Consider the following 144179-nt stretch of genomic DNA (forward strand, 5'->3'; position numbering starts at 1 on the left):
ATACCAACAAAGAAATATTGTTCAAGATTTAGGCCTAAATGAATGTCAGATGAACTAATTAGACATGTGACAGAGAAAAAAAATGCATGAGATACATATATATTAACATGTGACACAGAAGTCTATGATAGATATAAGTTGATCTGTAACCAAGTACAAAGGAGGTTAGGCAGGCGAAGGCAGATTACGAGAAATCCTTGGCAAGGGATGCAAAGAAAAACAGCAAAGAGTTCTTTACTTATGTAAACTCTAGAAGGAAGGGGATGAATCAGATTGGTCCACTTGATATCGATGGGTCAACTGTTGATGATCCTGCTCAGGTAGCTAACAAACTAAATGAATATTTTGCTTCTATATTCACACATGAGTTATTCAAGGAGTGGAATACCAGAGGTGTATTCAACTCTGGCAATAATAACTGAGCAGTGATAATCTTGTAATAACTGAGAGTAAAGTGAAGGAGAAATTCTTGAAGATAAACATAGGAAAGGCACCAGGGGTGGATGGAATCTATCCAGTTATATTAAAGGAGGCGGCAAAGGAAGTAAGCAAACCCTTAGCCATAATTATGAGAGCTTCCATGGACTCAGAGAAGTTACCCTTAAACTGGAGATGCGCAAATGTGACCCCAATGCAGAAAGAAGGATAAAAGGGAGAGACGGGTAATTACAGACCTGTTAGTTTAATTTCTGTTCCAGGGAAATTAATGGAGGCACTGGTTAAAGAAGGATTGCAGGATCATCTAGACAAGACTTCAGTTATAGCTCAGAGACAGCATGGATTTGTTAAGGGGAAGTCTTGTCTGACAAATTTGATTGGATACTAAGATATAGTTACAAAGGGACTGGATGCAAAGAATAACTTTGATATATATTTGGATCTTAGAAAGGCTTTTGATAGTATTGCACATGGAAGACTGCTGCACAAATTGGAGCAGTGTGGCATTGGAGGCAAATTGCTGCTATGGATAAGGGGATGGTTGAGTGGCAGAAGACAGAGAGTGGTAATCAATGGACACTGCCCTTCATGGACTAATGTTTATTAGTGGAGTCCCTCAGTGTCCATTGTTGTTTTCTGTATTTATAAATGATATTGATGATGGTATATCAGGCTTAATGTCCAAGTTTGCAGATGATTTGAAGGTTGTTAATGACAGTACACTGCTGCAACAGGATCTAGAAAATTTGAGCAGATGGGCTGAGAGGTGGCAAATGAAGTTTAACATTGACAGATGTAAAGTACTACATATGGGAAGCGGTAATCCCAGAGTAATGTATCAACTCTGTGGTACCACACTGACAGTGGTAGAGAATGAAAAGGACCTGGGGGTAAGTGTGCAGGCAGATATGAAGTTTTCTGAGCAGTGCAGACAGTCTGCAAGAGTAGCTCATGGTGTCTTGTCAATGATATACAGGAATTTTTCTAGCAGCAATAAGGTAATTATCCTCTTGTATAAGGTAATGATCAGACCACACTTTGAGTACTGTATACAGGTCTGGAGGCCTCATTTTAAGAAGCATGTAGATCTGTTGGAATGAGTACAGAGAAGGGCAATAAGATGAGTGAATGGAACAAAAGGTTGCTCTTACGAAGAAAGGCTTATATTTTGCAAATTACAGTGTGTGGAGATTAGGCACCTGTAAGGTGATCTGATTGAGGTATATAAAGGCTTGAATTGTTTGAGCATGCTCAATGCGGATGGGATTCTTCCTCTTGCTCAGAATAATTGCCTGAGAGGGCATAAGTTCAAATTGAGGAAAGACGGTTGTAGGGATAGAAGTGCGGAAGTTTGCCTTTAGCCAGTCGATGGTTAATTGCTGGAACAAACTTCCATCTGTCGTAGAAGTTGATAGCTTAAATAGATTCAAGGCAGAACTTGACAAACATTGGTAGCGAGTGGATGTGTGAAATAAGGGTTTTTTTTTTTTTTTTTTTTTTTGGCTGATGCTATATAAGCTTGATGTGCCTTTGCTAATGCTAATATGTGGGTTGGAGATCTGAGAAATTAGTACCTTAGAGGAGACTTGATTGAGTTGTTTAAGGATCTGAGAGGCATAAGCAAAATGAATAAGGATGAAATTTTCACGGTTATAAATGATTCTAGAACTAGGAGCCATAATTTCAAGTTATGGGGGGAGTTGTTTAGACTGGATTGTAGGAAGTTTTATTTTAGCCAGTGAGTTATAATTTGCTGGAATAAGTTACCTACCTACATGGGTGGTAGAGGCTGACAGTCTGGGTAAATTGAAAGGTCAGCTGGATAATTACGTAAGGGAGGAGGGAAATGCATAGGTTGTCGATTTCCTTTTCTCATTAATTTTTATTATTATTTTTTTAAAATTTTCTTCTTGTTATTATTAATTTGTTTTTATTATTTTATGTATTTTTTGTTATTTTATTATGATTATTATTATTATTTATTTATTTATTTTATTATTATTATTTATTTATTTATTTTATTATTATTATTATTATTATTTGGCTGGTGTAGCATAAGCCACATAGGCTTCCTTGCATCACGTAGCCATTACTAATACTAATACTAATTTTCTGTCCTATGAGACTAATAAGCTTTTATTTATATCTCTGCATACTCCTCCTTTGGTGAATTTTCTTAATATAGTAAGGCTCCTGTAGTTGATGATCTATACCCAGTAATTTTGTGGGAGGCAGCAAGAGAGTGCAATGAACCATTAAATTAATTTTAACCATTAAGTTAATTTTAAGGTTATCTTTGGACTAAGGAAATTCCATTGTAGTGGAGTGGAGAAGTGCCAGCTTATCACCAATACATAAAAGTAGTTTCAAGAGTACAGTTAATAACTACAACCGGTAAGTCTGACTCCAGTGGTAGGAAAAATTTTGGAGACAAGATTAAGAATGTAATCCTGGGATATTTAAATAGAAGACATTCTGAAGGACAAACAACATGGTTATGTTAAAGGAAAAGTAATGTTTAACTAACCTGGTAGGCTATTTTGATACAGTTACTCACGAGTTGGGTGCAGGAAACATTTAATTTTTTTTGGATTCAGTCCTTCATGAGAGCTTATTGTATAAGCTGGAATGTATTAGGATTACTGGCAAGGTTCTGAAATGGATTGCAGGGCAGAAGGCAGAGGTTCATGATTAACGGATATTCTTCAAATTGGCATAATGTCAGAAGTGGGGTCTTCCAGGAATCAGTCCTTGGACCAATTATGATTTTCATAAGCAACATTGACAAAGGGGATGACAAAGGGCAAGATGTCGAAATTTGCAGATGATATAAAGATTGGGGTTGCTGTCATTAATGATCCATGCTATGGAGCTCCGAATAATTTGAATAGGCTTTAAGAATGGCAAGAAAAGTGGCAGCTGTGTTCTAATGCAGCAAAATGGTGCATTAGAACACAGCACCATTATATAACTATATGAAATATAGTTATATAACTCAATGATAACTCAATATATGAAACCACAAATAATGTGGGAACAAATGTAGAAGTTTTGTTCTTAAATATAAAATTGTGATGATGGAAAATAGAAAAAGTTATATATTTTTTTGTGTTCTATTGTTGGTTTTTTTTTTTTTTCTTAAAACAGTTGTAGGCAAAATTTACACTTTAGAGTGCACATTACAAATTTCTCTTTAAATAATGCTGCTTTTATAAATTATAATAATTATGCCTAACCCATCTAAATTGTTTTTAATTTATCTTTGCCAACATTTTTTAATGACAACTTTCTCTTATAAAATTCACTTTTGTTATTTGCATTTAAATAAATGTTTTGTTTTATAGAATGGGCAAATGTTTATTTTTGGAGGAGTTACAAATATTGAAGAAAATACTAGAACAGATGAGATGTATTCTGTGTGGTTAACTATTCCATCTCTCCAAGAAATATGCTGGCAATCTGTACTTCACTATATTCCACATATATCATACATATCACCACAACATTTATTAGAAGTTGGAGTTCCATCATTGCTGTTGTCTAGGGTAAATTTTGTGAATGAAGATACTTCAGAACCTATCACCTCTGAACCTGTGATGCCTTAAATATAGTTGTCCATTGCATCCCACATTTTTGTATATAAATGAGTAATAGCAGAATTATCATTAATATAGAAAACTTTTTTTTTTGTAATTATATTTAAATGGAAAATCACAACGAATATGTATATCAGTATTAAATTTGAACCAGTTTGTTTATTTAAATGAAAATGGTGTTGGAACATAACCTGAGGAATAAATTGAAAAATCAGCTTTGTTATAGATATTTGCTTGTTAATTCATGAAACTCTACATTTCATTCTCTGATCAAATGAGTGATATAAGAACCTAATGGACATTTATGCATTCTTAATCTCATAACCATCATAAAAACTTTTTTCAAACTCAAAATGTATATATTTATTGCAATAAAATCATAAGTATTTCTCTTGTGTTATGATTTTTAATTTTGAAATTACAGTATTTGAGGCAAATAATGCACATTAAACATAACAATACCACATCCTTGGCATTTGCAAAATGTGGTACAGTTGCACCTGAAAATAGGGCAAATATGGAACCTTCCCTTTCTGGATGTTGGAATTTTCTGAATTTCAGATGGTCACATATCATTTATAAAAGCAAAAAATACTGCATTTCAATTTATTTATCCATTAATTACAATCCATTAATCACAACCCACAGCAACCCTGCAATCCATATTTGAATTTTAGCAGTAATCCCAATCTGTTCCATCTTATTTTCTTTCACATGTGTGGTTGCTGACGAGGCTACTAGAGACGGTCGTTTTCAAAGCCGCTAAGTGGATTTTTGTTAATTATTGATTTGAAATTATTGTTTTTCTAAAACTTTTGATTTAAATTTAGTAGTATAACATTATTTTGTGATTTTCTGATTAATTTGGTGTATTTATTCTTTACTCGGCCTTGTAATTGCATAAAAGTATCGGTAAAGGTTTCCACCTGTTTCAACTCCGCTAACCGTTCGTAATTTTCCCGCCTTTGTGATACGATATACCGTACTAGATAGCGTTAGTTGAACTTCGTTAGCAGTTAAATTGTACGTTTAAATAAATACATATAACGACTTAGATTACAAACGTAATATAATTAATTTTATTTAACATAATTAATTATACATATAACCACTTAGGTTACGTAACATAAATAATTAGTAAAAACAAATAATTAATACATAACTTGATACGAAAGTTATATAAAGGGATTTCGCAGATAACACTCGTTACTGAAACGTAAATATTTCGTAGATAACACTCGTTACTGAAACGTAAATATTCCGTAGATAACACTCGTTACTGAAACATAAATATAGCGTTATAACTGTGTTTGGATACAAGTTTAGGATTTAATTTTGTACAGAAATTGAAATTTTATTGAAAGTAAATCTAAATCATGACTCAAACCAGAGCAGCAAAGCAAAGGGCTCAAGCTAATGGGAATGCTGTGGCCCAGGGGAGAACTGAGGGGGGCAGTTGTCCTCTGAATCACAGCCTTGTAAGATGCACTATTTGCTTGATGTTTGCGGAGCAGTCAAGTATGGGACATGATACTGCCATGGGGGATGTCTTTGTGTGTGTGCGATGCAAGGAGTGTAAGGAGATAAGGCGACAACTCAGCGTTGTTATGGGCCTATATGAGAGCTTGAAGGATAGGGTGGATGCCCTCGAAGGATTACAAGTGAGGGGCCCATCAAGCTCTCAGCTGCCCACACCAATGCCAGAGCTTGCACTTGGTCATCGCGGAACACAGCGGCAACCCCCAAGGCAGAATGCGCTGGTCCCAAAGGAACTAGTAGTTGTTGGTGACTCTATTGTCAGGGAAACGGGAAACATGCTTTGTAAAAAGGATAGGTGGAATAGGACCAGGGTATGTCTGCCAGGGGCAAAAGTTGATGACGTTGTAGAGCGGATATCATCTTTTAAGGGCACAAAAGGTGATATAGTTGTACACGTTGGCACTAATGACATTAAGAGTAGGAGACCGGCGGAATTACTTGACAAGTACAGGTCACTGATGAAAAAAAGCCGTGAATTAGGGTTGAAATTGAAAGTGTCTGCAATTCTGCCCAGACACGATAGGAGGGAGTATATGATGAGAGCCCTGTCAATCAATTCGGCCCTGGAAAGATTGTGCAGGGCTCAAGGGGTAGAATTTTTTTCAGCCTGGTCTGTACTTGTTAACAGGAGAGACTGCTTCTACAGGGATGGGATACACTTAAATAGAAAGGGTGCAAGAATGTTTGCTGATGCTATCGAGGCAATGTTAGGTGGGTCGGAAAACTGCTAGATTGGGGGGATACAAGGACTAATAGATTAACAGTAGCCACTGGCAGAGGTGAAAGTGATTCTTGCACTGCTTCTATTGGAATGAGCCGCAGCCTGGAAAATAAGATGCAGGATATTTCAGAGACTGCTGGGAATCATTGGGGTACAAGTAAACACATGGGTTGTGTTAGGGTAGCTAAGAAAAAGAACAGGTGCATGTATACTTGTGTGTACACCAATGCTAGGAGTTTAGTAAATAAATTTGATGAATTTGAGGTATTGCTCAAAACATCAAAGGCAGATATTGTGGGGATTTCAGAGACGTGGTGTCACACAGATATAAGAAATGCAGAACTGGAATTTGGGGAGTACAATGTGTACAGAAAGGATAGACAGGATAGGAAGGGAGGAGGGGTTATGCTATTAATTAAGAAACACATAAAATCCAAGGAAGTGAAGCCAGTCGACATCGCTGGACAGTGCAGTGTCGAGTCAGTTTGGTGTGACATAAGCATTGGGAGATCAAAATTGAGAGTAGGAGTGTGCTATAGGCCTAATGACTCTGATGAGTATAATAAGAAACTGTTCGGAGAAATAGAGTGGGCCAGTAAATCAGAGAGTCTTATAATGGGGGATTTTAATTTCCCAGATATTGACTGGAATTTGGGGGCTGGTCACTCACACAGTAGCAAGGCTTTTGTGGATTTATTGGATGATTGTTTTCTACATCAGCATGTTCGGGAGGCAACTAGAGGGAGTAATACTCTTGATTTGATTATCAGTAGTGATTCTTCATGCATTCAGAATCTGCAGATAAATGAACCACTTGGTGGCAGTGATCACAGTGTGCTGAAGTGGGAGTTACTCAAAGAGGTAACTACCATTAGGGGTAAAGGGAAGGGGTATTGCTTTCGTAAAGGCGACTACAATGGACTGAGACAGTATTTAAATTCTATACAGTGGGATCAACTGATGATATTGCCAACAGCAAATTCAAAATGGGAAGCATTCAAAGAACTTATCGTGGAAGCTACTAGGCTTTACATACCAACTAAGAAATATTGTTCAAGGTTTAGGCCTAAATGGTTGTCAGATGAACTAATGAGGCATATGGCAGAGAAGAAAAATGCATGGGATACATACAAATTAACACGTGACACGGATGCCTATGATAGATACAAGTTGATCTGTAACCAAGTTACAAAGGAGGTTAGGCAGGCGAAGGCAGATTACGAGAGATCCTTGGCAAGGGATGCGAAGAAAAACAGCAAAGAGTTCTTTACTTATGTAAACTCTAGAAGGAAGGGGATGAATCAGATTGGTCCACTTGAGATCGATGGGTCAACTGTTGATGACCCTGCTCGGGTAGCTAACAAACTAAATGAATATTTTGCATCGACATTCACACATGAGGAGTTATTCAGCGAGGGGAATGCCAGAGGTGTATTCAACTCTAGCAGTAAGCTAGAGAATCTTGTAATAACTGAGAGCAAAGTGGAGGAGAAATTGTTGAAGATAAACACAAGAAAGGCACCTGGGGTGGATGGGATCTATCCAGTTATATTAAAGGAGGCAGCAAAGGAGGTAAGCAAACCCTTAGCCATAATTATGAGAGCTTCCTTGGACTCAGGGGAGGTACCCATTGACTGGAGATGTGCAAATGTGACCCCAATTCACAAAGGGGGATCAAAGGCTGACACAAGTAATTATAGACCTGTGAGTTTAACTTCTGTTCCCGGAAAATTAATGGAGGCACTGGTGAAAGAAGCACTGCAGGATCATCTAGACAAGACTTCAGTTATAGCTAGGACACAGCATGGTTTTGTTAAGGGGAAGTCTTGCCTGACCAATTTGATTGGATACTATGATGCAGTCACAAAAGAACTGGATGCAGGGAATAACTTTGATATTATATACTTGGATCTTAGAAAGGCTTTTGATACTGTTGCACATGGAAGACTGCTGCACAAATTGGAGCAGTGTGGCATTGGAGGCAAGTTGCTGCTATGGATAAAGGGGTGGTTGAGGGGGAGAAGACAGAGAGTGGTAATCAATGGACACTGCTCATCGTGGACTAATGTTATTAGTGGAGTCCCTCAGGGTTCAGTATTGGGGCCTTTATTGTTTTCTGTATTAATAAATGATATTGATGATGGTATATCAGGCTTAATGTCCAAGTTTGCAGACGATACAAAGGTTGGCAGGGTTGTCAAGGACACTACTGACACTATGCTGCTGCAACAGGATTTGGAAAGGTTGAGCAGATGGGCTTCGAGGTGGCAAATGAAGTTTAACATTGACAAATGTAAAGTACTACATATGGGAAACAGCAACCCCAGAGCAACGTATCAACTCTGTGGTACTACACTGACAGTGGTAGAGAATGAAAGGGACCTGGGGGTGGTGGTGCAGGCAGATATGAAGTTCTCTGAGCAGTGCAGACGAGCTGCAAGAGTAGCTCATGGTGTATTGTCAATGATATATAGAAATTTTTCTAGCAGGGATAAGGAGGTGATTATTCCCTTGTATAAGGCAATGGTCAGGCCACACCTAGAGTACTGTATACAGGCCTGGAGGCCTCATTTCAGGAAGGATGTAGAGCTGCTGGAACGAGTACAGAGAAGGGCAACTAGATTGGTGAATGGGACAAAGGGGTTCTCTTACGAAGAAAGGCTTAAGTTTTGCAAATTACAGTGTCTGGAAACTAGGCACCAGCGGGGTGATCTGATAGAGGTGTACAAAGCCTTGAATGGTTTGAGCATGCTCAATGCTGATGGGATTCTTCCTCTAGCTCAGAAAAATCACCTGAGAGGGCATAAATTCAAATTGAGGAAAGACAGATGTAGGATAGATGTGCGGAAATTTGCCTTTAGCCAGCGGGTGGTTGGTGGGTGGAACAGACTTCCATCCCTTGTCGTGGAAGTTGATAGCCTAAATAAGTTTAAGGCTCAGCTGGACAGGTATTTCGAACGAACAGAGGGGTGAAGTGGAAGTGGTTATTTTTATTTATTTATGTTACTTTTTTTTTTTTTTTTTTTTTTTTTTTTTTTTGGCTGATGCTGCATAAGCTTGCTTTCTTGCATCAAATGCCTCTACTAATGCTAATGCTAATGCTAATGTTATACAGTAATCATGAGGGACAGAATCAAATATGTTTGTGAAATCAAAACCATTTCAAAGTTTAATCATAAATGGCATTGTGTTGCTGCACAGGCCAACTCAACCTTCACAAAGGGAACAACAATACATCAGACAAAATAAAGCAGCATATGACTGAAGACTACTAAGAAAGTGCAAACTGTATGAAGTGCTAATCTCCAACCAGTAACTCACCAGGATTAAATATTTTTGTGCTGGGCCTGTTTGGTGATGTGATACTACTGCTGGGTTAAAATGTCTTCATCCCATTCTGTCAACTTCATCTGTTGCCTCTATTGTTCTCTTACATGCAGAACTTTTTAACTTCCTTTCATTGAAACTATTTTCTAAAATCTGAATTTTGTTAGCAGTGCAGTAATTTTCAATGGTGATTTTCATGTTCAGAACTACAACTCGATTCGCTTTTATAGTTACACAATACATCAAGATTCAGAGGCTTTACCAATTACTAATGACCTTATAGAAATTGTGCATTTCCCTACTGGACAGTCACACTAATAACACCCTTGACTTTTCCTCACTAACAGCCTTTTATAGTAGATAAGTGAATATTTGTTCTCCTTTAGATACTTCAGATCCCAACTTTGTGATGGGCTGTTCTACAATGGAGCCTGCTGATGTTTCTCCAATCTTCATGTCATTTGGCATTATAAGAATGTGAATTACAATGATCTTTGTGATTTCATTTCATCTTTTCCTTGATTGGATTATGGTTTTAAATCTTCTGATCCTAATATTTTATCAGGTTGTCAGTGAAAATATTCTTACAGGAATGAAATACTTTAATCTGAGTTCTGCTCTGAAATTTTGTTCTTAATCTAAACTAGCTTTCCAATAAATGGGCCAAGATTGTACAGGGTGGTCTGAAAATCAAATTTTCACTGAAAATTTGCGTGGCAGATTTAAAAGATATGAAAGTTATATTCTCCTTCATTTCAGATGGCTCTCACAAATACTTATGTTCGTCATAAGTGTATGGGCTTATGAACATCAACAGACAAAAATAATGTTGCAGAATAGATGTGCAGAAGCACATCTATTCTACAACTGTGTTTCCTCAATTTTAATTTATGCCTTCATGTTCTGTTCATAGTCTGAAAAAGAGGAAAACTGACTAGCAGTGAGTTTGCTCAAACCATTCAAAGCCTTAAATACCTCAATCACATCATCTTGCAGATACTTAGTCTTCAGATGCTGCAATTTGCACAACTGAAGCATTTCTTGGTAAAGGCACCTCTTTGTTCCCCTCTTAAATATTCTTTCTCTTCTCTGTTCCCATTCTAAAAGCTTGAGATTCTTCCTAAAATGAGGCTTCCAGATCTATATGTCATACTCAAGATGTGGCCTGACCATTGCCTTATGCAATGGGATAATCATCTCCTTATCCCTGCTAGTAAAATTCCTGTCTGTCATTGAAAAAATCTCCATGAGCTTTCCTGGAAGCCTATTTGCCCTGCTCAGAGAATTTCACATTAGACTGCACAATTATCTTCAGGTTCTTTTCATTTTCCAATAACCAGAATATAATACTGCAGAGTTCATATGTTTTTCTGGGATTACTTCTACCTATATGCCTTGCATTCAATTTTAAACTTCAGTCACCATTTTTATTCATTTAAACTTTAGTCGCCTAAACTTTAGTGGCTATTCCCAACCTTGTGTTATTTGGCATTACAAGAATCCAAAATGGAATGACCTGTGAGCTTCCTTTTCCCTGGTCGGATTACTGTTTCAAAACTAATGTCACCATCGTGTCAGTTAAATTATCCATTGCAGGAATAGAATCCTTTATCCCACACTCCACTTTAAAATCTTGTCCATTATCTAAACTTTGGTTTTTCAATAAATGTGCTAAGGCTGCAAGAGAAGAACGTTGCATATCGTAATTGGCTTGTTTCATTTTCTGCCTACACCAAAGCTCGCAACAATTGTAAAGCAGTCATTAATCAGTCAAAACTAGAGTTCGAACAGGCTAAGAGTAGAAAACTTGCTTCTTGCCCTAATGGTAGCCGAGCATTCTGGTCTGCTAAAGCTATTGGGCGCAACTTTTGCCCATCTCTGCTCCCACCTCTGTTCAAACCAGATGGTTCTGTTGTCACTTCAGCCAAGGATAAAGTTGACCTGCTAGCATCCAATTTTTCTTCCAACTCATGTATTAATTATCTTGGCAAAACACCTCCCACCATTCCCAATATGCTCCATTCAATGCCTCCTGTGGTCTTCTGTCAAAAGGATGTCAGAAGGAAGTCTGTTCCACTAACTACCCGCTTGCTAAAGGCAAATTCCCGCACATCTATCCTACATCTGTCTTTCCTCAATTTAAATTTATGCCCTCTGGTGATTATTCTGAGCAAGGGGAAGAATCCCATTGGCATTCAGCATGCTCAAACCATTCAATACTTTATACACCTCTATCAGAACTCCTCACTTTTGCCTAGTCTTCAGACACTAATTTGCAAAACTTAAACCTTTCTTCATAAGAGCAACCCTTTGTTCCATTCAATAATCTTGTTGCCCTTGTCTGTAGAGAAGGGCAACAAGATTATTGTAGAGCTGCTCGTTTCAGCAGCTCTACATCCTTGAAATGAGGCCTCCAGACCTGTATACAGTACTCGAGGTGTGGCCTGACCATTGCCTTATACAAGGGAATAATCACCTTATCCCTGTATATCATTGACAAGACACCATGAGCTACTCTTGCAGCCCATCTGAACTGCTCAGAAAACTTCATATCTGCCTGCACAATTACCCCCAGGTCCTTTTCATTCTCTACCACTCAGTGTAAAAAGGTTCCCGTGTTTCTTGCTGTGTAGTTGTTTTAGTGCCTCCACCTCTTGCACCAGCCACGTTCTGCAGGCTCGCTGGAAGTCCTTTCTTCTTTTTGCTACCTCCTTCCTCAGTTCCTGTAGCTCCAGGGACCACAATGGGACTGCTCCAGGCATAGGATTTTTTCTTTTTATTGCAATTTGGGTGACATTTCTTATGAGATCCATAGTCTTTTGTTGCCAGGCATCCGGCTCAGTCTCCACTTGGATTTCTTGATATCTAGAGTGGATTGCTTCAGCGAGCATTTCTTCAAAGTTTCCAATCAGCTTTGTTGATGACGAACCTATTGAGCTGATGCCTAGTTACTGAAATTCTGGCAAGGTTTCTTTTGATCTGGAAGGTGATTACCTGGTGGTCCGATGTGGTCCAGGAGTTCTCTACCCTCTAGTCTGCAACATGCGAGGCCAAAGTGGTTGTGGCGAGGGAGATATCAATTGTGCCTCCCACTGTAGGTCGCAAAAGGGTAGCTGGTTCGGTTTCTTTAGGACAGTCAGCCGTGATCCAGAGGAAGTCTTCCAGGAGCTTCCCGTTGTGGGTCCCTCTTCTATCCTTTGTGGTGCTGTGCCATATAGGTAATTGGCAGTTAACGTCCAATCCAATGATTATATTTTGGTCCGGTAGTATGTCTAAGAGGTGCTGCAGGTAGTTCATAGCTGGAGTGATATCCTGTCCCGGTCGGCAGTACAAGAAGACCATAAAGAAGTCCCCAATTGACGAGATCACGTGGGCACAGACTGCCCACGACAAAAGAGCTGTCTGACCTTAGTCACTGTTATATTCGGGTTCACTATTATTGCTGCTCATGGGCGCCATCATTTTGGATGAGCTTGTAGGCTAAAGGGTATCCTCTTATTTTTTTATCATGAGTGTATGGCTCCTGAATTAGAATATCAGCCCCCTCCTCATTGGCCTTCAGTATCAGCTGGTTGGCAACCGCTTTAGCCCTCTGTGCATTGTACTGCAAAATCTTAATCTTTGTAGTTATAATTTTTTTTACAACATGTCTCCATAATCGTTTCTGTTTTGGTATATTCCTTTAGCTTTAATATAATATGGGCACTTTGAATCTCTTACTGAGTGGTTGGCATCCATTTTTTGTATTTTGCACCAGCATGTATGGTTGTTGCTCTTATTTGGGCAGTTTCTGAACTCGTGCCCCTTTTCCGTGCAGTGTCCACAGGTCGGAACCTTGTGCACATACGTGTGGGTGGTGTGGCCAAACTTAAGACACCTGAAACATTTCGGCACAACCACATGTTCCTTGAATCTATGTGAGCTCCATTGCACATAAAGTCGGGTCAGGTCCCTCACAGCCCGCCATGCATCTGGTGTGAATTCCACGACCAAATTTCGAGCATTATTATCTCAGGACATAGTCAAGTACCTTGAAGTTATAAGTTCCTTATACTCCCAGTCTGGCCTGATCTCCTGCAGGTTTCTCTCATAGATTTCCTCTACTAGGTCCTGTGGACCAATGTCCTTGGGTAGGCAAAATATAATCACCGTTTGGCCCCTCCTAGGGGGTTCCACCTGCAGTCCCAGAGTTGCCAGCTTGGGGTTTTCCATGATCACTTGTATTTCTCTTTTAGTCTCCGTCTCGATGGCGATTCCGATGCTCCTCATCTTTCTGATTGCCTTTATCCGTGTCCTTTTAAGGTCTTCTTTCATGGATTCCATGATTTTAGCTTTGATAACCTTGCTTGTTGTTTCTTGCTCCCCATTCTTTGGTCGCACAGTTACTAGGTTTGGAGTTTTTAAGAGGGTTTTCCTCTTTGGCTGTGCCTGGTCAGCTTCATTTGTAACTATAGCTGTGATCGGTGTCCTCAGCGGCTGTGCGTAGGATGTGGATGATGGAAACCAAATGCCTCAGCGGTTGTGGCATTTGGGTTCCACCATCCGCTCAGAGGACCTCCAGAATTGCAATCGCTTTCTGGTACTCATTTGTTTTAAGCAGTATTTCCAGTTTTGTCCATCGTAGGACAATCTCTGCTTTTAGCATGGATGATATTCTACTGCTATTGTCTTTCATAACGGTCTGTAACTGTTCGTAAGTTTAAGGACTGTCTCCTGGGCAGGGTAGGGTCCAATTGGGTTTTTTTTTGTCCCCTGCCTTTGGTCTTCGATACCTTTGTGCTGCTCTTGCTGGTAGTACCTGCTCCATACATGCAGATCACCGTGATGCAGAGAGTGAACAAACACACCTCACATCTCAGCATCCTGAATAGCCTTAGCAGCGTAATAGCGGAAGCATTTATGCAATTTGTTTACCCTGTTGCTATGCAGGCTGAAGAGTATATGCACAATTTAGAGCAGAAATCAAAAATTTATGAATGTTTATCCACTCTACTCAGTATAAACCAAGAGCTTCGTGCACAGAACGAGGAAATTAGAAAGGAAATGAGTTTGTTGAAAAACGAGATGATAGACCTCAATGTTATGCTATCGGAGAGATCCGCATTACGATCATTTCTGCGGGTTACTCAGACCTCAAAGCTAGCTAGCAGAGATGTTGACACTGTATCACCTCAATTGGGAAAAGATCGTATTGAACGTGTATCCTTCTGGACGACTAGCTCTGGCGTTGAAGCGGAAAACCAACCAAAAGGCGCAGTCGCGAACATGCCTCCCATTTCTGTCTATGAGCGTAATAGAGAAACGGGATATCGCATTGAACACCCCTCTGAGGGAGCTAAATCATATTCAGATGTGCTCAAGCTCAACCTGCCCAAGGAAACAAATGGTGTTCATGTGCCACCCGACCAAGTAAGTCCTGATCACTATAGAAACCAAAATGCCACATCACACGCCCTTGAACTGCACCCAGGAATTCACTCGTCACTTAGCCCTAAACAAACCTGGGCCTCTACCAGGTCTGCCACTAACTTGGTGTTGGGTGCCAAACCGGAAAATGTCCAGATTACCAAGTGCAAGACAGCCAGTCAAAACAGTTCGAATTGGAAGAAAAACACTTGGATGGGCACCGCACTAGTTTCGAAGCTTCAGCCTTTCAAACTGGTTGGTTCATCACCCCGACTCTCACCTAGCAGTTTGTTTGTATTACGTTTGGCCCGGACACGTCAGCAAAACTTGTTACTGATGTACTGTTTGAGGAACTCCAGTAGGATTTAAAGATTCAGAAACAACCCTCGTAGCACATCTTATGCTTATTTTCACAAATATTTACCTGGGGGTAATTGTGCAGGCAGATATGAAGTTCTCTAAGCAGTGCACACGGGCTGCAAGAGTAGCTAATGGTGTCTTGTCAATGATGTACAGGAATTTTTCTAGCAGGGATAAGGTGATTATTCCCTTGTATAAGGCAATGGTCAGGCCACACCTTGAGTACTGTATACAGTAGTCAAGGTGTGGCCTTGAGTCAGGAGGCCTCATTTCAAGAAGGATGTAGAGATGCTGGAACGAGTACAGAGAAGCAACAAGGTTAGTGAATGGAACAAAGGGTTGCTCTTACGAAGAAAGGCTTAAGTTTTGCAAATTACAGTATCTGGAGATGGCACCGGCGAGGTGATCTGACAGAGGTGTATAAAGCCTTGAATGGTTTGAGTATGCTCAATGCTGATGGGATTGTTCCTCTTGCTCAGAATAATCACCCGAAAGGGCATAAATTTAAATTGAGGAAAGACAGATGTAGGATAGATGGTCGGAAATTTGCCTTTAGCCAGCAGGTAGTTGGTTGGTGGAACAGACTTCCATCCCTTGTTGTGGAAGTTGATAGCCTAAATCAATTTAAGGCTCAGCTGGACAGGTATTTCGAACGAATGGAGGGGCCAAATGGAAGTTTTTTTTTTTTTTGCTGATGCTGCAAAAGCTTGCTTTCTTGCATCATATGCCTCTACTAATGCTATTGCTTATGCTATTATGACAGAAGCCGGTTTGAAAGGATTGAACGTGTACCAAATGGCCCCTCGGCACCATCATCAGGCCATTTTATGAAACACGAACCAGAAAAGAAGCGATATCCTCAAATACCCCTGAGAAGTGTCCCGAACAGTGCAGATTCTGACTAGACGATGTGTCTCTTTTCCCAACTAACAAGCGAACTGCTCTACATGGGATTGGACATAGCAAAAAGGTAATTCCACATTTTGCTCTTAACATACGTACGGAAAAGGCACTCAACGGTGATTTAAAACTACTCAAACTCTCCGCAATCTCTATCTCCGAATTTTACGATCCCTGTCATGGTTTCAACATATTGAAAACCAGCAACGCATCACAGATGGACCAGACAGTGTACATCCCTCATCAAGGTCAGGAGAACAGCTTCATTCCAACTCCTATTTCAAAATATGCGATCCATGAGGAACAAATTGAATGAAGTTGAGGAGCTCTTGCTATCCAGTTCAATGGACATGGCTTGCTTCGCAGAAACATGGCTTGATCCCAGTGAAGAAACACTTTCTTCTACTTAGTCTGCAAGATATCAGATGGTGTGCACGTCTAGAGAAAACTATGCCACCCGGTCAAGATCCACTGCTACAAATCTAGTCACCGCCACTACCAGGATCCTAAAGGCATTTGAGCACGGTTTGGAAATCACCATTACGTATTTCGACGTCCAGGCAGTATTTCATTCCGTATCCGTTCACGCATTGGCAAGGCTACTATGTGAGTATTAACTCATTGGAGGAGACGTGCTTTGGTTCATTCAGACAATGCTTGAGAACAGAACTATTATTGTTTGCGATGCCAATTGGCGCTACACCACAACTATTACAGCTGGTGTCCCACAAGGTGGGGTCCTCTCTGGCATTTATTTCTCAGCTGTTCGTGATGGGCCGAACTGATATTATCACCTTCGCTGATGATATAAAGCTGTTTACTGCTATCAACCCCGGAGACACTGCTGACTAAGCCGACCGGGCTAGCCGGATGGGTAAAGTGCCTGCCTAGCAACCCAAAGGTCGCGGGTTCGAATCCCGCCTCGGGCTTGGATCAAAGTACTGCAAAAACCTTGGGTGGTGCATTATGGGCACAGAAGCCGATGCGCCAACAACTAAAAAAAAAAACTGCTGACTACACAAATGTCTTAATCGTACAGAAAATCCAGAACCTCGAGGCCTTCCTCTCCGGTTTCGGCCTTCACATCAATCCTGAGAAGTCGAAACAGTTCACTTTCTCGCTCAAACGGAACCCAACGATGGTGCAACCCAATATAACAGGATCTGCGATTTCTGCTGTTCAGCAACACACCGATCTCGGCATTATTTTTGACCAGAAGCTCTCCTTTGTACCACACATAGACCACCTGCAAAAAAAATTCTGTCGACTCCGCTGGTTGCTTAAGCAACAACTTATGCATGTCCATAACCAGGCCTTTGGGTGCAGGTATATTAAGACGTGTCTATCCGGTCATACTTTATGGCGCAGAAGTCTGGACCTCAACTGCCGCAACGCATCTGAGACGGATTTTTGTGGGCGAATATTTTGGCTATTGAAGTGGGCCATATGGAAATTTCGGATTCCCCTGCACCAAGGACCACCCAGATGGCAACAGCTCTAAACATTAGACGTCTTCCTGCCATTATCCATGAGTGAACACTCGTCTTTGTTGTAAAAATGATGGTTGGCATTATTTCGGACCCAGACTTCTGGGCTAACTGAGGTTGGAGGATTCCGGTCCCAAGCCTTCGGGCCAATCCAGTCCTTCAGGCCACCCCAAACCGGTTAAAGTTATCCGATCGGTTCTTACCCGTGCAAATGCTGCAGTACATATACTTCTTGGATGGCGACCTCTACAAGTCTGCATTGGATAAAAAATACAGGCAGAACTTACTCCATCCACTTCCTTCTCAGGACCACGTCACAGGACATTAGAACCTGCTTCCAAGGACCTGTCCATCACTGCCATGGATCCATCACTAGAGTGTGATGGATCCATGGCAATTTTTCATTTGCTTTCCTACACTTGTATAATTAGTAATAATATTGTTTTTTTTGCTTCTATCTCATCCTTGTTTATTACATTGTATTAGCCTTTGTAACATTGTATTAGCCTTTACTGTAAACCCCTGGCTTGTAGCGATGAAGGGTATTGTGTACGGCGTGTGCGTTTTGTATGCAATAAAGAGTTCTTCTTCTTCTGTTGCTTGGCTTCACTAGTGCTGCGTGTTTCCCGGTCCAATTTTGGGCCCATTCTTCTTCTATTCTTCCATTTTGTGGTCTCCCGTCTTTGTTCTTCAGGGTCATCAACTCTTTCAATTGAAGTTTGTTCCATCATGACTTCCTTAGATTGGCTTGGTGAGTCATTTGGGGTTATTTCCACAATTTCATTTTCCATTTTGTAAAGGTTCCGGATTAAAGAGGTCGTCCGAATTAGCGATTCCTAGTTGTATTACTTTGTTGGAGGCTCCAAGAGCTGCTGATGAATTCAAACCACAAGTCCGTTGGTATATTTGTTGCCCTACAATCAACGGGCGAAGTTTTGGGCTCTCCCCCACTGAACGCCAAATAACTCTGTATAGTGCCTTCAGATGGACATTAGTGAAGTGCAGCATTCAAGGTCACAGCTGAAGGAGTAGATGTCAACTCACTAATCCCTGCGCCGGAGGGGAGTGCTACACATTTCGTTGTCACAAAAGCCTCCCAAGGCAAGTGCAGGGTATTTGCGTGAATGAGCACTTGCCAAAACCCGGGATGTAGAACAAAGTCAAGTCAAAGTATTTTATTATTTTTTTGGCGGGCTCCAGGGTTTCCCCTATTCGCCGCTGAAAGTAATCTGTACATTGTGTACAATTTATAATGATTAATTATACATAAAAGTACAATGATTAATTATACATAAAAAGGCTATTTACAATGATGGTACATAAAAAGACTATACACAATCATGGTACATAAAAAGACTATATACAATGATGATACATAAATAAATACTGGGCTTCGGAGTCCAGCAGACTGATCAATACATCAAGTAAGAGTAATCCAAAGAAACAGTCTAGCATTTTACTGAACCTCAGGAGCAAGAATTATTTCCCTCCGTTTAAACAATTTCTCTGCAGAGGTGGAGAAGGCAATATCATATTCAGAACAGTTAACCAATCTTGGCAGTTCGGAGCAGTCAAATAAATTTGTGAGAAGTTGAAAGTCCAGTCTTAAATCATCGTACAGAGGACAATGAAAGACGAGGTGCTCAACAGTTTCTTGAGCACCACAACTACAGAGAGGAGTGTTACTTAATCCTAGTGAGAACAATTTAAAGTTAAGACTTCCATGACCGGTATATAAAAACGTAACGTATAAACCAGGATTGAACCAGTCCATTTTCGTGTCGTAATCAACAACCTCGGGAAAAACTTAAAGGTCTCCCTACCCAAAGTAGAATTAGACCAGGTATTTTGCCACGCTCTACAACATTCATTTCTCATTCTTTTAATGTCTACATTTTCTTGCAAGTCAGTATTATATGTTATACCATTTACGATCGCAGGAACATTTTTTCTTCTACAATATAAAATATAATGTAACATTACTTCATATTGGATTGGCAGTCGATGACTGAGGACTTGGAGAGCAGCTGTAGAGACAGTTCGACTTACAGCGAGAAGAAAGAATCTTTGTGCTTGGGTAAGATATTTTTGAACAAGGGAGTTACCGATTCTGTTATCCCCAGGCCCCAGCCACATAACACTCAATTGGTATAAATATACAAGAGTAATATAATTTAATGGAAGATTTCTTTACACCAAAAGTACTCCTGGTAATCTTAATAATTTTATGGGTCATAGCTCTTATTTCTGAAGTACATATTTTGCATGGTAATTAAAATTAAGACGGCCATCAAAATAAATTCCTAAGTATTTATGCGCCGAGTACTCCTAATCATTTCTCCATTCAACTTAATAACAGGTGGTCTATTCACATCAAGAGAGCCTTTTAGCAACATTTGTTTTGTTCTATTAGTCGAGATTTGAAGTTTATGTGTTTGACACCAGATATTCAAGTCCTCTAGAACTTCATTTGCTCTGCACTCTAGCTCCAGGCGGGAATTACCAAAAATCAGAATAGCAAAGTCGTCTGCGTAAGCTATCTGAAGGATGTTGTCTCGATCAACCGAGAGCCACCCATCAAGGACCATGTTCCAGCACAAAGGGCCAAGAACAGAGCCCTGAGGGCAGCCCCTAGAAACAGATCTGGAGACAGACCAGAATCAATAGTCAATTCCAGAATCCTGAGGAAACTGTGATGGTACGAGAATCAAAATAATTTGAAAGGAGACGGTAAATAGGAGTAGAGACCCCGTCCTCTCTGGACCTCGCCAGGACACTCGGCCACCAAACAGGGTCGAATGCCCCTTGGAAATCAACAAAGAGACGGAGGACATATTTAGAATCGGAATTTTGAACAGAACTCAAAACCTGACAAATAGCATCAACAGAAGACCTTCCACGTGTAAAGCCAAATTGAAGTGGGGAACTTAGGTTTCTGTATAAATAGTAATTTAGAAGACGAGAAACAATTAATTTTTCCAAGACTTTACCAAGGATGGCAGCAGTGCAATGGGCCTGTAAGAGGCCGGATCATTGGAGGGTTTGTCAAAGGACTTAAGCAGAAGTTTAAGTCTAGCCTGTTTCCAAGCCAGCAGGAATAATCCTGAAGACAGACAAACATTCAAAAGATTTAATAGAATTAATGGGCAATTTTTCCAAAATCTTTTAAGTACAGAAACCTCAACGAGATCCTGTCCAGGACATTTACCATCCCTTAAGGTTGAGATAGCAGATTTCAACTCAGTATCCGTAAAAGGAGCTTCGATTCGGTAAGATAAATGATCTAATCTCATTGTAGTTTGGATGGTGTTTTCACAGGAGGCAGTGTCCTCATTTTTTTTTTTTTTTTTTATTTTTGTGTTTTTGTATGGGCGGCTCCTAGAACAGAAGTTCATCTCCGCCTCGTTGCTCTGTTCAGTTTTTATAGACTCTGTAAGGGTAAGGCCGGTGTGTGTCTTATAAAAATAAATAATATTTTTTTTTTTTTTTCCAAACCGAATCCACACAGGAATATCCCAGATTGGATGAAGATAGATGAAAAGGAAGGGGAGAGAGGGAAAAAGAAAAAAAAAAAAAAAAAAGCTTTTCATCCCGCACGGGAGAAAGTGATAGGAAAGAAAAACTGTGTTTGTGAGCTTATGTGTGTGTGTTCTGTAGCGTGATGTTGTGTTTTGGCCTATTGGCTACCTGGAAGGAGTGAGCACCTGGACGATTCCTCCAGGTACTCGTCCCTAGCAGAAGAAGGGCAAGGCCTCCCCTACTATCTGCACGCCCTCCTCCCTGGGGAAGAGTTCCCAAGGAAGAAAGAAAAACTTGTATAAGATGAAGAGAGGGAAGGAGTAAAGAGGAGAAGGACTGTTCCGGCCCAGGAAAGTCCCAGTCCAGGATGGATAGCTAGAACAACAACGCAAACAAATAAATAAATAAATAAATAATAATAATAAAAAAAAATAAATAAATAAAAATTAGTGTGAGAGAGGAGCTTTCCTGGTCTGGGGAGCCCCAGCCCAGGTCAGAACGCGAAAAAAAAAAAAAAAAAAAAAAAAAAAAGATTTAAATCCCACAACCTGGTCAAGGAAAGGAATAGAGCCAGGATGTCAGCAAGCAGAATGATGTTAAAGGGGAAAAAAATAACAAATAAATAAGAAAGAAAAGAAAGAGGGTTTTTTTTTTTTTTTTTTCAAATTATCCCACACGGGGTGGATAGGAAAAGGCTATCAGGAGAGTGCTAGGGCTACTAGTGCTAGCTGATTATGAGAAGAAGAGAGAGAGAGAGTAAAAAAAAAAAAATAATAAAAATAAATAACTAGTTATTGAATTGCAGAAGCTTCTAGGATAATCCTCCTCCTACGCTTGAATACGTCTGCCGCAAAGTTCTGTAGTGCACCTAAGTTCCTTTTGGAATGGAGCAAGCCGTCCAAGATAGCATTTATGGACAAACTCCAGTACAGGGTTTCATTACCATTTACAATAATAGAAGAAAGAACATCGCCGGGATGAACCTTGTTAGTAACAAGTTTGTAGGGTAATCCCCACGGATCTTCATTTATGTTATGCTGAACAAAGTTTCTTCTCTTGGAAAATGGTATTGAAATAACTCCTTCTATTGGATTTATACAACTCGCCAAGTCTGTCAATCTCAGTTCTGGGCCTGTTAGCTCTCTTTGCTCTCTGAAAATTACGACGAGCATTTTGTTAGTTTCTTCTGAGAATTGTGAGATTTGGGGTTCACCATGAAACATTATTCATTTTTCGTTTTTTTTTCTTTAGAGTGGACTCACAGACGGTGATTAAAATCTCTTGAACCCTAGAAACCTGCATATCAGCAGGAAGCGAGCCAAGTTGGATGATTATTTCTTCTGAAATAAGCTCATGAACCTTTACATCAAAGATATTCCAATCAATGTGTTTTGTCTTAAACTGCAGAAAGTCAAAACAGCACCTAATAACCTTAGGATTATTGCTTAGACTGATCATAAACCCCACGTCAAATGTCAATATAAGATGACCCAGAGAAGAAACAAAAGTAGGCGGATGGGCTGGGGTATTTCACAGAGTGAGGTTATTGGACTGAATCCTCCAAAAGCTCACCTTTAGAGTCTGTAGTAGGGCTATTCCAAAGCTGGGAGTGAGCATTAGTATCCATCATAAAAATGATGGGAAAACCAGATAAACGGATCAAAACGTCTTCCATGTAATTTAGAAATGGCTCTATGGCCTGCCCAGCCTGGCTACATTGAGCATACAGAGAAACCACATATTTTTTTCCAAAACAGCCTTCCAAGCATGCACATGCGGCATGTGTTGTGCAAAGACTAGGAATTTTTGTTACAGTAATGAGGGGGGTCAGCAACCACCAGGGCGGCCAAAACCCTGGTGGCGTTAGCACGATCACCGACCGTAACAGGGTTTGAAGAAATAATGCGATAGCTGAGAGGGAGGCCCTTGACCATACCCTTATAAGAATACAGTTCTTGTAACCCTAAAAGTTGAAATTTGTATTGGACCATTAACTTAGAAAGATCACTTAAAACCGATAAAGATCGTTGACAATTTAACTGTAAAGTATATACACAAGACATTCCACAGTTAGGTAAAGTCGGTCCGAATGTTTGTTACCTCTTGGGCTTTCACAAATTCAGGAAACTTAACGTCCTTGAAGGAATGGTCCGCATTCCTCTTCTTAAGCCGACAATTTGGGCAAACAACAGTTTCCTCCATTTTAGGACAGTCTTGAATTTGATGACCCAGGTCACCGCAATGTCCACAGGTAAACTCGGACTGGTGGCAGTTTTTAGCCGAGTTTCCGTAGCCAAGACATTTAAAACAGTGTGTGCTGTGAAGAACATTAGTATGAACTTACTCTACTGAATCAACAACTTACTCTAACGAATCCACGTTAGTGACTGAGTTAGCTCCATTTAGCAAGTGACGCCATTTAAAATCTAACAGCCTCCTAATAGGAAGTGACGTAAATTTGAGTCATTTCTGAAAAATTTCGTTACCAATCAATATGTTTTGAACGCTAAGTTTTTAATTATATTTAGCCGTTTTATTGACTTAATTGTTATATTAAATTATTTTCTATAAGTAGCTTATACACCTAGTCAATCAATTTAGGACTTGTCTATCAATTCGGCTTTGGAGAGATTGTGCAAGGATCACAGGATAGAATTTTTTTCATTACGTATGCGATACACTTAAATAGAAAGGGTGCAAAATATTTGCTGATGCTATCGAGGCAGCGTTAGGTGGGTCGGAAAACTGCTAGTTCAGGGGAATTCACAGGCTAAAAGATTAACGGTAGCCGCAGGCAGAGGCCAAAGTGATTCTTGCACTAGTTCTATTATGATGCCGCCGTAGCCTAGTGGTCAGGCGCGCGGGTGCATAAGTACATGTGCCTTGAGTGACCGGGGTTCAAGCCCGTAACTGCTGAAAACGGTGCTGTTTCTTGTATTCTGTCTACCTTGTTAACTCTGACTGTTTGATCGTCCCGGAGTATAAACAGAAATTTTATTTATTTATTTATTAATGAGGAGTAACCTAGAGAACAAGTTGCTGGGGGCTTCAAGAGCTACTGGGAGTCATCACGGAAAAAGTAAATATATCGGCTGTGTTAGGGTAACTAAGAGTAAGAACACGTGTATGTATATTTGCACGTACACTAGTCCTAGAAGTATAGTAAATAAAATTGATGAATTTTAAGTGCTGATCAAGATATTGCTTGGATATCAGAGACATGGTTTCACAAACATATAAGCAGTGCAGAATTGGAATTTGGGGAATACAATGTGAATAGAAAGGTCAAAGAGGGTAGGAAGGGAGGAAGGGTAATGCTGTTAGTTAAGAGACACATAAAACCTAAGGAACTGCATCCAGTTGACATAGGCGGACAGTACAATGTGGAATCAGTTTGGTGTGACATAAACTGGGAAAGGGAAAATGAAAGTAAGTGTCTTATAGGCCTAATGACCTTGATGAGTACAACGAACAATTGTGCCGAGAAATAGAGAGGGCCAGTAAATCAGAATGTCGTGTAATGGGGGATTTTAACTTTCCAGATATTGACTGGAACTTGTGGGTTGATCACTCGCACGCTAACAAGATTTTCGTGGATTTATTGGAGGATTGTGTTCTACAGCAGCATGTTCGAGAGGCAACCAGAGGGAGTAATACTCTTGATATGATTATCAGCAGTGATTATTCATGCCTTAAGAATTTTCAGATAAAGGAACCACTAGGTGGCAGTGATCACAGTGTACTGATGTGGGATTTACTTAAAGATGTAACTACCATCAGGGGTTAAGGAAAGGGTTTTTGCTTTCGAAAAGTTGACTACAGTGGTCTCAAACAGTTTTTAAATTCTATACAGTGGGACCAACTGATGAAGTTACCAACGGTGAATTATAAATGGAAAGCATTCGGGGCCTTAATCTTAGATTTTATGTGTTTCTTAACTAATAGTATAACTCCTACTAGGCTATATACTAACTAAGAAATACTGTTCAAGGTTCAGACCTAAATGGATGTCGGATGAATTAATGAGGCTCCTGGCAGAAAAGAAAAATGCATGGGATGCATATAAATTATCAGGCGACACAGAAGTCTACGGCAGATATAAGCTAGTCTGTAATCAAGTCACAAAGGATGTTAGGCAGGCGAAGGCAGATTACGAGAAATCATTGGCAAAATATTTCTCGTAATCTGCATATCTCCAAAGGACGCAAATAAAAATAGCAAAGAGTTCTTTACTTATGAAAACTCTAGTAGGAAGGGGAAGAATCAGATTGGTCCAATTAATATCGATCAGTGGTTTTCCACCGGGGTGCCAGGGGGTTGTTGCGGCACCCTGAGGTGCCAGGGGCACCTCAGGGTGCCGCAACAACATTCCAGGGGTGCCACGTAATTTGGCTTAAAGTTACATAAACATATTATTTTTTAAAATTTATATGTTTATTTCATTATAAAAAGGTGTACGGTATCTTTTTAATTTTGTGGTGATCTATAATTGATGTCTACTTTAATAATTTTATTCTTTAATAAAATTATTATATACTGCATATAATAATAACCTATTTAAAATTCAAACTGCTCTCAACAGTAAATCTCAGCTGGAGGTCATCTTCCTTGATATTTCATCTGCTTATGATAAGCTCTCAATTCCCGCTCTCATCTACATTCTAGAAACGTACTTTGGAATTACTGGAAACCTGCTAAAAACCATCAACCTCATCCTTACACCGAGACAACTCATCATCAGCTATAAATCCTTCCAAGAGGAGTACCACAGGGAGGTGTCCTATCCTGTGTACTGTTCGCCGCTGCCCGTGAACCCTTCCTCGCAAGGTACACTGATTTCTCATCATATGCAGATGACCTCAAATTATATATAAAATCAAAAGACCCTGAACAAACCCACCTGATAAATCAGCGAGTCGCCGTCCTGATCAACAGCCTTGTAACCTATCTACTGCAGATAGGTCTGGAGCTAAACATATCTAAATCAGCCCAAATCACATTTACAAAAAAAGGGAATCAAAAATGACATCACAGCCTATCACAACGGAGTGCAGATAAGGAAAGTGTAGTCTCACACCGACCACGGCTTGACTTGGGACGAGGGCCTCACTTTTCAGAACCATTTCTCGGCGATGTGGGCAATTCGACAAGAGCTGACGGGGTTACTCCACGTCGATGTAGTCGGAGGATACGTCCAGCGGTGCCTACAACCTATTGTGATTACGTGTATGCATCACCAATCTGGTCTTCTGACCCGATGTCGTACATAAACAGATTCCTAGCAATCGAGTACTGGGTAATGGCGATGGATGAACAGGGTCACGGGCAATGCATTCACCATCTTACCCCAGGGCTGTTTTATATACCAACTTAAATATGACTCCCTGGAGAGTTCACATTGCATCCAGGAATATTCTTCTTCTTTCTCAGATGCTTACCGGTGTGATTGACGCCCCCAGTCTTCGAGGACTTATCTCTACTCCACGTGCTGGACGCAGTAATGACAGCCCCTACCTACCATTGCATTCTACACTGTGCAACCTGTGCAAACAACGCAGTTAACCTTTTCAATTGATTGGCCTGTGACCACCCTGTGAAATACTTGGAAACCAAAGCAGTAGAGAGTGAAGAGCATCTCAGAAGCGCACAGCTTACTCCAACTATAATCTTGTCAATGAGTGAATTTTGTAAATATTGTAAATAATTGCAATCGTGCATTTTTGTACACTCTTCTTATATTGTAAATACTGTAAAAAATTGTAATTTTGCTTTTTTGTACACTTCTTATATTGTATGTAATTGCAATTCTTGCATTTTGTACCCCCTTCTAGCCTGTCGGTTGTGCATAAGGGGTGAAAGCAAATAATTGCTATTTTTAATAAACGGATTTAATAAATAAATAAATATAATTTGTATTATGAGATTTAATTTTTATAATTATATTATTGTAATAACTATCATATAACATATATATTTTTTAATATTAGATATATATGAGTATATATATAACACGCACACACACACATAGGGAGAGAATCGGATCTAACAGGCAGAAAATTGAGTAGGGATTCCACAAAATAAAATAAATTACTTAAGGGTGCCGTTTTTAAAAAGAGGTTGAAAACCGGTGACATAGATGGTTCGACTATTGATGATCATGCTCAGGTAGCTGATAAACTCAATGAGTATTTTGCATCGACATTCACACTTGAGGAGTTATTCAAGGAAGGGGAATGCCAGAGATTTATCAACCTCTAAGAGGGAGCTAAGTGATTTTGAAATAATGGAGATCCAAGTGGAGGAAAAATTTTTGAAGTTAAACATTAAAAAGGCACCTGGGGCAGATGGAATCTATCCAGTTATAATGAAGGAGGCAGCAAGGGAAGTAAGCAAACCCTTAGCCATAATTATGAGCGCATCTTTAGCGTCAGAGGACGTCCCCATGGACTGGTGATGTGCAAATGTTTCCCCAATTCACAAAGGACGATCAAAGGACAACACAAGTAATTATAGACCTGTTAGTTTAACTTCTGTTCCGGAGAAAATAATGGAGTCACTGGTTAAGGAGGTGATACAGGATCACCTAGACAAGACAGCAGTAATTGTTCTGACGCAGCAGGGGTTTGTAAAGGGGAAGTCTTGTCTGACAAATTTGAATGGATACTACGATGTGGTCACAAAGGAACTGATTGCCAAAAATAAATTTGATATCATATACAGGGTGATTCACTACCAGTGCGACAAACTTGCAGAAAGTGTAGAGGGCACGAAGACGAATCGGAATCACATAGCATTGCAGGGTCCGAAATGCCTTCGTGATGCGGTAGAGAACGTTGAACGGGAGGTCGCGTGAACAGCGATCCCGCTGGAAGTCAGCATTTGCGAACCGGTTCCCAAGGCAGTAGGATGGACGAGTATTCAAACATTGAACTGGCCGACATGCACCTCGCGTATGGAGCAGCGGACTGTAATGGGCGCGCCGCTCTGCGCTTGTACCAGGAACGTTTCCCGCACAGGCGTGCTCCTCATCATACGATTTTCGCACGTGTGCACAGAAGGTTACCTGAGACTGGTTGTTTCACAAGAGGCACCATGAATCGAGAGCGAACGACGAGGACGCCAGCCAATGAGGAGAATGTCCTACGTCTTGCAGAAGGCAATCCGAGTACGAGTACTCGAGCGATAGGCCAACGATTGGATATTTCCCAATCCACTGTATGGAGGATACTGTCAACAAACCAAATTACTTCATACCATCTGCAACGCGTCCAATCATCGGAGCCTGCGGATTATCCTCTCCGGAGGACTTTTGCTACTTGGTTTCTTCAACAGAAACGGTTCGCAAATGCTGACTTGCAGTGGGATCGCTGTTCACGCGACCTCCCGTTCAACGTCCTCTACCGCATGACGAAGGCATTTCGAACCCTGCAATGCATTAGCATTAGCATTAATACAGGCATTTGATTAAAGAAAGCAAGCTTATGCAGCATCAGCCAAAAATAAATAAATAAATAAATAAATAAATAAATAAAAAATAACCACTTCCACTTCACCCCTCTGTTCGTTCGAAATACCTGTCCAGCTGAGCCTTAAACTTATTTAGGCTATCAACCTCCACAGCAAGGGAAGGAAGTCTGTTCCACCAACCAACCACCCGCTGGCTAAAAGCAAATTTCCTCATGTCTATCCTACATCTGTCTTTCCTCAATTTGAATTTATGCCCTCTCAGGTGATTATTCTGAGCGAGAGGAAGTATCCCATCAGCATTGAGCATGCTCAAACCATTCAAGGCTTTATACACCTTTATCAGATCACCTCGCTGGTGCCTAGTCTCCAGACACTGTAATTTGCAAAATTTAAGCCTTTCTTCGAAAGAGCACCCCTTTGTTCCATTCACTAATCTGGTTGCCCTTCTCTGTACTCGTTCCAGCATCTCTACATCCTTCTTGAAATGAGGTCTCCAGACCTGTATACAGTACTCTAGGTGTGGCATGACCATTGCCTTATACAAGGGAATAATCACCTCCTTATCCCTGCTAGAAAAATTCCTATTTATCATCGACAATACACCATGAGCAACTATTGCAGCCCGTCTGCACTGCTCAGAAAACTTCATATCTGCCTGCACAACCATTCCCAGCTCCCTTTCATTCTCTATCACTGTCAGTGTAGTACCACAGAGTTGATACGTTGCTCTGGGGTTGCTGTTTCCCATGTGTATTACTTTACATTCCCCAATGTTAAACTTCATTTGCCACCTCTCAGCCCATCTGCTCAACCGTTCCAGATCCTGTTGCAGCAGCATAGTGTCAGTAGTGTCCTTGAAAACCCTGCCAACCTTCGTATCGTCTGCAAACTTGGACATTAAGCCTGATATACCATCATCAATATCATTTCTAAATACAGAAAACAATAATGAACCCAATATTGAACCCTGACGGACTCCACTAAAAAGATTAATCCACGATGAGCAGTGTCCATTGATTACCACTCTCTGTCTTCTACCCCTCGACCACCCCTTTATCCACAGCAGCAATTTGCCTCCAATGCCACACTGCTCCAATTTGTGCAGCAGTCTTCCATGTGCAACAATATCAAAAGCCTTTCTAAGATCCAAGTATATAATAACAAAGTTATTCCCTGCATCCAGTTCTTTTGTGACTGCATCATAGTATCCAATCAAATTGGTCAGGCAAGACTTCCCCATAACAAAACCATGCTGTGTCTGAGCTATAACTGAAGTCTTGTCTAGATGATCCTGCAATGCTTCTTTAACCAGTGCCTCCATTAATTTTCCGGGAACAGAAGTTAAACTCACAGGTATATAATTACTTGTGTCGCCCTTTGATCCTCCTTTGTGAATTGGGGTCACATTTGCACATCTCCAGTCCATGGGTACTTCCACTGAGTCCAACGAAGCTCTCATAATTATGGGTACGGGTTTGCTTACTTCCTTTGCTGCCTCCTTTAATATAACTGGATAGATCCCATCCACCCCAGGTGCCTTTCTTGTATTTATCTTCAACAATTTCTCCTCCACTTTACTCTCAGTTATTACAAGATTCTCTACCTTACTGCTAGAGTTGAATACACCTCTGGCATTCCCCTCGCTGAATAACTCCTCATGTGTGAATGTGGATGCAAAATATTCATTTAGTTTGTTAGCTACCTGAGCAGGATCATCAACAGTTGACCCATCGATATCAAGTGGACCAATCTGATTCATCCCCTTCCTTCTAGAGTTTACAGAAGTAAAGAACTCCTTGCTTTTTTTCTTTGCATCCCTTGCCAAAGATTTTTCGTAATCTGCCTTCGCCTGCCTAACCTCCTTTGTAACTTGGTTACAGATCAACTTGTATCTATCATAGGCTTCTGTGTCACGTGTTAATTTGTATGTATCCCATGCATTTTTCTTCTCTGCCATATGCCTCATTAGTTAATCTGACATCCACTTAGGCCTAAACCTTGAACAATATTTCTTAGTTGGTATGTAAAGCCTAGTAGCTTCCAAGATAAATTCTTTGAATGCTTCCAATTTTGAATTTGTTGTTGGTAACATCATCAGTTGGTCCCACTGTATAGAATTTAAATACTGTCTCAGTCCATGGTAGTCGCCTTTACGAAAGCAATAACCCTTCCCTTTACTCTTAATGGTAGTTATCTCTTTGAGTAAATCCCACTTCAGCACCATGTGATCACTGCCACCTAGTGGTTCATTTACCTGCAGATTCTTAATGCATGAAGAATCACTACTGATAACCAAATCAAGAGTATTACTCCCTCTAGTTGCCTCCCGAACATACTGATGTAGAAAACAATCATCCAATAAATCCACAAAAGCCTTGCTAGTATGTGAGTGACCAGCCCACAAATTCCAGTCAATATCTGGGAAATTAAAATCCACCATTATAAGACTCTCTAATTTACTGGCCCACTCTATTTGCCCGTACAGTTTCTTATTATACTCATCAGAGTCATTAGGCCTATAGCACACTCCTACTCTCAATTTTGATCTCCCAATGCTTATGTCACACCAAACTGACTCGACACTGCACTGTCCAGCGAAGTCGACTGGCTTCACTTCCTTGGATTTTATGTATTTCTTAACTAATAGCATAACCCCTCCTCCCTTCCTATCCTTTCTGTAGACATTGTACTCCCCAAATTCCAGTTGTGCATTCCTTATATCTGTGTGACACCACGTCTCTTATATTCCAACAATATCCGCCTTTGATGTTTTGAGCAATACCTAAAATTCATCAAATTTATTGACCAAACTCCTAGAATTGGTGTACACGCAAGTTTACATGCACTTATTCTTTTTGTTAGCTACTCTAACACAACCCATGTGTTTACTTGTACCGCAATGACTCCCAGCAGTCTCTGAAATATCCTGCATCTTGTTTTCCAGGCTTCTGCTCATTTCAATAGAAGCAGTGAAAGAATCTCTTTCACCTCTGCGAGTGGCTAGTGTTAATCTATTAGTCCTTGTATCCCCCCCAAGCTAGCAGTTTTCTGATCCACCTAACACTGCCACTATAGCAACAGCAAATATTCTTGCACCCTTGCTATTTAAGTGTATCCCATCCCTGTAGAAGCAGTCTCTCCTGTTAACAAGTATAGTCCAGGCTGAAAAAAATTCTACCTTTTGAGCCTTGCACAATCTTTCCAGGGCCGAATTGATCGACGAGGCTCTGATCATATACTCCCGCCTGTCGTGTCTGGGCGGAATTGCAGATAATTTCAAATTTAACCCTAATTCATGGCTTTTTTTGAACATTGACCTGTACTTGTTAAGTAATGCTGGCGATCTCCTACTCCTAATATCATTAGTGCCAACGTGTACAACTATATCACTTTTTGTGCCCTTAAAAGATGATAACCGCTCTACAACATTAGCATTAGCATTAGCATTAGTAGAGGCATTTGATGCAAGAAAGCAAGCTTATGCAGCATCAGCCAAAAAAAAAAAAAAAAAACCCACTTCCACTTCATCCCTCTGTTCGCTCCAAATACCTGTCCAGCTGAGCCTTAAACTTATTTAGGCTATCAACCTCCACCACAAGGGATGGAAGTCTGTTCCACCAACCAACCACCCGCTGGCTAAAGGCAAATTTCCTCAAGTCTATCCTACATCTGTCTTTCCTCAATTTGAATTTATGCCCTCTCAGGTGATTTTTCTGAGCTAGAGGAAGAATCCCATCAGAATTGAGCATGCTTAAACCATTCAAGGCTTTATACACCTCTATCAGATCACTTCGCTGGTGCCTAGTCTCCAGACACTGTAACTTGCAAAACTTAAGCCTATCTTCGTAAGAGCACCCCTTTGTTCCATTCACTAATCTTGTTGCCCTTCTCTGTACTCGTTCCAGCAGCTCTACATCCTTCTTGAAATGAGGCCTCCAGACCTGTATACAGTACTCTAGGTGTAGCCTGACCATTGCCTTATACAATGGGATAATCACCTCCTTATCCCTGCTGGAAAAATTCCTGTATATCATTAACAATACTCCATGAGCTACTCTTGCAGCCCGTCTGCACTGCTCAGAGAACTTCATATCTGCCTGCACAACCACCCCCAAGTCCCTTTCATTCTCTACCACTGTCAGTGTAGTACCACAGAGTTGATACGTTGCTCTGGGTTTGCTGTTTCCCATGTGTAGTACTTTACATTTGTCAATGTTAAACTTCATTTGCCACCTCTCAGCCCATCTGCTCAACCTTTCCAGATCCTGTTGCAGCAGCATAGTGTCAGTAGTGTCTTGACAACCCTGCCAACCTTTGTATCATCTGCAAACTTGGACATTAAGCTTGATATACCATCATCAATATCATTTATAAATACAGAAAACAATAATGGATCCAACACTGAGCCCTGAGGGACTCCACTAATAACATTAGTCCACGATGAGCAGTGTCTATTGATTACCACTCTCTGTCTTCTTCCCCTCAACCACCCCTTTATCCATAGCAGCAATTTGCCTCCAATGTCACACTGCTCCAATTTGTGTAGCAGTCTTCCATGTGCAACAGTATCAAAAGCCTTTCTAAGATCCAAGTATATAATATCAAAGTTATTCCCTGCATCCAGTTCTTTTGTGACTGCATCATAGTATCCAATCAAGTTGGTCAGGCAAGACTTCCCTTAACAAAACCATGCTGTGTCTGAGCTATAACTGAAGTCTTGTCTAAATGATCCTGCAGTGCTTCTTTAACCAGTGCCTCCATTAAGTTTCCTGGAACAGAAGTTAAGCTCACAGGTCTATAATTACGTGTGTCAGCCTTTGATCCTCCTTTGTGAATTTGGGTCACATTTGCACATTTCCAGTATATGGGTACCTCCCCTGAGTCCAAGGAAGCTCTCATAATTATGGCTAAGGGTTTGCTTACTTTCTTTGCTGCCTCCTTTAATATAACTGGATAGATCCCATCCACCCCAGGTGCCTTTCTTGTGTTTATCTTCAACAGTTTCTCCTCCACTTTACTCCCAGTTATTTCAAGATTCTGTAGCTTACTGCTAGAGTTGAATACACCCCTGGCATTCCCCCCTTGCTGAATAACTCCTCATGTGTGAATGTCGATGCAAAATATTCATTTAGTTTGTTAGCTACCTGAGCAGGATCATCAACAGTTGACCCATCAATATCAAGTGGACCAATCTGATTCATCCCCTTCCTTCTAGAGTTTACATAAGTAAAGAACTCTTTGCTGTTTTTCTTTGCATCCCTTGCCAAGGATTTCTCGTAATCTGCCTTTGCCTGCCTAACCTCCTTTGTAACTTGGTTGCATATCAACTTGTATCTATCATAGGCTTCTGTGTCATGTGTTAATTTGTAAGTATCCCATGCATTTTTCTTCTCTGCCATATGCCTCATTAGTTCATCTGACATCCATTTTGGCCTAAACCTTGAACAATATTTCTTAGTTGGTATGGAAAGCCTAGTAGTTTCCAAGATAAGTTCTTTGAATGCTTCCCATTTTGAATTTGCTGTTGGTAACATCATCAGTTGGTCCCACTGTATAGAATTTAAATACTGTCTCAGTCCGTCGTAGTCACCTTTACGGAAGCAATAACCCTTCCCTTTACCCCTAATGGTAGTTACCTCTTTGAGTAAATCTCACTTCAGCACACTGTGATCACTGCCACCTAGTGGTTCATTTATCTGCAGATTCTTAATGCATGAAGAATCACTGCTGATAATCAAATCAAGAGTATTACTCCCTCTAGTTGCCTCCCGAACATGCTGATGTAGAAAACAATCATCCAATAAATCCACAAAAGCCCTGCTAGTGTGTGAGTAACCAGCCCCCAAATTCCAGTCAATATCTGGGAAATTAAAATCTCCCATTATAAGACTCTCTGATTTACTGGCCCACTCTATTTCCCTGTACAGTTCCTTATTATACTCATCAGAGTCATTAGGCCTATAGCACACTCCTACTCTCAATTTTGATCTCCCAATGCTTATGTCACACCAAACTGATTCAAAAGTGCACTGTCCGGCGATGTCGACTGGCTTCACTTCCTTGGTTTTTATGTGTTTCTTAACTAATAGCATAACCCCTCCCCCCTTCCTATCCTGTCTATCCTTTCTGTAGACGTTGTACTCCCCAAATTGCAGTTCTGCATCCCTTATATCTGTGTGACACCACGTCTCTGATATCCCAACAATATCTGCCTTTAATGTTTTGAGCAATACCTCAAATTCATCAAATTTATTTACTAAACTCCTAGCATTGGTGTACACGCAAGTATACCTGCACCTGTTTCTATTCTTAGCTACTCTCGCACAACCCATGTGTTTACTTGTACCGCAATGGCTCCCAGCAGTCTCTGAAATACCATGCATCTTGTTTTCCAGGCTTCTGCTCATTCTAATAGAAGCAGTGCAAGAATCTCTTTCACCTCTGCCTGTGGCTACTGTCAATCTATTGGTCTTTGTCTTCCCCCAAGCTAGCAGTTTTCCGACCCACCTAACACTGCCTCGATAGCATCAGCAAATATTCTTGCACCCTTTCTATTTAAGTGTATCCCATCCCTGTAGAAGCAATCTCTCCTGTTAACAAGTACAGTCCAGGCTGAAAAAAATTCTACCCCTTGAGTCTTGCACAATCTTTCCAGGGCCGAATTGATCGACAAGGCTGTCATCATATACTCCCTCCTATCGTGTCTGGGCAGAATTGCAGACACTTTCAAATTCAACCGTAATTCTCGATTTTTGTTCAACAGTGACCTGTACTTGTTAAGTAATTCTACCGGTCTCCTACTCTTAATATTATTAGTGCCAACGTGTACAACTATATCACCTTTTGTGCCCTTAAAAGATGATATTCGCTCTACAACCTCATTAACCTTTGCCCCTGGCAGACATACCCTGGTCCTGTTCCACCTATCTTTTTTACAAAGCATGTTCCCCGTTTCCCTGACAATAGAGTCACCAACAACTACTAGTTCCTTCGGGACCAGCGCATTCTGCCTTGGGGGTTGTCTCTGTGTCACGCGATGCCCAAGTGCTAGCTCTGGCGTTGATGTGGGCAGCTGAAAGCTTGATGGGCCCCTCAATTTAGTTTCTTCGAGGGCATCCACCCTGTCCTTCAAGCTCTCATATCGGCCCACAAGAACGCCGAGTTGTTGCTTGATATCGATACACTCCTTGCATCGCGCACACACAAAGACATCCTCCTTGGCAGTATCATGTCCCGTACCCGATGGCTCTGCAAACATCAAGCAAACAGTGCATTTTATAAGGCTGTGAGTCAGAGGACAACTGCCCCCCTCAGTTCTGCTCTGAGCCACAGCGCTTCCATTAGCTTGAGCCTTTTGCTTTGCTGCTCTAAAATTTATTAATTAATTTTAATTAATTATGTTATGTTATTAATTATGTTAAATATAATTAATTATATTACGTTTGTAATCTAAGTCGTTATATGTATTTATTTAAACGTACAATTTACTGCTAACGAAGTTCAACTAACGCTGTCTAGTACGGTATATAACTATCGTATCACAAAGGCGGGAAAATTACGAACGGTACTGGAGTTGAAACACGTGGAAACCTTTACCGATACTTTTATGCAATTACAAGGCCGAGTAAAGAATAAATACATCAAATTAACCTGAAAATCACAAAATAATGTTATACTACTAAATTTAAATCAAAAGTTTTAGAAAAACAATAATTTCAAATCAATAAATAAGAAAAATGCACTTAGCGGCTTTGAACACGACCGTCTCTAGTGCCTCGTCAGCAGACTATCTGAACATCATACAGACATACCGTGGTCCTGTTCCACCTATCCTTTTTACAAAGCATGGTCCCCGTTTCCCTGACAATAGCGTCACCAACAACTACTAGTTCCTGAGGGACCACCGCATTCTGCCTTGGGGGTTGCCGCTGTGTTGAGTGATGACCAAGTGCAAGCTCTGGCGTTGAGGTGGGCAGCTGAGAGCTTGATGGGCCCCTCAATTTAGTTCCTTCGAGGGCATCCACTCTGTACTTCAAGCTCTCATATAGGCCCATAACAACGCTGAGTTGTCGCCTGATTTCGTTACACTCCTTGCATCGAGCACAAACCTTGGCAATATTATGTCCCGTACCCGATTGACCACAAACATCATGCAAGCAGTGCATTTTAAAAGGCTGTGATTCAGAGGGCAACCTCCCCCCCATTTCTCCTCTGAGCCACAGCACTCCCATTAGCTTTAGCCTTTTGGTTTGCTGCTCTCGTCTGAGTCATGATTTCGATTTAATTAAATAAAATTCCAATTTCAGCACAAAATTATAACCCTAAACTTGTATCCCAACACAGTTATAACGCTATATATATTTTTCAGTATCAAATATTATCTACGAGTTCCGTTTCAAGTTATGTATTAATTAATTATGTTACGTTTGTAATCGAAGTCGTTATATGTATTTAGTTAAAAGTACAATTTAATTGACAACGAAGTTTAACAAAATTAATAGATTTTGCTCATTAATTGACACTTAAGTATTAATTAACTTCCAAATCTTGCTGTGTCAATTCAGAATAAACTAACGATCCTGACTAGGTCTATAAGCTACTTACAAAAAAAAATTTGATGTAAAAAATATTCAATAAGCGGCTAAATATGGCTAAAAAACTTCTCGTTCAGCGGAGCTGCAACTTGTAACACGAAGATGTGATAACCTTACCGATACTTTTATGCAATTACAAGGCCGAGTAAAGATTAAATACACCAGATTAATCAGAAAATCACAAAATAATGCTATACAACTAAATTTAAATCAAAAGTTTTAGAAAAACAATAATTTCAAATCAATAAATAAGAAAATCCACTTAGCGGCTTTGAACACGTCTGGCTCCCACTAGCCTCGTCAGCAGACGAGGCTAATGGGATTAATATGGTGCTGGGAAAGTGGGATTAACATTGTTAATATGGCTCAATAAAGCCTGAGACTTATGCTGCACCAGCCAAAAAGAGAATTCTGAGCCCCTGGGGTGTTTTAAAATTAATTTCTGATAGGAGATTGCCATTTAAACATCTGCTATGAACAGCTTTGCAAACAAATCTTAATCCTTCAGTATATCTTCTAAAAACTATTTATTTCATTTTATATTTGGCCAGACCAGAGTGATATTTGTGATTATGGTAAGTAATAATACTATTTTGCCTTAGAGTGTATTTTGTGATACGTGTTTGAATTTTTTTCCAATTTAATTATTAAGTTTAAGGAATGAGGAAGCCAGATTAGACAATAGTATTCTAATATGAAAAGAATTATAGAAGAATATTTGTCCCCTGGCATTTACTGCCGTGAAGGCATTTGTCACTCACCAGTGCAACTCTTTAATTAGTACGGTAGGACAAATAAAGATTATTTGTAACTTTTGTGTTAGTTTAGAATTTGCAACAAAAATCCTAAGAAGAATGTCCTTATGAAACCTAGTTGGCGATAAGCTGAAGATGAGATTTTATATGAGTAGACAAAGAATTGTTCTTTGTCTACTCATATAAAATCTTATTAATAAATAAATAAATAAAAATTCTCTGTGAAAGTAATTCCTTCACAGAGAATTGTTCTTGTATAATGGTAAACCCTTCATTTATTTGTTGGAGACAAATCTGTGGGAATTGAATATTTATTTATTTTTTGGATAATGGAAGGAGACAGTTTTACATTTCGATATATTTATGACAAAATTATTATTATCTGATCATAGAACAGGAACGGAAAGTATTCGAAAGGGGCTTTTTCGAAAATTGAATAGTGTTTAAAAGAAACAATGTTAAACTGGCGCGACTTCACTTTTAGTACCAGAGAAACGGATGCAAAATAGCAATTATACTGGAATACAGTAACATGAAATAACTACATTTATTTAAAAAAAAAAATTCACGAAACACTTATTAATTCCACGTACTCCATGCTAAGGATATGATTTTCTAGAGAAAAAACAAAACAAAACAATGGGATCTGGTGACTTCGCAGGATATTGAACTCGAGCATCACGACCACAACTCAACCAATGTCCTAAGCAATAGTTGTTGAGGGAGCATCGCACCAACCGGGTAAAATTGGCTTCTCTCTGTACATGCTGAAGAACCACACATGCATCAGCTTGTTTGCAAAACATCATCTTCCAAAAACATATCTAATTCGTGGGCGAGGAAGACCAAATACTCATTACCACCAAGGTGATCCGGAAACATATGTGGACTGATAATCTTTTCCCCAATTTTTCCGACCAAAACGCTGATGAAGAAACTCTGTTCATGATATCTGATAAGGCCGGTGAAGGATTGTAGTTACCGGTTCCCGTTATTTTTTTTTCACCGATTTTAACCCCATATTATTGAGCTCCAGCGTCCACAGGAAGATTTTGTGGGGATTGGCAGAACGTGCCTTTTCGGAAGACTGAAGACTTAAAACAAAGCCACACGGTTCGTCTGCAAGATGAAAGTCTTAAATTTTGTAAATTTGATCTACGAATTTACAGACAAATTGGATATTTTCGTGGATAGGCTTTAAAGAAAACCAGCAAAAACATATATAGGACAAAATACATTAAAAAATGTTTGTGCCTGTGTGGCTTCGGTCTACGTGTATGACCAAACTCTGCCGCGGCCATTCCTGTGTTCATTTGGAAGGCTGCACTAGTACTCGTCCCTACTACGAGGGGCAGACCAGTATGTTCTACTCCGACGGTCTCCCCCACGCCTTTTGACCTCGAGGAAAGTCCCTGAACGGTAGTCCAACTCCGAGGAAAAATTTATATATTTTTTAATTTTGCTTAAAATTTTATTAAGATTTATTTTTCGTAAAATAAAGTTTAACGAGTGTGTACCAAATTTAACGCTTTCATCTTGCAGACGAAATGTGTGGATCCGTTGCTCGCGACAACGTTGGTACCAAACGAAGGGATCTTTACTGCGGCATTCCCCGCTCTCTCCGACCTTATCGTCGTTTCACTGTTCTATTTAAAAAAATAAACGATAAGCTCGTCGTTTCTTTCGCTTCCGTCAAAAAGTGTTGTGGCCTTTGAAAGAAAACAACGTTTGCCCTTTGTCCCCTGTTTGTACGATACCGACGAACACGAAGAGGAAGTGGGGAATCTTTTGACGATTCCAGCGCAGTCGCAGTGTAACCAGGAACTTGGAGAAAGAAGCACGCTCGTCTGAGTGTGTCGAACAGTGGGTGGAGATTAGATTGTGTGCTCGAGTGGGTCAAACCGTTTCGGAAACCACTGCGAATGCCTCCACTCGAGCTACCCGGTTGGGCGAAGTCGAATAAAAACACACGACTGCGAGTCGGAGGGGAGCGCCTTTGTCACACGAAAGTCTTCTGTTTCGCATTTACGGCTGCTTTGCTTCGCTTTACTCTAGTCGATGTGCAGCGCGTGTGCTTCGAAGTCACCGCTTAACTTGTGTCTCTTCCTTCGGACCGAAAATGGCAGACGAAGAAACTGGCGCGTTTAATTCGCACTTCCTCCGCGCGTAGAACTTACCGCAACTGACGGCGTGATGTTAGCGTTGGTTTTCCGTGTGTCTGTGGCGTTCGCAATAGTCGGTTGGCCGGCTTGCCAGGCCGCCAATTTCACTCTGTGTCCCGAGCTGACGATGTGCAGCTGCCAGCCGGACGGCTCCATCGTTTCGATTCGCTGTTTCAACTTGCCGGACCTGGAAACACTTCAAAGAACGCTGCGGTCAAGGTTCAGTAACACGGTCATCGGCCAGTTGTACATCAGAAATTCGCCCAACATCCGCATCTTGCCGAGCGACGTGTTTGCCAATTTGACCGTCTTAAAACTCCTCTTCAGATGCCCTCTGCGGATCGTTCGTGCGGACGCTTTCAGAGGCATGATCGGAACTTCGCTGATAAAACTGCAGCTGACCGTCTTCACCGCTATACCAGCGGCGCTGGATGACCTCTCCACGCTCGAGCTGCTGTCCATCACCGGCGGCCACATCGAAAGCGTCTCCACGGAACTGAGGAATTTGACTGATTTGATGATCTTGAATTTGGCGAGGAACGACATCACCCACGTGGACGAACGGGCCTTCGAGCGAATGAGGCACTTGAAAACTCTGGATTTGTCGAGGAATTACATTAAATCCATTCCAGGAAGTTCCTTCGACGCGCTGACATCCCTCAAGTTGCTGCGCCTTGGAGGAAACTACCTGACGTCAGTCGGGCGACTTCTGAAGAAGCTGCGGCCTCAGGTGAGTGCACTCGACATTTTCCCGAGTGTGTCCAGTTGTTGTTAGTAAATTTAGTCAATAATTTTGTTTATTTATTGTCTTTTAGTGTCTGAAATTGTCAGTTTCCATACTCAACATTCGGCCATGAAACTGGTGCCTAACTGAACACCTTCGTCATGTCACACTTTCTTTTTTTCATCAACTACTTCGCTCAGCATTTTCTTTCAGGAATAGCATATAAGTACAGCCCCAGCTCATTGGCTGTCATATATTGTTTTGTAATTTTTCTATGAATGCATCATTTCGGTATCTATGTAATTTTTCCTCTATCTTTATATATCTTATATATTTGATGATATTTTATCCTAAGTTACACTCTGATAAGTTTAGTTGGATGAATGTATGAGCCACCCTGCTAGATAATTTCTGTACAGGGGTGTGTATTAAATAAACTTTTTTTTTTTTTTTTTATGTAAACCCCAAACACAAGAGGTATTAAAACCTGTAGTACTTCGTACCGTGCTTGGGTTGGAGGTTGAGAAGACGAAAGAAGATATTTTGTTGACATTGGACTTGAACTTCTGTAGACTAATTTTCAGGAAATACGAACGAAGGAAGGTTGTTCCAGAAAACGGCAGTCGAATGAATAAATGAGGAAGATGAAAAGTTGGTTCTGTGGGTTTCAAGTTGGTCAATAAATGGATGTTGGCTGGTGGCGGCACGTGTTCGGACTGTTTTGAAAGAGAGAGCGGGAATTATAGAAGCCAATTCAGAAGAACAGTGCCCATGGAAGTATTCGTAGAAGAGGCATGCAGCAGAAACAGTACATCTATGAGACTGCGAGTTGAGTGACTCTGTTAGCGACAAGTCATTAATTAACTTAACTGCCCTCTTCTGAATGGAATCAAGAAGCCTGAGAGAGGTTTTGGTGGCACCAACCCAGATGTGGGAACAATATTCCATGGCAGGGCGGATATGCGATTTATACGGAGTGAGCAGCTGTTTGGAAGAAAAGGAACGCCGAGAGCGAAAGAGAAAACCAAGTTTTTTAGATGCAGAGGAAGCAATAATTGTAATGTGCTTGTGCCAAGAGAGATTAGAAGTCAGGGTAATCCCCAAAAGAGATATATCATTTTGCCTAGAAATCGGAGTGTCACTAAAGATAAGCATAGGAGCAGAAGAATCCTTTTTGCGAGATATAAGAGAGGATTGAGTTTTAGAAGAATTGAAATCAACTAAGTTGTCTTTGCCCCACTGGAGGATTACCTGAAAATCGGCATTTAAGGAATTGGTAGCAGATTTTCGAGAAGTTGAAGTTGATTGAACAGGGCAAAGTTTCTCAAAATGGAAAGTGAAATGCAATGTGCTGTCATCGGCAAAACTATGGATAGGATTTCCAGTCAATGGAAGAAGGTCATTGATATACAAGAGGAAAAGAGTGGGGGAAAGAACTGAACCTTGGGGGACACCGGCATTAGTGGAGAAGTTAGAAGACAGAGAGCCATCTACCATCACCCTCAGTGAGCGATCAGAGAGAAAACTGGATAACCAATTACTAAAAACAGTTGGAAAACCATAAGATGGAAGCTTGTTTAGAAGACCTTTATGCCAAACACAATCGAAAGCCTTTGAGATGTCAAGAGCAACTACTTGTGTTTCACCGAACCTTTCCATTGAATTAGTCCATAAATGGGTAACATAAGCCAGAATATCACCAGTGGATCGACACTGACGGAATCCATACTGGCGATCGTTGATCAGACGGAAGGTTTCTAGGTAGTTTAAGAGTTGGCGGTTAATTGATTTCTCCATTGCTTTAGAAAGAGTAGAAGTAATTGCAATGGGACGATAATTGGATGGGAGGGATTTGTCACCCTTTTTAGGAACTGGCTGGATATGAGCAAATTTCCAAGCAGAAGGAAAAACACCTTTGGAATAAGAAAGTGAAAAAAGGCGGCAGAGAATGGGAAGAGAGACTGATGATAATAATAATAATAATATAGTACACTGAGTGGAGTCATTAGTTGCAATACGTTGATTAGAATTAAATAAGACAAAATGTTCTGTTTATATTCAAAATCAGGAGAGTTTACAACGGAGAGTTGTAAACCTTTCCTTGTCGCAAAGATTCATCAATGGGATACAGCGACATAAAGTTCAGAATATGTCGCTGTATCCCATGTACCCCACCGTTTCAAGATGAGGTTAAAGTGAAATTTGTTTAAACAGTATGTAATGAATAAGTAATGCTAAGTGAGTAGCAGGAAAAATAGTAGTAATATAATAAGAAAATAATAAACATGCCTAAACACCGTTAATATGAGCTCCACAGAGAAAGAAATATAGGGATGCATCAAACCAAGTATTTCGCAAAATTTGTGAGCAGCCAGCGTGGCACGAAAAGCTCTGTACCACTCTGATAAGCTTAAGGTGAGCTCTTATCTCACAGGCACACTGGAAGTCAACAAAAAGTCATCGGCGCATACCTTTCGCCATTGAGATACGAACAGAATTTCATCTTTATTCCTATAAGCGTTGCACCATCTTAAAGTTGTCGCTGAAGTCTCATGCTGAAGAGAAACAGAAGCTGGATACAATTGAAAGGTTCATGCTGCTGTCAATTAGTAGGGCGTGCCGCACTGTTAGCACCCCTGCCTTGCAAGTTCTAACAGGTTGTCAGCCACTCCACCTAGAAGTAGTCAGGGGAGGCCTATATTACCACATTAGGAAAGGAACACCAGCTGATATAGTAAATCTCCTGCTGGATCTTGCAAATGACCCCAAGATAGAGAAGAAGAGAATCACCCAACACCTACAAGCGATATGGCAACAGAGCTGGGAAACCACGCAGAAAGGAGACATCACGAGGCGATTCCTCCCATCTATAAACCATACTGACCCAGAGCCACCTCCCTGGTTCTCACCTGGTCTGCACATGACGTTTACTATCACTGGACACGGCCCCTTCCGTCAGAAACTCACAGCTATGGGGATTGAAAGAGACCCGCGGTGGCATTGTGGAGAAGAAGAGTCCTGGGGGCCTCTCATGTATGAGTGCCCTGCCTATAACAACAGTAGAATCAAGTTTGCTACCGCAATTCAAAGGAATCCACGTAACCAAGAGTCCTCGCTGCTGCTTGATGAAAACATGTACAGGGCACTAACTGTGTATGCGCAGGAAATCTTCGCACTGAGGCTAGCCAAGATTGCTGAAATGAGAACAACATTGGATCATGCTGCCCAAGGCCTGAATCAGACTGGCGTGGGTTAGCTCCTTCTCCGCTAGAGGACACTGCCTTGACAACTTGCTAATCCTTTAAGGGTAGGAACACTGCTGGTACCATTCTGGTGTGGGACTGCTGGCACTCATCGAGTGCGGGATACTGCTGCAAACCCCTTATAGGGTAGGATCAGCCGGCACCGTTCTGGTGCGGGATTGGTGGCACTCTGGAGAACTTCTGAGTGCGGGATACAGAGTCCATTGGCCTCTGGTGATCATGCAGGAGCACCTGTCCCCTGCTACTTTAACTCCCACTCCCAGACCCCTATTTTCACCTCACAAAGAGCGGACTGCTCCTCAACTTCAGTTCGTCCTCCTTTTCCCTCTTTCTGTTCCTTCTAACTCGTACTCCTGTTCTATGTTTCCTCCCCCCCCTTTTTTTTCACTTGACCTTTGTCAGGAAGCTCAGGCAACCCTGGCAAAGGCCAGCCAGAGTATAATGGGCAGCCTGGCTCACCTCCCAGTGGTGGTGGCGGGCAACGTGGGGTCCCACTAGGGGTTCTGCGGCCAAGCAGCCAGAGACACAACAACAAAACATAACACTACTCTGACAGAAACCAGACATTACACTTTTTCTGGCTTTTACAGAGATTCTGTACTTCTTCACAAAGTACCATGGTGCAGATGTTGGAAACCACAGGTGGCACCTTTCACAAAACGCTATGCCACTATGCCACCATGTCATGCTGAAGAGAGTGAGTCATGCTGAAGTGGTCACTGAAGACTCATGCTGAAGAGTACAGAGTATTTTTTGGGTCTAACGGCACCAGGGATTTACCCCATCTCCGCGTATGTTCTTTGTATCGAGGACAGTACGCTGTCAAGGCCAGAGGTTTAAAAGTGTGTGGATCATGTATTGTGTAATATGTTGTGCCCCTTGTTCCTCTGGCTTGTTAGCCGCCAGGCCCCAGATGGGACCTGTCGTTTACGTACTCCGCCACGTGGAGGCCAGCCAGGTGTTCCCTTAAAGTTTGCTCTGGCAGGTCCTACCACCTATTTTCCTGAGATTTCAGTGGCTAGGACTTAAAAAAAAAAAAAAAAAAAAAAAAGGAATAGAAAATAAAATAATAATAAAAAAAAAAAGTCATTAAAATGATAATTCTTCTTTTCTTTTGGGCACAGATGGTACATTACATGCAACTTAGAGGGGCTATATGGGATAAGCGCAGGAGGTAATAATATTTCCTAATGGGTCGGGCATGAATTTTGGTGTTTTAAATTTGTACGTGTGGGGCAAGCGCTGTTGTAAAGAGAAAGAGATGGGAGGGGAGGTGGAAGACTGGGGGGTTGGAAATTGGAAGTAAGGGTCTATAGGGAAGATGACCCCTGTTGAAATAGTGGGGCATGCCCATGCCCCACCAGAGGAGAAAGAGGGGTGGCAAGAGGGGGAGGAGACAGCAGGCCGTCCCCTCCCCCCTGCTAGGGAAAGAGGAGTAAAAAGCAGGCTAGACAGAGCCAGGGCACTATATGGCTGTATGGCATCATAAGATGTAATCTTCAAGGTCCGAGTCCAAGTTGCAATCTTCGTCTTTGCATTGGTTCAGTGGTGGTCCAAGTCCAGAAGTCAGGTCCAGTTCGTCACGCTCATGTGTTGTATCTGCCTCAGGTGGTCACTAGTTCAGAGTTTCGCAGTCTTTCATAGGTTAGTGAAATGCGGCAGGGATCTTTGTCTTTCAAAGAGTTCGCGGGCAAAGATGGTGAAAGCCCGGTAACTATCTTCTTCTTGCAATATTATTTCTTCTCGGTTTTTTAGCAAGGAGTTGATGCGTGTATATAGCTGACATCTGAGGTCCTCGTAGTTGTCACAGTCATGGATAAGATGTTCCCATGTTTCTTCCTGACCGCAGTTACAGCTCGGGTTGTCAGAGATTCCCAGCTCGTGGAGTTTTCCTCTGAAGGAGCCATGTCCTGTAAGAAGGAAGGTGGTGTGCAAGCCAGGGGAAAACCAGGACGGGAAAATAGGATATACCCTGCTGACATCGGGTATAAATTTTTTGGTGACTTGCCCTTTTGTGGTAAGATTCCATCTATTTTGCCAGATAGATTGCAGGTGTTCCGTTAACCTCTTATTTTCTGAGGATTTGCTTTTTTTGTAGATCTGTTGTGTAACCTAGATAAGTTGTGGTTCTTCCTTTCGAATCATGGTGTAGCAGTCCACAGCGCACAATCTCCAGGTCCAAGGGAAGGAAGCCCGCCAGGACCTGGAGCGCATGGGTGCTCACCGTGCAGCAGGCTCTAGTTGTTGTCAAAAGTATGGATCGGTGGATTGACTCCAGCTTTTTCTTGCTGACTGCTGTGTTTGCTTTCTGATACCAGGCACCTGCACCATAGGAAAGGATAGGGATGAAGAGGGCTTTGTATAGAAGAGAGAGGGCCCTCTTCTTTAGTCCCCAGTCCTTCCTGGTGATTTTGGTTATCAGGGCCTAGAGCCTTCTTGTTTTCGTTCTGAGATAACAGAGATGAGATGTGAAGTTCAAGTTTCGGTCTAGAGTTATTCCTAAGTATTTTAGTTCCTGTTTGAGTTTGATGGTCGCTCCATTTATTTTGATTAGTGGAGGTCTACCAGGGTCAAGGGCACCCCTGAGGAGTATTGAGTTTGTTTTTTCGGTTGAGATTGTTAGAAGATTCCTCTTGGCCCAATCCTGTAGCATCTGTGTGGCATGATTGCCTATGGCCTCCAGTTGAGCCCTGCTGTCTGCTTGAAGCATCATAATCAGATCATCAGCGTATGCCTGTGTAATGACATTTGGAATATCCAGGTTTAAAAACTCATCAAGCACCAGGTTCCAGAGGAGCGGCCCCAGGACGGATCCCTGGGGGCAGCCCCTGTAAACAGGTCTGGATACAAAGGTAAAGGGAGTGCTGACAGTGATTCTTCGGTTTTCCAGGTAAGATTTCATGCAGCGAAATAGATTTGATGGGATTTCAGCCTGTCGGAGCCTGGCCAGAACGCTGGGCCACCAGAGGGAGTCAAAGGCTCCAGCGAAGTCAATTGAGATGAGGAGGAAATATTTCCTATTACAGTTTCTGACTGCATCAATGATCCTCTCGAAGGCATCAGTGGTGGAGCATCCCCTCCTGAAACCAAATTGGTTTCTAGACATCAGTGAGCAGTCTGGTAACGGTTTTCAATTCTGTGGTAGATGAGTCGCTCAACGAGCTTGCTCAGCATCGACAGCAGAGCGATAGGCCTGTATGAGCCTGGCATGTCCTGGGGTTTAGTGGGGTTTTTCAGGATAAGTCTGACTCGGGCTGTCTTCCACGAAGTTGGAAAGAAACCCTCTGTGAGGCATTGATTTGCTAGGTTTAATATAGTATCCGGTATAATTTCCACTGCCTTTTTTAGTATTTCCGGCTCTATTTGATCTTCACCGGGAGTTTTCCTGTTTTGCATTTTGGCTGCAGCTATGTTGAGTTCCGTTATCGTGAAAGGAGGCTCCACTGTCTGGGTGGAGTATTTATCATTCCCCTCGCAGAGAGTTCTCTGTTCATGCGTGTGTGGAATTGTTGAAGGTAGGAGGATATGGTCCAATATATTATTAATGGAAGAGTGCCAGGATCTAGTGTATGTCCCTTGAGGTGTTAAGGTGGCAGCAACGACTTCTCCCCTGGGCAATTTACTGGTGGTGATTTTATATACCAATCCCCAGGGGTCTGCATTTCCCACTGTGGAGACAAAGTCTTCCCAGGAGTGTCTCTTTCTTGTTTTAATTTGAGCCGTATATTGGTTCCTGACCTCCCGGTATTGCTGTCTGAGTATGTCAACCTCTGCTTGGGGCCAAGATCTGCGTAACCCTTTGGAACCTTTTTCGGGCATTATTCACTCGCTGTCTTATTGCCTGGAGTTCTGGTGACCACCAGTGGACCACTTTGGGAACGGGCTTCTTCTTCCTGATGGCTATGTTTGCTACTTCAGTTATAAGTTGCGTTACTTTTTGTTGGTGTTGGTCAGGATTGAGATATTTTGGGTCGAAATTTCTGGCTTTTTCCATCAATGTTTGTTGGAATAAGTTCCAGTCTGCTTTTTGGATGGCGTATCTTGGCGAGAGGAATCTAGGTGGATACTGTGCTACGAGGGAGTGGTGGAGGTCAAAGGTTAGGAATCTGTGGTCTGAGGTAGTCCAGTGTTCTTGTACCACCCAGGGGGAGAGATGCCCAACAATCGACCGAATGGCCAGAGTTACATCTATATTTGACTCCCATAGTGTGCTGGAGAAAGTTGATGGTTGATTAGGTCTGTTCAGAACTGCTAGATTACTGTTGGAGATGTAATCCTCCAGGCGCTGACCATTTCTGGCACCCCCACGGTCTGGTCTCTCACTGTGCCAAACAGGGGATCTGCAGTTGGCGTCCATTCCTACTATGAGTTTGGCATTCTGCATTTCTTGTTACGGGCAAATATCTTGTTACGGGCAATATGTCTTCTCCCGGACGGGCATATATAGAGGTGACATAAAATTCCCCTAACGGTGAGGCTATATGGGCACATACGGCCCAGTTTGTACATAGGTCTGAGATCTTGGTTATCGTGAGGTCAGGATTCCGGACAGCGATGGCAGCCCACGGGTTGTCTCCATCAACTTGTACGATCTTGTAATGTAGGGGGTAGCCTTTTACTTCTTTGTTGTAGATGTAAGGCTCCTGTAGCATTAGTATGTCATAATTTTCTTCCGTGGCTTTTTTAGCCATTTGTGCGGCAACAGCCTTAGATCTCTGAGCATTGTGCTGTGCGAATTTAATCTTCGTTTGATTATAGTGATTCCTGTTATTCCCCATAGTCGGTTCTGTTTTGTTGTACACTCTTAGCCTTTATGTAGATTGGACACTTATTATCCCATAGTGAGTGATCAAATGGCAGCTTCGTTTCTTTACAATTCACACAAATTGCAGGTTCTGCTTTCCTGGGGCAAAATGCGAATTCATATCCGATGTCTGCACAATGCCCACAGGTAGGCTGTGTTTGCTTACAGGTGTGGGTTGTGTGACCAAAGCGGCAGCACCTGTAGCATTTGGGAACAGCCACATGCTCACGAAAGCCCCAGTTTATATAGATTCTTGTTTGTTGGCTCAATGATTTCCAGGCCGCTGCTGAGAGCTCTATGATCCAATTTATGGCATTTCCGTTTCTGGATTTAGTTTTATATTTCAGCATAATGTGTTGCCCTGATTCTTCCTCCATAAGTGTCTGCTTCAAGTTTTTGCAGTATATTTCCTCTGTTAATTCTTCTGGTGTTGTTTCTTTGTCTACATCAAATACAATGATGCTTGGCCCTTTCCGTCTAGGAGGCTCTGCTAGGAGTCCCAGCGTTGGAATTTTGGGGTTGCTGAATATAACTTTTATGTCCTCCGCAGTTTCAGTTTCAATTAACACCCCTACGTTTCTTGTTTTCCGAATAGATCTAATCTTAGTATGCTTGAAGTCACCCTTCAGTTTTTCTACTATTGTTTGTTTTGCTTCTTCACTGGTCTTGTGTGTTTCTGTAGAGGCTGGCTTTAGTACAACTAGGTGCTGTTTTGGTATGAGGGTTTTTCTCTGTGCTGTTGTGGTTCGGTTTGTAATGGTGCTTTCATTTGGCTTGTTTAGGTTGGTCTCAGCGCTTGGGAGTAGGTAGGGACGCGCTGTAGCATTTCCTTTGCCCTACTGTTTTGATAGACTTGAAGTTTGGCTAAGGCAACCTCTTTTTCCAAGTTGGTCTGGAGTAGGATTGTCTCCATTTTCATCCATAATCCCACTATTTCCCCCCGGAGTGCAGTTGTAATCCTATTATGTTGATCTTTAAATAGGCTTTCTAGGGTAGTCCTTAGAATAAGAGACTGCTCCAGTGCAGTGCCTTCAGGCAGTCTGGGGTCCAGTGGGGCTTCTTGTTTTTCCTGCCCTTTTTCTGTCACATTTTCTTGTTGGGAGATAGTCTGCTCCGTTTGGTCTTTGTTCTCGCTTTTGGAGCGGGTTTTCATCTCCGATCTGGGAGCTGTGGATTGCTTGCCCTTTCTCTTTGCTGTGGATGCTGTTAGAGTACTGTCCAAATCTTCGTTATTCTCTATAAGTGTTGGGTCATCGTTATTTATAGCCTTTTTCAGAGGCGTACTTGGATTTTCCGATTTTACGGCCAGGTCCGGATTATCGGGATTGTTTCGGTTTATCGGTTCCATATTTTCCCCGGATGAAGAGTTCTGAACGGCAACTACTGAATTGCTTAGCTGCAGGAGTGCAATGCTTAGTGCAGATTCTGTTTAAGCTTGTTGACCTAAGCTTGTCAGGTGTGGGGAGGGGGAGATCTCAACCTTAATCACCAAAATACCTGGATGTTGTGCTTAGTTTATTATTCGTTCTGGGAGGTCAGCACTGTGCACATTATTATATTTATTCTCAATATCATGATGTAGTGACATTACCTGACTTTTATTAATCCTGTGTTAAATATGTTTAGTACCCCTAAAATGTTTTGGATATAGATGTCTTGAAGTAGCAAGTAACTCGCACTAACGGTCACTCAGACAAGGTCCGACCAATCAGGGCTCGACCGCGTAGGACACTGAGAACGTATTGTTATATATATTCAAAATATCATAAATGTAGTGACATTAAATAACTTTTATTAACCTTGTATTAGATCAAATATATTTAGTACCCCTAAATGTTTATGGTATAGATGTCTTAAAGTACGTGGCAAATAACTCACACTAATAACGGTCACTCAGACAATGTCCGACCAATCAGGGCTCGACCGCGTGGTGTACACTGAGAACAACTGTCTTTGTTTATCAGGCACCATATTAAAATTAGGCAGAAAACCAGTAAAACATCTGATATTCATCATGCAAAAACATATGTAGCTATAAAGTTGTTCATTTGCAATTCCCGATAGTTGATATCATCATCATTTAAGCGATATTTGCGGTACCGATAGCTTTAACAAAGTTCAACTTAATATACAATGGGAAGGTGTCACGTTGTAGCCCAGCAAGATCAATGCTAAAGAAAAGTGACCATAATTTTTGTTTACCTTGGCCGATCTTCACGAAGTTGATGTCTGTGGACACATCTTGAGAAGAGGAACTTGATGGATACAAAGTAGAGCAAAATGTGACACTTTAAACTACTAAAATCACGACAAATAGTGGAGCACCAAAACTGTGCGTCTTACCAGTAATTGGACAGCGCCCTCTCCCCATGCTGAAGAGTGCTGAAGACAGCTGTCTGGAATATGATACTCGACGACTGGTTTCTGAGGGACTGACTACCCACACACACTACTCAGCTTTCTTACGCCGACGACGTGGTTATCACCATTGAGGGCCCCACCTGCGCCACCATAGAAACCCAGGCTACGGTTGTTCTCTCTGCTCTGTCCGTATGGGCCACGGAAAATAAACTCTCAGTCTCCACTGAGAAGAGCAAAACCCCCCTATTAAAAGGCAAACTGGACTTCTCCAGACCTCCTACCATACGTTTTAATAGCCGCCGACTGAAAAACTACCGATCGGCGAAGTACCTGGGAGTAATTTTAGACGACAGGAGAACTTTCATCCCCCATATCCAAGCTATCAAAGAAAAGATAAAAAATTATATCACTATGTTAGCACGCTTTACCCGCAAGGACTGGGGTCTTAAAGGACCAACTCAACGCCTTCTATACTCAGCAGTATTTATACCAATTGTCACATATGGAGCTGCAGTATAGTCACCACCGAATGACTTTAGTGCATGCTCATCGTAAAATTCAGCAAATTCAACGACTTATGCTACTACAAATGACCCGCACATGTAGAACGACCTCAACTGCCGCCCTACAGCTACTAACAGGCTGCCTCCCCTTGGATCTCCACGTTGCTTTTATCGGACTCTCTCATGCCATCAAGAAGAATAAGGAAGCTGAATTCCTCACTATTGAGACCCTTACCGATACCGACATCAAACAGGAACATAAACGGGTGTGGATAGAATTGATAAATCTATGACAAACCCGCTGGAATAACTCCACAACTGGTGCAACTACTAAACTTTTCCTCCCCGAGGTAACCTACATCAACAAACAACGTTCCACTTGGTTCTTCCCAGACGTCTATGCTTCCTTCCTATTAACTGGCCACGGGTCTTTCAAGAGACGCCTTCTAGAGTTCGGCCTAGTCGAGGATGCCCTCTGTACCTGCGGAGAACTGAAGACTGGGATTACGTGATGCACTCATGCAACATATACTTAGACCTAAGAATCCTATATCTCCACACCATCACTTCGGCCAGAAACCAAGTTACTGGAATCTAACGATGTTTCCGTGCACTGACCAGTTATGCCAACGAGGTCTTTCGTCGTCGCTGGCATCACCTGCAACTCCCGAACACTACTCCTGGATAACTTCCTCCACACAGCAACTGATACCCAGCACCAGAATCTTCCAGTCATGAAATTGAAAATTGAGGCCAGCCCTGCCGACGCCGCTCCGTGATTCTCCATTGTGACGATCCTGGACTCTTTAATTTTAACTTTATTTGTTCTCTTCTTCCTACCCACAGTCCTTCTTCAGGACTCCCACAACTGCACCTAGCACTCTTCCCGCTCCTTTTCGCCTGGGAGAATGCCTACGCTCTGTCAGTCCCTGCTATCTTACCTGTCTTCCACTTTCCTGTCTCTTCTCTGCTCTTTCCTTGGCTCTCCCCACTCTCGCTCCTGGAGGAGTGTGGACGACCCGTCAGATGTCTTTTACTCCCTGGTCAGGCTCCTCGTGCCAGTGGACGGATGCTGGGAGGCTCCTTCCTGGTGATCGCGCCTCCCAGTAACGAAGCCAGTCAAACAACACTCTACTCACATGTAACCCACACTGACTGGCTTTGCTATGTTAACAGAGTATTTAACGTGGATTTGTGGGACACCACGGGAACAGCATAACAATAACACTATATCCACTATGTCATGCTGAAGAGAAAGCGGGGTTGCCATTGGTTGGCTGGGACCGCTTTAAGTAATAAATATCAAATATCAATCATGCTGAAGAGAAGAAGACTGAGGGAAGACTTTTTTGGACCGCACTCTGAGGAGAAAAAGTCCTCAATGTACGTCCTTGGATGGGAACACAGTTGTTTCTGTTTCTGGGGAACCTCATGATCCATATGTGCAGAAGCTAATGGGGAGGGGATTCATCCGCGTGGATACTAATGATATAAAACAAAAATGAACTAATAAATGGTAAGGAAATATAGAATGTCATACTGGAAAAAACGTCGAGAGAAGGTGAAAATGTCCCTGTGTCTGCAATTCTGTGCAGATATGAGAGACCATGCAAACTTTAAGGTGAGGGGGATTTCGCAAAGTGGCCTACCTTAGTTAAAAGAAGAAATTTATTTTGTAAAGATGCAATTCATTTAAACAGAGAATGAGAAAGAGTTTTTGCTAGTGTCATTGAGGAAGTCTTAAGGATGGTCAAGGAAACGCAGATAAGCGACATACACCAAAATCCACCTTCTTACGGGAACTTGTGTAAAACCCGTATTTGGCTTATACACCGAAAGAAACTGAAATAAGTTTAGAAAACACCAGAAGTCACATACCAATTGCAGCGTCTAGAGACTAGGTACCTGAGATCCGATTGAGATGTTTAAGGCTCTAAATGGATCTATCTAATTGAGGAAGGAAGGTTGCAGGGAAGATACACGGAAATTTCTCCTTCAGCAGCTGATTGTTGCAAACTTCCAGCTGGTGTTGTAAATGTAGGGCTTTGAATAGATTCAGAAAAGGGTTAGACAAACCGACGGGTAGAGGGGAAGGAAAAGTGATATGGGAGTGATCTTCTTATGGTTTTTTAACTGCATAAACTGCTGTCTTGCACCATTTTCCGCTACTAATGCGGCAAATGATGCAACTAATGACGCTACTAATGTGGCAAATGATGGCCTTAATGATAATGCGAATATTACCGGGAATTCGTGTTTAAGCTAACAGTTACAAAATTTGATTTGTTTATATAGTAATTCCAGGATTGTAAATTAATTAAACCAATTTCAGCTATTAATCACACCAACCAATGCTGTTATAAGAGAACTGACGGAGACTTGGGTGCCATCCAGAGATAGGGATAAAGAATATTTCAAGGCATCAAACCAAATAGTCTGCATTCTGGAGTCTTCACTACACCGGAGAGAGCTAATTATAGAAAATGGATCTCACCAAAAAGCTATTTATGCAACAAGGGGGTGCCTCAGGGTGGGGTGATGTCGACCACCCTCTTTGCAATTCTTCTTCAACCATTCCTTGCTGCACATCCAAGTTTCTGCTCCTTCGCCGATGATTTAAAAGTTTTTATTATTTCAAAAGATCCGAAACAGATTCAAGAAATTAATAATCAATCCTCCAATCAAATTCAACAATTAATAGATTATTTACAGCTAACTGGACTGGACTCCAACTAAACAATGCCAAGTCAGCCCACATGACAATTACGAAGAGGAAGTTCAGGAATGGCATCCGAGTTGTAGTTAATGGCGAGACGATTCCAAAAGTATCATCGCATACTGACCTAGGGTTAACGCGGGATGAAGCTTTTAATTTCAAAGATCACTTCCTGAAGACAAAGAAGAAGACCTACGCTGCATTCTGGGCTATCCGCCAGGAGCTCGTAGGCTACCACAACATCAATCTACTTTGTCAATACATTGATCGGTGTCTCACTCCTATACCTTTATATGCATCTGAAATCTGGTCCTCAGCACCTGCCTCTCTGCCTAACAGATTCATGGCGATAGAATACTGGATTCTGCGGTGGCTGAACCGTTTAGGAGGGAACCCGTTCACTCTCTTCAAATCTATTCTTCTAGTCAATCTAGGCATGACCCCCTGGAATCTCACTGTTCTCAAAAAAAATCTGTCCACGCTCTTTAAGCTGCTAACCCGTCAGATTGATGCCCCATCAATAGGGGATATTATCTCACTTCCCAAAGCAAGTAATAGAAACCACCAGAGCGGGCAACGTCCCCTTAGGATGAAGCTCACTATCCTGGGCTCCCTGTAAGGAATGTTCCCGTGTAACACAATTCAACATTTCAACACCTTCTCCATACATCCAAATAAGTTTGGAGAAAACAGAAGATACAGAAGCGAAATTATCGATGAAATCTTCACCAAATCACCAGAATTACTATAAAATGCGAGCTTTATTTTTATGAGAAATGTAAATAATTTAATGCAAAAATAAAAAGCAAAGCAAATTGTAATGACAGAAGAAATGATATGTAAGATAACCTGTATTTGTAATTGCAATATTAATTTAATATCAATTTTATTTTAGAGTTACTGCTATTAAGTGAATGTAATTTTCTAAACAATTTCATTATTTTAAATATCAAAAATTTGCATAAAATTGTACGCTGTATTTAAAAAATATATATTTGTACACCCTCCTAGCCCACTGGCTGTTCAGAAGGTGAACAGCCAGTTCAAACTGCATCCGAAATTTGATGGTGCAGGAACCAAAAAGGAGTAGTTACCGCAATTTCATAAAATGAGGAGTATCCCATGACGTTTCTGTGGTCAAAGGAAAATGATATGACTTCAGTTTCATGGGAGGCGACCATAGTGGATTGAGATATTTCTTAGGCTCTCTTAACTGGAGGGACAACTGTTAGCTCTTAGATATGAGTTCATTATGGGATGTATTCAAGGGATTTGTGCTGGCCCCTACAAATCTATTTGTTCCAGTGGACAAGTTTACGTGAATGGCAAGAGAAGTAAAGTGTTTAATTCAGCAAAACAAAAGAGAATAGTACAATAACCGACTATAGCAAAAAGAAAGCCTTACTGATGTGAGCGTATATGTACATATTACATAGAAGCGTATATGCGGTAAAATAATGAAGGATAAAATAAGCAAAAGCTGAATACGCGCGAAATCTCTTGAAAAGAGTCCTAAGATGAAAAACAGAGTTTTTTGAATGCAAAAGAAAAAAAAAAAAGAAAGAAAGAAGAGAGAGAGAGAGAGAATGAACGATATGCCTTTTCTTTACCGAATTGGGAAAATCACAGAAAGTCCAGCAGAAGTGACAGACCAGTTGAATGAGTACTTTGCTACGATCGCTGCAGTTGAAAATTCCTTTCGATTTCGGAGAGGGGTTAATTGGACAAGCTACTGAAGTTCGGTGACGGTAAGACTCCAGCAGGGAATCGTATACATCCTGCTATATTAAAAAGACTGCATGTGAGTGCATAAGTGTTGTCGCGCCTCCTTTGTGGAATGGAGAAACAACACGCGAAAGACGTGATTGCCATCTGCAGACCTGAGGATTTGACTTCAGTGATGGGCAAAATCACGTAGCCTCTCATCAAGAATACAATACAGACCATCTCGATAGCAATGGCATCCTTAATAGATCACAGTATCGGTTCGTGAGGCTTGTTCGACCAATCTAGTTAATTGTTACGACGAAGTTATAAAACAGTTGGACGCAAGAAACAACGTTGACATTATTTGTCTTGATTTGTGGATATGTGTAGGTTAGGGTGGCACCTGAACGCTTGTTCACATCTCCGTCGTTTCCTGTGGGTTGGTACAATGACTATGAAAAACGGGTCAGAAATGTGTGTAACTGCTTCTGGTTGTAACTGCTTCAAGGGAAGGCGAGCCAGTTCCAATAGTTGGAACAATATGGTTTTAGTTTATGAAACAAAAAAAAAAAAAAAAAAAGAAAAAACATACCCGGCATCAGTACATATATGTAACAGTACATTGATACTTTTATTCAGCGTGTTAGTACTGAAATCAACCTGTTAAAAAAAGGTAAGTCAAAAGTTCGATCGAATGAACAGTGTGAGTATTACTAATTCTACCAGAAACTAATTTAAAGGCAGTATGTTTAGTGAGCATTATCATTAGCAGGGGCATATGATGCAAGAAAGCAAGCTTATATAGCATTAGCAGGAGCATATGATGCAAGAAAGCAAGCTTATATAGCATTAGCAGGAGCATATGATGCAAGAAAGCAAGCTTATATAGCAACAGCCAAAAAGAAAAAAATAAATAAAAATAAACAATAAAAACATCCTTCCCATATCACCCATCTATTCACTCCAAATTTTTGTCTAGTTCTGCCTTAAACATATTTATGTTGCTGACCTCCACTACAACAGATGGAAGTTTGTTCCAACTATCAACCACCCGCTGCTAAATGGCTAAAGGCGAATTTCCGCACATCTATTCTACAATTGTCTTTCTCAATTTGAATTTGTGCCCCTTCATGTGAGTAATCTGAGCAAGAGGAAGAATGCCATTAGTTGAGCTAGCCCAATCCACTCAAGGACTTATTCACCTCAATTAGATCACCTCGCAGGTGCCTAGTGTCCAGAATTTGCAATCTGCAGGGCTTAAGCCTTTCTTGGCAACACCAACACTTTGTTCCCCTCACCAATCTCATTGCCCTTCTATGTACTCGTCCCAGCAGCTCTACATCTTTCCTAAAATGAAGCCTCCAGACCTGTATACAGTACTCAAGGTGTGGCTTGACCATTGCCTTATACAAGGAGACAATCACATCCTTATCATTGCTAGCGAAATTTCTGTATATCTTTGACAAGACACTATGAACTAGTAGTCTTGAAGCCTTTTTGCACTGCTCAGAAAACTTCATATCTGACTCCACAATTACCCCCAGGTCCTTTTTTATTTATTATTATTATTATCAGTTTATTTCTCTTAAGAGAACACCCGGTTACAGCCACTGGCTAGAGGGTGATCATACATATTCAACTATGCTACAAAATATACATCTATGTTACAATTATAAAATACATGAAATACATAATATCTGATTTATAAGTACACTTTAGCTGGAACATAGAAATATTTCAGTTATTAATTACTCGCAAAGGCTTTTACTACTGTAAACTGGTAAGAACATAATACCATGACAATTCAAGCATACCTTCTGCTTAAACATACACAAGTGGGAGTTTCACCATATTTACATAAACACAAATATTTAAAGCCAAACAACGTACAGCATAGGAAACAACAGGAATGACCACTTTTCATTCTCCACTACCCGAAGTCTACTACCATCCAGTTGATACGTTACTCTAGAGTTACTGTTTCCCATATACAGTACTTTACATTTGTCAATGTTAAACTTCAGTTGCCACCTCTCAGCCCATCTGCTGAACTTTTCTAGATCCTGTTGTAGCAGTGTACTGTCATTAGTATCATTAACAACCCTGACAACCTTCGTATCGTCTGCAAACTTGGAAATTAAGCCTGATATACCATCATCAATATCATTAATGATTACAGAAAACAACAATGCACCCAACACTGAACCCTGGGGGACTCAACTAATAACATTAGTCCACGAAGAGTAGTGTCCATTGATTACCACCCTCCGTGTTCTCCCACTCAACTGTCCCTTTATCCATTGCAGCAATTTGCCTCCAATGCCACACTGCTCTAATTGTGCAGTAGTCTTTCATTTCCAACAGTGTCAAAAGCCTTTTTAAGATCCAAATATATGATATCATAATTATTCTTTACAACCAGTTCCTTTGTGACTACATCATAGTATCCAATAAAATTGGTCAGACAAGACTTCTCTTAACAAACCCACGCTGTGTCCGAGCTATAACTGAAGTCTTGTCTAGGTGATCCTGCAATGCTTCTTTAACCAGTGCCTCCATTAATTTCCCTGGAAGAGAAGTTAAACTAAAAGGACTGTAATTAACTGTGTCCCTTTGATCCTGCTTTGTGGATTGAGGTCACATTTGCACATCTCCAGTCCATGGGTACCTGCCCTGAGTCCAAAGAAGCTCTCATAATTATGGCTAAGGGTTTGCTTACTTCCTTTGCTGCCTCCTTTAATATAGCTGGAAAAATTCCATCTGCCCTAGGTGCCTTCCTTATGTTTTACTCCAACAATTTCTCCTCCACTTTCCTTTCAGTTATTACAAAATCACTTATCTCCCTGTTAGAATTTGATAAACTTCTGGCATTCCCCTCCTTGAATTATTCCTCATGTGTGAATGTAGATACAAAATACTCATTCAGTTTATCAGATATCTGTGCATGATAATCAATAGTCAACCCATCGATGTCAAGTGGACCAATCAGATTCATCCCTTTTCTTCTAGAGTTTACATAAGTAAAGAACCCTTTGCTGTTTTTCTTAGCATCTTTTGCCAAAGATTTCTCGTAATCTGCCTTTGCCTGCCTAACCTCCTTTGTGACTTGTTTACAGACCAGCTTATATCTACCACAGTCTCCTGTGTCGCCTGATAATTTATAATGATCCTACGCATTTTTTTCTCTGCTACGAGCCTCATTAATTCATCTCATATCCATTTAGGCCTAAACATTGAATAATATTTCTTAGTTGATAAGAAAAGCCTGGTACCCATCAAGATTAATTCCCTGAAGGTTTCCCATTTAGAATTCACCGTTGGTAACATCATCACTTGATCTCACTGTACAGAATTTAAAAACTGTCTGAGACCACTATCGTTACCTTTACGAAAGCAAAAACTCTTCCCCTTACTCCTGATGGTAGTTACATCTTTAAGTAAATCTCACATCAGTACACTGTGATCACTGCCACCTAGTGGTTCCTTTATCTGTAGATTCTTAACGCATGAAGGATCACTATAATCACGTCAAGAGTATTACTACTTGTGGTTGCCTCTGTGACATGTTGCTGTTGAAAACAGTCATCCAATAAATCCACAAAATTCTTGGTAGTGTGCGAGTGGAAAGTTAAAATCCTCCATTCCAAGACATTCTGATTTACTGGCCCACGCTATTTCTCTGCACAATTGCTCGTTATACTCATCAGATTCATTAGGCCTATAATACACACCTGCTCTCATTTTCCGTTTCCCAGTGCTTATGTCATATCAAACAGATTGAATATTGCAATGTCCACTAACATCAATTTGGTGTACTTCCTTAGATTTTATGTTTCTGAACCAACAGCATAACTCTTCCCTCCTTTCTGTCCTGTGTATCGTTTCTGTACACATTGTATTCTCCAAATTCCAATTCTGCATTCCTTATATATCTGAGTGACACTACGTCTCTGATATTCCAATATCTGCTTTTGATGTCTTGACCAGCACTTCGAATTCATAAAATTTATTTACTATACTCCTAGCATTGTTGTACATGCAAGTATACATACACTTAATCTTACTCTTTGTTATCGTAACACAACCCTTTTTTTCAACATTGACCTGTATTTGTTAAGTAAGTCCGCAGATCTGCTACTCTTAACGTCATTAGAGCCAACGTATACAACAATAGCACCCTTTGTGCCCTTAACAGATATCTGTTCTTCAACGTCATCAACCTTTGCCCCTGGCAGAGATATACCGGTCCTATTCCATCTATCCTTTTTGCACAATATATTTCCCATCTCCCTGACAATAACTAGCTCTTGTGGGACCAGCGCATTCTACCCTGAAGGTGCCGCTTATTGCCTGATGATCAATTGCAAGCTCTGGAATTGATGTGGACAGCTGAGTGCCTGATGGGTCCCCCAATTTAACTCCTTCCAGGGCATCTAGCTCTCATAAAGCCCTGTCCTTCTAGCTCTCATAAAGGTCCATAACAACACTGAGTTGGAGCCTGACTTCTTCACAGTGGTTACATTGAGCACATACAAAGATATCCCCTTTGGTAACCTCATGTCCCATCCCAGAGAGATCTGCAAACATTTCACAAGTTGCACATTTCTTTAGGATGTGATGCGTTGGAGAAATACCGTCTTCTTTTCTTCCCCGAGCCACAGCACTCCCGCTACTTTTGCACGTTGCTTTTGGTTTTTGGAAATCATGCTGGGTCATGAGTTCCGTTTAAATGCGATTTAATTCATTAATTAACAATGAAAACGAATAAGGTTAATAATTTAATCGATTAATTTACTATACTATACCTGACTATACAATACTATACTAAGCTAATTCAGTAATACGTATTCCGCTATACTGTATAGTTTTACGTTATACCTTAGTTATGAGATATCAAGTTATGGTATACCGGCGATCACAATGCTAAATTAGTTATATCCTCAGCTAAATATAAAAGATATATGCCCGAAAAGTGAGTAAAACCTTCAAAATACTTATTTATTACAATTTAAAAAAAAATACGATAACGAACGCTACTAAGCTTGTTTAATCTATTTGTAAAACACAAATTAATACGTTAACTAATCAAAAAATACAACCGGTATATGCCTACAAGGTGATTAAACCCTTCAAAATACTTATTTATTACAATTTAAACCTTACTATTCTTCCGAGCTACTGGTCACGTCACAATATTCCCGCCAGAAACACCGCTACGATCGCGGTAGGAGCAGCGAGCTGTAAATTACAAAATCACGAACGCCACTAAGGCTATTTAATCTATTTGTAAAACACAAATTAATACGAAATACGATAAAATTTTAGTGAAAAATTATCGGCTTGCAGCAGCTACAAGGCGCCTTCGTAGCCAGGTGGGAAGGAGCAGCAGTGCGTAGCACACGCTTCTTGATTAGACCCGGGTTCGAGCCCGTGAGCCACCAAATGCGGAGGATGCGGAAAGGTCAGGGAATGACCACCGCACATCCCCGGAGCAATATGGCCTTAGTTGCAATGCTCCTAAAAATCAAAACAACGACAACAACAACAACAAACAGCAGCTACAGAAGTCTGTCATCAAGCGACACCTGGCAGCCAACGACAAGGACACGACCAACGTAGTCGGTCGTGTCCTTCGTGTAATTTAATACTCAGTCACCCAGAAAGATGTCTTCTCGTAGAAGCAGAGTGGCGGGTTTAATACACACGTATACCCCACGATGTAAAATCAATAGATTAACAAAAAATAACAATTAACAAAATAAGAGATAGATACTTGAATCATGCAGCTTCAGTCATGGTAGTGACCAGCATAGTCACGAAGTAAAGATGAAAGGAGTGAGGAGGTGGAAAAGTGATTAGTTGAAATGAATAGAATCTCGGTCAATCAACTGAAATAAATACAGTACTTAAACACTTCTGAGTAATTAAGGTTGAACGAAAAATAACCGAAGCTATATTTACTCAGTAGGTATATACAAAAAGTAATGTTTTGAAAATCAATTAATCATAAAAATCGAATCACGAAATCATAAAAATAATTATCGTTCAGAAAATAATAGAAAAACAATCTCAACGGTACATAATTGTACCGCTTCATTATCGGTATAAATTGGATTGAATCTTAATTAAATAACAATCCAGTCGAAGCCACATCACTTATTTAATTTGTTTTCACCAATCAAAGTTTGTAACGTAGCAAGTGAGATACGAATTTGAAAGATGTAAATATTCCACAAGTTGTATTACTATTAACAATTTTCAAAATAACAGCCAATAATTATAATCCACGTTGTAAATTAGCTGTGTGGGCTCTGTAATATTAAATTGGTCATTGAACTGATCCCTATTGGTGCGAAAATGGTCCCTATTAAACTGGTCTTTGAAGTTGTCACAGACATTCTCTATGCCAGACAGCTGAACTTGCTACATGGAAGTCTAAAACGCTGATTGAACTGATATTCGGGTGACACTCAGGTCAAGTGGACCCAATTTCAGCGAAGTCCGGACGGTCTGTGACAGCCAAATCCTCTTCTTGCACCTTCACGATGGTGGGACTGTTAATAATCCTGGGTATAACCTCCATGCACAAGTACATTGTGGGTGACCACCAGGTATGAACCAACGTAAGCAGGGGTCGAGGCGTGGCGCCTACACCATACGGAGGAATGCCGCCCCTCTGTGTTACCAGGCAGTACTAGGTGGAAGATGACTCTCATCAACCGGTGAAATACCACCACTTTGCTTATTGGAGGCGTAAAGTGGTGGCACCCGTGTTTAGTGTCCAGAGCTAAATTCCGGTCAACCCTTCTCCATCTCTTTCATCATGCAGTATGATTGATGACTTTTGAGGATTTGATGAACATCGTGGCGAGATCCAATATTCCTTACATTTCAAGGGTACAGCTCTAAAACGGTGTTCGCAGGTCGGCCGCTAGTTAGTACACCGGACCGAACCTATTGGTAACTCTTTAGGAGGATTCCGGATCAGCTAGTGTATAATCTTGCTACCTCTACTCTCCCAGATTGTGACTGGAGTGAGTCCTCAGATTACAACTTGGTGATTGTCTCTTCTCCAATGGAGCCAATCTCATGGCTATTCCCAACCTCGTATTGTTTGGCATTACAAGAATGCAAAATGGGAAGCCCTGCGAGATTTCTCTTTCCTTGGTCGGATTACTGTTTCAAAACTTCTGATGTCAACGTCGGCTCAGATCCTGTCAGAATTATTCTCGTACGAATGGAATCCTTTATTCCCCACTCCACTTTAAAATCTCTAAACCTTAGTTTTCCAATCAATATGCTTAGGCTGTTCAAGAGAAGAATATTGTATATCGTAATTGAATTGTTTCCAATTCTTCAGTTTCATTTTCTGCCTACACCAAAGCTCGCAACAATTGTAAAGCAGTTATTAATCAGTCCGGATTAGATTTTCAAGACTAAGAGCGGAAAACTTGCTTCTTGCTCTAATGGTAGTCGAGCATTCTGGTCTATTGCGAACACTATTGATCACAACTTTTGCTCATCTCTGCTCCCACCTCTGTCCAAACTAGATGGTTCTGTTGTCACTTCAGCCAAGAATAAAGCTGACCTGCTAGCATCCCATTTTCCTTCCAACTCATGTATTAATGATCTTGGTAAAACATCTTCCACCATTCCCAACACACTCCATTCAATGCCTCCCGTGGTCTTCTGTCAAAAGGACGTCAGAAGGATTTTAACGAATCTTGATGCTCAGAAAGCTCCAGGTCCTGACGGTATTTCTCCACTTGTTCTCAAAACCTCTGCTCCTGAACTTACTCCTATTCTTTGCCGGCATTTTTCACTTTCTTATTCCAAAGGTGTTTTTCCTTCTGTTTGGAAATTTGCTTCCAAAGGTGTTTTTCCTTTTGCTGACATTTGCTTCCAAAGGTGTTTTTCCTTCTGCTTGGAAATTTGCCCATATCCAGCCAGTTCCTAAAAAGGGTGACAAATCCCTCCCATCTAATTATCGTCTAATTGAAATTACTTCTACTCTCTCTTAAGCAAAGGAGAAATCAATTAACCGCCAACTCTTAAACTACCTAGAAACTTTCCGTCTGATCAACGATCGCCAGTATGGATTCCGTCAATGTCGATCCACTAGTGATATTCTGGCTTATGTTACCCATTTATGGACTAATTCAAAGGAAAGGTTCGGTGAAATACACGTAGTTGCTCTTGACATCTCAAAGTCTTTTGATCGTGTTTGGCATAAAGGTCTTCTGAACAAGCTTCCATCTTATGGTTTGCCAACTGTTTTTTTAATTGGTTATCCAGTTTTCTCTCTGATCGCTCACTGAGGGTGATGGTAGATGTCTCTCTGTCTTCTAACTTCTCCATTAGTGCTGGTTTCCTCCACGGTTTAGTTCTTTTCCCCTTGTATATTAATGACGTTCTTCCATTGACTGGAAATCCTATCCATAGTTTTTCCGATGATATCACATTGCATTCCACTTTCCATTTTGAGAAACCTTGTCCTGCTCAATCAGCTTCAACTTCTCGAAAATCTGCTGCCAATTCCTTAAATGCCGATCTTCAGGTAATTCTCCAGTGCTGCAAAGACAACTTAGTTGATTTCAACCCTTCTAAAACTCAATCTTGTCTTATATCTCGCAAAAAGGATTCTTCTGCTCCTATCCTTATCTTTAGGGACATTCGGATTTCTAGGCAAAATGATATATCTCTTTTGGGGATTACCCTGACTTCTAATCTCTCTTGGCACAAGCACATTACAAATAATTCTTCCTCTGCATCTAAAAAACTTGGATTTCTCTTTCGCTCTCGGCGTTACTTTTCTTCCAAACAGCTGCTCACTCTGTATAAATCGCAAATCCGCCCTGCCATGGAATATTGTTCCCACATCTGGGGTGCTGCCCCGAAACCTCTCTCACGCTTCTTGAATCCATTCAAAAGAGGGCAGTTAGGTTAATTAATGATTCATCTCTAACAGAGTCTCTCCACTCGCTTTCTCATAGACGCACTGTTTCTGCTGCATGCCTCTTCTACAGATACTTCCACGGGCACTGTTCTTCTGAATTGGCTTCTGTAATTCCCGCTCTCTCTTTCAAAACAGTCCGAACACGTGCCGCCACCAGCCAACTTCCATTTACTGTCCAACTTCAAACCCACAGAACCAACTTTTCATCTTCCTCATTTATTCATTCAACTGCCGTTTTCTGGAACAACCTTCCTTCATACGTATTTCCTGAAAATTACAATCTACAGAAGTTCAAGTCCAATGTCAAGAAATATCTTCGTTCGTCTTGTCAACCTCAAACCTGAGCACGGTACTAAGTACTATAGGTTCTAATACCTCTCGTGCTTGGGGTTCACATAAAAAAAAACAACCAAAAATACAGTCAAATTGTGTACTCTTTGTCAGCCACAGATTCCTGACCTTTTTTATAATACTTCAAAATCGCAGTTGTCTTCAAGTGCTTGTCTACGTAATCCTCTCGCGGTGTTTTCGGATTCGTATTATTATTTGAGTCACACAGCGGGTCACACCAACACCAGCAGCAGGCCATTTAGGGTCACTTTGTAACTACTGAAAGAAGTGCGTATTCGTCATACACTTTTGCGCTCTCTACCGGCAGTTCGCCGAAACTTCTTGAATTTTTGTAAGGTAGTGTTGTTGATGCGCGAATTAAACCGTCACACTCCGTTGTTATTATTTTACGGAATGTTCCTGCAAAAGAAGTGTCGACCTGTTGCGCTGTAGTGTTCCTAGTCACGTGTCCCATTTTAATTATGGCGCTGTGCTTCGTGGCTACACAAGCGGTGTTGTTGTTGTTGTAGGAATTTCTGACCATCAACGACTAAGACCATATTGCTCCGTGTTATTTGTTTTTTTTTTAGGAGCATTAGATGCGGTGGTCATTCCCTGACCTTTTCGCATCCTCCGTATTTGGTGGTGAAGGGCTCGAATCCCGGTCTAATCAAGAAGTGTTGCTCCGTGTACGTCTTCCTTAAATTGCATGGCCCAAGCATTACACGTTGCCTCGTAAACACGAATTGCGCAGCTGCTGCGGATAAAATATTTAGTTTTTCCATCCACCAAACAAACAAACCACACCTAGGAAATTCGCAATTTACAAAAGCAATACACTGGCATATCATAGTAGCCTTAGTAGCCTTTGAAAAAAAAAGAACAGCGAAGGATGATCAATAAACACAACTTTGATTTGTTTCAGGAAATCAATCTGGAAGACAATTTGCTGTCGGATGCCGACGATATCCTCCATCCAGGGATGTTTACAGTGTGGACACTGAACCTGGCCAAGAATCCCCTTAAAAGGATAACTGCCGCGACCTTCAAAGACAAAGTGCCTAAGATACACGACTTGAATCTTTCTGGAATCGGACTCGAGGAGATCGAGCAGGATGCTTTCCAAGTGATGCCGCGTATGAGGTTATTGAAGATCGCTTACAACCGTCTGCGCACAATACCTCCGCAGACCTTCTTCAACTTTCCTTTGCTGAAGTACCTAGACATTAGTAACAACAGCATCTCTTCGATCGATGGTCTCTTCAAGCTGCCCACGCTGAATGCCTTGGGGGTGAGTTGCAATCAGATATCGTCTATTGGATCTGCTTTGCAGCAGTTGCCCAACCTCGCTTTTTTTGGGGCTGCTTCGAACAGACTCACTCAGATAGACAGTATTAATTTCAAAGGCCGTGTCAACATGAGGAATCTGTATCTCGACGACAACCAGATATCTTCCTTGTCCCAGCACGCGTTCGCCGACCTCGACGCCCTGACGCACCTTAGGATAAGACAAAACAGAATTGTGCACCTCAATGGCTCTTTAAATCCTCTGCAGACGTTGAGAATCTTGGAAATGGACAATAACAGTCTTACTTCGCTGACAGACGAAGACCTGCATGGTTTGTCCAGTTTGGAAACCCTCACTGTGAGCTTCAATCGGCTGCATGTGATCAGCGGTGCATTCTCCAAACTTCTCAACCTTCACATCTTGAACCTCGCAATGAACGACCTTACCACTCTTTCTCGGGACAACTTTCCAGCAACAGGCTTGTTGGTGCGGGAACTTCATCTTGCCGGTACGTATTCATTTTGATTGAACATTGAAGAGTGCCTGATGCAATTATACTTGTTCAACAGGAATATTCTTAAATTGTGTAAAACCGTGTGAAACCATTTTTGCAAACCATACGAAATAACATGGATTATTAGATAGGAGTATGGAGAGAGGTGATTTGAACAGATTTTGACGGGGGGGCAGTCTACATCCCACCACTACTACCACCCATTCCCCACGATCCTGCCGTCGGTGCTAGAGGGCGCAGCCATCAAGGCACTTTGAACAGATGTTAGGGCGCCCCACGCATGTTAGAACGGACTTAAATCTAGCATACGTGCTCACCACGGCAGTCGTCGGATATTTTCAGTTTCATTTAGTTTTTTTTTCTTTTTTATTATCATTATTATTATCATCATTAATATTTTTCTTTAATTTCCTTTTTGAAACTAAATATTATTTTGTCCCTTTAAATATTTTTATTCTAAAATTGTTAATTATGCTGCTCCCTTTGGGGACAGTTTTTATTATTATTCTTAGTATTGGTCTTATATTATTTCTCCCTGATTGGGGTTCCACCTCGTGACGGGTACTGCTACCAACTACACAAGGTGATTGTTGTTATGTTTGGTCGAGGAACTCTCTGACTATCCTACGGGTGTTCAGGATTGCGACTTTCTGGAGTTCCTTGTTGGTGTTCGCTGGAAGACCTATTGCTGCTTAACTGTTATGTAGGGTCTTTGGCTCCATACCTGTGGTTGACACGATGATCAGGATGGTCGTAATTTGTTGCATATACTACATCGCTTTGATCCCCTGTCTTAGGTTCGTGTACTTCCTGATTTTTCCCCCATGGGTTTTCTGCAGATTGCCAATGTTCAGTACCGCTATGCAGACATGTATAGTTGCTTATGTAGGACGGCACCTGAACGAAAGTTCAGGTGCCGTCCTACATAAGCAACTATACATGCCTTTGTACACTGTGATGCTTACAGACCACTGTAAAACGCTAGAAATGTGTGTAATATTATGTTCGTGCAGTGTGTGTGTTGTTTCTGGCCGTTTTGTCACCAGGCAGGCGATCAGAAAGCCTGCCCAGTGTCCGTCTACACCACAGGGAGGTGGGCCACATTTACGCATGAACCACACACACATACACACACGTCATTCCCAGGAGACAGGACAGCAGAAGACGAAGAAATAAAGAAAGCAGCATAAAGTAAAAAACATAATAATAAAAAAAAAAAAAAAAAAATATATATATATATATATATATACTGTATATACAGTATATAAAACAAAAAAATATAAAAATAAATAAAAATAAATAACCTCTTTATCTATGTCTTTATGCAGTGCTGCCCAAAGTAGTCCACAAAGAGAAAAGGTGTACCGTCAAACAGAAGTAGGAATGTTTATCCAAAAACAAGATCAGCAGGAACAAGTTCTAGATATAATTCTGTTAATCTGGAGTGGGATCAGAAGTCTCTGGTTATTGACGGTATCACTGAGCAGAGGATGGATTTAGTTGTGGAGAGTCTTGATAAAGAATGAACCAGAAAATATAGCATCTGTTGAAATCTTCGTGTGTTCTTGAGAACCAGCAAAATATTGTACATTACGTCATCAGGACGACAAACGAGACAACAGGTTGCATTTTGATTTATGAAGTGTTTTCAGTTTGGTTGCTTGCATTAACATTGAAAGACTTACCTGCGATTAAAAACAGCATCGCAGAAGGTTTGAAGAGCCTGCAAATTGTTGCCAGACACGAGTATCTTCTTACATCCGGGAGACTAGTTTGGTATTGTTGCCTTAAGAGACAATCTGAGATCCTCGTAAATGGAGCATTCAAAAAGGACGTGAGGAGAGAGAGAGAGAGAGAGAGAGAGAGAGAGAGAGAGAGAGAGAGAGATAATCTTTATTACCCTTTACGGACGGTCCGGTAGCCCACATCGACAGGAGACTGTATGAGAAAGCCTCAATTGGCACAGTTTTGTGTTAAGTGAACCATGTCCAGTTAGTATGTAGGAGGTAAACAGTAAAGGTGAAAACCATTTTCTGGTGGATGATGAAAGTAGGGCAGTTACGTCGGGAACGAATTTTTTGGTGATAGCTCCTTTTTCGGTAGAATTCCATCTGTTCCGTCAGGTGGGTACCCCTATGTCAATCAGATAGTTAGCCTTTTCCTTCTTGTCCACAAGAGTTATGTCCGGTCTGTTGAACGAGATTGTCCTATCCGTTATTATGGCGCGGTCCCAGTACAGCTTGTGGGTTCGGGTCTCTAGCACTGCCTGCGGTCCGCACTTGTAGTACGGTATACTTTCTTGGACCAACTGGTATTTCCTCGCCAGCTTCTGAGGTATTATCCTGGCTACCTGGTCGTCTCTATGATTGTACTCAATCTGGGTGATCACCTTGCATCCCGAGGTGATTTGTTGTATCGTTTTTGAAGGCAAGTGGCGTCGTCGATATGTGTCATCGGACACTCCGGGCTTCTTGGCGATCTATTTTCTATAGTTTCTGGTGTTGATTACCTGGTCTACGACGGTGAGCATGAATCCTTCAGTATCGGGAAGGAGCGTCCCGCTCGTGAGCCATGCATTGGAAGCAATTTTATTGATGCGATCTTGATGGAGATCATGAAGTGTCTGCCCTGTATTGTTTTCTATGCCCATCTTTCTATCTTCGTTTGTGCCTCCTGGTTGGGAGGGGACTCCTCACTTATCTCAGATGTGCGCTTGCGCCAGCTAGTGTAGTCGCCTGATTTTAGTGCTCTTCGTTTTCATGTATTTCTACTAACTTTTCCATAAAGTTTAACTTATAATTTAGTATGGTTGAATTCATCATTGTGAGCTAAACAAGAGGATACATCACTCAAATACTGGATTTACACAGGTAATATATTATTTGTATTTTAAGATGAAAACAGGGAGTTCTCTGAGCTGGGCACATTAATTACAAACAACAAGAACTTTCAGGATATATCGCTGTCGGGATAAACCCCTTGGGATTCACCACGTGTAAATGCTGCCTACGTAGGTTGTCAACTAATCCAAATAATCCAGTGCTCCAAATAATCTTAAGACAATGCCGCAAGCAATAATGGTCAAACAATGTACCACCCCATAGGTGGCACAATAATCTCTTAATCACTGAAAGTACTAGAAAGTTTAAAAGTGCACTAAAGGTAGCAGAGGAATTGCATACTAAGTCCACATTATGGATCAACAAGAAATCATTCCGGGTCTATTAAAATGTAAAATTTGTGATGATAATGAAGAAACGATTATTAAATGTATTAAATGCCTCGGGTTGATATGTAATTCTTGTACCAAGATAAACCTAACTAAATTGCCCAAAGCTAAAAGACGGCTATTTATTTGCGATCAGTGTAAAGAAAATACGAAACAAATAACTTCCTGTAAGGCGCCAGATGAAGCTCGCATTCAAGAACCACAAAATAAACACCCTGAAACTCTAATACAAACAACGGGATAATGAATATCATGATTCAGACGCTATCTCAACAGAAACCCGACAACGGGTCACTCATAGCAGTGTCACACTAGAGCCAGAGAGAGTACCAGTATCCACGTGTAGCAGTTCCCAGTGATGATCGCAGCAACAAGTGGACACATACCGCGAGCTGAAGAATGTTTTGTCACCTTCGAACAGGAAAAAATCGATAAGCATCCGCATAACACTGCAATCGTTTCCTCTCAGAGCTGCATCTCAATGCATAAAAACTCCTCATATGAAATTCATACAGTAAAAAAAAAGACAACAGAGCATACATTGAAAACGGATACTCAGAAGATAAGGGGTGTAACACTTGCTGGTACTAATTCAGTAGGTACAGTCAATGAGGTTGTCTGCTGCTGTTTAAACCCGCCACAGCAAAAACAATCGTTTTGGTGGTCTTATGCAGACGTTACCGCCATCAGCCCAACTGACGTCCGACCCAAAGGTAGAGACAACCAAAACGGCACCCACGAAGAGAACCAACCTCTTAATCCCATCGCTGTGTCTTCTTTCCCTCCATCTCTAACAAACATCAATGAAAAGGGTATCATAAGACATCATCCGAAACCCAATCAACGAATGAGTTGCCCAGCATATAACTACAATATAACGGCTGTACTGACTCGGGACCAAATCTTTAAATATGTGTCGAGATTAAATCCAAAAACCACTACTCAGGCAATCACAGAAATGTATTGGAAGGAATACTCCATCAGAGTAGATGTTAGACAACTACGTACGCGGCACGCATCTTATGCCTCTTTCATTGTCTCAAAGCCAGCTGACCCCTGCCAACCAGGCGCCTCCGTAGCCAGGTGGGAAGGAGCAGCAGTGCGTAGCACACGCTTCTTGATTAAACCGGGATTCGAGCCCGTCACCACCAAATACGGAGGATGCGGAAAGGTCAGGGAATGACCACCGCATATCCCGGAGCAATATGGCCTTAGTTGCTAATGCTCGTAGAAACCAAATAACAAACAAACCCCTGCCAACCGCTAATAAGCTTGGAATGGCCACAAAATACTCTAATCAGACCTTTTGAAGACAGAAAAGCTAGCGTGCTCCAGAGGAGACATAATAATACTCAGGTATAGCAATTACAGAGTGTCACATCCATACCCGCATCTGTAACTATCAGATGCTACATTTATAATATAAGAGGCATAAGTTGCAAACTCCATACACTTCAATCTATTTTCTTTACTGCAGAATATGATATTATTTGTTTAATGGAGACCTGGATGAACCACAATAGATGTATTGACACTCTTTGCCTCCCTTTGAACTATGCTGCTCAAGTTAATGAACGGGCCTTTCGCCGCGGTGGTGGAGTTGCAATCATCTATAAAAATTCCTTTTGGACATCGTCAGGTGCCGTATTGCTGTTAGAGCCAGATAGCGGTCTGTTCTGGTTGACGTAGTTCTCGGGCGACCTTGGTCAACTCTCCTTGTAATAGAATAGAATAGAATCTTTAATTGCAGCATGATAGAGATACAATTGGTCCCGTCATGGCATGGTGGTGCCAGGGGTTTACAAAATATATTTACAAAAGAGATACACTTGAGAAAAACATATGTTACATCATATTATTGGAAGGCAACAAAGCACAGTTTTACATTTTTAGTTCGACGAGGATTCCCTTCCTGTATTTTTTATTGTTGACCACTTCTTGGAGGTCCCCGTCGATGGCTTGCAGTGAGGGCAGCATTTGCTTTAGCAGGAATCTGCCAGTTAGTAGTAGCCGGTTATGGTTTGCTAGCAGCTGTGCTGAAGACCGGAGATAAGGGGAAGGAATGCGCCAAGAGCAGTGATCCCAGAAGTTCGGCTCTGTAATTTAGGACCATCGACATAGGAACAACTGAAGTAGTTCCCGAAACTTTGAAGCCATCTCTGTAATCCTTGACCTCGATGAAATTAGAATACAGGTTTGCACTGTCTACCTCCCTCCAGAACACACCCTAGAGGTTAGAATGGAATTAGCGACCTGGATTACTACCAATCTCCAACCCAACGTCCCTACTATTCTCGTAGGGGACTTCAACATGCCCCTGCCAAGGTACTGTTGTTGTTGTATTGGGGTTTTTTGGCACAAGGGCCTCTTGGGCCATATTGTGCCTACCAAGGTACTCAACGGCTCGGTCTTCTCTGGAAAACATGTTACATTCGCTCGACCTTCATCCTCTTCAAACTCCCCCAACTCGCGGAAATCAGCAGCTCGACCTCATTTTTCACAACACACTTCATGCAGAACTTATCGAACCAACCTTCTTCTTCAAATCAGATCATCAACCATTAGATTGTGAATTTTATGCCCATTCCGACCTCTCTAATACCTCGGTTGAAGGATGTGACCCGCTGCATACGAGAAGAGTCTTTTCAAACAAGTTCATTAAGCAAGAAATAATCCTCCATCGCTTCACTCCGTATAAATGGAACTGTCTGTTAGAAAAGTCAGGGCCTGAAGCCTCTTCCATCTTGGCTGAAGAATTATTTAAAATAGCTTGTGTTGGTGCGTCTAAGGAGATTCGGATCTCACATCGATCTAACTGGTGGTTTAACAACAATATGAAGGTTGTGTTTGTAAGAAAACAAAAGGCTTACAGAAAATGGCAGAAAACCCCTGAAGACTACATCGCTTACAAAAAAGAATGAGCCTGTTTCTTAAAGCACAAACGCCATGAGTACAACTTTGCAATTTCTAAAAAGCTTAAACAGTTTAAAAGAATCAATAACAACAAGAATACCAACTTCATCATGGACGAAACCTTATTTAGGGAATGGGCGAACAGTACCTTCGGAATCTCTCCAGATCCAAATTTAAAGTACAGTATAACTCTCTCGTACCAGACAATACCAGTTGGCTGGTAAATTACATGAATAACATGACTCCATCCGGATCCAATCTTGATATCAGACCTCTACTAACAGAAATCACCATAACCAAAGAAAATGTAATTCAGGCATTAAATAGTCTCCCAAATAAATCCACTTCTGGCCCCGATATGTCTCCCTCTTCATCATGAAAGTAAGCAGTCCATTCATCATCGAGGTCTTGCTACACATATTTAGAGAAACCGTACACACTGGAATTATCCCTGAAATATGGAAACATTATATTGTAAAACCCGTGCCTAAAGTCAAACATCCGAAAGACAAGAAGGATTTTCGTCCCATCTCCATAAGCTGCAATTTACTAAAATTGTTCGAGAAGACTCTGCTGCCAATTCTTGTTATGCATTTTTTTCATAAAAGACCACCATATTTACACACTGTAATTCCAAAGAGATCAACTGTGACTAATCTAATGGACACCCTATTTCGGATCCAAACGACTCTGAACGCCAAAGAACAGATTGATGTAGTATTTTTAGACATTAAAGCTGCTTTCGATAATGTCTCAATCAATTCCTTGATGACAATACTTGAAAGGCATTTCAGAATACAGGGAGGCCTATTAAAAGTCATCGTTTCCATTCTCAAACAAAGTCATTTGAGAGTAGAACATACAACCTTCCAGTCGAACCACGTCGTCTACAGAGTCCGCCAAGGTGGGTGGCGTCCTCTCTGCACTATTTTTTGCTGTCTTTGAACCCCTTCCTCTCGACGCATCCTGACTGCAGCTCTTACGCAGATGATATAAAACTCTTCATTTCGTCAAAACACGGTAAAAAATCTGACGCAATCAACGCCCATGCCACTGCCCTAATAGAAGAGCTTGACCATTATCTTTAGAATATTGGCCTATCCATAAATCCGACCAGGTCAGCACAAATGTCTTTCACCAACTTGAAGAAGAAGAAGATGAACATAGACATAGACATCTACATCAATGGTATTAGAGTCCAAAAGGTTTCTCATCACACTGATCTAGGGCTCACCTGGGATGAAGACCTGACCTTCCAACAGCACTTTGCCAACACTAAAGCAAAAACACTGTCAGCAATGTGGGCGATAAGACAGGAACTTACTGGAGTAAACAACCAAAAACTTGCCACTCACTACATACAAACATGTCTTGTTCCGATTCCCATGTATGCCTTGACGATCTGGTCCTCTGCTTCCCTCACTAATATCAAAAAATTCATGGGTATCGAGTACTGGATTTTAAGGTGGTTGAACCGTGTTGATGGCTACCTTTTCACCATCCCGAGATCAATCATGTATGCTAACCTTGGTTGCACTTCTTGGAATCAGTTGCTCCTTACAGGAAATCTGCCCAATCTCTGTCTGCTCCTCACCGATCGCTTTGACGCTCCAAATGTCCATAATCTTGTTGTAGGCAGTAGGCTTTCCCGCGCCCTTTGCAATAGTGCATGGATACCCCTAAGAAGAATCTTATTACAGAATTTAACTATGCTTAGAAGATGTTTTCCGTCTAACATCCTCAAAACGTACAACACCCTGAAGATTGATCTCCACAGGTTCTGTGATGAGAAAGCGTACAGATCTGAGAAGATACAGGGCATGTACCACCACATACAACTGTAGAAGCTTCCTGATTATCTCCTTCAGGATGGAATCTGCCATCAACTCTACTTTGCTAAAGAATTCATTTGTTTTAAATTATTATGTGTTTTGTATGTATGTGTATTAGCTGTATATGCATATACAGTATTAGGACGAGTATGTGTTTATATGTCGCTTGTGTCACTGTATATGTATTTGTATCTGCTTTATTTGCTCACTTTAGATGTTATTTTGTTGGAATATAGAAACTAATGTTTCTATAAAATAGAAATAATAATAAACTAATAATCTAAAACTTTTGATTTAAATTTAGTAGTATAACATTATTTTGTGATTTTCTGATTAACTTGGTGTATTTATTCTTTACTCGGCCTTGTAATTGCATAAAAGTATCGGTAAACGTTTCCACGTGTTTCAACTCCGCTACCGTTCGTAATTTTCCCGTCTTTGTGATACGATAGTTATATACCATACTAGACAGCGTTAGTTGAACTTCGTTAGCAGTTAAATTGTACGTTTAAATAAATACATATAACGACTTAGATTACAAACGTAATATAATTAATTATATTTAACATAATTAATAACATAATTAATTATAATTAATTAATAAATTAATAGAATCATGACTCAGACCAGAGCAGCAAAGCAAAAGGCTCAAGCTAATGGAAGTGCTGTGGCTCAGAGCAGAACTGAGGGGGGCAGTTGTCCTCTGACTCACAGCCTTATAAAATGCACTGTTTGCTTGATGTTTGCAGAGCAATCGGGTACGGGACATGATACTGCCAAGGGGGATGTCTTTGTGTGTGCGCGATGCAAGGAGTGTATCGATATCAGGCAACAACTCGGCGTTCTTGTGGGCCTATATGAGAGCTTGAAGGACAGGGTGGATGCCCTCGAAGAAACTAAATTGAGGGGCCCATCAAGCTCTCAGCTGCCCACATCAACGCCAGAGCTTGCACTTGGGCATCGCGTGACACAGAGACAACCCCCAAGGCAGAATGCGCTGGTCCCGAAGGAACTAGTAGTTGTTGGTGACTCTATTGTCAGGGAAACGGGGAACATGCTTTGTAAAAAAGATAGGTGGAACAGGACCAGGGTATGTCTGCCAGGGGCAAAGGTTGATGACGTTGTAGAGCGAATATCATCTTTTAATGGCACAAAAGGTGATATAGTTGTACACGTTGGCACTAATAATATTAAGAGTAGGAGACCGGCAGAATTGCTTAACAAGTACAGGTCACTGTTGAACAAAAGCCGAGAATTAGGGTTGAATTTGAAAGTGTCTGCAATTCTGCCCAGACACGATAGGAGGGAGTATATGATGAGAGCCTTGTCGATCAATTCGGCCCTGGAAAGATTGTGCAAGGCTCAAGGGGTAGAATTTTTTTCAGCCTGACTGTATTTGTTAACAGGAGAGATTGCTTCTACAGGGATGGGATACACTTAAATAGAAAGGGTGCAAGAATATTTGCTGATGCTATCGAGGCAGTGTTAGGTGGGTCGGAAAACTGCTAGCTTGGGGGGAGACAAAGACCAATACATTAACAGTAGCCACTGGCAGAGGTAAAAGAGATTCTTGCACTGCTTCTATTAGAATGAGCAGAAGCCTGAAAAACAAGATGCATGGTATTTCAGAGACTGCTGGGAGCCATTGCGGTACAAGTAAACACATGGGTTGTGTTAGGGTAGCTAAGAATAGAAACAGGTGCAGGTATACTTGTGTGTACACCAATGCTAGCAGTTTAGTAAATAAATTTGATGAATTTGAGGTATTGCTCAAAACATCAAAGGCAGATATTGTTGGGATATCAGAGACGTATTATCACATAGATATAAGGAATGCAGAACTGGAATTTGGGGAGTACAACGTCTACAGAAAGGATAGACTGGATACGAAGGGAGGAGGGGTTATGCTATTAGTTAAGAAATACATAAAATCAAAAGAAGTGAAGCCAGACGACATTACGAGACAGTGCAGTGTTGAGTCAGGTTGGTGTGACATAAGCATTGGGAGATCAAAATTGAGAGTAGGAGTGTGCTATAGGCCTAATGACTCTGATGAGTATAATAAGGAACTGTACAGGGAAATAGAGTGGGCCAGTAAATCAGAGAGTCTTATAATGGGAGATTTTAATTTCCCAGATATTGACTGGAATTTGGGGGCTGGTCACTCACACACTAGCAGGGCTTTTGTGGATTTATTGGATGATTGTTTTCTACATCAGCATGTTCGGGAGGCAACTGGAGGGAGTAATACTCTTGATTTGATTATCAGCAGTGATTCTTCATGCATTAAGAATCTGCAGATAAATGAACTACTAGGTGGCAGTGATCACAGTGTGCTGAAGTGGGATTTACTGAAAGAGGTAACTACCATTAGGGGTAAAGGGAAGGGTTATTGCTTCCGTAAAGGCGACTACGATGGACTGAGACAGTATTTAAATTCTATACAGTGGGACCAACTGATGATGTTACCAACAGCAAATGCAAAATGGGAAGCATTCAAAGAACTTATCTTGGAAGCTACTAGGCTTTACATACCAACTAAGAAATATTATTCAAGGTTTAGGCCAAAATGGATGTCAGATGAACTAATGAGGTATATGGCAGAGAAGAAAAATGCATGGGATACTTACAAATTAACACGTGACACAGAAGCCTATGATAGATACAAGTTGATATGCAACCAAGTTACAAAGGAGGTTAGGCAGGCGAAGGCAGATTACGAGAAATCCTTGGCAAGGGATGCAAAGAAAAACAGCAAAGAGTTCTTTACTTATGTAAACTCTAGAAGGAAGGGGATGAATCAGATTGGTCCACTTGATATTGATGGGTCAACTGTTGATGATCCTGCTCAGGTAGCTAACTAACTAAATGAATATTTTGCATCGACATTCACACATGAGGAGTTATTCAGCGAGGGGAATGCCAGAGGTGTATTCAACTCTAGCAGTAAACTACAGAATCTTGAAATAACTGGGAGTAAAGTGGAGGAGAAACTGTTGAAGATAAACACAAGAAAGGCACCCGGGGTGGATGGGATCTATCCAGTTATATTAAAGGAGGCAGCAAAGGAAGTAAGCAAACCCTTAGCCATAATTATGAGAGCTTCCTTGGACTCAGGGGAGGTACCCATAGACTGGAAATGTGCAAATGTGACCCCAATTCACAAAGGAGGATCAAAGGCTGACACAAGTAATTATAGACCTGTGAGCTTAACTTCTGTTCCAGGAAAATTAATGGAGGCACTGGTTAAAGAAGCACTGCAGGATCATTTAGACAAGACTTCATTTATAGCTCAGACACAGCATGGTTTTGTTAAGGGGAAGTCTTGCCTGACCAACTTGATTGGATATTATGATAAAGTCACAAAAGAACTGGATGCAGGGAATAACTTTGATATTATATACTTGGATCTTAGAAAGGCTTTTGATACTGTTGCACATGGAAGACTGCTACACAAATTGGAGCAGTGTGACATTGGAGGCAAATTGCTGCTATGGATAAAGGGGTGGTTGAGGGGGAGAAGACAGAGAGTGGTAATCAATGGACACTGCTCATCGTGGACTAATGTTATTAGTGGAGTCCCTCAGGGCTCAGTGTTGGGTCCGTTATTGTTTTCTGTATTTATAAATGATATTGATGATGGTATATCAAGCTTAATGTCCAAGTTTGCAGATGATACAAAGGTTGGCAGGGTTTTCAAGGACACTACTGACACTATGCTGTTGCAACAGGATCTGGAAAGGTTGAGCAGATGGGCTGAGAGGTGGCAAATGAAGTTTAACATTGACAAATGTAAAGTACTACATATGGGAAACAGCAACCCCAGAGCAACGTATCAACTCTGTGGTACTACACTGACAGTGGTAGAGAATGAAAGGGACTTGGGGGTGATTGTGCAGGCAGATATGAAGTTCTCTGAGCAGTGCAGACGGGCTGCAAGAGTAGCTCATGGAGTATTGTCAATGATATACAGGAATTTTTCCAGCAGGGATAAGGAGGTGATTATTCCATTGTATAAGGCAATGGTCAGGCCACACCTAGAGTACTGTATACAGGTCTGGAGGCCTCATTTCAAGAAGGATGTAGAGCTGCTGGAACGAGTACAGAGAAGGGCAACAAGATTAGTGAATGGAACAAAGGGGTGCTCTTACGAAGAAAGGCTTAAGTTTTGCAAATTACAGTGTCTGGAGACTAGGCACCAGCGAGGTGATCTGATAGAGGTGTATAAAGCCTTGAATGGTTTAAGCATGCTCAATGCTGATGGGATTCTTCCTCTAGCTCAGAATAATCACCTGAGAGGGCATAAATTCAAATTGAGGAAAGACAGATGTAGGATAGACGTGCGGAAATTTGCCTTTAGCCAGCGGGTGGTTGGTTGGTGGAACAGACTTCCATCCCTTGTGGTGGAGGTTGATAGCCTAAATAAGTTTAAGGCTCAGCTGGACAGGTATTTTGAACGAACAGAGGGGTGAAGTGGAAGTGGTTTTTTTTTTTTTTTTGGCTGATGCTGCATAAGCTTGCTTTCTTGCATCAAATGCCTCTACTAATGCTAATGCTAATAATAATATGTGTAATTTATGTACGATTTCTATGTTTGCGCTCTAAGTTATAATGTACAAATGTATATAGGTACCCTCCTAGGTGAAGGCTGTTCAGGGGTGAAGCATATGTAATAAATTGAATAATAAATAAAAAATAAAATAAATAAAATGTTGAGGGGGGTATACCGCTTGTCTATCTTCCTTATGGCCTGCTGGAGTGCTGCTGTGTGTTTCTGGAAGTAATCCTTAAGGTTAGCGATCGCTGTTTCTGCTGCTCGATGAGGTCTATCAGGCCCCCTTCCTTCTTCTTTCCGATCAATTGTCAGTCTTTCTACGGCTGACTTCGGGTTGTGTTGGCAGCTCTTGGTCATCATTGTCCTTGTCTTTCTTATGATATCCTCCAGGTCGGTGTTAGTCCAATCTGACACTGAAGGAGAACGTTTGCACTGGGACTGCATAGGTGTTTATGGCTTTCACTGTGTTCTCTCCGCCCAGCTTTTTCTTTCAGCACGCTTCCGAGTCTCAGATTACTCTCAGGTATTTTTCGGTCAGGGAGGCCTTAATTTCCTTGTGCTGTAACTGCTGAGTCTGCATCATCCCCAAGTATTTGAAGGCCTATCCCTCTGCCATGGTTTCGATCTCTTTAACTGTCTGCAGCCAGTAGTTTCGGTTGACTAATTTTCGATAGCGCAATCCGTGTGTCTTGTATTTGTCTAGACCAAATTGCATCCTAATATCATTGCTGAATTCTTTGGTGATCTGGAGTAGTTGCTGGAGTTGCTTCTCGGTTCCCGCGTAGAGCTTAATGTCATTCACGTACATCAGGTGGGGGAGGCTGTACAGGTTCTTCCTTTCTTCTTTGAGATTATATCCGCACTTGCTGCTGTTCAGCACGGTGGACAGCGGGTTAACACTAGACAGAATCACAATGTGCTCAGGGCATCGTCCTGAAAGATTACACTCCTGATGGGGATTGCTTGGTTATGAGGTTCTCGACCTTAATGGTGGTACTCCATTTCTCCTAAGAAGTTTGTCACTATCGGATCGACTCTTTAGATGTTCAGCACTTCTATTAGCCAGTTATGAGGCATAGAGTCGAAGGCCTTGCGGTAATCGATGTAGGCAGTGTACACGTTGCGGCGCTTCTTGCAGGCTTGTTATATAACCGTGGCATCTATGGTTAATTGCTCCTTGCATCCTTTCTGTTGTTCAGCCGTTATGTTCTTGCTCTCCAAATGGACATGTGCTGTTCACACAAAGACATAACACATGTCCACATTTTCAGTTTCATAAAATATTCCTCGACCACTTGAGCTCTATATGCAGGGCCGTTTACATTCATGAAAAGAAAATCTGGGCCTACCGTACCCCTAAAAAGTCGCACATAGGTTCAAGGTTCTGGTGTCAGTACCTCTGCACAGTTACCGTACCTCTGTCAAAACATGAAGAAGGATCGGCCGTTGATGATTATTATGACCCACACGAGAACACTGCCTATGCCTGATGTTAGAGGGATGGTACCGCATTCCTCGTTGTATGCATGTGAAATAACGTCTAGAATCTGTTTGTAGAATAAAATGGGACTCATCAGAGAACAGAGCTGTACCCCATTTGTCAGGGCTCCAAGTCACATGTTCAAGGCACCAATTTCGATTAGCTCTGCGGTGATTTCAGGCTAATGGAATATAAATCACTGGCTTTCCTGCTTGCAGTTCACCTGAATTGAGCCTTCTTAACACAGTCCGGTTGGAAATGTTGTCACCAATATTTCTGCAGCAACCTCAAGACAGATTTGATAATTGGACATCGTCAGGTGCCGTCTTGCTGTTAGAGCCAGAGAGCGGTCTGTTCTGGTTGACGTAGTTCTCGGGCAACCTTGGTCAACTCTCCTTGTAATAGAATAGAATAGAATCTTTAATTGCAGCATGATAGAGATACTGTCTTTTGCAAATTACAGTCTCCAGACACTGTAATTTGCAAAACTTAAGCCTTTCTTCGTAAGAGCAACCCTTTGTTTCATTCACTAATCTTGTTTTGTTAAGGCCATGTATCCCCCTTCTCTGTACTCGTTCCAACAGCTCTACATCCTTCTTGAAATGAGTCCTCCAGACCTTATAAAGTACTCAACGTGTGGCCTGACCATTGCCTTATACGAGGGAATAATCACCTGCTTATCCCTGCTAGAAAAATTCCTGTATATCATTGACAAGACACCATGCGCTACTCTTGCAGCCCGTCTGCACTGCTCAGAAAACTTCAGATCTGTCTGCACAATTACGCCCAGGTCCTTTTCGTTCTCTACCACTGTCAGTGTAGTACGACAGAGTTGATACGTTGCTCTGGCGTTACTGTTTCCCATATGCAGTATTTTACATTTGTCAATGTTAAACTTCATTTACCACTTCTCAGCCTATCTGCTCAACCTTTCCAGATCCTGCTGCAGCAGCATACTGTCAGTAGTGTCCTTAACAACCCTGCTAACCTTTGTATCGTCTGCAAACTTGGACATTAAGCTTGATATACCATCATCAATATCATTTAGAAATACAGAAAACAACAATGGACCCAACAATGAACCGTGAGGGACTCCACTAATAACAATAATCCACGATGAGCAGTGTCCATTGATTATCACTCTCTGGCTTCTTCCCCTCAACTATCCCTTTGTCTATAGCAGCAATTTGTCTCCAATGTCACAGTGCTCCAATTTGTGCATCAGTCTTTCATGTGCAACAGTATCAAAAGCTTTTCTAAGATCCAAGTATAGAATATCAAAGTTATTCCCTGCGTCCAGTTCTTTTGTGACTGCATCATAGTATCCAATCAAATTGGTCAGGCAAGACTTCCCCTTAACAAAACCATGCTGTGTCCGAGCTATAACTGAAGTCTTGTCTAGATGATCCTGCAGTGCTTCTTTAACCAGTGCATTCATTACGTTTTCTGGAACAGAAGTTAAACTCACAGGTCTATAATTACTTGTGTCAGCCTTTGATCCTCCTTTGTGAATTGGGGTCACATTTGCACTTCTCCAGTCTTTGGGTACTTCCCCTGAGTCCGAAGCTCTCATAATTATCGCTAAGGGTTCTATCACTTCCTTTGCTGCCTCCTTTAATATAACTGGATAGATCCCATCCACCCCAGGTGCCTTTCTTGTATTTATTTTCAACAATTTCTCTTCCACTTTCCTCTCAGTTATTACAAAATCATCTAGCTCAGTGCCAGAGTTTACTTCACCTCTGGCATTCCCCTTCGTGAATAACTCCTCATGTGTGAATGTAGTTGCAAAATACGCGTTTAGTTTGTTAGTCACCTGAGCAGGATCCTCAACTGTTGAACCATTAATATCCAGTGGACCGATCTGATTCATCCCCTTCTTTCTAAAGTTTATATAGGTAAAGAACTCTTTTCTGTTTTTCTTTGCATCCTTTGCCAAGGATTTCTCATAATCTGCCTTTGCCTGCCTAATCTCATTTGTGACTTGGTTACAGACCAGTTTATATCTATCGTAGGCTTCCATGTGACCCATTAATTTATATGCATTTTTCTTTTCTGCTATGTGTCTCATTAGTTCATCTGACAATCATTTAGGTCTAAATCTTGAACAATATTTCTTAGTTGGTATGTAAAAGCCTAGTAGCTTCCAAGATAAGTTCTTTGAATGCTTCCCATTTTGAATTTGCTGTTGGTAACATCATCAGTTGGTCCCACTGTATATAATTTAAATACTGTCTCAGTCCATCGTAGTCGCCTTTACGGAAGCAATAACCCTTCCCTTTACCCCTAATGGTAGTTACCTCTTTGAATAAATCCCACTTCAGCACACTGTGATCACTGCCACCTAGTGGTTCCTCTATCTGCAGATTCTTAATGCATGAAGAATTACTGCTGATAATCAAATGAAGAGTATTACTTCCTCTAGTTGTCTTCTATTCATGCTGATGTAGAAAACAATCATCCAATAAATCCACAAAAGCCTTGCTACTGTGTGAGTGACCAGCCCCCAAATTCCAGTCAATATCTGGGAAATTAAAATCCCCCATTATAAGACTCTCTGATTTACTGGCCCACTCTATTTCTCCGAACAGTTTCTTATTATACTCATCAGAGTCATTAGGCCTATAGCACACTCCTACTATCAATTTTGATCTCCCAATGCTTATGTCACACCAAACTGACTCGACACTGCACTGTCCAGCGATGTCGACTGGCTTCACTTCCTTGGTTTTTATGTGTTTCTTAACTAATAGCATAACCCCTCCCCCCTTCCTATCCTGTCTATCCTTTGTGTAGACGTTGTACTCCCCAAATTCCAGTTCTGCATTCCTTATATCTGTGTGACACCACGTCTACACCAGGTCAAATTGCTTTGAGCAATTCCTCAAATTCATCCAATTTATTTACCAAACTCCTAGTATTGGTGTACATGTGCACCTGTTTCTATTATTATAGAAAATAATTTGGTGAATAAAGCGGCTAAATATGTCTAAAAAACGTCTCGTTCAGCGGAGCTATAACTTATAACACTTGGATTTGGTTTACAGATACTTTTATGCAATTACAAGGCCGAGTAAAGATTAAATAAACCAGATTAATCAGAAAATCACAAAATAATGTTATACTACTAAATTTAAATCAAAAGTTTTAGAAAAACAATAATTTCAAATCAATAAATAAGAAAATCCACTTAGCGGCTTTGAACACGTCTGGCTCCCACTAGCCTCGTCAGCAGATGGTGATGAGTACTGCATATATGGCTCTCCAACTGAGCAGCCAATAAACAGGAATAAAGTGGTATGAAACTGTTCACAATAAAATATTGATGAAAAACGTTTTGTTAATTTCGTCGAGCAGTGCAGTTTTCGAGTTATTGTTAAAAGTTAGTTTTTCAGGTTATTTTTTAAAAGGGGAAAGGACTGTAATGTCAGCTATACAGATGTAAATACGACAAAATGAATTTTAATGGAGCAGTTGATGCTGCTTATTTTAACTTTTGATTGTATTAACATTCGAAAGTTGAAATAAGTTAAATATTCCGTTTTTCGCAAACGTTGCCTATCATTAGGGAGAGGAATGATTTGAACGGGTTTGGCCGGGGGGGCCGCATAACTCCCACCCCTATCCTCCACTATCCTGCCGTCGTCGCTAGAGGGCGCAGCCATCAAGGCACTTTGAACCGATTTTAATTTAATTGTTAATTACAATGTTCTCCATCAAGATCAAATCGACACCATTGCTTCCAATGCATGGCTCACAAGCGGGACGCTCTTCCCCGAGACTCAAGGATTCATGCTGGCCATCCAAGACCAGGTAATCAACAACAGAAATTATAGATAATACATCGCCAAGGAGCCCAGAGTGTCCGATGATACATGTCGACGATGTCACCTGGCCTCAGAAAGGATCCAACACATCCCCGTGGGATGCAAGGTGATCACTCAGACGGAGTACACTCATAGACACGACCAGTTAGCCAGGATAATACATCAGAAGCTAGCAAGGAAATACCAGTTGACCAAAGAAAGTGTACCATACTACAATTACGAACCACAGGCAGTACAAGAGACCTCAATCCACAAGCTGTACTGGGACCGCGCCATATTAACGGATAAGACCATCCAGCGCAACAGACTAGACATAACCCTTGTGGACAAGATGGCAAAGGCTACCTATGTGATTGAAATAGCGATACCCAACACTGGCAACCTGCAGAAAAATCCATGGAAAAAAAATCAGAAGTAACGAACCTAAGACAGGAGATCAAAGAGGTGTGGCATATGCAACAAGTAACGACCAACGCGATCATAGTGTCAACCACAGATATGGTGCCAAAGACCCTACATAATAGCCTAGCAGCAATAGGTCTCCCAACGAACACCTACAAGGAACTGCAGAGAGTCGCAATCCTGAACACTCGTAGGACAGTCAGAGAGTTCCTCGACCAACAGTAACACCAGACATTACAACACTCACCCACCCTTACTTGGTAGCAATATCCGTCACGAGGTGGAGTCCCCAGTCAGGGAGAAATAATATAAGAGCAATAATAATAATAATAATAAACTCCCCCTGCTCCCCAAAAGCGACCAGCATAATTAACAACTTTAGAATAAAAATATTTAAATGGACAAAATAATATTTAGTTTCAAAATGGAAATTAAAGAAAAATATTAATGATGATAATAATAATGATAATAAAAAAGAAAAAAAATTAAATGAAACTAAAAATATCCGACGACTGCCGTGGCGAGCACATACGCTAGATTTTAGTCCGATCTTACGCCTGTGGGGTGCCCTTGGGCGTTGCATTTCACGCCGAGGGCCACTTCCATGGTCACTTGGTGAGAGTCTATGCGGTAGCACAGTGGTATCGTCACCGTCCTCCACATACCGAATGGAAAATCCCCGGGTTCGAATCCCGTCGGTGACGCGAGGAACTTTAATGGGCTCTTTTCACTCCGCGGCTGAGTTAGTCGGTCTCAGGAATAGATAGCAAGGTCCCCCCCCCCCCAGAAACTGGGTGTTTTCATGCAGCAAAACAGGCAAATCGACCAGAGAGCAGACGCAATTTACAGACAAAATATATATGTGGGTATAGGTTAGAAATAATGGGTGGCCTAATATAATAATTTGATTTTTTTGTGCAAAGGTATTGTTTGCGCAGTAGCACAGTGGTATCGTCACTGTCCTCCCCACACCGGGTGGAAAAGGCCCTGGTTCGAATACTAGAATGAGGGATGCTGGCACCAGGATAATTAGCATTGACTATTTGGTGCGGGATTGGAATGTGTTTTTCCATAAATGGAATGGCAGGTTGGTTGTGTATTTTTTTCCCCCTGGCTTACTTTTATTGATTTATTCTATTATCTTTTTTTATTTATTTATTTTTTTCATAAGTGGAATGGCAAGTTTTTTATTTTATTTTTTTTGTGTTTGGCTATGTGGCAGAAATTAAATTAAATTAAATTTATTATTAATATTTTTTTATATATATATATTTTATTATTATTATTATTATTTATTTATTTTTAATTTATTTTATTATTTTCATTTTTTTTTTGCTGGCACCCAGGTATGGGATGTTGGCACTATCTTAGATGGGTGCGGGATTAGTGTCAATTCGCGCAATAAGAGCTATAGTAGGCCCTGGTTGGAAAACGTGCCTGCGATGGGTGCCAGGAAGCAGCTGCCCAGGTGTTGGCTGCTTCTTGTTGGTGAGGTGGCCTTTATACAGAGTGCATGTTAGCCAATAATACCAGGTGGATTGGAACAAGGGTCTTGGGGCCACCGTACAACAAAAACGCAGATGAGATCAGATGAATTAATCTCCAGTGTAGTCTTCATTGAGGAACAATAAAATACATCCATCCATCCATCCATCAGGATTTGCTTATTCATGAAAGAAATGGTTGGCTCTGGCCGATCGTACGGCGATGATTTTAAACAGCGATCAGAGCAAGAACAGAATTAACCTTTTAGCCATTTCGGCTGGCAGGACAGCAAATGCAGATGCAATGCAGACTCAGAGGCGGGTCTGCACTTGTAGCACAGTGGTATCGTCACCGTCCTCCCCACACCAGGTGGAAAAGGCCCGGGTTCGAATCCTGTTGATCACACGAGGAACTTTAATGGGCTTTTTTTCACTCCGTGGCTGAGTTAGTCGGTCTCAGGCCTAGATAGCCAGGTTTTTTCCCCAGAAACTGAGGTTTTTCGTCCAGCAAACAGACAGATCGACCATGGAACACATGCAATTAATAGTCATAAGACACACAGCACGGCAGAGGAATTTAATTATTCAGGTGGTCTAAATATAATAGTTTTTTTTTTTTTTTTTAAACTCAGAGGCGGGGACAACATGATCTGACTTCCGGTTTCGCTGCTCAGCAGAACTTCACTGGAACACGCGACCCTCTGCAGGAATCCGTGGGCGTGCGATTACTTTGTTATTATTATTATTTTTTTATTTTGTTTCATAAGCTGACACCTTAGGCGTCCCATCTACTGGAACTGGTCCACCTTCTCGTAGTGCAAGAGGCCAGCACATCACAACAACACAAGATGCATAAAATACACAAACATCACACTACTTCAAGTCCGGCCTATTTCACAGAGTCTGTTAAAACCTACAGTAACACGAGGGAATTTGAACTGACGCTAACAATAACACATGTCCACACTCTCAGAGACTTTTTTTCTCTGTTCTTAGGGAATCCGTGGTCATGTGACTGTCGTCTGAAATGGCTTCTAGAGTGGCTTCAGAGTACGGAATTCGAACCGCTCAAGGACGACCCACAGTGCCAGTCCCCCTCGTGGCTTCGTTCTAAGCTTCTGCGGGAACTCACCCCCGACTCCGTCACGCCATGGTATCAAAACTGTCCCGTCCAGTGTGTCTGTGTGTGCGTGCCATTTGGGAGGGACTTCTATATCAGCGTCAACTGCAGTCATCGGAACCTGTCCGACATCCCCGCAGATCTCCCCGAGCACCTGGGCGAGCTGGACGTGTCCAATAACCTCCTCACCTGCATCTCCAACGTGACCTCGAGGACTTCCCTCCGGATCCTCAATATCGAAAACAACAGCATCTCTGAGCTGCGGGACGTAATCCCTCGAACGCTGAGGGTGCTGAGACTGGCGGGGAATAACATGACGAGACTTCCGGTTTCGGTGCTCAACAGAACTTCATTGGAACACGTGACCCTCTCAAGGAATCCGTGGGCGTGCGACTGCAAATCTTTGCCGATGAAGAGGTGGATCCTCGCCCATCAGAGCGCCGTAAGTACCTTCTTTTGTTCTCTTAATTCTCATCGAATTTGTTTACCAATCGAGGATTTATTCCACGTGCGCCGGTGGCCCACTGGCTGTACCAAAATGGAGTGATATTTAAATTTCAAAGGGAATACAGAATGTATAGGGGTTTGTATATAGAAGGCAGTTATTCAGAAAATTATTACGCGCTGTATAAAAACAAGACAACTGCTTTCTTCTTTCTTTTCCCTTTACGTATCCGAGCAGACCAGTTTATTTATTTATTTATTTATTATTATTTTTTTGCTGATCGTAAGAGTATTCTTCCATTGGCGATTTCTGTTTCTTTTTTATGCGCGAGGTGATATCTTATTTATTGTATTCCTTTTTTTTTGGCAGTTTCGAAATTTTCGTAAAAACAACGTGTACTCTGCGCAGAAAGGTCTGAAGATTTGGTTCGAATACTTTCCAGTTGTCTTCAAACAAATGGCAGCGTACAGCTCTGTGCAAAAGTGTTTACTGTTAAGGAAGACTACAGAAGTGGGGGGGTGAGCAGAGTGGTTAGGCTACAGTAGTGGGAATTCGACTGTTTCTGTTCAAAGAAGAAGAGGAATCTGACAACACTTCCAGGTGCGTGAGGTTAGTGGATGAACATGAGAGAACAGACGAAATTATTTTCAGACGAAAGGAAGGATCATGCAGACCGACGGTCATTAAGAATGCCACAGAGGGTTGATGAAGCTCACGAAATGTTGTCTCAAAGTTCAAAATTTTGCGTCAATTTTCACAATATACCAGGATGTCTAACAGCGCAGTAAGGATGATTTATCGAAGCAAAGATATCTGCATATTCAGACAAAATTCAGCCCAGCCAGCCGCTAACACAAAATGCAAAAGATCGACGTTTCAGTTTGCCACGGAACTTGGGTCTGCGCTTAGAACGAGACCCTGACATTATAAAGAAAGTGTGGTTTTCTAAAGAAGCACCTTTTCATTTAGAAGGGTGTGTGGATGAGCAAAATGCAAGGTTTTGTGCTGTGGTTATTCCACTGATGACATTCATTATATGCACACAGGGTCACTTCGCGGTGCACACTCTCTGCAGTATTTGTCGACGGAAATCGTCCCTAATGAGGACGATCATTAGGGGCGATTTTGTGCTTCGTTTGTATTGCTTTTGATGTGGATGACAACTGGTTTGAACTGGAAGATGCGACGTCCCATACTGCGTGAGTTATCCTGGATGAAAATTTTCTAATGGCTACTCTGAGGTACATGTCAAAGGACTGCTGTTACTTCCAGTGTCATCTGACTTACACCAGCATAATATTTGCCTTAAAGACAACGTGTTTCCGAAGAATCCACGACCATTCTTGCGCTGAAGACAGCGACTGAAGATGAAAATTGTTTACGAAGAAACGTTGGACTATGTTCTTGGAAACTTCACACTCTCACTGCTGTACATTATTGATATATGTGGAGGACACGTTCAACATATTGCTAAGTGTATAATACTACTACTACTACTAATAATAATAATAATAAAAAACATCGCGAAAGTTACCGCATTCGACTTACCTTCCCCAAGGCCGCAGTGATGGCTGAGCCAGATAGTGGCGCCATCTGGTGTCACCCGCGAGAACTAAATAAATAAATAAAATAAATAAACCACTGGGCATAATCCGAAGCTAAACAAGTACACCTCCATAGATGGATGTTGTCGCAGATAAATATTATTCACTGCATCGAGTGTGGCGCACGATAAAGTCACTCGCGCCCAGGCCTTAGACAGAGGGGTAGGTTCGAAAAGTTGGAGACAGTTGCCCGAGGAAGACAATGGAGCAAGTGGCACTGTCCCCCATAAGGCTACCACAAGAGAAGAGCAAGACCATCCAGCCCCACCAACTGGAAGTGTTTCCTGCGCAACTGTGTTAGTGACCACCCAGGAAGGAAGAAAACGCCAACGCATGAAACGGAGCATTGAAATGAATACGTACATAATGCGAGCATACTGTGAAATAACCAGGCTAGAGACCGATATGACAATGTACAGATCGCGACTACATACCAAGTGGTTGGAACGATTCCCGGATATTCAGGTCACCGAACAGCGATTAGCAGACCAAAGAAGGACCATCATCACGAAGAACCTAATAGCTCCTGCCATCTTGGAAAAAATCAGCAGGATGTCAGCGATCTGCTACAAAGCACAAAGAATATGGTCAATATGGAACCAGAGGAGAAACAGCATACCACGGAACCAGAGGAAGAAGAGCATGAAGAGATACAACCCAGAGTAGCTGAAGTGGAAAGAGACGAAGTCATGCTATCCAGAATAGAACACGAGTGGAAGAAGGCGCTAACAGAATCCGAAGCAATGGACCCCACAAGGACCAACGTGATACCTAAGCAGAGGCCAAATAAAATTCTGTGGAAAGTAAAAGACCATCTCAATCGAAAAACAATGCCACATTACCTTGACAACAATGGTGCAACGCTGGAGGCTATCCAGACAGCCGAATACTGTGCTGTCATAGCAGCCACTAGGATTAATGGAAAAGAAACAAGAGACCAGCAGCAGAAGAACCGAAAACAGAAGGAACTGCCAGCTTGGGAAAGAAGACTTCAGCAGAAGATAAAAGAATTAAGAATCAAGATAGGTCAGTTGACCCAGTACCAACAGGGTAATAGAAGTAAGAAATTGACTGGAAAGGTGAAGAGCATCCTCAAGAGCGACAGCATCCACAGCAACATGAGACCAGGAAATCAGAGAATAGTAGAATACTTGGACACACTGAAGCAGAACCTCCTCGCACTCAGCAAGAGACTACGCATGTACAAAGACAGCTCCCAGAGAAAAATAAACAACCGAATCTTCGATGAGGACCAAAGAGCCATCTACAGGAAACTGGGTGAACATGAGAAAGCAGGAAACGGGCCACCCGAGAAGAAGACGATCGAAGAATTCTGGTGAAATATCTGGAGCAGTGAAGTAAAACATAAAAGCAGAGCACTCTGTATAGAAGTAGAACGGAAGAAAACGAAGGACATAGAAGAGATGAGAGAGTGGGAGATTCGAGAAGAAGAATTAAAACAGTCGATCAGGAACACCCAGAACTGACAAACCCTGGGAATTGATAACATCCACAACTACTGGTACAAGAAGAGCAGTTCACTCGAATGATAAGGCACCCGGAGAGACAATCCCGAATTTCTCACTGAAGGAGCCACATATCTGAAGCCTAAAGACGAAGATACAAGAAACCCAGCGAAATACAGGCCAATCACATGCCTCCCAACGATATACATGATCCTGACCAGCTGTATAATCAAGAAGATATAAGATCACTTAGAAATTAAGAACATAATGGCCGAACAGCAGAAATGTTGCAACGAGCAATTAACAATAGATGCTGCAGTTATGGAGCAAGCCTACAAGAAGCATCGCAACTTATACACGGCCTACATTGATTACCACAAAGCCTTCGACTTCGTACCTCATAGCTGGCTAATAGAGACCCTGAAGATCTACACGGTCAGTCCGATAGTGACAACCTTCCTAGGTGCAACAATGGCGAAATGGAGTACCACCATTAAGGTCGAGAACATCACAACCAGGCCAATCCCCATTAGAAGAGGAATGTTTCAGGGAGATGCTCTAAGTCCACTATGGTTCTGTCTAGCACTCAACACGCTATCCACCATGCTTAATGACAGCAAGTATGGATAAAACCTCAAAGAAGGAAGAAAGAACCTGTACATCCTCACCCAGCTGATGTACATGGATGACATCAAGCTCTATGCGGCAACCGAGAAGCAACTCCAACAACTACACCGGATCTCCGAAGAATTCAGCAAGGACATCAGGATGGAATTTGCTCTAGACAAATGCAAGATCCAGACACTGCACCTGGGAAAATTAGTTGGAAACTACAAGCTGCTGACTGGTAAAGAGATCGAAGCTATGACAAAAGGAGAGACCTACAAATACTTAGGGATGATGCAGGCTCAGCAGTTAGAGCACAAGGAAATCAAGAAGTGCTTGACCGAAATAAATCAAAGACTCAGAAATCTTCTGAAAGCAAATTTGAACGGAGGGAATACAGTTAAAGCCATAAAGACCTATGCAGCTCCAGTACTAACATACACCTTGGGGGTCATAGATTGGACTAACACCTAGCTATAAGATATTATGCGAAGGACAATGATGACTAAGAGTCACCATTGTCCATGTCGTTCGCATAATATCTTCAGTATAAGAAGTCAGCAGTGGAGAGAATAACAATACCTCGGAAAGAGGGAGGAAGGGGCCTGATAGAACAACAGAAAACAGCGATAGTTAACCTGAAGGATTACTTCGAGAACAACACACCACCACTCCAAGCCATAAGGAAGATAGATAAGTGGTATAACCCTCCCGTCCAGACAGTACAAGAAATGAAGTTAGCTAAATGGGCAAAGAAGACACTCCATGGCAGACACTACACTGATCTCCATCAAGATCACATCGATAACATTGCTTCCAATGCATGGCTGACAAGAGGGACGCTCTTCCCCTAGACTGAAGGATTCATGCTGGCCATCCAAGATCGGGTAATCAATGCCAGAAACTATTGAAAATATATCGCAAAGGAGCCCGGAATGTCAGATGGCACATGCCGACGATGCCAGCTGACCTCAGAATCGATCCAACACATCACTGCTGGATGCAAGGTGATCACCCAGACTGAGTACACTCATATACACGACCAGATAGCCAGGATAATACTTCAGAAGATAGTGAGGAAATACAGGTTAACCGAAGAAAGTGTACCATAATACATGTACGAACCCGAGGCACTACTAAAAACCCGAACCCACAAGCTGTACTGGCACCGCGTTATAATTACGGATAAGACCATCCCGCACAACAGACCGGACATAACCCTTATGGACAAGATGGAAAAAGCTACCAACACGATTGATATAGCGGTGCCCAACACTAGCAATGTCCAGAAAACCCATGTGGAAAAAATTAGGAAGTAGACGAATCTGAGATATGAGGTCAAGGAGATGTGACATATGGAAGAAGTATCGACCATTCTAATCATCGTGTCAACCACTGGTATGATATCAAAGACTACATAGCAGCATAGCAGCAATAGGTCTTCTAGAGAACACCTACAAAGAACTCCAGAAAGTCGCAATCCTGAACACCTGTAGGATAGTCAGAGATTTCCTCGACCGACAGTAACACCAGACATTACAACCACCCTGTGTATTTGGTAGCAGTACCCGTCATGGAGTGGAATCCTCCAATCAGGGAGAAATAATATAAGAGCACCAACAATAATAATAATAATTATTATTATTATTAAAATCAGTTTATTGAACCAATAAATGTGGTCTACAGACTACACGGCCATTCAACCAGGAAAGGGCTCCGTAATACAATTAATTATTTACATTAGATATATCGTATTTATAGTCCTGCACTGTCAGTTCGACTCCGCCGTGTTTCTCGGTGGAGATTCCTAAGACATGCCTAAGAAATTGTGCATTTCTTTTGTAGAAAATTTACAAAATTGTACACGTACAAAACCTACAAAATTATATAAATATACAAAAGAATTATAAAAAGAAATTATTACAACAAGTAAATGTTTGGATACATTCCTTAAAATTAAGAATTTAAGAAATTTAGTGGAGAAGCTTGATGAAGTTCTGAAAGAATTTGGTGATGAATTTAAGTATTGATTTCATTCACAATAACTGTGAATGAAATTCATTGTAAACAGGCAAAAGAAAAGAACGTGGATAGAATCCTCGACAGAACCGCACAGACAAAGTTCGGAATTGGAAAGATCGAAATGGGCAAGTTTAAAATCTAAGGACACGGGCCCCGTTAAAAGCAAACTAGAAAACTTGCACGGAGAATATCATTTACGATTATCATTTTTTTAAATACATTTACAACTTACATAAAACGTACAAATCAATTTTACAAACAGCAGGTTTCACAACGTCGACTTAATTAACTTCTATAAAAAAGAATTATTTACAAGTTTCGGAACAATTTTAGCAGCAGGACTCATCTCGGTTTCTCAGGCTTTTTACACTGGACAGTAGACATCACAGCTTCATCCACGTGAAGCTTTACTGCAGATTCTCCGATCTGTATCCTTCTGAGTCACGGAACTTATCTACGTTAATCTCTAGTCTGTTGATCAGCTGGATTATGTTCCCAGGAAACGTATTACTAAAGCCATCTAGATTGTCGGCCTGGTAGCATTAGCATTAGTATTAGGAGAGCCATATGATGCAAGAAAGCAAACTTATACAGCATCACCAAAAAAAAAAAAAAAAAAACCCTTCCACTTCACCCCTCCGTTCGTTCGAAATACCTGTCCAGCTGAGCCTTAAACTTATTTAGGCTATCAACATCCACAGCAAGGGAAGGAAGTCTTTTCCACCAACCAACCACCCGCTGGCTAAAGGCAAATTTCCTCACGTCTATCATTCATACATCTGTCTTTCCTCAATTTGAATTTATTCCCTCTCGGGTGATTATTCTGAGCAAGAGGAAGAATCCCATCAGCATTGAGCATGCTTAAACCATTCAAGGCTTTATACACCTCTATCAGATCACCTCGCTGGTGCCTAGTCTCCAGACACTGTAATTTGCAAAACTTAAGCCTTTCTTTTTAAGAGCAACTCTTTGTTCCATTCACTAATCTTGTTTCCCTTCCTGTACTCGTTCCAGCAGCTCTACATCCATCTTGAAATGAGGCCTCCAGACCTTTATAGAGTACTCAAGGTGAGGCCTGACCAATCCCTTATACAAGCGAATAATCATCTCCTCGTTCCTGCTAGAAAAATTCCTGTATATCATTGACAAGACACCATGAGCTACTCTTGCAGTCCATCTGCACTGCTCAGAGAACTTCATTTCTGCCTGCACAATTATCCCCAGGTCCTTTTCATTCTGTACCACTGTCAGTGTAGTACGACAGAGTTGATACGTAGCTCTGGGGTTGCTGTTTCCCATGTGTAGTACTTTACATTTGTCAATGCTAAACTTCATTTTCCACCTCTCAGCCCATCTGCTCAACCTTTCCAAATCCTTTCGCAGCAGCATAGTGTCAATAGTCTTCTTAACAATCCTGGCCACCTTTGTATCGTCTGCAATCTTGGACATTAAGCTTGATATACCATCATCAATATCATTTATAAATACAGAAAACAACAATGGATCCAACATTGAACCCTGAGGAACTCCACTAATAACGTTAGTCCACGATGTGTAGTGTCCATTGATTACCACTCTCTGTCTTCTCCCCCTCAACCACCCCTTTATCCATAGCAGCAATTTGCCTCCAATGCCACACTGCTCCAATCTGTGCGGCAGTCTTCCAAGTGCAACAGTATCAAAAGCCTTTCTGAGATCCAAGTATATGATATCAAAGTTATTCCCTGCCTCCAGTTGCTTTGTGACTGCATCATAGTATCCAATTAAATAGGTCAGGCAAGACTTTCCCTTAACAAAACCATGCTGTGTCCGAGCTATAACTGAAGTCTTGTCTAGATGATCCTGCAGTGCTTCTTTAACCAGTGTCTCCATTAATTTTCCTGGAACAGAAGTTAAACTCACAGGTCTATAATTGCTTGTGTCAGCCTTTGATCCTCCTTTGTGAATTGGGGTCACATTTGGACATCTCCAGTCTGTGGGTACCTACCCCGAGTACAAGGAAGCTCCATAATTTGCTGCCTCCTTTAATATAACTGGATAGATCCCATCCACACCAGGTGCCTTTCTTGTGTTTATCTTCAACAATTTATCCTCCACTTTACTCTCAGTTATTACAAGATTATCCAGCTTACTGCCAGAGTTGAATACACCTCTGGCATTCCCCTTGCTGAATAATTCGTCATGTGTGAATGTCGATGCAAAATATTCATTTAGTTTGTTAGCTACCTGAGCAGGATCATCAACAGTTGAACCATTGATATCAAGTGGACCAATCTGATTCATCCCCTTCCTTCTAGAGTTTACATAAGTAAAGAACTCTTTGCTGTTTTTCTTCGCTTCCCTTGCCAAGGATTTCTCGTAATCTGCCTTCGTCTGCCTGACATCCTTTGTAACTTGGTTACAGATCAACTTTATCTATCATAGGCTTTTGTGTCATGTGTTAATTTGTAAGTATCCCATGCATTTTTCTTGTCTGCCATACTCCTCATTAGTTCATCTGACATCCATTTTGGCCTAAACCTTGAAAAATATTTCTGATGCTGTTGGTAACATCATCAGTTGGTCCCACTGTATAGAATTTAAATACTGTCTCAGACCATCATAGTCGCCTTTACGAAAGCAATACCCCTTCCCTTTACCCCTAATGGTAGTTACCTCTTTGAGTAAATCCCACTTCAGCACACTGTGATCACTGCCACCTAGTGGTTCATTTATCTGCAGATTCTTAATGCATGAAGAATCACTGCTGATAATCAAATCAGGAGTATTACTCCCTCTAGTTGCCTCCCGAACATGCTGATGTAGAAAACAATCATCCAATAAATCCACAAAAGCCCTGCTAGTGTGTGAGTAACCGGCCCCTAAATTCCAGTCAATATCTGGGAAATTAAAATCTCCCATTATAAGACTCTCTGATTTACTGGCCCACTCTATTTCCCTGTACAGTTCCTTATTATACTCATCAGAGTCATTAGGCCTATAGCACACTCCTACTCTCAATTTTGATCTCCCAATGTTTATGTCACACCAAACTGACTCCACACTGCCCTGTCCACCGATGTCGACTGACTTCACTTCCTTGGATTTTGTGTTTCTTAACTAATAGCATAACCCCTCCTCCCTTCCTATCCTGTCTATCCTTTCTGTAGACGTTGTACTCCCCAAATTCCAGTTCTGCATTCCTTATATCTGTGTGACACCACGTCTCTGATATCCCCACAATATCTGCCTTTGATGTTTTGAGCAATACCTCAAATTCATCAAATTTATTTACCAAACTCCTAGCATTGGTGTACACGCAGGTATACATGCACCTGTTTCTATTCTTAGCTACCCTAACACAACCCATGTGTTTACTTGTACCGCAATGGCTCCCAGCAGTGTCTGAAATACCATGCATCTTGTTTTTCAGACTTCTGCTCATTTGAATAGAAGCAGTGCAAGAATCACTTCCACCTCTGCCACTGGCTACTGTTAATCTGTTAGTCCTTGTATCCCCCCCCCAATCTAGCAGTTTTCCGACCCACCTAACACTGCCTCGATAGCATCAGCAAATATTCTTGCACCCTTTCTATTTAAGTGTATCCCATCCCTGTAGAAGCAATCTCTCCTGTTAACAAGTACAGTCCAGGCTGAAAAAAATTCTACCCCTTGAGCCTTGCACAATCTTTCCAGGGCCGAATTGATTGACAAGGCTCTCATTATAACTTAATTGACTGAGAAGGTTGTCGTCGTGATCATAGCGCCTTGCTGTTCTGGGAGGGCGGACGATATTGTCGATTCTGGGGCATCGATGCGTCCAGTTATAAGTTTAGTAGATGTTAGAATATCTTGGGCAGCAATCGGCTGTTTCCAAGGCAGTCATTTGCGTTATTACTGTTAACAGTGCAAGTTGCTGGTGCGAACTAACAGCGAGGGCAAATTCTGTCTTTAATTTCATTTTTCATGCGTGAATTAACTGCTTAATGTTTACTTTTACGCCCTGTTTCATTTTTTTTTTTTTTTTTTTTTTTTTTCGCTCTTGCAAGTTTATTGCCTATGTATTAAGTTCTGCCAAATTTTATATCATCCTCTTGTACGCTAATTTTCGAAGGTTTTGTTTTGTAGGTGACGGATGTGAATGAAACCCGCTGCGGACCTCACCAGAAATACAAGGATAACGAAGGTCGTGTTATTGCGAAGCTGTCGGATGCTGCACTTTGTCCACAGGAACTGCTCTACATTCTTCTGTCCATCGGAGGCTTGGGTGAGTCATTCTGATGGGGGGTTTACTTACTTATTTTAGGGATGTAATCGCTATGATGGACGAGGCCAATATATTTTAAAACACGAATGGGCGGCAGAACGCGACACTTTGCTTTTCTTCGGTTTTTATAGTAATCAGTGACAAACGGATTCGCAATGGCCAGAACCGTTTTGGGTGTTGTGTAAACGGTTCACCAAGCAGCCGTCTCGCTGGAATGACTACCCTTGTGGGCACCCATTCCAGCGAGAGCCCAGTTGGCAGGATCACCGTCTTCCACATATCGGGTGGAAAACACCTGAGTTCGAATTCCTCGATGACGCAAAGAAAATTTATGGGTTTTTTTTGGCTGAGTTAGTAGGTCTCAGGCGACGGTTGCATGGTTTTTCATCCCACCTAACATAAAATCGACCTCAGACACGGAGCAACATCGCCTTAGTCGCCGATTCTCATAAAAAGCAATAACAATAACAACAACTGGAATGAGTTGGAAATGGAGACCTTTTCCAACCATGATCAATTTGTCTTTCGGTTATTTGATGTTCTCTGGGGTTGCGCAGTGGTTGTAATCACTGCACTCTGAGAAAGGCACGCGTTCGAATCTCCTGTCAATGACGCGAGGAATTTTTATGGCATTTTCCACTCAGTGGTCAGTCGGTCTCAGACGTGGACAGCAAAGTCATCTATTCCCGGGAAATTGAGTTTTTCATCCAGCAAAAGAAGCAAATCGACCGGAGAATAGATGTGATTTATAGACCTCACACACACACACACACACACACACACACACACACACACACACACACACACACGCACACACGGGTGGATGGGGAGTTCTCCGGTAATTCTAATACGACAGTTTTTTTTTTTTTTTTTGTTGTTGTTTTATTTTCAATTGTCGGATGGAACATAGATAGTAGCAGAGGGTACCGCAACGGAAATGTGCAGTAACATCAAGCTGTAGCCACTCACTTTTTTCGACGTAATTTATGTATTCTTGTATACGCATAACAAGCGCAATGAGAGAGAGAGAGAGAGAGAGAGAGAGAGAGAGAGAGAGAGAGAGAGAGAGAGAGAGAGAGAGAATCTTTATTGCCGTATACTTTCTCTGTAAAGAATTCTGTCATGTGCCTTGTTAGCCTATGCGTTAATCTCCTTGAGTACTCGGCCTCTGATGTAGGAGATTGTTCACAGTGCGACTGCCTCTGGCCATGGACATTAAGGGAACTACTCAACTGGTAATAAATTAACCTCTTTCGAAAACTGAACAACTGCTAATTTTTTCCCTCAGAAACGGTGCGGTGGACTCAAAACGGTTTTTGGGTAACTCTGAAATGACATTTAAATAACAGTATAAAAAGGTACATTTACAGAATAAAAAATTCCGAAACTTGTCCTTGGTGCACCGCTGCTCTAAAACAGTTTATTGTTGTTGAAGGGTTTTAGACTCATCGGCAACTCAACTTAGGCCCCTTTGCCCCGTTAGATTGTCTGTAAATTTTGTGTGTTCTGTTGTCAATATGCCGGACAAAAATCCATCCGAATTTCCGGAGAAAAACCCGTGCTGTTCTTTCTTGAGAGCGACTAACTTAGCCACGTTGCGAAAAAGACCCACAAAAATTTCTCGAGTCATCGACGGATTCGAATTCAAGTCTTTTCCACCCGGTGTGGTTAAGGGTGGCGATTTCATCAAATGCTCTATTCAAAATGGAGGTTTCGAATCGCGCTAACTGGGGGAAAATACAGAAGTCGAACAGGGTCAGAAGAATTCTCTGTCATTACCAAATGCGCAATCGGTAATGATTGAAGGCGATTGCGAAACTTCAAAGGTTCATTTAAAGCAAGAAACTTGTCCGTTATGCCGGAATTTGCAATGTTTACTTATACAGTTCAAGTTTGTGTTCTGCTTCAAAGTACCTGTTGTTGCTGGAGTAAATTTTATGTAGCAGTAGTAGTAGTGGTGGCATGCAAGAAAGCAAGTGTATGAGCTTATGCAGCATCAGCCAAAAAAAAAAAAAAAAAAAAATTCACACAACAATTCCCTCTAAATGTTTGTCCAGTTCTTCCTTAAATTTATTCAAGCTATCAACTTCCACAACGACAGATGGAAGTTTGTTCCAGCAATTAACCACCCGCTGGCTAAAGGCAAATTTCCGCACATCTATTCTACATCTGTCTTTTCTTAATTTGAATTTATGCCCCTTTAGGTTCGTAATCTGAACAAGTGGAAGGATCCCATCAGAATTCAGCGGGCTCAACCCATTCAAGGCCTTATACACCTCAATCAGATCACCGCGCAGGTGCCTAGTCTCCAGCCGCTGATAAGAGGTAAGTGGATCCCTTCATTGGTAAGAGGATCCCTTCATTTCCCTCACCAATCTTGTTGCCCTTCTCTATACACGCTCAAGTAAATCTACACCCTTCCTAAAATGAGGCCTCCAGACCTGTACGCAGTACTCAAGTCGTGGCCCGACCATTGCCTTATATAGAGGGATAATCACCTCCTTTTCCCTGCTAGCAAAATTCCTATATATCATTGACAAAACCCCATGACCTGCCCTGGCAGCCTGTCTGTATTGCTCAGAAAACTTCATATCTGACTGCCCAATTACTCCCAGGTCTTTTTCATTCTCCACTACTCTGAATGTACCACCACTCAGTTGGTACGTTTCTCTGGGGTTACTTCTACCCATATGCAGTACTTTGCATTTGGCAATATTAAACTTCAATTGCCACTTCTCAGCCCATGTGCCCAAATTTTCTAGATCCTGTTGCAGTAGCACACTGCAACAGGATCTAAAAAATTTTGCAATGTAACAAAACGTTGATGAGCCTTTGTGTGCAAATAATGTTTGTCTGTGATAAACGCGACTCTTTTAGAAACCATTAAAAACTGCTTTATGAACGTATGCTGAACTCTGTGTTTGCAAAGTTGTTTAGGGAGAAATTAGACTGCACGGATTTCTTCCTGAACAACTTTAATCTGAAAAAACGAAACTAGCGTGACTCCTGCTTCGACCTTCAAGTATAGACCACTACAGTTGAAACCGTGAGCTTCAAGTGCAATTTACAGCGTTTAATTGAGCACGAACTTAAATTTGAGCTTTTCATCCCATTTACCCTTTCTGTTGCTAAAATATTCGTGCAATCAAAAATTTCTTCACGCTCTCCCCTTTCCGTAGGATTTCTTTTATTACTGCATTATACTTTTATTTTATTTATGTATTTATTTGAATGTGTTTATTATTTATTTAGTTTTCTTATTTTTGCCTTGTTATGGGTAAGCAGTGCGTGCACAGTTTAGACCCGCCTCTTTATGGCTTGGACGGGTAACTAGAAGCGGCCTTCCTAGCGATCGCTTCTTCTTGGTGGCCTGACCATTGCCTTGTACAATGGGATAATCACTCCCTTATCCCTAAATAAAAACAAAGTTTCCGTATACCATAGACGCTCCATGAACTGCCCTGGCAGCCTGTTTCCGCTGCTCAGATAATTTCATAATCTAACTGCACGATTACTCCAGGTTTTTTGATACACCCCCCCTGAGTGAGTATCACACAGCTGATAAGTTACTGTGGGATTTATTGACACTCATATCCAGTACTTTGCATTTGCCGATGTTAAACTTAAAATTCCATTTCTTTGTCTATCTGCCTAATTTTTTGCACCTTGTTGAAGTAGCCTACCCTGATTTCTGTCTTTAACCACCCTGCCAACCATTGTATCATCTGTAAAGTCAGACATTAAGCCTGATATACTTGCATCATTATCATTAATAAATATATGAAATAACAATGGGCCCAGCAGTGAACCCTGTGGGACTCCTCCAATGACACGAAGAGCAGTGTCTATTAATAACCACTCCCTGTCTTCTCCCAATCAACCATCTCCTTATCTAGGACAGCAACTTGTTCCTAATGCCATACTGCTTCAAATTGCACAGAACTATTTTATGCGCAACAGTATCAAAAACTTTCCTGAAATCCAAGTATGTGATATCAAAATTATTTGTTGCATTGGATATTATGACTATTATGGATATTATTAAGTAAGCAAGGAAATGGATAGTTCCTTTGTTACTGCATCATAACATGCAATCAGATTGATCAGACAAGATTTCCATTAACAAACGCATGCTGTGTCTGAAGTATAATTGCAGCCTTGTATAGATGATTCTGCTTTACTTCTTTAACCAGTGGTTCCATTACTTTCCTCGGAACAACAGTTAAATTTAGAGGTCTGTAATTACTGGTGTCACCCTTTGATCTTCCTTTTGTGGATTGGGAATATATTTGCATATCTCCAGTTCATAGGGATCTCAAAAAATGAGAGCCCTATGAACTGGAGAAGCAAAAGATGTTGTGTTTCACAGCGGGCGCACACACACACACACACACACAGCACAAACATCGCACGACATTTATTTCGTAGAGTTTTGTAAATGGTCATCATACACCAAAAAGGCGGAGTTGAATTAACATTCTGAAACCGCCTTACATAACACACAACGCATTCCTAACGTCACGCAGGGTTCACGTCTAGGCAAGCGCGTTTTTCATCTTAATTTCGCGCTTTATCATTAAAGTGACACCTCGTGGGTAGCGACGTTGGTAGGATCGCTTTCCTCACCGCACTCGGGGGAACATCTCAGTTCAAGTCCTGTCCATGACGTGAGGAATTTTTATTGGCCTTTTCACAATGCGGTGAGCTTGTTTTTTTTTTTTTTTACAGCGAACAAAATGGGCCACAGAACGCGCAATTTACAGACAATGTACACGGAGAAATACGGCCTTGGTCGCTAATATTCCTAAAACCCAACAACATTATTGTGCTACGAAAAAATGTGACTTTAACCTTTTGCGTTCTTTTCAGCGTTCCTGGTGATGATGGCTTCCGGGACCGCCGCGTACTACCGATATGAGATCGGCATCAAGGTGTGGTTATACGCGCGAGGATGTTCTTGGGTGAAAGAAGAGGACGCGCAAATGGACAAAGAGTTCGACGCCTTCGTATCGTGCAGCGAGACAGACGAGTCCTTCGTGTTGAGAAACGTCATTCGAAGTAAGTAACTCACAGGACGGGCGAAGGGGAGGGGAGTGGCGTGAGAACAGCAACACTCACTCGTGACTGGCAGCGAGTTCGTTGCTGTTTTCATTTCAGCGATCGGGTGGGGTTGAAGTTTTTAAGATTGTTATTGTGTTTGCGAACAAACGTGCGACCTCTGCTCTCTTCCGTAGGACTGGAAAAGGAAGATCCCCCCTTTGTTCTTCATTTCCCCCTCAGGAACAGCGAGTTAGGAGAATTCCACTGCGACAACGTCATAGCGGCAGTAAAGAACAGCAAGAGGACCATCATCTTCTTCTCCAAGTAAGACCATTTTCTTCCGTTCATTTCTTCCTGTTTTCGCGTCCCCGGTGACATTTACGGGGCAGTGAATCGCATCTGCGGCTCATTAGGCGCGACTGTTACAGCGTAAACTCCGAAATAAAACAGCCAAATGCTTGAAAAGCTAAAGGGTGGGCCTAAACTCCAGTTCACATGAATTTTTTTATTATTTATTTATTTATTTATTTTTATAATAATAAACAAATAAATAAATAATAATAATAAAAAAGGAATGCAAGTAGAGTGAGAATGCAGATTATGAATGAAGTAATTGTGTGTCTCTCCCACCCCCTCGCCTGGTGAGTTCCCCCACTGCCCCCGTGGGGAAAAAATTAGGAAGTACACGAACCTGAGACATGAGATCAAGGAGATGTGGCATTTGCAAGAAGTATGGTAGCGGTATGGTACCATCGCAATCATCGTGTCAACAATCGGTATGGTACCAAAGAATCTACGTAGCAGCAATAGGTTTCCCAGAGAACACTTACAAGGAACTCCAGAAAGTCGCAATCCTGAACACCTGTAGGATAGTCACAGATTTTCTCGACCAGCAGTAACAACAGACATAACAACAACCACCCTGTGTGCTTGGTAGCAGTACCCGTCACTGAGTGGAATCCCACAATCGTGGAGAAATAATATAAGAGCAACAACAGCAGTAGTAATAATAATAATAGGAGCAAGTGGCGCCGAGAACTGAACAACAGCGAGAACTCTGCCACCAGAATGATAACTATGATCCAGAAGCACAGGAACCCCCCCCCCCCCCTCACCTTGGAAGAGCTCCAGCAGGCGGCAGCAAGGATTAGAAACAGAAAGTGCCCCGGTACAGACCAGATGGAACCTGAGATTGTCAAGTTCCATCTGGTCTGTACCGGATGGAACCTGAGATTGTCAAGCGCACCCAACCTACTCTGCAACTATAGAAACAATAATAGAAAATACAATATTTCCTGAGGAACTATTCCATGGTCCAGCTTTCCCTAAACCGGACATCTTTTCAAATTTCGTTGTCTTAGGATTCTTGAAGGACGTACACATTATTCCGACGTGAACTTGGTTCTTCGAGATCCAGGGAGCGCGTGTCGAACACTTGAAGCATTTTGGTGGGAAACGAATGACGAACTGTTTTCTCCCCTTAACTTTATTTCCCCTAACTGAATTTGTGCCATTACGACGTAGCAGATATTTTATTAATGTTCTTCTACGTTCCGTCCTGTACGCTACATTCACGTCACGTTTAATTAAATTTAACTCGAAACCTGATTACTTTAGAAGGTACGTTGAAGCCTTGAAGTGAACTCGTGGATTGAGTAAATTTGTTTCATTGCTGCGTGACGTGAAACTAAACGGACACTCAGAATTACCAGAAATCCAACTACGTTCAAAATCACTTATTGGTTTAAAATCACCCATTCTTTATCGCATCGAACTGATCTTGACCCATTCACATTTCCTACTTATTTTTCGGAATTAAACGATATTTATTGAGGCGCGAATGGGCAGCTTTAATAGAATTTGAACATCGCGATGTCGTTAAATCAATTCTTATGATCTTGTTATTGATACCTTTGTGTCTTACTTTCTGCGTTATTGTCAAATGGATGTTTCTTTACAAAATTCACTTTTCGTGAAATTAATTTCTTCTGCGAGTTTTAGTGAATTTTTCGACTCTTATAACGATATTTTCTGGCTATTGAAATAATAAATATCTCTATGTATTTTCGATTTATTTAAATGATAAATACCTCGATATATAAATGCCTATTAATTTTAGTGCAGAAAATGAAATGAAAAAAATTGAATTATCAGGATGCAGATATAATTTAATTTACTTGTACGAAAGGTGTACGAACATGTAATTCTTTAGTAGAATGCCTTTTGTGTACTTTTAGCGCCGTCTGTGGAATGAATGTTGAGACTTCAAATTACGCTTGAATTTCAGCCGATCCTTATTTTCAGGAAAAGTATGTGGAGGAAGGATGTTCCGGAGAGTGGAAGCAGCGGGAATAAATGAGGAAGAGGAAAAGGGGGAAAAAATTTATTTCTCTCAGTTTGTAGCTGAGCTGTTGACCAGTTGAGGCACATGTTCGGATTGGTTTGGAAGAGAGCGGTGGAATTGCAGATTCTGAACCACCTTGTAGATCAGGCTCTGCAATACCATTCCTCTGAGTTCCTCCACATCTTGAAAAATCTGTAGAAAAGATGTGCAGCAGCACTCAACTATAGTATACTCATCCTCTATTTCCAATAATCATTTCAATAATAAACGAATAAAAACACGACATCGTTTTCAACTTTGAAGTTTAACCGTACGTGGAACTGCGCACTACCCAGTTCCACATTTTGGTCCCAGTGGTTGAGCCAGTGCCTATTTGGCAGGTTGCCAATACGCATTTTTTAGAGGTGATAAAACGAGTCAAAGGATCTGCGGAACGAGCAGTGCCGATTTGAACAAACTTGAATGAAAAATTTATTAATCTATTTTCAACAAATTAAAACCGAAGAATGGATTTTACTTTTAAATAAAATTTCGGGATTACCCAAGTCTGTTAATGGTAAGTGTCCAGTTAATGTTTTGTAGTATTTTTTAAACTTGCTTATTATCATCTACACTGGTTCAAAGAAAGCGCATCACCTAGGATTTTCACATTTCTAACCATTTTTCGCGATGTTAGGTTACTTTAATGACACAAATTAATAAAGATATGAATTCTTCCCAAATAGAAATATAAACAAAAGACATTTATTAATAGTTAGTTTTAGTAAACACGACAATTATGGCTGAAATGTTATCAGAATTTCCTTCAGTTTATCATTTTAAATGAAAAACAAAATGAAAAGTTCACCGGGTGCAAACTAATATTTAGTCGAACCGCCTCTGGCCCTGATGACAGCAGCACACCGTCGAGGCATTGGCAACATCAATTTCTGAAGATAATAAACTGATAGTTCGTGGTTCCAAACACCAATTATGGCAGTGGTTTTCAACCTTGTTTTTAAAAACGGCACCCCAAAGTAATCTATTTTATTTTGTGGCACCCTTACTCAATTTTATGCCTATTAGATCCGATTCTCTCCCTCTGTGTGTGTGCGCGTTATATACTTCTCTGTGTATAACGCGCACACACACAGAGGGAGAGAATCGGATCTGTGTGTGTGCGCGTTATATACTTCTCTGTGTGTGTGTGTGTGCGTTTAATATCTAATATTAAAAAAATATATGTTATATGATAGTTATTACAATAATATAATTATAAAAATTAAATCTCATAATACAAATTATATTTATTTATTTATTTATTAAATCCGTTTATTAAAAATAGCGAGTGTTTGCTTTCACCCCTTATGCACAACCGACAGGCTAGAAGGGTGTACAAAATGTAAGAATTACAATTATATACAATACAAGAAGGGTGTACAAAAAGCAAGAATTGCAATTATTTACAGTATTTACAATATAAGAAGAGTGTACAAAAATGCACGAATACAATTATTTACAAAAGTGCGTATATTTACAATATTGTTTATAAAATTCACTCATTGTCAAGATTATAGTTGGAGTAAGCAGTGCGCTTCTGAGATGCTCTTCACTCTCTACTGCTTGCTTGCTTTCGGAGTATTTCACAGGGTGGTCACAGACCAATGAATTGAAAAGGTTCATTGCGTTGTTTGGGAAGAAGTTCTTCAGATAGCACAGGTTGCACAGTACAAAATGCAATGGTAGATAGGGACTGTCATTACTGCGTCCAAGCACGTGGAGTAGAGATAAGTCCTCGAAGACTGGAGGCGTCAATCACACCGGTGAGCATCTGAGAAAGAGGAAGAAGAATATTCCTGGATGCAATGTGAACTCTCCAGGGAGTCATATTTAAGTTGGTGTATAAAACAGCCCTGGAGATGGTGAAAGCATTGCCCGTGACCCTGTTCATCCATCGCATTACCCAGTACTCGACTGCCAGGAATCTGTTTATGTACGACGTCGGGTCAGAAGACCAGATTGGTGATGCATACAATGCGATAGGTTGTAGGCACCGCTGGACGTATCCTCCGACTACATCTACGTTCAGTAACCCCGTCAGCTCTTGTCGAATTGCCCACATCGCCGAGAAAGTCTTCGTTTTCATGGTCGAGAAATGGGTCTGAAAAGTGAGGCCCTCGTCCCAAGTCAAGCCGAGGTCGGTGTGAGACTTCACTTATCTGCACTACGTTGTGATGTCATTTTTGATTCTCTTTTTTGTAAATGTGATTTAGGCTGATTTAGATATGTTTAGCTCCAGACCTATCTGCAGTAGATAGGTTACAGGACGGCGGCTCGCTGATTTATGTTCAGGGTCTTTCGATTTTATATATAATTTGAGGTTATCTGCATTTGATGAGAAATCAGTGTACTTGCGAGGAAAGGTTCAAGGGGCGCGGCGAATAAAAAACCGAACAGGACACTTCCCTGCGGTACTCCCCGCGTTACAACACGCTCCTGTTTGAAGGATTTATGGCTGATGATGAGTTGTCTTGGCGTAAGGATGAGGTTGATAACTTTTGACAGGCTTCCTGTAATGCCAAAGTATTTTTCCAGGATGTAGATGAGGCAGGAATTGAGAGCTTATCATAAGCAGATGAAATATCGCGGAAGATGACGTCCAGCTGAGATTTACTGTTGAGAGCAGGTTCAATTTTAAATAGGGTATTATTTTATGCAGTATATAATAATTTTATTCTTTAATAAAATTATTAAAGTAGACATCAATTATAGATCACCACAAAATTAAAAAGATACCGTACACCTTTTTATAATGAAATAAACATACAAATTTTAAAAAATAATATGTTTATGTAACTTTAACCCAAATTATGTGTCACCCTTGGAATGTTGTTGCGGCACCCCGGTTGAAAACCATTTAATTTTGACTTCCTGAAGTTCACGAAGGATCTTTGGTTTCTTTCTGGCAAATGCACATTCCACACGATGCCAACAGTTCTCTATATGATTCAGGTTAGGTTATGTTAGGTTAAGTCCATTACAACTGTTAGCTGGCCAGAAAACGCCCCGGCCGGACTGTTTTCTGGCCAGCTAACAGTTGTAATGGACCGTTCTGCCAACCATTTTTTCACCTCTAACAAATGTAAACACATTACTGTCGAACCTGTAATGTAGAAATGAAGCAGAAGTGCCTACTTACTTTCCGCCCCCATGACAAGGAGCAGAGTCGTCCTGAAAGATACAATTACTTGGCAGGTTGAAATGGTCTCTAATGGGTGGTAGCAATTTGCCTTTCAATATAGCCAGGTATCCATTGGCAGCCAGACGGAATCTTTTATAAACTGCAGGTGACATACGAAATGCACCTCCATGTCATTTGGGGTTCTGTTAGGGAATTTCACTGTAGTCATTATACAGCCTGGATGGTATTCTTCACCACGTCTTCGGCGGGGGAATCGTTTGTCTCCCATCAGAGCCATGCAGGTTGAATTCCTTCTCATCCGAGAAAATAACTGACTTCCACTGCTCGGGGGGTCCATTTGACATGCTGTTTACACCAAATTAATTTTCAATTTTTCTGTGAGGAGGGGCTTCTTCTTATGATGACAAGTCCATTTTTGAAAAGGCATCTTCTGACTGTTACTGCACTTGCTACCACTCCTGTATGTTCTTCCCATTCTCTTTTCAGCTCAGATGAAGAAGCGTTACGGTTTTTAAGGATAAGTGCTTCAAAACGCGGTCCTGTTTTGGCATAGAGACTCGTTTGGGTCCGGTTCCTTTTTTGCTATCAGCAGAACTTGAGTTTGGAAAGAAATCTACTCACTGTCGACTGATTACAAGACCTTCTATAAGCAATATGACGGGAAGAACATCCTTCCTCACGTAAAGTAACTCTTTCTTCATGGCGTCTACTGCACCTAACCCGCCATCCTGACGCAAGCAAGGAATGATTGCAACTCTTGCAGAGCGTGCTTATATAGCTGAAAGTAAAAGCTGATGCAATATTACGTCATCACCTACGCGTGTCAACCTTATCTGATGCAATCTGTAAGAAATATTGCCATATACTTACGTTATTCGTAAGAATTAGAATTTTAAGGGGTGGTTAACTTTCTTTGAATACCAGTGTATGTTTACATGTCTTATAACGAAAGCAATTTGATGTAACTTTAAGAAGCAGCATCCCCATAGATCAGAGTGACGAGCTAATTTGTCCATACTACGTATGACCCCGGACAAATTAGCCGGTAAAGTGGTAGTAGGTTTGCCATATGCGAGTGCCTGATCCGAATAGAATTGTTTGCAAAGCAAGTGTTACTTCATATAGTGTATACCGTTGTGTCAAAGTATATGAAAGTGTGATTAGCTCGATTCTGTTAAAGTAATAATAAAAAAGATGATCCGTTGGAGCAAAGTGTACTTAGACGAAGGCAACTGTTGTTTTCTGGTAAGTCTTCGAGCACATTTGAAACTAACTTAAGAAGAAATGCTTGTTTTTGTTCCAGCCACTGAACTGTTTTTCTTTTATTTCGAACAGAGATTACTTGGGTTGCGGATGGCGCCTTCACGAGTATCAAACTGCCCACCACCAGGTTCTGGAAGACAAGAAACATCGGCTCATCATAATTAAATACGGAGACCTCCCTCCAGACGAGGACGTCGACGAGTCCTTCAGGATCCACTTAGACACTACAACTTACCTTCGGTGGGAGGAAAAATACTTTTGGGAAAAACTGCGATTTGCCCTCCCCAAGAAAAAGAAAGGGCAAAGAAAGAAGACGAGCCATAACGAAGAAGAAGAAGACAGAGGGCGCTTGTTGTCCTAATATTAGCGGCGTGGGTTCTGCTAGGATTGTGGCGGCGAGCATTTTATACAAGCCATGCGCGCGGAAGTGAGTGTGTTGTGTGGAAGTGAACGCTGCTCGGTCGTTGTGCTCAGGAGGATGCGTTGAATCAGAAGGAAAACTGTGGCGAATGAAAAGTGCCTTTCTAGTCGTTGCAAAACCTGCAGAAAATATATCTTCTTCTGTTCTTTTAATTTCGAAACCTATAACGGACCGGCGCTTGGACGTGTGTTTGTTGTGATGCGGTTTTGAAGTCTTCAAACAGTTTACCGCACCGAGTCTTTTTCACGTGACAAATTTTGAAAAAGGTTCCGCTTGTTTGTATTTCGTGGAGTTTATTTATTTTTATTGTTTTATGAATTTGAGAGAGAGAGAGAGAGAGAGAGAGAGAGAGAGAATATCTTTATTGCAACATTAAAATAAAATGAAGATTGGATAAAATACTGTTTATGTTGCACCTACCCATCACGGGCGCAGGTCAAAGGCTTACACTTTTTGCGAAGTAAATTACAAATTAAATATTTTAAGCGTCTTATATAACGGCAGGCTAAAGAACACGTTACACAGCTAAGAAATGAAAAAGAAAAAAGGAGTTTCCTCATCTCCTGTTAAGATAAAATCCTCACAACAGTAGAGTCCTTACCACACACGCTTGCGTGTCTGAAGAAAAAAAAAAAGAAAAAGAAAAACAGAATGATACGACACAACTAGTCCGACCGTTGTTACGTGGACAACACTTGTTGTAGCTTTTGTTGTGTCAACTTGTTGTGGTCAGATGAAGGTTGAAGACTTCATTTGACAACACTTGGGAAGGGAGAAAACGATCCGCCAGGTATAGCCTAGTATTCCTGGGAAGGGCAGTCTCGGAGTAGTCGGCAAAGCTGGGAGAGGAATTCTCTAGCAGCATGAATAGGGGTGGTTCTGCAATTAGGCCAGCAACCGTGTTCACCGTCGTGACCTCCTTCTGGGAATCAAAAAACTCGGAGTGTCGAGGAATCCTCATTGTATTTGCCAATGCTGTATTTCTGTTTTGGCCATGCATTGGCCTTCTTCTGTATCCAATACGGCGTACAGAAGAAGGTTCTTTGAGAGGCTTTTTGGTAGTCGGAATGGCTGACTCTCGAGACGTACAATAATCCTCACGGCCATCGCGGTGAAAATGGGTGCTGGCCTAATTTCAGAACTATCCATATGGGATTCATGCTGCTGGAGCAGGTGGGGAGACAATGGTTCTGATATATTTCTTAATGATTTCGGGATCTTTAATATTCAGCAGGTTTTTTTTTTTTTTTTGTTCTTCAAAGCAGACTCGAGTCCTGTATTAGTATTAGTATTAGTAACGGCCGCATGGTGCAAGAAAGCCTATGGCTTATGCTGCACCAGCCAAAAAAAAAAAAAAATCCGAACAAAACAATGATAAAAAAAAAAAAAAAAAAATAATAATAATAAATAAATAACTAAATAATAATAATTAATAAATAAAAAAATAAAATAAAAAGGAAATTAAACCTATCATCCTATGTGCTTCCCTTACCCGAAAGTACTATCCAGATGAACTTTGAATTTCCCCAAACTGTCGGCCTCTACCACCCATGAAGGCAACTTATTCCAGTAATTTATAACTCGCTGGCTAAAATAAAACTTCCTGCAGTCCAATCTAAACATTTCCCCCCGTAACTTGAATTTATGTCCCCTAGTTCTAGCATCATTTGTAATCTTGAAAATTTTGTCCTCATTCATTTTACTGATGCCTCTCAGAGCCTTAAACACCTCAATCAAATCTCCTCTAAGGTGTCTAGTTTCCAAACTCTGCAACCCACATATTCGAAGTCTTTCTTCATAAGGACGCCCTTTTGCCGATCTCACCAGGCGAGTTACCCTTCTTTGCACCCTTTCAAGAAGCTCGATGTCTTTCTTCAGGTGCGGTCTCCATACTTGAACACAGTATTCCAAGTGTGGTCTAACATAAGCCTTATATAATGGGATTATCACGTCCCTATCTCTACTTGCAAAAGTTCGATAGATCATCGATAGGACACCATGGGCCTTCCTTGCAACCTGTTTACAATGCTCAGAGAATTTCATGTCTGACCGTATCGTAACACCCAAGTCCCTTTCCTCCAGTACTGGGTTTAGTTGAACTCCACCAAGTGAATAAGTTATTTTGGGATTACTGTTTCCCAGGTGTAATACCTTACACTTTGTTGGATTAAAGCACAGCTGCCATTTTTCTGACCATTCCTGAAGTCTATCTAGGTCTCTCTGAAGAAGCTCAGCTTGACAGTGATCATTAACTACTCTCCCAATTTTAACATCATCTGCAAATTTAGACATCACGCCCTCTATCCCTTCATCAATGTCGTTTATGAAAATTAAAAACAACAGTGGTCCTAATACTGATCCTTGGGGAACCCCACTTCTTACATCAACCCAATCTGAGGAATAGCCATTTATCACAACCCTCTGCCTCCTGCCCTGAAGCCATCCTTCTATCCATCTAAGGATTTTCCCAGTGATTCCAACCTGTTCCAGCTTATAAAGCAACCGCTCATGTGGGACTGAGTCAAAAGCTTTGCTGAAATCTAAATAAACAATGTCGAAATTATTCCCTAAATCCAGCTCGTGAGTGACCCTTTCGAAATAGCGAACCAGATTTGTTAAACATGATTTTCCCTTTACGAAACCATGCTGAGTATCCTTGAGAATTTCAATTCGATCCAAATGATCCTGAATTCCACCCTTGATCATTGCCTCCATGATTTTCCCTACTACTGAAGTCAGACTGACAGGTCGATAATTTCCAACTTCACTTTTAGAGCTACCCTTATGTATGGGAGATACATTTGCACTTTTCCAATCCAAGGGAATCTCCCCAGAGTCTAATGATGCTCGCATAATTAGCCTCAATGGTTCAATGCACTCGCTTGCCGCCTCTCTTAAGATTATAGGGTATATTCCATCAACTCCAGGAGCCTTGCTGGTCTGTAGGCTCGAAAGTTTTTGCATTAAATAATCTTGCGAAATTTCAATATCATTAATTACATATTTTTTAACTTCGCTCCCACAATTTCCCATCGCCCCAAAAGGTTTTTCATTTGTAAATATCGATGCAAAATAACTGTTGAGTTCATCTGCAACGGCAGCTGGTGTATTTATTACTATCCCCTTTCCCTTACGTAAAGGTCCGATCTGGTTTGTCCTGCTCTTCTTGGCATTTATATATGTGAAGAATTCTTTATCCCCCCTCTTTGCTCTGTTTGCTAGTGATTTCTCATAAACTGCCTTTGCCTGTCGAACCTTTTCTGTGGCTCTATTACACATCACCTTGTAGCTGTTACAGGCTTCAGTACTTTTTATTGTTCTGTAACCTTTCCATGCCACCTTTTTCTGCTCAAGTAATGCGGCAACTTCACTAGTCATCCAACTTGGAACCCTCCTCGTGGAGTATTTTTTTAATGGTATATACGCATTCAAGGCATCTGTGATTAATGTTTTAAAAGCGTACCACAGTTCAATTGTATTCATTCTCTGCGCGATATCTACCCAGTTAATAGAGGCCATGTAGTACCTTAAGGCATCGTAATTTCCTTTTCTGAAATTAAAACCCATTCCTTTGCCTTTTACTTCTGCTACCTCTCTCGTCATCATCCACCGTAGAACTTCGTGATCACTTCCTGCTACTGGTTCCTCTACTGTCAGCCCTGTTATGTCATCTGATTCATGTGTGATGATGAGGTCTAGGATATTCTTTTCTCTAGTATTTTCCCTGACATGTTGATACAAATAACAGTCATCTAGTTGATTTAAAAATTTTGTTCCCCATGTCGAGTTTCCTTCCCATTTACTCCAATCAATTAGAGACAGATTGAAATCACCCATAATAAGGCATTGACGCTTACTTGCCCATTCCATTTGCATGTAGAGGCTTTTGTCATAATCTTCACAATCACCTGGTCTGTAGATTACTCCTACTCGCATTATACCTTTGTTTCCAACTATCTCACACCATACAGACTCTATACTAGCATGTGAAATGTCTGAATCCGGGAAAGCTATCGTCGCACTCAGGCTGCTTCTGATAAGAAGCATTACCCCACCACCCCTTCTATCTAACCTATCCTTCCTAAATACATTATACAAGCCGTACTGAAACTCATCATCCCCAATTTCCGGGTGTCTCTGTAAGCCCTATTATGTCCGCGTTACTTGTTTTAACCAGCAGTTCGAATTCGCTCATTTTATTGACGACACTTCTAACGTTACTGTATAAACAATTAAGATTTACTGTTCTTGTATATTTAACAACCCTAACACAACCCCTGAAGTTTTTTAGGCTCTCTTTCCTGGCATTAGCTACCCGCCCACGTGAAACGTTTGTGCCCCCAGCACATCTAGATAATACGTCCAGTTGGGGTAACAGATAAGAACTCTTGAGGTATGTGCAAGAGTTACATTGACCAATATTATCAGATAAACGCGTGTCAGTATTACCCACATCCCCCCTAACTAGCAGTTTTCCTGAACCTTTAGGGTATCCTCAATAATACTGGCAAAAACTTTTGCACCACCTTTGTTTAAGTGTATCCCGTCTCTACAAAACAAATTCCTTCTACCTACAAGTGTGGGCCATGCTGATAGAAATTTACCCCCTAAAGCCTTGCAGATTCCTTCAAGTCTTGAGTTAATCCACAAGGCTCTTAACATATAATCCCTCCTATCGTGTCTGGGCAGAATTGCAGACACATAGACATTATGGCCTAGCTCGCGACATTTCCTCAGCATGGTCCTGTATTTTTCCAACAAATCGTCAGATCGTGTACGTTTAATATCGTTTGTCCCCACATGAATAATAATATTTTCTTTACCCCCTTTAAAATCTGACAGTCTGTTGGTGACATCATCAATAGTTGCTCCCGGCAGACATACCCTGGTTCTGCTCCACCTATCTTTATTACAAAAAATATTCCCCGTTTCCCTGACAATGGAGTCTCCTAATAATACAATGTCCTTTTTAACCAGAGTAGTTTGCACTTGGTTTTTCTGTTTTGAGGCTCGAATCGGGTGTGCATCACTTGGTAGATTGCTGGAGTTTTGAGTCCCTGACGAGCTCCCAGATGCATTATTTTCGAGGGCAAGCACTCGTTTTTTCAGGGACTCAAATTGTTCCCTCAGTGCACCAAATTGTAATTTAAGATCGGTGCACTCCTTACATCGATCACAAAGAAAAGAATCCCCAGGTGAGGTAGGATTAGTCACCAGGTCGACCTTGGAAAACATTCCACAGGTTCCACAACGGATTAAATCATGACTCACCCGTAAATCGCCATCTGCTATTTCCGTGTGACTCACGATACCCTGTGACGTGTTTAAGGCAGATCTCTTAACTACCATTATAAAATTAAATAAATATCAATGAAAGTAACTTTAAAAAATTATATCTATAATATTATTAAAATCAAACAGTTACAAGAAAACCTATAACAAAATAATCCAACAATATCTAAATAAATCAAATATTTAAAAGCACTATCCAAAAGTAAACCACTTAACTGAGGAGCCCTGTCTAAGCGCGTCCGCTCACCTCGAATGACTGTATGATGAGTTTATACAGCTGAACACTAAAACGGAGTTTTGGGTCGAAAATTACACCCAAGTCAGGAAGAGCATGTGTGTGGGTGGACATGTGTATATGTAAAGGGCGGTTCCTAGAACGTTTATTCAACTCCGCATCGTATCTCTGTGAAGATACAAATGGGCCAGATATGTGTGTGACGTCGGTTTGTGTGTATTGTGTGTGTGTGTTCTGTTGTTATGTTCTGGCCACTTGGCTAGGCGCCTCCGTAGCCAGGTGGGCAGGAGCAACAGTACGTAGCACACGCTTCTTGATTAGACCGGGGTTCGAGCCCGTGACTACGAAATACGGAGGATGCGGAAAGGTCAGGGAATGACCACCGCATATCCCCGGAGAAATATGGCCTTAGTTGCTAATGCTCCTAAAAAAAAAAAAACCAAAACCAAACCGCTTGGCTACCCAGAAGCATCAGTCACCTGGACAGATGATTCTGGGTACTCGTCCACACCACGGGAAGGTGGGCCAGTCCATGTAAAGCACGTACTGTCTCAAGAGAGACTCTGACCCACGTAATGTTGTCAGAAGGTAGGCCAGGATCCTCTGGAGGCCCATTCCAGAGGAAAAAAAAAAAAAAAAAAAAAAACGATCACCCTTGGTGCTGGATATGGAACCGAAATTATTAAAATAAAACATTTATAAAAATAAATAAATAATAAAAATAAAATAAAATAAATCAAAAAAATAAAATAAATAAATAATAAAAATAAAATAAAATAAATCAAAGAAAATAAATAAATAAATAAAAAAAATAATAAAAAATAAAAAATACAAAAAATAAGTAAAATGGAAGAAGGTAGTGGTGCTGCTAAAAAAAAAGCCAAATAAATTAGTAAACAGAAAAGAAAAATTATGATAATATATAAATGCATAAAAGAAAAAAAGTGATGCTAAAAAAAAAAAAAAAGGAAGAAAGCACTTAATTTTGTCTGCAGGCCGAGGAAAAATTTCGCTTCTTGAGGATTTGAGTTTATGTATTATTAAAGGAGATCTAACCAGCTATGCATCAGCAGGACCGTTGTGCTGCATCCTGTTCAGATCTGTCGACACTGAACGCCTCCGAAGAAATACGCCTTGAGCGAAAGCCTGAAGGATCTGATATGACTCCGAGCTTTGAAGCAGAGACGACTCCTGTCCTGGTTGAAAATTGGTAAGTGCATGAAAAGGAAGTCTGAGATTGTCATACAGGGAGCATGGATCCATGATAGGACGTGAATATGTCCATGCAGAACAACAATCGAACACGTTTATCAAGGAGAAATGAAACTTATGGTATACATTTTCTCCTCGTTGCACCAACAGGAGCTGTATTTCATCGAGACTGCCAGATGTTAACTAACTCGTTCCACAGTCTGCTTCTTTCTCTTTTAGCATCGTCTTGAAGGTTGATGGTTATTGCAAGAAATTCGGTCTCAATCCGGTTTTTCAGTTTGTATAAAAATTCTCTATAAGTAACTTGCAAGTCTAAAGGTAATGTTCCGGCTAGTACTTGCAGAGTTTGCGTCGAGACTGTCCTGCATGCCTTAACTAAACACTGCAAAATGGTTCTCTGCAATGAGGTCAGTTTTGCTTTGAAATGTTTGAGCCGTGCCCTGTGAAACCATGCATCGGCAGCATATGTGATTAGAGGGAGAAAAACTGCATTGTAATAGACCCTTAAAGTGTTTCTGGAGAGCCCCCATTCAACACGGCACACCCTAACAATTGCACCAATAAATCTACGTATTTTAGATGATAAGTTTGTCAAGTGAGGAATAAAATTGAGACTGGAATCAATTACCACTCCTAGAACCTTGTACTCTTTAACTATGGGGAGACGAATGTTGTTGATCTTGACCAACGGAGGACGAATGATATCCAACTTTGATCCAAGAATCATCATCTTTGTTTTTGACAAGCTGATTTTAAGCTTATTGGCCACAGTCCAATCGTAGAGATCTCGGAGAACAAAATTTGCGGTAGTTCCAAGATCGGCCCTAGAGTTACCATTTACCAAGATAGTGAGATCATCTGCATACGCTATTATTTTGACGTTATCGAAAGATCCGGAGAGCCACTAATAACATAACTCCTCCTCCCTTCCTATCCTGTCTATCCTTTTTCTGTAGACGTTGTACTTCTCAAATTCCAGTTCTGCATTCCTTATATCTGTGTGACAACACTTCTCTGATATCCCAACAATATCGGCCTTTGATGTTTTGAGCAATACCTCAAATTCATCAAATTTATTTACTAAACTCCTAGCATTGGTGTACACGCAAGTATACATGAACTTGTTCTTTTTCTTAGCTACCCTAACACAACCTATGTGTTTATTTCTACCCCAATGAGTCCCAGCAGTCTCTGAACTATCCTGCAACTTATTTTCCAGGCTGCGGCTCATTCCAATAGAAGCAGTGCAAGAATCACTTTTACCTCTGCCAGTGGCTACTGTCAATCTATTGGTCTTTGTCTCCCCCCAAGCTAGCAGTTTTCCGACCCACCTAACACTGCCTCGATAGCATCAGCAAATATTCTTGCACCCTTTCTATTTAAGTGTATCCCATCCCTGTAGAAACAATCTCTCCTGTTAACAAGTACAGTCCAGGCTGAAAAAATTGTACCCCTTGAGCCTTGCACAATCTTTCCAAGGCCGAATTGATCGACAGGGCTCTCATCATATACTCCCTCCTATCGTGTCTGGGCAGAATTGCAGACACTTTCAAGTTCAACCCTAATTCACGGCTTTTTTTCAACAGTGACCTGTACTTGTTAAGTAATTGTGCCGGTCTCCTGCTCTTAATATCATTAGTGCCAACGTGTACAACTATATCACCTTTTGTACCCTTAAAAGATGATATCCGCTCTACAACGTCATCAATCTTTGCCCCTGGCAGACATACCCTGGTCCTGTTCCATCTATCCTTTTTACAAAGCATGTTCCCCGTTTCCCTGACAATAGCGTCACCAAAAACTACTAGTTCCTGTGGGACCAGCGCATTCTGCCTTGGGGGCTTCCGATGTGTTGCGTGATGACCAAGTGCAAGCTCTGGCATTGGTGTGGGCAGCTGAGAGCTTGATGAGCCCCTCACTTTTAATGCTTCGAGGGCATCCACCCTGTCCTTCCAGCTCTCATATAGACCCATAACAATGCTGAGTTGTCGCCTGATTTCCTTACACTCCTTGCATCGCGCATACACAAAGACATCCCCCATGGCAGTATCATGTCCCATACCTGACTGCTCCACAAACATCAAGCAAGTAGTACATTTTAATAGGCTGTGATTCAGAGGGCAACTGCCCCCCTCATTTCTCCCCTGAGCCACAGCACACCCATTCGCTTGAGCCTTTTGCTTTGCTGCTCTGGTTTGAGTCATGATTTCGATTTAATTTCAATAAAATTTCAATTCAGAACAAAATTAAGACCCTAAACTTGTATCCCAACTCAGTTTTAACGCTATATTTATGTTTCAGTATCGAGTGTTATCTATGAAATCCCTTTATATAACTTCCGTATCAAGTTATGTATTAATTATTAATTTTTTAATAATTATTTATGTTACGTAACCCAAGTCGTTATATGTATAGTTAAAAGTATAATTTAATTGACAATGAAGTTCAACAAGATTAATTATCTGATTAATTGATAATATTATATACTATACTATACTATATTAAGCTTATGCAATCTAGTTCGAGATATTTTGTATCACGTAACAATGGCGGCAATTTACGAACGGTAAACACGTGGATTTGATACCCTTTCCGATACTAAGTAATACCTAAAAAATCTCTATCTAAGTTACTTTAATCTAAGTATCGTAAATAAGAATATAAAACTACTCTAGAAAATAAGTTAATATGCCAATTTAAGCTAATAAAACAGAAAATAAATCAGAAAAAACTTCGCTGTTCCAGGAGCGGCAAAAAGCTACGTCCGCACAGGCTACACTCGTGTTCATCACCTCTCATCATGTTGAATTACCTGGGTCTGATTTTACTGTAGCGCAGTGCGGATGAAATCCCGCACCCACTAGAGGTAGTGCAATACCAGTGAGTGCCAGCAATCCCGCTCCCCGGGTTGCCCATACCAGGGAGTCAGCAGAAAAAAAAAAATAAATAAAACAACACTAATAATCAATAGTCTGGATGGTACAACTATGAACGTAAAAAATCACAGTTCAACTGAATATCTCCTCATTCGCTTTTCCACAAGCAGTAGAACCTCAGTGCCCAGTAAATGTCCAACTATCCGCCATGGATAATCAAACCAAGATCGGCACCCGCACTTGTGGCTCACTACAACAGGCTTACACTGACTGAGAGATTTCTCCCCAAGCAGATGCTCGCCGCCCTGAACTGTGTGGACGCTGACGTTGACAGGCTAATAAGTAACAAGCAGGACAGAGACAACTTTATCAAAACCCTTGAACCCTGATCTACTAAATGCTCCCATCCCCATGTTCAAATCTGTCGTCACTGGAGCCCTGCTGAATCATTGCCAAGTGGTATTCTGTTTTTCTGTAATTGGGTTTAGTTCTGTGTTTTTATATTCTATTTGTATTTCTTTTTCCATTTGCAATCTGTATTTTGTAGCCTTTTTGTAGTTGTACGCTGTACTTTATTCTACTTTCTCTAACTGCCATTTATGAACCCGTGGAGCTCGTCGCCGTGATGGGATTGTGCTGTAACTCTACTTCGCAATAAAGATTTATTTATTTATTTATCTGTGGCTGCAGCAATCTCGAGAATCCATTGACGAGAGGACATCGTAGGGTCCCGTCTTGCTGTTAAAGCTAATAATTTTTATTATTTTTTGTTACCTTCCGATATTTTATAATTCAGTGGGGACCGTTTTTGTAATGCCTCTTTAAAACATATATAATAAAAATTCGACAAAATATGAATGTAGCGCGACCATCGTTGGTGTTGAATATTTTCTCCGCGCAAAAAAGCTGATCTGAAAATGAAATTTCACATAAAAGAATCGGCTTTAATTGTATTAAAAAAAAAAAAAAAAACCTGCCACTTGCTCACTGTAGTCTTCTCGGAGTGTAAATGGAAATTTTATCCATTTATTTAATTTTTGGTCCGCCCATAGTTTCACAAAACACTGCCACTGACCTGGTTAATAAAGATAATCATTAACGAAACCAAAATAAAAGTGAACTTTAACGTAAAATGAAACTCCAGTAATTAAACATATGGTTTGAAACAAGCCAATGCAAAGTGTACGAAGAGAAAATCGCACTTCACGAAAGCTGAAACCCAATACCATCCTTACATGAAATGGCTACAATCCGATTCCGGAAATGGCGCACGGTTCGATCCTGCAAGGTCTCGGTTTCACCTTCTTTTTATTTCTTCGATCGACCTTTGAATGCTGCAGTGAATTCTCGATCTTCCGAACGGGAAGAAAGCGGTCCCAAACAGTTGTCGAACAGAAAAGGAATCAGCTCGGAAAGCGTGGTTGGTGTCTTCTGCTGGGATCCGCTCAGGTTGGGAAAAATTCAAGTTGCATTTCATATCGGTCTGCAGTCATGACAGGTGCAAAATACGAGGTGGGAGCTGCTATTTGAAAGAACACCCGGTTAGTTATATTTCAGGAAAAGAGGTGGCGTTTTGGGCGAGTCTAGAAGAAAGCGCCATTCCATGATCTTCGTATTTAACCCCGAGCAAGACGAAGTAGAAGAAGTAGAAGCAAGACGAAGACGAAGTATTGGAGGCTTGAAGTGGTGGAACCCATGTTTAGTGTCTAGAGCTAAGTTCCGGTTAACTCTTCCCTATCTCTTCAATCATGCACCATGATTGATAACTTTTGAGGTAATGATGAACGTCGTGGCGAGATCCAATATTCCTTACATTTCGAGGGTACAGCTCTAAAACGGTGTTCGCAGGCCGGCCGCTAGTTAGTACACTGGACCGAACCTATTGGTAACTCTCTAGAAGGCTTTCGGATCAGCTAGTGTATAATCTTGCTACCTCTACTCTGCCAGATAGTGACTGGAGGGAGTACGAGTAGTGTGTATCCGGGGAGCATTGTCGAGGCCACGTTATGTCAAGGATCAGAGTATATTCTTACGACATGTACGCCATATCCAAAAATTTCATTACTTCATACAGCATGTCCTCCCCACTTTTTCTTGCTATTGCATACACCATGAATTGTCAAACTAATAGAGCAGGCTTCTCTGCGAAAAGATTTAAACAGCCCAAGCACTTCCTAATTCATTTCACAAATATACGTGGTCTCAATTCTAATCTCAACGATGTCCATTTCCACTTGCAGTCTTCCAAACCCCATGTACTTTTTCTGACTGAATCTCAGTTATCAGTTGATTCAACTACTTCTCATCTCAGATGTCCAAATTATTTGCTGTATGATTCCTTTCGCCTCAAAGCTGATACTTGTGCATATGTCCGTTCTGATATTCCCTGTCAGAGACTTGGAAATTTGGAATCTCCTCTCTTTGATCTTCTCTGGCCTAAAATCTCTCTACCTCATTGTGTCAAATCCATCTGTTGTCTCTACCGTTCTCCCAACTCGAATAATCGCTTGCAGCTCTTTGATTTCCTCTCTTTGCAACTTGACTTTCTCCAGTCCAACTTTCCTAACAGTGAGGTAATTTTCCGTGGTGATTTTAGTGTTCATAACTCCAGATGGCTTCCGTTTTCTAGTCATACCGACCCAGCAGGTCGACATGCTGAGGCTTTTGCAATTACTAATGACCTGGCACAGATTGTTCATTTACCTACAAGAATACCGGATAATCCTAATCATACAGCCAATACGCTTGATCTTTTTCTCACAAACAACCCTTCTAAGTACACGGTCGAAGTGAGAGGTCTTTTAGGCACTTCTGATCACAATTTGATGATTGTCTCTTCTCCAATGCAGCCTTTATCTCATAGCTATTCCCAGCCTCGTGTTGTTTGGCATTACAAGAATGCAAAATGGGATGACCTGCGAGACTTCTTTTCTTCTGTTCCTTGGTCGGATTACTGTTTCAAAACTTCTGATGTCAACGTTTGCTCAGATCGTGTCAGTGAAATTATTCTTGCCGGAATGGAATCCTTTATCCCACACTCCACTTTAAAATCTTGTCCTTTATCTAAACCTTGGTTTTCCAATAAATGTGCTAAGGCTGTCCAAGAGAAGAATGTTACATATCGTAATTGGCTTGTTTCTAATTCTTCAGTTTCATTTTTTGCCTACACCAAAGCTCGCAACAATTGTAAAGCAGTTATTAATCAATCCAAATTAGAGTTTGAACAGGCTAAGAGTAGAAAACTTGCTTCTTGCACTAATGGTTGCAGAGCATTCTGGTCTCTTGCCAAAGTTATGGCCGCAACTTTTGCCCATCTTTGCTCCCACCTCTGTCCAAACCAGATGGGTCTGTTGTCACTTCAGCCAAGGATAAAGCTGATCTGCTAGCATCCCATTTTTCTTCCAGCTCATGTATTAATGATTTTGGTAAAACACCTCTCACCATTCCCAACACGCTCCATTCAATGCCTCCTGTGGTCTTCCGTCAAAAGGATGTCAGAAGGATTTTTGACGAATCTCGATACCAAGAAAGCTCCAGGCCCTGACTGTATTTCTCCACTTGTTCTCAAAACCTGTGCTCCTGAACTTACTCCTATTTTTGCCGCCTTTTTTCACTTTCTTATTCCAAAGTTGTTTTTCCTTCTGCTTGGAAATTTGCTCATATCTAGCCAGTTCCTAAAAATGGTGACAAATCCCTCCCATCTAATTATCGACCCATTGAAATTACTTCTATTCTCTCTTAAGCAAAGGAGAAATCAATTAACCCTTAACTCTTAAACTACGTAGAAACCTTCCGTCTGATCAACGATTGCCAGCATGGATTCCGTCAGTGTCGATCCACTGGTGGTATTCTGGCTTATGTTACCCATTTATGGACTAATTCAATGGAAAGGTTCGGGGAAACACAAGAAATTGCTCTTGACATCTCAATGGCTTTAAATCGTGTTTGGCTTAAAATCTTCTAAACAAGCTACCATCTTATGGTTTGTCAACTGTTTTTTGTAATTAGTTATCCAGTTTTCTCTCTGATCACTCACTGAGGGTGATGGTAGACGGCTCTCTGTCTTCTATCTTCTCCGCTAATGCCGGTGTCTTCCAAGATTCAGTTCTTTCCCCCACTCTTTTCCTCTTGTATATTAATGACCTTCTTCCATTGACTGTAAATCCTATCCATAGTTTTGCCGATGATATCATATTGCATTCCACTTTTCATTTTGAGAAACCTTGTCCTGCTCAATCAGCTTCAACTTCTCGAAAATCTGCTAACAATTCCCTAAATGCCGATCTTCAGGTATTTCTTCAGTGGGGCAAAGACAACTTAGTTGATTTCAACCCTTCTAAAACTCAGTCTTGTCCTATATCTCGCAAAAAGGATTCTTCTGCTCCTATGCTTATCTTTAGTGACGCTCCGATTTCTGGGCAAAATGATATATCTCTTTTGGGGATTACCCTGACTTCTAATCTCTCTTGGCACAATCACATTACAATTATTGCTTCCTCTGCATCTAAAAAACTTGGTTTTCTCTTTCGCTGTCGGCGTTACCTTTCTTCCAAACAGCTGATCACTCTGTATAAATCTCAAATCCGCCCTGCCATGGAATATTGTTCCCCCAACTGGGGTGGTTCCTTTTAAACCTCTCTCAGGCTTCTTGATTCCATTCAGAAGAGGGCAGTTAGGTTAATTAATGATTCATCTCTAACAGAGTCTCTGCACTCGCTTTCGCATAGACGTACTGTTTCTGCTGCATGCCTCTTCTGCAGATACTTCCATGGGCACTGTTCTTCTGAATTGGCTTCTATAAATCCCGCTCTCTCTTTCAAAACAGTCCGAACACGTGCCGCCACCAGCCAACATCCATTTACTGTCCAACTTCAAACCCACAGAACCAACTTTTCATCTTCCTCATTTATTCATTCAACTGCCGTTTTCTGGAACAACTTTCCTTCATACGTATTTCCTGAAAATTACAATCTACAGAAGTTCAAGTCCAATGTCAACAAATACCTTCTTTCGTCTTCTCAACCTCCAACCCAAGCACGGTACTAAATACTATAGGTTCTAATACCTCTCGTGTTTGGGGTTCTCATACAAAAAAAAACAAAAAAAAAACAAAAAGAATCGAATCTTTAATCTTTAACTGTAGTGTAAGACTTGTTCAATTAATTCCATCGCGACATGGTGGGTTTGCAAATATAATTGAACTAATTGAACTTTTGATTTTGCAATATGTTCTTTGGACGGATTTTTTCGATTCTTTGAGCATGGTTTCTGACGTGCATCTGCTCCCTCTTCCTGCGTGCCCTCGAAAATGTAACTAACCAAGCCAATCCTTCGATCCCACCCGATGTCTGGTAGAAATGGGGAGATCTTCTCCCTGTCGTGTGGTTGTTTCGAAGGAATCCTGCAACGAGACTTCTGACGGGAAACCTCGTTGCTTTATTGCAGGAGCATCGTTTATGGGTATATCTTAAGATAATGTTTCAGGAAAAGAAGCTCTCATTTGTTTCTGGAATGATTTTATTTTATCCTGGAATACGACTTTAAGAACTCCACGCAGACGTTTTCAACACGATGAATTCTCGGCAATACCCTTATGAAACTGAATGTGATTTGTATAAAAAACACGGAAGATTTTGTTGATGACTGAGAGAAATTTTCGCGCACTTCATTCCGGTTTTTCTTATTCGAGAAATTAAGTCGCAGAATTGTGACACGGTTATCTAAACTGGAATAATTCTAAAAAATAATTCTATATTCACTCAAGTACGCAATCGCACTTGAATATGTACGTATCGATGAAAATACATTTCAGTTATTTCTTAATATTTCCCTTCTTGACTTATCAGGATGCAAAGTTCTAGGACTACTCACAACAGTTTGAAAGTTGCGAATGTCTTGGCTATGCTTGAAATGGCTTTCAGTCTCCAGAACACATCAGAATTGAATTATTGAAGCCTTCACGAATCGAAATGTGGCCTGAACGGCGAGAAAACTTCCGGTGATTGCTTAAAATGGACGTCGTATTACGAGGAGGGCCATCAGAAGAAATCAGTTGAGCAGAGGAGTGCTCTCGGTGGGCGCATTGTCCGCTTCAGATGGTCCTGCGCTTCTTCCTCGAAGTTTCTTCTTCGGCAGCGCAAACCTCAGCTTTTCCCAGAAGTACTTTTCTCCCCACTGCAGACAAGTCGCTGTTTCCAGGTACACTCTGAGGGAAGGGTCGATGTCTTCGTCGGGAGGGAGCTCCCCGTACTTAATTATGACGATGTGATTGATCTTCTCCTCGAGCACTTTCACGTGGGCTGTACGGAACTCCAGGATGCACCACTCGTTGGCGACGAAGTTCCTGCGGGAGACAAAAAACAAGGAGGGTGAGCAGCGTCCAAGAACGGGCACAGAAATTGTCGAGACTGATATTTATGCATTAAAAAACCAAACACAACAGCAGATGAACCTTGTGTTGATAACTGATAGTAAGTAAGTAAATATTTCCGTATTCATCCGTCTCACTGCGTACAAAAATGCGAACTGCGATAGGAGATGGAAGGGACCGAAAAGTAAGTTTATTCGAGGAATATCGTATAACTCCATTCACTGCAATCTCCAAAGGACATCGCAGAGAACGTCCCTCTCCATCTCGTCCTGAAAATTTCCGTTTGGAATTTCTCTGCTTCGAATTTTTGGTCTGAATCTATGTATATATATATATATATATATACAGTATATAATCTTTATTGTATACAAACGTGGTATATACAATAGACCCTTCCCAGCAGCAATGCCAGGGGTTTTACATTGGATGGTGGACAATAGCCTTGGAGAGACGGGGCCCACATAGAAGTTCGGGCTCATCCCCCAGAGCCAACAATAAAATAGTATCAGTGTCAGATTATTTACAGGATATTATGCTTTTCACAATATTTACAATGAAATAATAAAGATATTCAGATTTACATTATGTTATATTAATATTTATATTCATAAAGATATTCTTCACTTTATTTACAACACATTCATAAAGACATCGTGCTTTGAACATTATTTACAATATATTGGGCATTATTATGCTGCCCTTATCAATGTGCACTTTGCCTGGCCAAGGTCAGGCTCTTAAGGATCTCTCTTCGGTACCTCCGATCCTTCACAAACCTACAGAGGTCGCCGTCAATTGAAACGATTGTGGGGAGCATCTCCCTGGGGAGAAAGCGGTCACTGAGCGATAGTCTGTTATAGTCAGCTGTGAGCGTGGGAGCTGACCTCAGTCCGGGTAGAGGGATTCTCCAGCCACATAGTTCCCAGATGCTTAGCTCCGAGACCATTCCGGTTGTCATCTTGACAGTGAGAACAAGGCGTTTTTCAAATACAAGATCTGGAAGTCGGGCAAAATTAAGTGAGATCGTCATCGCAGTTGTTCTTTGCTGGGGTGGACGACGATGTTTTTGCGTGATCCAACGAAGGAGCCAGTATTCGGCGGAGTACACGCGCTTGATGTTGGTAGGGGCCGCGGACCCCCAAATTTCCGAGGCATACAGTACGACGGAGTATACTGAGGTGTAAACGTATCGACGAGTCACATCCAGATCCCTAACGTGGAGCAGTTGTTGTTTTGTGGTCCAGCGCATTTGAGAATTTTGCTGTGAGTTTTTCAATGTATGGGTTGAAGCTCATTTTATAGTCGAAGACGACTCCCAAGTCTGTATGCATCTTGACCACTGGGAAAGGAATGCCGTCTAGAGAAGCTTGGATTTCAGTGGGTTGGCGCTTCAGAGAAAAGACGCGAAAAGAAAAATTTTGCGATTCAGTTTGTATTCATTCATTTATTTCATTAATCGCTTATTTAGAGGGGACCGAGTTTGAATCCCCCGATTCATAAAGACGAATAAATATTAGAAACCTCGGTTAAATATTTATTTAATACGAGCAAATGAGGATTAATGCGAATAGCAATATTTAGGTTATGCGCAAAAGCATAACCTAAACCTTCGCAATAGCACTATCCCCATTTTTGGCTCAAAACTGTGAACAATTTATTACATATGCTGACGATTTGAAATTTTTTGTAATCTCTAAAGAACAAGAAACTGCACCCCATCTATCAGAGGAAGCAAACGAGGCAATCAGGAAACTAGAAGAATATCTGCACTACATTGGCCGGAAACTTAATGAAAGGAAAACTGCCCAAATGACCTTCACCAACAAAAAGAAAAATGAAATTACGATTCTAGTGAATAATACCAGAGTCCAAAAATCCCCCGCACATGTTGACCTTGGCCTTAAGTGGGATGAAGGATTAAACTTCATACCTCACTTCGAACACATTAGGAAAAAGACAAACGCAGCACTGTGGAGCACTAGACAAGAACTCACCGGTCTCCGAAGCCCTCATCTCATGATCCAATACATCCTTAAATGCGTTACACCGATTCCGTTGTACGCATCGACTATCTGGTCATCAGCCCCTGAGAGCAACATCAAGGCCTTCTTAGGAGTAGAATACTGGCTCCTAAGATGGCTAAACAAGATCGCCGGGAAACCGTTTACCATCTCAAGAGCGGTCTTGTCTGCCAATCTGGACATCACACCCTGGAAGTATATCATCACAACCAGAAACATCTTAACTCTGGCAAAGCTACTAACGGGGGAGGAGGGGGGGGGGAGAGAGAGAGAGAGAGAGAGAGAGAGAGAGAGAGAGAGAGAGAGAGAACAGATGCGCCGAAAGTGGGAAACGTGATCACTGGCCCCCGGATGATACGACCGAGAATAAAGAGGGAAGAACCAAGTCAGTCTCAAGTGCCAACTGACTCAATTGGACTCTCTGGGGAGATTCTTCTCAGCAAATACTGGGAATTATTTTAATAATTTAAATATAAATCCAGAGAAACTATGTACAGGACAGAAATCTTTGGTAATGTGTACCGGCAGGTACAAATATAATAAGAAGACTAATTTAATAATTTATATAATAATATTTAGCATTTAACAATCATTTAGTAATTAATTAAACCAACTTAACAATTAATTCATTAACCACATATTCTGTGTTTTTTCATCTCCAAATTTTGTAAATAAGTTCACGTAATTATGCTTGTAAATACCGATATAATTAAAATAATTAAATGCACATGGCATAATACTTTAAGAGTTTAGTATCTATATAATATCGGTGTTTAGATACACCATAGATAACTCTTAAGAAACTACAGAGTAGTCGTTGTGGGCATCATTTGCTCTTTCTCATATTGTGCTCTGCCTTCGCGACGAGTTGCCATGATACTGCACTACCTCAAATAAGTAACGCTTCACTAATAGAGAAGACTATTGTTACTTATTCTCAGTGATTACTTATTCTCAGTGCATTTAATTATTTTAAATATTATCTTATACACCTTTTGGTATCTCTTATATTGTGTGATTAACTTCACAACTGGGTTTTCATGTCTGCAATACTAGGGTACCTGCCCACCCACCGATGATAGGCCAACAGCCTTGAAACATGTCTGGGGAGCCGGGTGTTCACGGAGTTTCCGAGAATGGGTAACAACAGTCTTCTCTACTGGGGAAGCGTTACCTATTCGAGGAGTTTATGAGTTTTTGAGTGGTGTGAGTTGAAGGAGTTAGTCCCTTTCATTCTTCTACATGTTTCTTTTTCCTCTTCCACTCCTACTATTACTTTCCCTCTACCTTTTTTGCTTTCTAAGTCTAATAGGGACAAGTGGATAGTAGAGCTATTATCCCACACATATACAAATAGCCTTGAAACATGTCTGGGTGGTGGTACTCACTGAGAATAAGTAACAATAGTCTTCTCTATTAGTGAAGCGTTACTTATTTGAGGTAGTGCAGTATCATGGCAACTCGTCGCGAAGGCAGAGCACAATATGAGAAAGAGCAAATGACGCCCACAACAACTACTTTGTAGTTTTTTAAGAGTGTCTATGGTGTATCTAAATACCGATATTATATAGATACCGATATAATGTAACCACACCCTCTAGCCACGTGCTGTATATGGGTGTCTCGAAAGAGAAATAAACAGATAATAATAATAATAATAATAATCAGACAAAACCTAAAATTTGCAATAAGAAATTCGGTGTTCTTGTGTCGAAGTTAATAAAACTGCGTGCATTTAATGGGGAGTTTACCTATTTTAACGCGCGAAAAGCCCAAGTTTCAGAGGTGGAGAAGAACTCGCGAAGGAACGAATAATTCGACCATGACGCGAAAAACGAAAAATTTCTTCCCTTTTGGCAGAATTTGGACCGAGACTTTCTCGCGAAGAGGCGAATTGGTACTACAGGGCTGGCCACAAGGGTTTAAGGCGGGATATTAAAAAACAAGAAATTTATCTGCAGCCGGCCACTGTTCAGCGCATATGAGAGTCATTTCTGAGATCTCTTTCCATCGTCCTTCCGGAGGAGGAAACAGATCCCAGTTTTTCCCTCCACCCTCCTCCTCCATTCCACTCGAAAACTTGGTGGTTCGTCCAGCAACGAGCAAACCGAAATACACGCGGTATACAGACAAACATTCAGGATACTTTTGGGGACTGCACGATACACCGATTCAGAGCCTCAGGGTTGGGAATTGTTCCCCGCACATCCGCCCATCTAAGTTGGAAGAAACTTTTGGAATTCTACCAACTCATCAGACGAAGACGACATCGTCCTGGCGAGTTGATATTCTGCATGTTTTCATTACAAAACGCAATGAGATTATTCGATCACGTTAGCGCGTAATGTCCGTGTTGCAGCTTTCCTAAGGGATGTGGGCCGGGCAAACTGGTTGCAAAACACGTTTCGTATTTCTGAAAATGGCTTGTGACCATTGTAGATGGGCTTATCCATCTGTAATCTACTGGCACGATAATCTTTTATAAAAGTAATGTGTGTCGTCCCCGGGATAAAGACCTTCGTGCCACGTTGGGAACGAAAATACGCACATAAGAGGATGGCTGCCGGGCTTCAGCCTCTCCAAAAATATTCCATCAAAGCGAAACAACGACAACAAATAATAATAATAGCACTTACATGGAACTCCAGAAAGCCGCAATCCTGAAACCTGTAGAGAGTTCCTTAATCAAAAGTAACAATAATAATAGTAACCCGACACAACCGACTGTCCCATGCAGTTGGCTTATCAGTATTCGTCACGGGGCGAAAAAACCCATAAAAGAAGGAAAAAGGTTTTTTTTGAATAATAATAATAATAATAGTAAGAGGAATTACAAGTTACAAGTCAACGATGGCACCTGGTCCCAGAAACAATCGAGAATATCACCGCTAGATACAGGATGATCATCCAGACGGAGTATAGTCGAAGAAAAGACCAGGTGGCCAGGATAATACATCAGAAGCTCGCTGATCAAAGATAGTTTATCGTATTAGAAATATGAGCCTCAGGCCATACTAGAGATCCGTACTCACAAACTATAGTGGGACCATGCCATAATAACGGAGAAGACGATCCCGCACAACAGACCGGACACAACCCTTGTGGGCATGAAGGACACTATCTGATTGACATAGCGGTAGCCGAAAACCTCCATAAATCCAACGAGGAAAAGCTCAGAAGTCACACAGACATAAAACAGGAAGTCAAAGAAATGTGGCATATTGAACAAGCAATGACCATCCCGATCACTAACATTGTATCAAAGAGCTTCCATAAGAACCTAGCAGTAATAGGCCTCGCAAAGAACACTTACGTCGAAACCCAGATAGACTCGATCTTGAACACCTATAGGACAGTCTAAAAGTTCTTCGATCAATAACAGTCGCCGAACATAACAAACACTCCACGCACCTGGTACCAGTAACTGTCCCTCGTGAATAGCACAGTTGGTAGGATAGCCGTCCTCTCCACACCAATGGAAAAGACTTGAGTTCGATCCTGTCGCTGATGGGAGGGATTTTTATTGGCCTTTTTCCAAACGTGGCTGAGTTAGTCGGTCTCAGCCGGGGGTAGGGGAGCATGGTTTTTTCTCCCGGAAACTCGGGCTTTTCGCCAAGGAAACAGAAAGTCGACCTCAAAACAAACGCAATTTACAGACAATATACAGGGAGCAGTATGACCACAGTCGCCGATGCTCCTAAAATCGTACACAACAATAACCAGTACCCGTCGCGGGATGAGAGAATTCTGATAAGGGGAAAAAGTAATAAAAGTAATGATAATAAAGAATTATATAAAGGTTAGCAATTTGCCATTGGTCAGGGCAGGCAAAGGTTTCGATCCTCTGTCGCCCTCAAAGAACGATCGTGGATGATGCATTGCTGCAGCGGAGGACGCATTCACTCCACAATCAGAGACAAAGTTGCAAGTTGTTTTTATTGTGACAAACAGAAGAAGCACCCGCGGGAAGTGCTATTGGAAGGCGCTAATTTAAAACAGGCGAAGTTGCCGAACAGATCACACACGTGGCAAGAACAGTATGTCAGCTGTAATAACAAAGTCTTGAATTGTGCCGATTTTGGGCTCAAACCATTTCTGTTTCGTTATCTGGTTACTGTGACAACTTGGAAATACTTGCCGAGTCAAAAAGACATCGAAAGAAACGTTTGCTTTTGTTTGGAGGTGCACTGCCTGAAGGAAAAGAGGAGGAATGCATCGGATGGTAAAGGTATTTTCAGTAATGTTTGGTTGAGCCAACTGCGGATGGTTTCTCTTAATCAGCCGCGATGCCTTAAACTGACAAGTTCCTAAAACTCCGAAACGCTCAGTGGAGCGCTGATGCATTACACTTAATTTAATGCGGCTGTGAGGGGCGGGGGGAGAAATGTAAAAGAAAAATGCCAGGAATACTCACCCCGAAACAACCATGATGGTCCTCTTACTGCGCCCGACGGCATTTACGATCTTGTCGTACTCGAACGATCCTCCCAACGAGTTTCTGTCGTGCAGGAACAGCGAGAAGACCGGCTCTTCGTTCTCCAGTCCTGCCAAGAAATCACAATTAGACGTGTGGCACTTCCTGAAGTGGGATCTGATGTACAATCAGCGACACCGAACAGACCAACATTCACTCACTCACTCATTTACTTTCCACCCGCCTTCGCACACTCGTCTTAGTCGAACATTGTTGGTCAATGTTCATAATTACACCGAGTGTCCACTTTATAAGGCACTCCTACCCTTAGAAAACGAAGAGTTCCTTCAGGAACAGTATCACGTTTTTGTATCATGTGATAAAAAGCGGGTGGGCAAATTTGTACGGATGCTGTGTGCGTGTGCAATTCAGAGCGAGAGTTGACAAAAAAGAAGCATTTAAGGAATGCTTAATGACAATCGCCACTGATGTGAGTAATTTGGAAAACACACCTCTGCTCGGTTTTTACGATAGTTTGTATTATGTGATCAGAAATCATTGATTGATCCGATCCGAAAGACCATGGCAGGCTGAAGTCAGTCTAACAACGGGGAAGAACAGTGGTAACCAAACAGACATTTCACAAAGCTCAGCTGGATGGTACTTGTCCCGGATGACGTATGACAGTTGGTGACCGAACAGGATTCCACTTCTGCCAGGAAAATTCAGGAAGGTACGGTTAGAGTGGGCTCGGATTATTTTCAACGGACGGTGGACGATTACCAAAACGTGGCCTGTCCTGAGGAATCCTGGTTCCTGCTGCTGCCTCGCTCACGAGAGGACCAAAATATGGAGAAAACTGCGTGTGTCCACGGACTTATTTTGTCGAGTGTCAAAAAAGAAACAGAGCAGGCTGGTGGTGGCGGTGTAATGGTCTGGGAAGTATTTTCGTGGTGCGCACTGTTCCCCTTAATGCCAGTGGAGCAACGTTTGATTGCCACGGCGGCTTAGCCCTCGCAGGTACTTAGCTTGGTCCTCGTTGTTAGGATCGCCGTCGTCTCTCCGCACTGGTTCGAAAAGACCTGAGTTCGAATCTCGTCAATGACGTGAGGAATTTTTTTTGGACCTTTTTTTTAAAACGTGCCTTTGATGGTCGACCTCAGGCGAGGGTAGTGTGGCTTTTTCTCCCGAAAACTAGAGGTTTTCACAGTTTCAACTAAAAGGAAAAAAGTAAATTGACCACAAAGCAGACTCAGTTTATAGACATATTTTATATACGGTGGCCTAAGTTGTTGATTCTCCTAAACAACAACAACAACAACAACAATTCGCGGAAACTCTACGACAGAAACAAATGTTTTGCGCAGTGTACTGTTTGAATTGCAAACAGCTTTTAAACGTATAATTCGAAGCGATTTCTTCGATGAAATAAAGCGCATTTGAAGTAACGACTGAAACGCACTTTGGTTTCTGAATGCGATTAGCATTAATATTAGCCACGCGGTGGAGGATTTCGCGGTCTTTTGCTGCAGCAGCCAGAAAAATTAATAAAAAGAATAATAAAATAAACTACTTTTTTCATCCCCTGCTCAAGTTGTCTGCTTAGCAGTTTCGAATTTCTTCCTGCTGTCAGCCTCAACCACCCGTGGAAGCAAACTCTTTTTGAGAATTAATAAACAAGTTGAAACTGCATTCATTCGAATTTTTACTGTCAGTCGTTGAACTTTACCCCTTGCTGATGAAATTATCAATTTCCTTCGCCCTCCCTGACGCCGTCGGATTTTTTCTTGAGACGATTTGAAAAGCGCGTTGTCGCTGATAACGCGAAAAGGTCGAATAAACTGACAGGAAAACGTCACTGATAACGTTCTGAAACAAACTTGGAGCTCGATGCCATAAATTGTCGCAGACAGAAGTCACCTTCAACACTTTCATACATCGTTGAGTTTTCTTGAGTAAAAATACACCTGCGATGCAGCCCCATTGGTTGCTTGACGTTCATTCCGAAAAACGTCGTGTCAACTTAGTTTATTTTTTTCTGGTTTTCGCTACTCAGAGTGATCGAGTTAGTTGGTCATGGATAGGGTTTCGTTTTCCCTCCCCGGGAAACTCATTTTTTTACCTTACAAAACATATAACCGACCTAGAATATAGAAGCACGATATGTACTGATGCCTCATGATCTTAATTGCCTTCGCTCGCAGTTTACCAACCCAACGTAACCCCTAATAGCTCTGTCGAAATCTTTAATTTAGCAACATTAGTTGGGGTTTTCATCCAGCAACAGAGAAACTTCATTGAGAACACACTGGCGTACCAACAAATACATTTCCAATGATTTCGCAACGGAGCCGTTGTGACCCGACTGTTGGTCCTACTCGTTCCAAGCAATGACCCAGCCAACCGACCCTACGCAGCTTGCTGCCAATGTCCCTATTGGCGACTTGAATCGAGCACTCTAGCCCGTTTCACTTTAAACCACACTCCCCGGCGGGAAGGGAGAAGACATCCTCAAGGCTCCCTCCTTCCTCCGCCGATCCTTCTTCTCCTGGTGGGGCGTGGGCATGTCCCACTGATCAACTAGGCACATCTTCATCGTCCCCATTCTTCTGCCTTTATCCCCCATTCTTCTGCCTCCCCTCCCCCACTCCATCTGCAGAGAAGCGAATACCCGACGCATCAAATCTAATCTCGACCAAATTTACAGTTTCACCCAATCTCGGCCCCATTCATTTCAAGCGACATCCCAACGCAATCGATAATTTTTTGATTTTATTTTTTTTTTAGGTCCTAGCCACTGAAATCTCAGGAAATTAGGTGGCAGGACTTGCCAGAGTACTCATCTAAAAATACTGGTGTACCTGGTCTGCCTCCACGGGACGAAGTACGGGCAACGTTGGGCCTCAGTAGGGGCCCAGCGGCTAAATGGCCAGAGGAACAAGTACACGACATTACACATTTACAATGTCCATACGCTCTTAAATCCCTGGCTTTCTCAGTGAACTGGTTCACCCACAATGAAAGCAACGTGGAGATGGGGCAACCCCTGGTGCCGTTTGACATCAACATGCTTTTCACTTTACACGCACCAACCAACTAATAACAGCTAAACAGGGTAAGGCTGAACTTCTAGAAATGAAAGCTTTCAAAGAGCCACGATGCTGATTTAATAATTGCGAGGAGTACTTAAAAGGAGCTACCAGTTGTCCAGTGAAAGGGACTTTTATTAAAGACATTTGACGTCTCTGCTTGTGAATCCTTTCCACTTGCATTAATACAGAAAGAGAGAGATTTCGTGATAATTCCGTCTTATACGTCTCCTGGATTCTCCTTCAGAGATTTTTGCTAATATCGTTCAGAGAGCAGCCTGCTTCTATTCACTTTCCACCGCCACACAGCGTGGGTACCAGCGATAGGTCTGTGACCTCGACCCTTGAAAGGATCGACCGAGGAAATGAAGTCGGTGTTGTTCACGTGGCCCTTATCAAAGCCTTTGACAAAGTTGAACACTACCCGCTTGCTGCCAGACTTGTGCACTACGCATGGTAGATAAATTAATCATTACTTTTTTTATATCGCTTAAATTGTCATCGTAAAAAGGAAATCGTCCCCTAAAAAAGCATAATTTTTCTCTGAGATTTCTCAACTAGTTTTCCTCTCCAGCATCACTTCCCACATTTAGCAAAGAGCTGATCTGCTTGAACTCTACAACACATCTTCTCTCGATTGTACTTTTGAATTTCGTTTTATTGTTTTAAATCGCATTATTTTTTATTTTAAAACAATTTGTTTATTGGGGTCACCCGGAAAGTTATTTCGTTTACCCACGTGTTTTGTGTCTGTAAATTGCGCGTGTTCTCTGGTCGATTTGTCTGTTTTGCTGAACGAAAAACCCAAGTTTCTGGGAATACTCCTTTCAATCTACGCCTGAGACCGACTAACTCAGCCACGGAGCGCATAAAAGTCCATAAAAGTTCCTCGCGTCATCGATGGGACTCGAACAGGACCTTTTCCGCCCGGTGTGGGCAGGACGGTGAAGATACCTCTGCGCCACCGCGCAGACTATTAGCTGTATACTGAGTGGCCACTTTATTAGGACACCTGTCGTTTTCGTGAAACAGAGCGCTCTTCCGTTAACAGCATCACGCAGTATTCGTACCCCCGAAATAAATCAGGTTGGAAGATAAGTAGGGGTACTCTGCGGATGTGCAGTTCAGTGCCACAATGATTTTAGCAGCTTTGTAGGTGAGACGAGACATTTAAAGGGCTTTGAAATTGCCGCGCTACTCGCTGCTACACGCACTGCTATCTGCGACCTTTCCAAGTTTTGCGTAGGACTGTCTGTCTGTCTGTCTGGTGTGTGAAGACTGGTTCGATAACATCCAGCCAACGGCGATCACGTGGTCGGAAACAGTCCGTTGGGAGGCCAGCGAAGGAGCAGAATGCGGTAAAACATTACGAATCACTGCCACCTGCACCATCGACAACACAATATGGTCGGTGCAACGGAGGAGGAATGTCTTCGAGATGCACATTGGGCACCCACACGCAAGTGGAACAATATTCGGATGCCACAAGTTATGCGGAAATTGTTCCGGACAGATGCCTCCCTTCGTGGAATCCGTCTGCGAATCGCTTCTTCCAACAGGACCAACGAAGTTAGGGGTCACGAGGCCACAATTGTACAGAATTATTTTCAGGAACGTCAGTGTGGATTCGGCGTTCAGCCGTGGCCTCCCCATCCTCTAGATCTAGGTCTAAATCAGCGCTTCTGGGATGAGGGGAAACGAGCTGTTTGGCGTGCAGATCCAGTGGCAGTAGGGAAGAAGTCCAGGCTGTTCTGGGATTAACCGGAACCTTGCTCTCCACTGCGTACCGAATAAAGTGGCCACGCACTTTCTTTTCCTCCTTCGCTCTACGCACCCAAATGGCTTATTCAAAACTGCTCTTCATTGAAATAAAACTGTGGTGCGACGTAGATACGATTGCATGACCAGAGATAGCCGTTAAGAAGAGAATGGACACGCGAATTCAGCAATGCATAATCGTGATCTGAGCACTGGAAGCCGCTATTTTATCGGTAACGTGCGTTACGAATCGGTTGCCTGTTCTTGAAGTTCTGGAACGGCCGGAGCTCCTCACGAGGAAAGTCTCTCTCTCTCTCTCTCTCTCTCTCTCTCTCTCTCTCTCTCTCTCTCTCTCTCTCTCTCTCTCTCTCAGAGCGGTTAACTCAGTGGCATGTGGGCGAGCTATTGTGATGATAAGAAAGTGTATTGTGGTCAGGCGCGCGGGTGCATAAGTAGACGTGCCTTGAGTGACCGGGGTTCAAGCCCGTGACTACTGAATACGGTGCTGTTTCTTGTATTCTATCTATCTTGTGAACTCCTCTGACCGTTTGGTCGTCCCTGAGTATAAACGGAAAATTTATTTATTTTATTTTTAAAGTGGACCAGATTAGAGCATTCGAGATACCGCCGTGCCAACAGTGCGTGCAGGAAAATGGCAAACGTGTCTGGCTGATCACGTGGCAAGAGAAAATAAACTGATAGTGACAAAATCTGCAGCGTAAAATGACAACAGCCGAAAAGGGAGGGAATGAACCACCAAGAAAACATGATTCATGCTCACCGCGACCCTCTCTATTAATGACCCAGCCCCGACATAATTGCCGAGTGTCGAATCGGGACAGAGTTATTACTAGAGGGTTCTTGCGTCCATTTACAAAGAGAGAGAGAGAGAGAGAGAAAGAGAGAGAGAGAAAGAGAGAGAGAGAGAGAGAGAGATCTTTATTGCAACAGCGATATAGTGATGTACATAATGGTGCTGTTGCAACTGGCCGTCACGGCACAGTGGCCAGGGGTTGACAATGTAATGCAAAGACAAAGTTGCCTGAAAAAACCAAAACCCACTGCGGAGTATTCTTTTTCTCCATTGTCAATCTTCACTAAACTTGTTGAAATCGACAACAAAACTTGGATGCCTGATAACATTTGCTGAGAAAGAAACCGGTCCGACAGGTGAAGGCATGTTTGAAAAGGGCATAGCTGTGCATTTTCTCGCAGATAGGCCACCGGGATCCTCCATGCACAGCTGTCCCAGAAGGAGGCAGAGGAGATGAGACCAGACACAAGTTTGACTGTGATGACGATTCTTCTTTCATCAATGAGACACGTGAGCCTTCGGATGTAGAGTGTGTTGGCCATAGCGGTGGTTCGGAGGGGATGTAGGCTGAGCTTGCGGCAAGCCCATTTCAGGAGCAATACTCGATTTGGTGGTAGAAGGAGATGCGGGTGCCCAGATCTCTGCAGCAAAGAAGTGGGGGATAAACAATTGTTGAAATGTATCTGACAATGGTGGATTTGTCTGTTATATGTTGAAGATGCCGCTCGCATAGCCATCTTAATCTAGCGGCTTTTTCAAGAAGCATGTCTACACGTTGGCTGAACAGAAGCTTTGGGTCGAATCTGATCTCTAGGTCAGTGTGATTTTTAACAAACGAGATAGAAGCTCCATTGAGGGTTGGATAGATTTTTGTTGGGTTTTGTTTTACCGAAAAAACCATGGTTTCTGATTTCTCTGCATTGATGCGTATATCAAATTGCTTGAGGTGGGTAAATATGAGTGCGAGAGTGGATGGTAGCTCTTCCGAGATTTGGGGAGGGTATTTGGTTATAACCAAAAAAGAGTTAAAATGATGTTCAAATCTTCGTTGGCGAGGGAAGGGTGCAAAGGGTAACTTTCCACACAGATCTAGGCCTCACTTTCTCAGGATGAGACAGAAGACGTACGCGGCACTTTGGGTAGTGCGTCAGAAGCTCGTTGGTGTGCATCAGCCAGCACTGCTTTTTCGGTACATTCTGAGGTGCATTACCCCTCTCCCTCTCTATGCATCTGAAATTTGGTCATTAGCTCCTTCCTCCCACCTAAAAATGTACCTCAGTCTGAAATATTGGTTGATTCAGATGGATGAACAGGGTGGTGGGTCACCCTTTTACTATCTCCAGATCCATCCTCCAATCTAATCTAGGGACCACTCCCTGGAGACTTCTCATTACCACACGAAATGTACTCATGCTAGTTCGGCTTATCACAGGCCGAATAGATGCTCCATCTGAATCCCCGTTAATATCTGGCCCAAAGCAGACAAGAGGTGAACGCCGCGACTCCTGCTACCCTCTGCTGTTTACACTCACAAACATTGATTCCCTTATTTATTTTATTTATTTATTATTCAATTTATTCCATATGCTTCACCCCTGAACAGCCTTCAGCTAGGAGGGTGCCTATATACATTTGTACATTTTGACTTAGACAGCAAACATAGAAGTCGTACATAAATTACACATATTATTATTATTATTTCTATTTTATAGAAACAGTTTCTATATAATATTATGAACATTAGTTTCTTTATCCAACAAACATCTAAAGTGAGCAAATATAGCGGATAAAAATATATACAGTGACACGAGCAAAAGGTAGAGACATATAAACACATACGCGTCCTAATGTGTGCACATACAGCCAATACATATACATACAAAACACATAATGATTTAAAACAAATTAATTCTTCAGCAAAGTAGAGTTCATGGGAGATTCCATCCTGAAGGAGATAATCAGGAAACTTCTACAGTTGTATGTGGTGGTACATGTCCTGTATCTTCTCAGATCTGTACGCTTTCTCATCACAGAACTTGTGGGGATCAATCTTCAAGGTGTTGTACGTTTGGAGGATGTTAGACGGAAAACATCTTCTAAGCATAGTTAAATTCTGTAATAAGCTTCTTAGGGGAATCCATGAACTATTGCAAAGGACGCGGGAAAGCCTAGGACCTGCAACAAGATTATGGACATTTGGAGCGTCAAAGCGATCGGTGAGGAGTTGACAGAGATTACGCAGATTTCCTGTAATCAGCAACTGATTCCAAGGGGTGCAACCGAGGTTAGCATACATGATTGATCTCGAGATGGTGAAAGGGAGGCCATTAACACGGTTCAACCACCTTAAAATCCAGTACTCGATACCCATGAATTTTTTGATGTTAGTGAGGGAAGCAGAGGACCAGATCGTCGAGGCATACATGGGAATGGGAACAAGACATGTTTGTATGTAGTGAGTGGCAAGTTTTTGGTTGTTTACTCCAGTAAGTTCCTGTCTTATCGCCCACATTGCTGACAGAGTTTTTGCTTTAGTGTTGGCAAAGTGCTGTTGGAAGGTCAGGCCTTCATCCCAGGTGAGCCCTAGATCAGTGTGATGAGAAACCTTTTGCACTCTAATACCATTTATGTAGATGTTTATGTTCATCTTCTTCTTCAGGTTGGTGAAAGACATTTGTGCTGACTTGGTCGGATTTATGGATAGGCCAATATTCTCAAGATAATGGACAAGTTCTTCTATTAGGGCAGTGGCATGGGCGTTGATTGCTTCAGATTTCTCACCGTGTTTTGACGAGATGAAGAGTTTTATATCATCTGCGTAAGAGCTGCAGTCACGATGCGTAGATAGGAAGGGGTCCAAAGCGGCAGCAAAAAATAGTGCGGAAAGGACGCCACCTTGGGGGACTCCTCTGTAGACGACGTGGTTCGATTGGAAGGTTCTATGTTCTACTCTCAAATGCCTTTGTTTGAGAATGGAAACGATGACTTTTAATAGGCCTCCCTGTATTCTGAAGTGCCTTTCAAGTATTGTCATCAAGGAATTGATTGAGACATTATCGAAAGCAGCTTTAATGTCTAAAAATACTACATCAATCTGTTCTTTGGCGTTCAGAGTCATTTGGATCCGAAATAGGGTGTCCATTAGATTAGTCACAGTTGATCTCTTTGGAATCACAGTGTGTAAATATGGTGGTCTTTTATGGAAAAAATGCATAACAAGAATTGGCAGCAGAGTCTTCTCGAACAATTTTAGTAAATTGCAGCTTATAGAGATTGGACGAAAATCCTTCTTGTCTTTCGGATGTTTGACTTTAGGCACAGGTTTTACAATATAATGTTTCCATATTTCAGGGATAATTCCAGTGTGTAGGGTTTCTCTAAATATGTGTAGCAAGACCTCGATGATGAATGGACTGCTTACTTTCATGATGAAGAGGGGGAACATATCAGGGCCAGAAGTGGATTTATTTGGGAGACTATTTAATGCCTGAATTACATTTTCTTTGGTTATGGTGATTTCTGTTAGTAGAGGTCTGATATCAAGATTGGATCCGGATGGAGTCATGTTATTCATGTAATTTACCAGCCAACTGGTATTGTCTGGTGCGAGAGAGTTATTCTTTAAATTAGGGTCTGGAGAGATTCCGAAGATACTGTTCGCCCATTCCCTAAATAAAGTTTCATCCATGGTGAAGTTGGTATTCTTGTTGTTATTGATTCTTTTAGACTGTTTAAGCTTTTTAGAAATTGCAAGGTTGTACTCTTGGCGTTTGTGCTTTAAGAAACAGGCTCGTTCTTTTTTGTAAGCGATGTAGTCTTCAGCGGTTCTGGTTTTCTGCCATTTTCTGTAAGCCTTTTGTTTTCTTACAAACACAACCTTCATATTGTTGTTAAACCACCAGTTAGATCGATGTGAGATCCGAATCTCCTTAGACGCACCAACACAAGCTATTTGAAATAATTCTTCAGCCAGGATGGAAGCGGCTTCAGGCCCTGACTTTTCTAACAGACAGTTCCATTTATACGTAGTGAGGCGATGGAGGATTATTTCTTGCTTAATGAACTTGTTTGAAAAGACTCTTCTCGTATGCAGCGGGCCACATCCTTCAACCGAGGCATTAGAGAGGTCGGAATGGGCATAAAATTCACAATCTAACGGTTGATGATCTGATTTGAAGAAGATGGTTGATTGGATAAGTTCCGCATGAGGTATGTTGTGAAAAATGAGGTCGAGCTGCTGATTTCCGCGAGTTGGGGGAGTTTGAAGAGGATGAAGGTCGAGCATATGTAGCATGTTTTCCAGAGAAGACCGAGCCGTTGAGTACCTTGGCAGGGGCATGTTGAAGTCCCCTACGAGAATAGTAGGGACGTTGGGTTGGAGATTGGTAGTAATCCAGGTCGCTAATTCCGTTCTAACCTCTAGGGTGTGTTCTGGAGGGAGGTAGACAGTGCAAACCTGTATTCTAATTTCATTGAGGTCAAGGATTACAGAGATGGCTTCAAAGTTTTCGGAACTACTTGAGTTGGTCCTATGTCGAGAAAAGGAATTTTTATAGATAATTGCAACTCCACCACCGCGGCGAATGGCGCGTCCATTAACTTGAGAAGCATAGTTCAAAGGGAGGCAAAGAGTGTCAATACATCTATTGTGGTTCATCCAGGTCTCCATTAAACAAATAATATCGTACTCTGCAGTAAGGAGAATAGATTGAAGTGTATGGAGTTTGCAACTTATGCCTCTTATGTTATGAATGTAGCATCTGATAGTTACAGATGCCAGTGTGGATGGGACACTCTGTAATTGCTATACCTGAGTATTATTATGCCCCCTCTGGAGCACGCTAGCTTTTCTGTTTTCATAAGGTTTAATTAGAGTATTTTGTGGCCATGGATCCAAGCTTATTAGGGGTTGGCAGGGGTCAGCTGGCTTTGAGACAATGAAAGAGGCATAAGATGCGTGCCGCGTACGTAGTTGTCTAACATCTACTCTGATGGAGTATTCCTTCCAATACATTTCTATAATTGCCTGAGTAGTGGTTTTTGGATTTAATCTTGATACAAAGATTTGGTCCCGAGTCAGTACAGCCGTTATGTTATAGTTATGTGCTGGGCAAGTCTTTCGTTGATTGGGTTTCTGATTATGTCTTATGATACCCTTTTCATTGATGTTTGTTAGAGATG

At 41.4% G+C, this 144179-nt stretch overlaps 3 protein-coding genes across 4 annotated transcripts in view; 2 read left to right on the forward strand and 1 right to left on the reverse strand.

Annotated features, from left to right (window-relative positions):
- Nucleotides 1-4172, forward strand: part of slim (scruin like at the midline) — a 197920-nt gene extending 193748 nt beyond the window's left edge. The window contains exon 10 of the mRNA XM_090369140.1: nt 3783-4172. Within this exon, the coding sequence (XP_090225266.1) occupies nt 3783-4043 (261 nt within the window). The 3' untranslated portion in view covers nt 4044-4172. The remainder of the gene's footprint in view (nt 1-3782) is intronic.
- Nucleotides 4173-39970: 35798 nt separating this feature from the next.
- On the forward strand, nt 39971-111175 carry LOC150090461 (uncharacterized). Its single transcript, XM_090369142.1, has 7 exons — nt 39971-41001; nt 66561-67431; nt 88156-88721; nt 98530-98668; nt 103538-103726; nt 103903-104032; nt 110569-111175. The coding sequence occupies exons 1-7, from the start codon at nt 40303-40305 to the stop codon at nt 110855-110857; spliced, it is 2883 nt and encodes a 960-aa protein (XP_090225268.1). The 5' UTR covers nt 39971-40302; the 3' UTR covers nt 110858-111175.
- Nucleotides 111176-126063: 14888 nt separating this feature from the next.
- LOC150090462 (uncharacterized) overlaps nt 126064-144179 on the reverse strand; it is a 60165-nt gene continuing 42049 nt past the window's right edge. Inside the window, exons 6-7 of one of the 2 annotated variants that reach the window (XM_090389899.1) lie at nt 133338-133467; nt 126064-126875 (exon numbers count right to left, since the gene is read on the reverse strand). In XM_090389899.1, coding sequence (XP_090246025.1) covers nt 126581-126875; nt 133338-133467 — 425 coding nt within the window. In that variant the 3' untranslated portion in view covers nt 126064-126580. The remainder of the gene's footprint in view (nt 126876-133337; nt 133468-144179) is intronic. The other variant, XM_090389900.1, reaches the window with a different exon arrangement.

The sequence above is a fragment of the Mastigoproctus giganteus genome, chromosome 2, assembly GCF_048544385.1.
Source record: "Mastigoproctus giganteus isolate SK-2022 chromosome 2, ASM4854438v1, whole genome shotgun sequence".
NCBI classification, from domain to species: Eukaryota; Metazoa; Arthropoda; class Arachnida; order Uropygi; family Thelyphonidae; genus Mastigoproctus; species Mastigoproctus giganteus.

Excerpts from the sequence above, each read along its gene's own strand:
- LOC150090461 (XM_090369142.1), top strand. The coding sequence starts at position 40,303 with ATGTTAGCGTTGGTTTTCCGTGTGTCTGTGGCGTTCGCAATAGTCGGT. Across the intron at positions 41,002-66,560 it reads TGAAGAAGCTGCGGCCTCAG|GAAATCAATCTGGAAGACAA; the intron begins GTGAGTGCACTC and ends GATTTGTTTCAG. Across the intron at positions 98,669-103,537 it reads TCTGTCCATCGGAGGCTTGG|CGTTCCTGGTGATGATGGCT; the intron begins GTGAGTCATTCT and ends CGTTCTTTTCAG.